Source organism: Emys orbicularis, chromosome 22, assembly GCF_028017835.1.
Source record: "Emys orbicularis isolate rEmyOrb1 chromosome 22, rEmyOrb1.hap1, whole genome shotgun sequence".
Classification (NCBI taxonomy): Eukaryota; Metazoa; Chordata; order Testudines; family Emydidae; genus Emys; species Emys orbicularis.
The window spans coordinates 20,922,078-21,066,256 of NC_088704.1; the positions used below are offsets into that span (position 1 = coordinate 20,922,078).

The 144,179-nt window shown below is 44.4% G+C and overlaps 1 protein-coding gene across 1 annotated transcript; it reads left to right on the top strand.

Moving 5' to 3' along the window:
* Positions 1-24,396: 24,396 nt before the first annotated feature.
* Positions 24,397-88,203, top strand: AJAP1 (adherens junctions associated protein 1). Its single transcript, XM_065421153.1, has 6 exons — positions 24,397-24,540; positions 33,862-33,935; positions 34,745-35,523; positions 81,904-81,991; positions 86,954-87,196; positions 88,092-88,203. The coding sequence occupies exons 1-6, from the start codon at positions 24,397-24,399 to the stop codon at positions 88,201-88,203; spliced, it is 1,440 nt and encodes a 479-aa protein (XP_065277225.1).
* Positions 88,204-144,179: the final 55,976 nt, after the last annotated feature.

Here is a 144,179-nt window from a genome sequence, read left to right on the forward strand (position 1 = left end):
TGACCCTGCATGCTGTAGAAGGCTTAGTGCACCAGGTGTTAAGGTATTGGCAATGTCACCTTTTCCAGGTGTAATGTTTGCCTCCCTATAATTAGTTCCCTAAAATGACACAAGACCTTGTGTTATGATGTCACCTCCTCCTTCCCCTCAAACAAGGCTTTAAATAATGGAGTGTTAATTAATGCTAAATTGACATGGATTAGAACATCCACTTCAGTACCCAATGAAACTGCAGTGATTAATGCCATGGAAGCAAACAGGAAATGAATGAATAATCATTTCCTGCTTCTTCAGCAGTGTGATCAGACATCTACATCTGCCTCTGCCCCTTTGGAATCACTTTCACTTGACCAGTTGAGGTGCCCCATTGTGAATCTCTGAAGAGCACGTGTGTGTCACTTACCCTGTGCTAAACTCCTGTGTTTTTAATAAACTTTTTCTCTGCTTGGAACTTCACATGTTGGAATTTTTTATTTTAAAAAAGCTGCATCTCCAAAAGGAATAAGCTCATTTTGCTACAAGCAGTTGACATTTAATAGGTTTTCTCATGAATGAATGGGGGGATGCTTTACATGCCTTATTGTTCCTTGACTTTATAAGAGGCTCTGTACTTCTCTTTAGCACTGAACTTCTAGGAAGTGAAAAATTCAAAACTTATTCTGGGTTCCAGTCAAAGTGACACATTCTCTGCCAAAATTAATTTTGATAGTTTTGATGCAACAGAACGGAAACATTTGTTATGAGCTTTACCTTGAGGCTAGGCAGCATAAGTAGCTTTTAAGAGGAAAGGATTAAATTCATTATACTTTCCTTTCATCCTTCTCTGAACTGAAAAGGTCCAGGCCCCTAAGCATTGCAAACCTGCTGTCGCAGGGACACGGCACTGGTCTCTCAGATCATACATGCCCTGGTGCTCCCAGCTGGACCTTCATTGTTTGCAGGTGCAAACCATTGTGGGGACAAGGTTGCTCCCATGCGTATTGTTGGGTCTTTTGCAAAGATAAGTTCTGTTCCCATCAAGAGCTGAGTTTACCCTGTTCTCTGTGAAAGCATCTCATAGTGATGGTGAAGTACAGAAGACTGGACCAAGGGTTCTTGTATTTTAGAGGGGGCTGGGATTGACCCAATACTAGTTTCACGTTGGCCTGCGAGGCTCCAGTGCGTCCCCTATTCTCTTTTTTCCCAGGGAATGTAAGAGGGGATGGCCATAATGCAAGATGAGATTATAGCTTTTCAGGTATCAGAAATTGCAGTATGATATAGATTAGCGATTTAGAGATGGAAGGGACCTATTAGATTATTTAGTCCATTCTCCCATAATGGTAGCACAGGATGATGTGTCCATGTAGGCAAAATCAGGTTGAGAAGATTCAACCATCCATTTTCACTGAAACTATTTGTTCAGGAGGAGTCTCTATTGGTTACTCAACTCATGGGGGTAGCCCCTTCTGGCCAAGTATTGCCAAGGGCTCATTGCCCCGTAAAACTTGCTCCAAACATATACAGTCAAAATAAAAGTGCGTGTATGGGGAGGATATTTTAGGCTCCTGCTCATAGTTCACAGTGAAGTCTGTCACCAGAGCCCAGTCAAGGGGCCTAATTCTCCTCTCACATCAGTGTAAATTAGAAGTAACTGTTGAAGTCAATGGAGTTAAAGTGGTGTAAGATGGGTGCATTTGGAGTATTCTTGGGGGAAGAACTCTATGACAGGACACAGCTTGTGTTGCATGCACAAGCCAATGGTGCGAGGGGTGAGCCCTTAAGAACAGCACCTTCACTGCTGCCTTCACTTTCTGAAATCAAGAGCCAGATGGCTAATAAAGTCACTGTGACACCAGCGTGAATGCCTAGAACTAATGTGTGCAATGTGTCCCTGTGGTGCAATGTGTGCAATCTGTCCCCCTGGTGCAGTGTGTCCCCGTGGTGCAGTGTGTCCCCGTGGTGCAATGTGTGCAATCTGTCCCCCTGGTGCAGTGTGTCCCCGTGGTGCAGTGTGTCCCTGTGGTGCAATGTGTGCAATCTGTCCCCCTGGTGCAGTGTGTCCCTGTGGTGCAATGTGTGCAATCTGCCCCCTGGTACAGTGGGTCCCTGTGGTACAGTGTGTGCAATGTGTCCCCGTGGTGCGATGTGTCCCCGTGGTGTGTCCCTTTGGTGCGATGTGTGCGATGTGTCCCCATGGTGCAATGTGTCCCCGTGGTGCAGTGTGTCCCTGTGGTGCAATGTGTGCGATGTGTCCCCGTGGTGCAGTGTGTCCCTGTGGTGTGATGTGTGCAGTGTGTCCCTGTGGTGCAATGTGTCCCCATGGTGCAGTGTGTCCCTGTGGTGCAATGTGTGCAATGTGTCCCCGTGGTGCAGTGTGTCCCTGTGGTGTGATGTGTGCAGTGTGTCCCCGTGGTGCAGTGTGTCCCTGTGGTGCAGTGTGTGCGATGTGTCCCCGTGGTGCAGTGTGTGCAATGTATCCCCATTGGTGGGGGGAGAAGATGTAAAGGCGTTTCCGGCACAGCAATGTGAAGCAATGGAAGGCAAGGAATGGTGACCTGCAAGTCTATCCTTTCCTACAGAAATGCCTACAAGAAGCTGAGGTCAGGCTGCATCTGTGCCTTGAGGAGATTAAGCAATAACAAGATTGAATAAACTGTAAAGCTTGAAATAAAGCAACGAGGAAGGAGAAACCCCTCATCATCATCACCAGTCTGCTGGGTTGAGACCCTGGACTTTCCTTTGCAGAGAATTATTTGAAAGGTTTTATATGTCTTGCAAAAGTCTTTTTCTTTTTTTAAACAAATTGCAGCTCAATCTAATATCTGACTAGCAATTAGACTTGACAGCATCTGTGCCCACAAACATGCTCCTTACAAAAAATAATGCCTCTGATGATTCACGTTCACCTTTATCCTGCAGAAGTTCACCCCTGCTGTTACTGTAACCATTATTGCCTTAGTCAAAAGTCTGCATGCTGCCAAGATGTAGCTGTGATCTTCTTCTCTGTGTGTACTAAGATGGCCGTGGCAAAGAGAATTTCTATTCTCCACAAAAAGGAAAAAAAGAAGAAGAAAAAGAACTTGCTTTACACTAAAGGAATGTTGTGGACCTCTGTATGAAGAGGTCAGAGCCATTCCCCTGGGGATTGCTCTTGGTGTCTTAGGCGTTTTGTTTTTCTCCATCTTTTTAGCTTGTTTTCATTTTCTATTACATAGAACTGAGCTATAAAAGTCTTCCAGAAGCAAGCCACAATCAGCAGTCAGCAGTTTCAGCAGTCTTCAAAGATGTGTGTTTTTTTTTATTGAAACTTGTGCTTTTAGGGATGAGAGCAACACTAGAGCAGAAACTGGAACAGACAAGGACCTCCCTGGCACAGCAGAATGGGCTGACGTGAGAGTTTCCAGGGTTCTCAACATCGGTCGTTATAGCTGTGTAATTTTATTTTGAAAGCCTGGATGCTGGCAAAGTGGTTAAGCCCGATGCTTACCCATAGCACTGTATAAATAATAAACAATTAGCAAACAGTTCAGCTATTGCACTGTGTATGGTATCCCTGTTCCTGCTGCCTCTTGTTCTACTCAGAGTAAATGAACCACATTTCTTCTGCTAGATACAAACTCAGTACAGAAGAGACTGTCTTTGCCCTATGTTTGTACAGCACCCAGCACAATACGGCCTTGATCTATGCTTAGGTACTACTGCAATACAGATAATAATAGTAATTATTATATTCTACCCTTGGTTTTGTAGACATATCTTTGTATCCATAGCCTTGTTGCACCAGGGCAGACATGCTTGAAGCCAGTGGAGTGGCTACGTCTGAATCTCTCTCACTCTTTTTCAGCACCTAAACTGAACCTTGCTTGTTCCAGCTCAGAAAGCCTGCCTAATTTCTCTGGTGCATGATTGATTTGTCCTTTTGAGAGAAGTGCCCAGGAAATTAATAAGAAAAAAATGACTTGGATGAAGATGCAACAACTGGACTTGAGAGGCCATGGATTTTTGAAGGCAAGAGACCTGTTCTGGAAGGTTTGCTAAAGTCTCCAATTACATCATTTTCATGCACAGTTTCTGTTTGGTTTCATCTAAAAGGGAAACTTCTTTGACTTCCTGTAGACAAAATTGCAGGGGCTGGGTCCTCTCTCACTTGAACTGGTTTTAAATCCGTGTAATTCCATTGAATTCAGTGGAATTACTCCTGATTTACACTGGTGAAGGTAAGAGGAAAACCGAGGCCCCATGTATTTTAAGGCCCAACCCTGCAAACACAACTGAATGTAGTGCTTACTTCTGAGAGTAACTGAGCACACTTGTAAGCACTACTCTCAGTGCTAAGTATTTGCTGGATTGAATAGCGTCTCACTCAGACCTGGACATCACCAGCTGTGGCAGCTACAATGACAAATAATGTAGTAACAATTCAACTCGACTCTTTCCTTGCTGATGTAGGTTTTCACGAGTGGCTAAATTACCAGGTATCACAGCAGATGTGCAGTGAGGTGGAAGATTCATTAAGAAGAACATGGCAAACTTCCCCCCACCCCTTCGCCCCCTCCTTGACTGTTGCCTTCTGAGTAGAGAGGACACCGAGGCAGTGCGGAGACTTGTGTTCTCACTGATCACATCAGCATTGAACAGAATCATCTGACATGTAATGAGCAGCTGCAGGGAAGCAATGATCAAAGAAGCTACCGTTTGCAACAGAGCTTGTGGGACTGACATTACCGAATGACAACAGCACTGCAGGTTGCTGGCTGGCTCTCCGTGGCGCCGCTCCTTTCCTTCTGCACCAGATATCATGCCTTCATTTCTTCTAGTCTCTTACGCTGATATTTTAAATGTTCTTGCTTTTCTTGTTCCTTTTGCGTTCTGTAAATGTGTGTAGCGGTTCCATTCTCTCTTGCTTCTTCAACTGTCATTGGGTCTTTTTTTGCCACCACCCTTTTGTCCATCATTCATTTCCTTGTGGTGATGTTCAGAATTCTTGATGCACTGTGCACTAGCTTGCAAAAGTACCTGCTACTTTAAAATCAGAGGGTCAGAGTCTGAGCTCAGTTACAGCGGTGTAAATCTGGAGTAACTCCATTGACTTCAGTGGACTCGCACCCTGTACCAGATCAGAATCAGGACCAATTATTGTCAGTGTCCATCTAAGCCTCAGTAACGCGTGCGTGTACATGATTGTGTAAGGCCATTGTGAAAAAGTGACTACACAATGGACTTAGGGTATGTCTACACAGCAAGAGCTGCATGTGTGTTAGCCTACTGGAGCTAGCTTGAATCCAGATAGCGCGGGTAATAACAGCAGCAAAGACATATGTGCCCAGTGTCTGTGCCAGGCTTGTACCACCTGTGCTGTGCTGTCTTCACCAGTATTGTTACCCGCTTTCGCTGGATTCAAGCTAGCTCAGGCAGGCTAGCCTGTCCAGAGCATTTGCTGTGTAGAAATAACCTTTGGCTTCAATTCAGCAACTAACTTAAGCACATGCCTAATTTGAAGCATGTGAGCAGTCCCATTGGAGTCAGTGGTTCTGTTCACATGCTTAAAATTAGGAACATGATCAAGTAAGTTACTGAATGAGGGCCATGGGCCATTGTCCATCACCAGGGCTAGATGAGTGAAAGAGGCACTGGATCCATGGGGGTCTGGGAGCCCCTGAAACAATTATATTTAATACAGTAACATGCATATTTTAGTGGTGTGAGTTCATGCCTTGGAATGAGGAATTTTTGAGTTCTAATCCTGGCTCTGACATTGATTCCTTAGGGTCTTGGGACAGAGCTTCTGTACCCCATTTTCCCCATCTGTAAAAGGGGAAGAATACTTCTGTCACCTACTTTGCATGGGATTGTGAGGGTTAATTATTTAATGCTTGTAAAGTACCTCATAGGTTGAAAGTGCTACACAATTGTTGCTAGTACGATAATCATATTTTTATTTATTAAGGTTCCATACAATAATGCTTCTTACTTTGAAATGGTCAGGAGCTCTGAAGATTCCAGTGGTCCCAGAGATACCAGTGTTCGAGATAGAACAGCCCTTTTAGAACATCCAGTCCCACTACAGGAGACAGTGCAGGATTGTGTCCTAGAGCATAGATTATAAGTGTTGTCCACAGAAGTTACAAAAGTCTTCCTTTCACTAGCCTGTTCTTTTATGAAAAGCAAACCCCAAACTGTCACCTTTCCAAGGGCTAACTGGAGTTCTACCCAGCTTTTAAAACGTTGATTTGTTTATTTTGTCACATAAAAAAAGCTTGATCATTCTGCAGAAAATCTGGTGGGTTCGTAAATTGATTAGACAGGCAATAAACATGTGAAAAAGTCTGAAAATTCAAGAGCAAGGCAGAGAATCCTGTCAGAAAAAAGCTCATTTTTCATTTGTGGCTACAGGGAAAACACTGGTTCCTCATACAGCCACATCGATCAGTGTCTGCATCAAGGATGCCAATAAACTAAATCGGGCAACTTTACTTTTCAACTTCTTGATGAAAAAATGAATATTGCATTGCTTAGCTTTGGAGCAATGACAGCAAATTTGATAGCATTTGTTACAAAGGGTATGTAATAAAATAACCCCCTGAAACAATAGTATGGCTTGTATCACACTGTAACTATTATTATTTATACTGCCCACAATGGGCTTGGTGCTGAACAAACACAGAGGAAGACAAGGTCCCTGCGCCAAAGAGTTGATAACCTGAGGGTGCGTCTACACCGGAGCTGGGGATGTAATGTGGAGTACATGCATGTGTTCTAGCTTTGATGGCGCTAGCATGCTAAAAATGGCAGCGTGGCCACAGCTGGTGGGATAGGCTAGCTGCCAGAGTATGCACTTAGAGGTCTTTGATGGGATTGTACTTGGCAGCAGGCAGCCTATTCTGCTGCCTGCGCTACCGTGGCTTCACTGATATGTTTAGCGCACTAGCTCATTGAAAGGTAGCACGCATGTGTCTATTCGAGCTGGAAAGGTTGGGAATCATTAAGATAATAAGACAGAAAATATCATATCGCCTCTATATAAATCCATGGTATGCCCACATCTTGAATATTGCATGCAGATGTGGTCTCCCCATCTCAAAAAAGATATAGTGGAATTGGAAAAGGTTCAGAAAAGGGCAACAAAAATTATTAGGGGTATGGAACGGCTTCCGTATGAGGAGAGATTAATAAGACTGGAACTTTTCAGCTTGGAAAAGAGACGACTAAGGGGGGATATGATAGAGGTCTATAAAATCATGACTGATGTGGAGAAAGTAAATAAGGAAGTGTTATTTACTCCTCATAACACATAAACTAGACGTCACCAAATGAAATTAATAGGCGGCAGGTTTAAAACAAACAAAAGGAAGTATTTTTTTCACACAACGCACAGTCAACCTGTGGATCTCTTTGCCAGAGGATGTTGTGAAGGCCCAGACTATAACAGGGTTCAAAAAAGAACTAGATAAATTAATGGAGGATATGTCCATCAATGGCTATTAGCCAGGATGGGCAGGGATGGTGTCCCTAGCCTCTGTTTGCCAGAAGCTGGGAATGGGCGATGGGATGGATCACTTGATGATTACCTGTTCTGTTCATTCCCTCTGGGGCACCTGGCATTGGCCACTGTCTGAAGTCAGGATACTGGGTGAGATGGACCTTTGGTCTGACCCAGGATGGCCGTTCTTATGTTCTAAATTATGCCTCCAGCTCCCAGGTAGACATCCCCTCACAGACAGATGAAAGGTGGGGGAGAGGGGGAAGTGCTGTTTGACAGTGGCTACAGCTGATCTAAAAGAGAGAAGCAAATGCATTAGTAGTGCAGGAGGACTGTGCGTGGTCATGGGAGTCCCTCCAGAGATGCCCGGAGCAGAAGCAGGGGATGTGGGTACTGGGAGTGAGCCAGGGTTGGCGATTAAGTGGGATAGAGAAGCAAAAGAGTCAGGAATGGAGGGAGTCAACACCAGAGTCAGGGGAAAGAAAGTAGGCCGGAGGGGCATCAAGCCCCATAACTTCTGGTTGAATTAGAGGGCAGCTGTTAGAATCTGCCTTATCCCCTAATAAGGGAAACGAAGAGGAAGCAATCTGTTGAAGGTCATGCAGTAGTAACCAGCCTAAAACCCAGGTCCTTTGAGTGCTCAGGCGTGCCCTCGCCAGTGGACCATGCTGCCTTCTGAGCTCAGCCCTGCTTTATTGTCATTCATCGTCCTGCGCCCCAGATCCCCTGGGAAAGAGCAACGTCATCATATTTTGTGAGCCATGATGGGCAATGGGACTCTGAGGTAAAAGCTCATCAAGATGCTGTTTGATCATCTGGGGAATTATCAGACCTGTAATTTTGAAAGGAATATGTATTTAGTCTGGGCAGTCAAATCAATATCATTCAGAACTTGCCTGGGCCTGAAGCTAAAGTATCCTGTTTTTATTTATTCCTCATAGCAGTAGAGATAATCTCTAAACACTTTGGTTTATTGGTTTAATACATAGGTCTTGGTCGTTTTCCTTTAAAAACACAACTTTTGTGTGTTTTAATGCTTAGGTGAGGTTCTCTAAGCCCTCTGGGTATGAACAGGAGATAAGCACAGAGCGTGCAAGCTTCCCCTACATGCACTGACAATAGCTCTGGGTTGGACGGTCCCACTCTCAGGATAAGAGAAGTTTTCCAGGCTAATGCAATCTTTCTCTGCTTAGTCTGCCTGAAAAGGGGGCAGCGGTGGTTGTGGCTTGTGTGGTGTGGGCCTACCCATTGAGAAATGAGCGGAGGTCACTAAACACACTTCAAACAGTCCATTAAACCGACACAGACAATGGTTCTGAGTCACCAGGACGTTAGCTGGGTTTTGTGCCAGTATAACTCCCCTGGTTTCAATAGGGTTACACTGCAATTGAACTGGGGTAACACTGAGGTGATTCATGTCCTGTGTGTCATTTCTAATCCCACAGACATGACGCTTTCAGCTCTTTACAAATCTATTTCCTGGGCTTATTTAATTTTTTTTTAAAAAAAAAGCTCAACAATCCCCAGACCTTCCTATTTATTTTAATTTCTCTGCCTTTTCTTAGTTGCACAATTTATTGGGATAGTTCTTAAGTAACTTTTATTTTCCATGTACTCTTTAAAAGCCAACAATTGTATAAAATGATGAAAACCCCCAATGCCTAGCTATCAAAGTAGCTCTTGTGTTTTTGTTCTCTGGGTGCATGCTAGGCCTTCTGACAAAGGCTCTTTCCATTCAGTGCTGCAGCAAGAAGGAGTAAAATCTAGTCACTGTCCTATGGGAGCTCCTGTAAGGACATTCATATATGCTGCATGTCTTGGGATTCCAAATGGATTCAATTAGATGCCTGCTAATTAGGGAGTATAAAGTGAATAGACAGTATATCCTTAGCCTACCCAATAACATAATGTGATAGCTCGTTATAAACGTGCAGGTCATGTTCATTTTTGAAATTTAATTATTGCTTTTGCAGTTACTCTGCTGTATACTGAATTGTATCTGTTTTCTCTGTGTTGTGGATCCCTGCTTTGTCTTTCCAACATATTTATATTTTGAATACATGCGTGTCTGTCATGCCAAGAGCCAGATATAATGCTACTAATTAGATATTTATATTTGCACCCAGTGAAGGCCTGGTGCTTGCTAATAAATACAATGGCTTCCAGTGGAGGGAGAACCAGAAAACTGCATTTCCCTTTGGTTTGTTTTTGGAGCTTTGTAACCTGAAAATCGGAGTTAAGGAGTACAACTTTTCTAGAAGCTTTCTAGTGGATTTGGAATTATTACTAAGACAGATTTCCAAGAATGTTCTGTTTGAACTGCAGCTCCCTCCTTGATTCTCCCTGGTAGCCGTTACTGGTTCAGAATCGTAGGGGGAAGAGTTAAATAAATCAAAGAGACAGGTGCAGTTTTTAGTTTAAACAGCCAACTCATACAAAACCCCTTTGTCAAGACTCGACAAACACTGAGTGTTATTTCAGACAGTTGGATGAAATGCCCTACTGTCCCTCCCGAGCACATTAAATACATGCAGTGTTTGGAAAACTCCTTTGGAAGCCTGCATTTTCAGAAACACTGACAGCGTGCAAAATTGTTGCAGACTGCAACAGAGAACAGAGTCAGAGGAGAGGAGCTATCAGTGATTTCCTTAAATGGCCCCTGTCTTTAAGAGAATGGACGTTCACCAGGGAAGGAGAGATATGCTAGGCACAATCTGCACTAGAGGGTGCTGCTCTGATGAGCTGAAAAGTAGAGCCGTAGCCCTGAGAACTCACGATTTGTTTCTCTCTTGAATCTCTTCAGCCTCTTTCTGGGGCCTGTGGCTGTGAAATTCTGGCCCTCCCGTGTGCCCATTGATGCATTTTATTTCCTCTTGTATTTGCCAGCTAATCATTCAAAAATGAGGTATTTTCCTGATCACTTCACATGGGGGGTCTGATTCTCCACCGCCCTGCTCCAGGAACAGTTGTTGGCACCAGTACAATGGGGGTACCTGATGCTGCCAGACCAGAATGGGCAGCATTTCACATCCATTCATCCCTCATTTGGGACTAGAGTACATGGTGATACTGAGTGCTGGGCCATGGGCGGTCTGGGGCGTGCCACCGTATTCCCTGCTGCCTTGTTGGAGGATTGAAGGGATTGAGCTCCTACCACAAGATCCTAGGGACTTTAAGAACAGAAAGAGGTGTTCCAGGCGAACTTACTGGCACCTTTTTCAATCGATTTTATCCCCACCTTGCTATTTCACCAGCCACCGCTCTTGTCCTCCAATCCGTTTTCCTTCTCCAGACACCAGCCATTTCCTTCCTATATACTCTTCATATTCTCTTTGCCTCTATCCCCATCCTAGTGACACCATCCTTTACCCTCCGCATGGAACACTTTTGCACAACTTCCCTTAATTTTTGGTGGCGTGCTTTAATTCTGGACAGTCTCACCGGTGTGATAAAGCAGCTTTACTCAGACACAGGCCCTTGCTGTGCTGATCAGTTCTGGAGCCAGGTGTGCAAGTGGATCCACACTTCCCCCAACATTGGGTGTCTTTGAATGTTTTGGGTCCATTATAGAGACAGGACCTGAGCCACAAGGTCCCGACATTGCCCTGCATACATTTCCCCCCGTGGAGAACAAGTGACACATGATAGATGTTAGTCATACTGCGCAATGTACGGCTGGAAGGCGCTCAGATACTACAGGGCTGAGCACAGGGAAAGAACCTTTGCAGAACAGAATCTGAACTTTCCACTACTGTGAAGGTCTGGGTGTCAGATCCGGGGTTCCACCCGAGGCCCGTTTTTCTTTTTAATTGTTCACAGCATTTCCAAGAAGAAAACCCAGCTCCTGTAGCCTTTCCTCAGAACTTCTATTTTTCAGGCCCTGCTGGTAGCATCTTTAATTGCCTTTTTCTGCCCCTTTCAATAGAAGTGAAGCCTGTCACACAGAAAAGAGAGAAGCTGATGCCATGAGTCCTACAGCTTTCCCAGCACTGCCCTGTGATTTCCGAAGGATGAAATTATAACCCAAAGAATCTTCCTGGGGGGACCTAGAGTGTCTATGGTAGGGCATAGACTGCTTAGATCAGCAACAGGTCAGAGCAACCTGTGAATAACCCAGCTTGGATTTTATAAGGAGGTGTCTGTGGTGAGATGTCGTCCCTTAGAATGCAGGTGTAGATTTCATGTGGCTCTTCCCTTGTTTCACCACCCTTCCCTTTCACCCCATAGCCTGAAATAAACCCATGAGAGCAGTGAAAGCACCTGGAGATTTGTGTCTGACATTTTCTTCATGTTAGTTACAGCAAATCTCAGGTAATTTTTTTCCCTAAAGGATCTTAATTTGAATTATCTGGTGCTACATGAGCCCAGCACCCGTGCACAGCTATTGCTTGGTGCCCTATGAATCACTCTCCACTCACTCCCATGCATGTCAATGCAGGTCAGTAGCCATGAAGACTGCACAATGTGCTGCAGTGACGTTGGGTGCAGACCTCAGCAGAGAATTGAGCCCTGTATGTGCCAGTCTGTACTTATTTCCCCGTGTCCTGTAGATGAATTTGTGCATAACAAGGCCATGGCCAACATTTTCAAATCTGGGTGCCTGAAGTTAGCACCTAAAGATCAATTTAAGCACCTAGATATAGGTCTGATATGTGTCTGATTTTTCAGAAGTGCTGAGCACCCACAAATCTCATTGACATCAATGCGAGTGCTCAGTAACTCTGAAAATATGAATTTAGGAACCTAATTTTAAGCCTCCAGCTTTGAAAAATTTGGCCCATGGCATTAATAGAGATTAAGCAGCTAGCCTTTGTGAGCTAAACTCATAATTCTCTAGTGTTCCCCACACACGGTCTGCCTAGATTTGTAGCACATTGAAGGGGAAAGCAGGAAAAAATGTTTCTCATACCACTGAGAGGTCAAAAATATTCCTCTGGTACAGAGATGAACTTCACCTTCCCCATGGCCTTGTCTGGGCTCCGAGGACTGGCAATGCAGAGCTTCAGATGTCTGCTAAACAAGGTCCATACCCTTAGCCAACCTTAGCTGGACCATCGCTTGGTTTTGGAATTCTCTTCTCAGTTCAGTGTAAGGCACAGACACAGGATCTAAATCTCCTCCCATGGTGATTTTACCTTGGGGTAACTCATCTGACTTCAGTGGTGTTACCCTTGATTTCCATCAGTGTGTGCCAGAAGCCTTAAGGCGTGTTGGATTGCTTTCGAGACCTCACTCCCGTTCCTGTTATCTCATTAGTTGTCCCCTGCAATTATTTGGTATCACGGACCTGTTGATCCTCCCCTTAGGCTGGGGGGAGGTCCTTTAGCAGTGGGCGGGCTCCGCCTGCCTGCTTCCTAGATACCAACAGGACTGATAGAGTTAATAATGGTTTAGATGTAAGTGCTGAATTGGAAAGGATCTTGACTGGCCAAATTCATCCCTGGTGCAACTCCACTGATGTTAAAGGAGTTGCACCGAGGGATAGACTTGGCGTACTGTGTTGTGAGTTATCATCACATCTTATATGATTGGGTCTGTGCTCAGTACATCAGCAGATGCAAGAGACCACTGGGTATTAATTATGACTAGGCTTGGAAAGATTAGATTTTTACCAGTAAATGTCAGTAAATGTTGATTTCACCGTACACACACAAACCAATGAAAATATATTGCCACCAATAATAATCAAAATGTATAGATAAGAAAAATGCTACTTGAGAACTTATTGGAGTTTGATCTGAACATATTTACTATGTATATTTTGACATGGGATGTTGGATCATTTGTGTTTTAATGGTTATAAAGCTTTAACTTTTTGACTCCCAACATCTACTGTCATTAAATAATTATTGTCTGACCCCTGCCATAATTACCTGCAACTGTGAAAATTTAATTAGATAAAAATTGGGGAAAAAATGCTTAAAAATAAACATCAAGGAGTTACCCATGTAAATGATAAAAGAATAAAATTCGACCAACCCTAATTATGACCTTTCACTCTGATGTCTATTCACATTTGAAAATTATTTATTTGCAGTCAGGGGAGCTCCAGATTGTTGCAGAAATGCTATATCACTGCACTGCTCTCCCTCTGCTCTCCACTTCTCACATCTGCACCATCCTCTCTCCATATGCCTATCCTCAAGATGTTTGGGACAGCATAATACGCCTGAAGCAGAGGAATTACGTGTAGCTTTTTAGGCTGGGGTTTTCAACGACGCCTGTAGGAATTGGATGGCTACATCCCACTGACATTCAGTGGCAGGCGGGTGCCTACCTCTCTTTGGCTCCTTTGAAAAGGCCAAGCCTGAAAGAACTTAAAAGGGGAAAATGGCAACATGCAACATTAAGCATAGGACTGGTTGTTGGATGTTCAGGAGACCCAGACCCTGATTTCCTGCACAGGTTCTGACCTGATCTTGCAAACACTCCTATGCTCTCACAGAAGCAGTGCCTTCGGGACATAGTGTAGCTCCTCTCGCGTGGTGATAGCACTGGGGGAACACGCTGCAAAGAGCCTCTTCCCTCCCGTCCCGAGTGAGTCCATGTAAGGAGACAGTGAATGCTGTTCTCTGAGCTCAAAGGAGGGCTGCTGGTGGAACACCACACCCCAGAGGGAACCTGTGTGGGTGGGGATGTTGGTGGGCTCCAGCTGTGACCACATAAGGCGGTTCACTGAGCTAGTGCATCCATTTACATTAAAAGATTTGACTAAATGAACCTAATGGGAATGGTTATTTTTGCTGTTTACCCTGTTTGATAGAGCTAGGAGTGTTCTTGTTTATTCAGCGAACTCTGGTCTGAATACCCAAGTGCCTCTGGGAACATAAGGGTTTTCTTTATGCCTGGTTTATGCTGTTGATATTCTGCTAGCTTCTGCATTAGGCACCGGGAAGAGTGGACAAGTTTAGGGAACAGGACTTTGTTCCCAGCTGTCATCCCAACCCCTTCCGCTCCCATATGTTCCAAGACTCATTGTCTTCAACACCCAAAACCTTTTTTAGAAAAAAAACTCTGGCCGAACCTTTGGTTATGTTGTGCAATCTCTGGCTGTGGCTCTCTCACATCTTGTTTCTGCCAAAACTGGGATCGGGGAGTGCTAGGCTACTCCGAGAAAAAAACTATTCTCATGGTGGTTCCATCTACAACCGGCCCTGCTTGTCATCTTGCCTCTTACCCTGAGATTTTCAGCCCGCTTCGCAGGCTACAGGGTCTTGTCTGTGGTAGGAAATCAGCACGTGTTTTCCAACAGCAGTACAATCGCACCAAGAGCTGTCTAAAGTGTAACCCTGTATAAATTGATGGTAAAAATCCCTTAGCCCTCTCTAGACTAGTTCTTACACTGTTGGTAGCAACGAGGTGCTGCAGTGCACATGGCAAACAGTTACTAGTTTTCCTAGTCTAGATGCACCAAGGCAGTTTGGCTAGTTTGAACCTGGCCTGAACTTTCTGGGGTTCACCCAAAACCAGGTATTGGACATGAGCGCCGTGTGAAGAGCGTGCCACAAACCCCAAAGCCTTGTGAAATTCACTTGGTTTCTGTTTTTTTTTAAAAAAACCTGAAGCCCCTTTAGAGGTTTGCTCTGGCATATGAGACTGCCAAGCAGACCTAGCTGGAGCGGAGTGCAGGTGATTAATGAATATCATGGGGTAGTTTGGATGGTTTTGGATGCTGGGCAGTTTTGGCTCTTCTGAATGTTGAGATTTTGGACCCCCTGCTTGAGACTCCTGAGGTGTGAAAATTCTCCTGGACCCGAACCACAGGACTCGTTTGTACACACTTTGGCTGAGCAAAGCACTTTGGTCTGAGACTGCATTCTCGAGCTTGAAAGGTGCTGGCCCATCCTGTGTGGTGCTGAGAGCTCGCAGCTTCCCATCTCCTTCAACGAGAGGAGAGGGTGCCCAGCACCTTGGTGGTTTGAGCCCCATGTGAGCTGTCTGATGCACAATATCCCCACACCCTCCGTTTCACCAGTTCTCTTCTGGAGAGAGCTTGGTGTTAAATGACTCCTCCTCTTCCTACCTTAGGCTGACCTGGTTCTGCATCATCTGTAAAGACTTCAGGAGATGGATACAATCTTTTTGGTCTTTGAATATTCAAGCAAAGCATCCAGAGTGCAGCTGTTTCACTATCCGCTAATTTCCCTCCATATTAAATCCCAGCCTATCCAAATGTTGCCCGTTTAATAGCTCCTGGGGAGAGGGAGAAATTAAGCAGCTTTAACATCTTTAAAGTTATTTTGTTAAATAATGCTTTTATCAGGAGGTAATCCTGAAGCTGAGTTCTGTAATGTAAACATGTATTGATGTGGCCCATTTAATTTACCTGGATACTTCAATTTGTCAGCTTTGGGGACTTCATAGCTGATCTCAGCTTTAAGTGTTTATAGAGCCACGTTTTCTAATAACTATAAACATGTTATGAAACAATATCTGACTCCAGATAACACAAGGGACTATAAACCCTACCAGCCCTTTTCTGCCAGGCTTTGTCACGTTGATTTGAGAGGTACTCTTTTGGGAGTACAGCATTACTCACGTGAGTAAGGGTTGTGGAATTAGCATCTTGGGGAGGATGATTGACAGCGATTAGGGTGACCAGGGTGTCCAGTTTTCAACCAGAACACCCAGTCGAAAAGGGACCCTGGTGGCTCCGGTCAGCACTGCAGCACCGTTAAAAGTCCGGTCGGCGGTGCTGCGGGGCTAAGGCAGGCTAATCCCTACCTGTCCTGGCTCCGTGCTGCGCCCCGGAAGCAGCCAGCAGCAGCTTCTGGGTGGGCACAGGGCTCCGCATGCTGCCCCCACCCCAAGCACCAGCTTCACACTCCCATTAGCCAGGAACCGCGGCCAATGGGAGTTGCGGGGGCGGTGCCTGCAGGCGAGAGTAGCGTGCACAGCCGCCTGCCATTCCTCCGCCTAGGAGCCGGACCGGCTGGCCGCTTCCGGGCGCAGCATAGAGACAGGACAAGCAGGAAGCCTGCCTTAGCCCCTGCGCTGCGCCGCTTACTGGGAGCCACCGGAGGTAAGCCTGGGCCCCAACCCCGCGCCCCAATCCCCTGCCCCAGCCCTGAGCCCTCTCCTGCACCCCAAAACCCTCATTCCTGGCCTCATCCCAGAGCCTGCACCTGCAGATGGAGCCCTCACCTCCCCTGCACCCCAACCCCCTGTCCCACCCCAGAGCCCCCTCCCACATCCTGAACTCCTCTGCCTCACCCCCCAGCCTGGAGCTCCCTCCTGCACCTCAAACCCCTCAGCCCCAGCCCCAGCCCAGAGCCTTCACCCCCTCCCACACCCCAAGCCCTGCGCCAGCCCAGAGCCCCCTCCCACACTCTGAACCCCTCATTTCTGGCCCCACCCTGGAGCCCACACCCCCAGTTAGAGCCCTCACCCCCTCCCGCACTCCAGCCCAGTGAAAGTGAGTGAGGGTGGGGGAGAGTGAGCCACCGAGGGAGGGGGAATGTAGTGAGCAGGGGACGTGGCCTTGGGGAAGGGGTGGGGCTAGGAAGTTCGGTTTTGTGTGATAAGAAAGTTTTCAACCCTAACAGAGACACAGAGACAGAGCTAGGTACCAAACCACCCCTGACAGTCAGTGGGAGCCGGGTGCGTAAGTCATCTCTGTGCCTTTGGATCTCAACCCCACTGCCAATGCTGAATGCTGCACTTTGTTAAATACTGCAAGCCAGATCCTGAACTGGGGTCAATTGGTGTAGCCCAATCAAAGTCAGTGGAGCTACAAGGATTTACACCCGCTCAGGCTCTGGGCCTGTATTTCAAAAACAACCAGAGAGCTTGCAGAAGCGACTGCCTCGCAGAGAGAGTTTAGCTCTCTGTATCCTGTCAATGTTCAGGCTGCTACTTCCAGACCGTTGGCAGTTAGCTAAGGATGAGGGGCTGGGGCTGCAATGTACTGAGCCATGACCGGGTGCCAGAAAGCCAAGGGAAATGAATGGCTAGTCTGAGCAGCTGCCCTGGTCAATATCTTTTGTGTATCCCATGATGTGGGGCTTTCTTTAAAATGCCCCCAAGTGGCTGACCTGATTCATATTCTTCGGGGCCATCTTTCCTCGATGCGGACTGAAGCTTCTATTAACCTTGAGAGGAATCAAATGAATCCAAAATGTGACAAGAGCAGAGAAGAGTAAAATATTCAGATTCCTCCCTCTTATTAGCCCCCACACAAATGTGTCTGAAGTCTGTGTGGTCCGGCCACATGAATGCATGTGTTTCTCTTAAGCTATTCGTGGATAGCTTTCACTATTGAAGGGTGACCTTCCTTTGAGGAACAATTTTCCTAAACTGTATATCAAAGTAAATTCATTCTCCATCACTGGAAATATGGAAAACTAGATTGGGCCCGTCACTGAGAAATATACTACAGGGAGAGACCCTTTACTGGCTGAGGGATGTGACCAGTTTAATCTGTTCTGTTGCTAATTTCTGGGGCTCTTTAGTGTACCTTTATTGTGTTTTCCACAGTCTTACTTCCTGGGTTTGCGCTTTGTATTTGAACAGGATCTTCCTGTCTTCTTCCTTCCCAGCCCAGCTACCTTTGCCATTCACTCTTTCAGTGAAATCACAGTGCTGAATTGCCGTGTATTGTAGGTTCATAAACACAGGACAGCGAATACACTTCAGGGTTTGGAACAAAGAGAAGTTGAGCTGAGGAAAGAGAAAAGCTGCAGCACAAACATAGATAACTCAGTACCAACAAAGGGAGCACAGACAAATACAGGCCATGTAAACTGCTATCTGCAGCGACATTCGCCTCTCCATCCTTCCAGTGTGAAAGTCATCCTTTGAGACATGGCTTTTTTTTTTTCACAGTAAGATAATGAATTCTTGTAAATTTCTCTCATAAGAAGTCATTTTCTGCACTTCATTGCAAGAAATAAAACTGTCCTGGCAAAGATGCTTCTTCTTTCTCTTTAGTATACAGACAGTATCTGCCTTATTAAAGTCAGGCTGCTGTGAGGAAGCCACATTTTGCTGGAACAGAAGCTAACATCATTTTACAGCTCTCGTTACAGAAGTGGTTGTACTTCTGGCTTTTGTGGGAATATTTTTTATCTTAGTTTTGCTTGGTCTTTGGAGCTGTAAACTGCTCTGAGTTAATAAATCATCAAAAACAAGGACATAACCTTGATTCTATGTGCAATATCAATACATTACTTAACGCAATCGTGAAATGGAAGAACAGTTCCATTTGTATAATTCTGCATTAAAAATCAGCAGATCTCTGCATTTTAAATGCGGCCTGCAAAGTGTCTCCACCGCCATGGGAATGAGGGGCCCCCTTTTTTCATGGGAAATAAGTAGCCTATGAAAAGGATGCAAATGAGCATTTCTGTGCCATTGCCTACCCTATACTCCAGTGACGCTTTTGAGGCTTCAGTGAAATGGATTTGCAAATGGCCTGCAACCTGGTGACAATTTGTGTGTTGCAATTTGTTTAAGCCATTCTGTGGCCATGATCCTAGTTAATTGCTTTGACAGATTACCAAAATCAGGGATTTCGAGTCTGGTGGGCACACAGTGAGTATCTTAATTTGTCAGCTGCTGGGATTAACCCCTTCCCTGACACATAGGATGTTAGTAGCTCTCCTGGGGTTCCACCTTCATCTTGCTGGGAGCCCATAGCCCTTTGTGAAGGAAGGATATTAGTCTGAGAGGCATCTCTCTCAAGGAAAAGAGCCTTCTTCTCTAGTCCTAGGCCTGCTATTGGTCACATGATTAATACAAAGGTGGTAGGAAGTGATTTCTTCATTAATTTCTGTTTGTTGAGTCCCTCTAGGTATAGTCAGGGACTTCAAGAGGCACATGGAGGGTGTGTATGTGTTTGACCTTCTAGATCCTAAGAACATTTCACCCCAAACCCAATATGAAATACTCTTTCCCCCCATTTCCCTCTTGCTGTTCATCATAAATGTTAAGCGTATATTTGGTTTATTCCCTCTTCTGAGTGCAACTCTCTTGTGAGTTTCTTTGCTGTTGGTGAATCTCAGAGCACTCTCTCATGCTCGCTCCTGTGTCATTTGCTCTCATTAATCCTATGCTGTAAAAAATCAAAACCAAAACCAACCACACTCCATGATAGATGTGTGTAGAAGCAGGAAGTTAAGCCCGTGTTCTGTGGGTGGAGATATAAATGACACATTGTGGGCTGACCGCATCTCCATTTATTTACTCTTCTATGGTGCTAAACACCATGGTATTTGAGCATTTCCGCTCACTTCGAGAAGCTGTGCTCTCTTGCACCAGGGCAGCGTTTGGCTCAGCATGTCTGGTAGGTCTGTAGAATGCTAAACAACGCACCTGGCTGAGATCTGACGTCGATTTTGCCTCATCGTCCTACTTACGGGTTTTCAGTGGCTTTCAATAGTTTCCAGCAGCAGGTTATTCAAAGATGTCTCAGTGAACTGGCTCGTGTTGGATAACTCTCTGGCAGGGTCATTTGCAGCCGCTCTCTTGCACAGCCCCTGCTAAGCCTTTGATTCTGTGTGAGAAATAGCTGAGACAGACCAACAGAGACTAGCCGTTCTCTAGGCATGCAGCAATTGGAAGCTGCCCCCAGTGACGCAGAAGTGGATAATTTCCAAAACAATGTCACTTCCCAAAACAGAGCTGGATTTTACAGACCTGAAAACATGGCACCCAGTGAATTAGAAAACAGGCATTTTCCCAAAATACCAGCTTTTCTGAAAGGATCTCTTTCTTGCCCAGTAAGGGCAGCTTCAGACAGTTTTGACCTCCTGCTCCCTGAGTCACAGAAGCACAAGTAGCTGGGATAAAGAAATTAGCTAGTGCAAAGTCAGGGACTCAATAGGCGCTATCCTCATTTCCTCGAGGCCTCACGTCTCAGCATTTTCTCCTTTCAGCCAAGGAGAGTTACCTGCGATGTGCTACATTTGCCCTCCACACCACATTGCTGGGCCACTGAAGAGCAATGTCGGGCACCGGCTCTCCTGGAAGCTGAGCACCTTGTCCTCTTAGAGGGAAGATTTGATTGTTTATTACTATGAATTACTCGGTTGGCATTATTGTAATACGAGACCAGGGACCCACTGACCCAATGTGATACAAACACACAGCAAGAGATACTCCTGCCCTGAAGACCATGCAGTGGTAATGGAGAAGACAGGCCAAGGAAAGCACTGTTATCCCCCTTTTACTGAGGGGAAACTGAGGCCCAGAGAGGCTGAATGACTGGCCCAAGGTCACATGGGGAATCTGCTGCAGGGCAGAGAACTGAATCCAGATCTCTGAGTCCCAGTCCAGTGCCTCAACCACAAGATCATCCTTCCTCTGGGCACTGGAATAAAACGCTTGTGGTTGGCAGTTCACACTAGAGATCGAAGATGACTTGTGGATAAGAAATGGACAGAGCTGTCAGCTGTAACTCAAAGTGAACTCAGCCCATTCTGCACGTTGCAAAGGTTGGGTCCTTGTGCTATACTGTAGCTCATTATACTCTCTCTATGTCTGACAAGTCTGATACCGCCTTGGGGACCAATACCCCATACGGGATTGAACTCACAGAGGGTTTGGCCAGCTCTGCTGGGTCCTGTCTACAAATGCTGCTTTCAGGTCAATGTTATTTACAGTTTGGAGAATCCTTGTCTATTTAACCAGTTAATCTCCGTTTATTTCTAGTTGTCATCCAAATGGCAACTGTGCCAGGGACTTTCATAGCACTTCTGAAGCAGCAACAAGTAGCCGGTCGATTGGAAGGAAAGAGCATCAGAGATTGACTTCTTCTGTGGCAGATGGTTGGCCAGAGCTGAGCAGCTCCAGAGGGCAGGGCAGAGTAGACTGTAGTGACAACCCAGAACACAGGCAGCCAAGGCAGCAGAATCTCAGTGTATCCCCGCCTCCTCCCCGCTAGCCCCACAGCTGGCCTCCTCAAAGGGTGGACTATCCTCGGAGATCCGTTACAGTCTCAAGAGGCCTGTAAGTTTCCACTAGAATATTGCAGGGATCATATCAAAAGGAGGGAAAGAACATTTGTAATGGGATCCGCCTTTGAAGAGGAAGAAGAAATCCTCTCTCCACTAAGGCAAGAACAATGCTCCTTTTCAAAGGGAAAATTCAAAGGCAGTCCGGGCTAACTAACTAACTAAATAAATACACGAAGCCCCATATGAATCCCGCTGATTAAGCAGTTAGATTGTTGTTCTTTTGCCAAAGAGTTGCCTGATTGCATGTTCACTTGCTAATTCATTACATGGAAAGCACCTATTTTCTAAATTAGCAGCTAAAGGTGCAGTTGTTATGAGCATGTGAATGCAAATGCAAAATAGGAAGCTAATGTTGCGAGTCAGGACAGAAGGTAATTTACTCCAACCGTCTTCATTGTTTTGAATGAAATTGTTTTTTAAGGTTTCTGTTTGCAAGATATCGCTCAATGCCAAGTTCAGAAACCCTGGTGATATTATTATACTAGGAAATACAAATTGCATCATTATCTTCTTTGGAAAAAACAAACACAAACTTTTCTTTACTGCTCATTATCTTTTCCGACCCATAAGATAACCACTCATGTATCTAAAGGATGTGTATGAGGGTCAGATTGTGAAACTGATACACAAACTATGGACCCCGATCTGTCATGAGGAGGTAGATTTCAGAATGACAGGACACAAGCCACCTCGCTCGGGATTCTGTCAGACAGGCTGAGAGAGGCCTGGGGCTGTATTTGCTGTCCACTGTGCCACCCACTTACCCGTGGCACACAGTCAAGGGCATAGGTGGGCATTTAGCATATAGAGAATAACAACAACAGCAATAATAGCCTTGCGCTTACACAGCATCTCTCATCCAAAGATCTCGGAGCGTTCAGGGATCTGAAGGACATTAGCTGAGCATCACAGCACCCCTCTGAGGCAGGGACTCATTACAATCCCTGTTTTTACTGATGGGGAAAATGTGACACAAGGAGTTGACATGACTAGGGGTGCTCAGAGCCAGGACTAGAATCCAGAACTTGTAATTCCCAGGCCTCCTGGCTATCGATCGCTAAATGATGCTCCCACTACAGATGCAGCAAGCTCAGGGGAAAGAGCTTCTCTGGGTATCTAGGCTTCCTCAGCCCGACCCAGGGGAGCTACGGCATAGACTTTAAAAGGGTCATTTCTTTTTGGAAGCAGCATTATAAATGGTTGGCTGCTGACCCAAACCTTCTACACCTCCTGAGCCTGGAAACTGGGCTGAGAACTTAGTTTGACCAGGTTTTCCTAGGAGTTTTTCCGGCACTTCTTGTTCCCACTGCAGCAGGGGGTACAGCACAAATAATGTTTGGCAACTCTGGTTCTGGTTTAAGCCAGAGCCTGAAAGTGAACAAAGTAGATTAGGACATTTAAGACTCTTCAAGCATGCATCAGTTTGAGTTTAGCTTTAAAAATGGGTGCAGGTTTTAGGGACTGCTTCTCCCATCCCTGACCCTGGATGACGAGGGAGGAAACATACATTCTTGCCACTGAATGGATGGGGAATAAAAAACTTTGCCAGCAGAGAAGGCATGGAGCTGCTGCAGCAAAAGCACAGTTTTCAAAATGATATTGCCCTGGCATGAGCGTGGAGTGGAGCCATTTGAAATTATTTGTTTCGAACTCCCCCAAATTTCCGAGTTTGGCTGCATCATCATCAGCAGACTTGAGCCTTGGACATGAAAGCACAGGATTGGACTTTTCAAGATAAGCAAAGAGTGCAGCTTGCCGAGAGCCTGAAATTATTGTTTCTTAAGTGCCAACTCTCTACTTCATCAAAGCAAATTGCTCTGTTTGGAAGAATTTAAAGAGGGCCTTTCATACTGGGGGAAACTTTCAAACATATCACTTAAAGCAGACAGCCAGACACTTGGTTTTTCAGAAATGCCTTGCTCTGTGTTCAGAATATGGAACACAATCATGTTTAAACAGAGGGACCCTCCCTATCAACCTGCCTTGGATCCTGCAGCAAAGTTATAAATTTGAAGTTGGGATGACAAAAATAGCAACGCACTGATGCCACGAATGCAAGATTAAGGCTCTACTGCTCAATCTGGCAGAAAAAGGGGCCATCTATGAAGGAGTAAACTTTCCTCCTTGCACGGGTAGTGGATACCAGCAAAGCTGATACAGGGAGGAACCAGCCAAGCAAATAGGCTGTAACTCTCAAGCTTGTCAGCCTAAAATTAGGCACCAAAACTCATATCCAAGCATCTAAGCAGGTGGCTTGATTTTCACTAGTGCTGAGTACCCACAGCACCTTTTGAAGGCAGTAAAAGCTGTGGTTGCCCAGCTGCAAAACAGGCCACTCTTATTCAGTTGCCTAAATACAGATTTAGGTGATGAGCTTTCAGCGACTGCATTTGGGGGTGTGCTGGCCTTGGCTGTGAGGACAGTCCCACTCTAGGTCCTTGGAAGAGACAGCATTGGCAGCCTCTGACATCTGCAAATGTAACCCCTTTTTCCCCCGTAGAGCCCTGAGTGCAGGAATCTCCACTCAGCACTTGCAGGAACCAGGAACTGAGCTGCAGGAATTTTGTTCTCTGATGAATTTATTCATGATCCTTAATTCCAGAAATAAGTCCTGTGGCTGTGCCATGGATTTATGTGCAGCGCAGCGGGGACCCTGGACCCCATCAGGGAACTGTGGCCTAGCTCTGAAACAGTTACCTGCCACGCTTGCTCCTGTAAATGGTGTGTCCAGTCCACACTGAGAACAAACACCGTGTGGGAAAGTGGACCCCGCTACCAACAGCTGTGCACTGCCGTTGTTGGGCTTGTTGTGCCAGTGAGCCCTTAGCTTGATCATCCTTATCTGTCGGCTGCTGGAGGCCATTCCAGGGCATGCTGAAGACGCTGTGGGTGCGGGTAGAAGAGGTGCCTGGAGTTAGTTCTATTGCAGGATCATAGAGGTGCATTTCACAGCGGTCAGACCCCCAATTCAAAGGCACCATGCCCACCTCTCTGTCTCTCTCAGGTGAAGCTGACCTAGAACACTACAGGCAGATTCTCACCGATACGGTTGCCAAATGTATGTCAGAAATGATTAGTGTGAAGGAGAGGAGAAGAACCTCCTTGGCTGACATTAGGGGACAGGTAAAGGAGAATGCGTCAAAAGCTGGACCGTCAGCCTTCATGCCCTGGAGAGGGGCTAGGGGTGGAGGGGCCTTCCCAGCAAAGCTTCCCCCAATATTGTTTTTTCACCACTTCTCCCACATGCCACATTTCCCCATTGGCTCAGGCCTGCGGGCCCTGGCTCTGTGTTTGCTCGGATGAAGCGGTCAGAATGGATGTCTGTCAGAAGGCAGGGGTTTTCCTGCAGTGGCAGCGCTGCTTCTAGTAAATAACGCACCTCTGGTCGGCCCGGGGCTAAAACCAGTGTAGCAAGATAGGCACCTTCCCGGGGGCATCTCGCTCTCAAGCAAGAATCTCTCTGCCAAACTTACTACGCCAGAGCCAAATCCATCCTGGGGGAACTCCACTTACTTCGGCCGGACCAGGACGAGTTTGGCCTCCAGTAGCTTTATCCTGGAGACAAAGAGAACATCCCCTGGAATCAGTATGCTGACTCCCCCTAGGGAGGATATCCCAGGGTACCCCTATTCCCCCAGTGTCTCTATCCTGAGCTAAAACACTCCCTCACTGCTGAGAATTAATGACTCCTCAGTGAGAACAGTCATGGCCAAACTCCATCCCTTAGTATCTTCAGTTACCGTAGTTTAGACACAAACCCTGCCCTTTATAGTCACAGTCACAGTCACGGGGTGGCTGCAGTCACTTGAATGCTACCAGCCTTGCTCCCTCTCAGACTCACAGGTTGCTGCCTTGTGCCCCCATTCTGGGCCCTGCTCAGAGGTGCAAGGGGAACACAGCCCTCTGCAGGGAATTGCAGGTGCTAGCCTCCCCAGAAAGGGGTCAGACAAGAGTGGGGTCTTGCTCCCCCCTATTCCTGGGGCAGTGACAGTGGCTGGTTATAGGGTAGGGAGAACGTACTTCACCCTCTCCCAGATAGTGGAATGGCTGCTGCCTTGTGTGCCCTTTGGGCGACCCGGAAGGAACCCTGGCTGTGATTTCCTCTGCAGCACCTATGTGTGACGCAGTGATGGCAGCCAGAGGATGGGCCCTGTGCGCCTTGCCTTGCCCTGGAAAAGTTACTTTTACTGCAGGTGCTGCTGTTGCTGGCCCTTGTCTTCCTCTTGTAAGGGCATTGCATTGCTGTTCTCTGCAGTGGTACAGTGAGGACAGCAATTTGCTTCATTGTCCTCATCCTTTAGTTCCTTTTCTGCTGAACAGCAATGCCTGAGCCCTCTCCTTTGGTCTCCCACCTCCACTCTTCTATCTACCACCTATCCCCAGATTCTGCCCTAGCCATGCAACCAACCTGTCAGAGCCGCCACCATCCCCTGGCCTTGGGCATGAACCTCACATTCCCCACACATCCACTTTCTCCTAGAGTCCTTCACTCCCCCGCCAGCCATCAGTCTACCTTCTTTCTTACAATCAAGTTAAAAGAAAAAGAACCTAATTAAAATCTAAATAACAGACTTGTAATTATCATAGTGTTTAATCCTAGACGTTGTGCCTTTGACGCACTATAATTTAATTTCACGACTAATTATAAACTAGCAAGAAAGCCAATCTATTTTTTGATAAGAAAGATGTATTGCAATAGATAATGTACTCTGGAAGCCTGTCACAGCCAGCCTGACATACTCTCTTCTTGGAATTAAACTTTTCCATCAACAGTTTTAATTGGTGCCAGAGCCATTTGGGACAGTTCCTGATAATGTTTCATGTTAGCCCCGATCTGGAAAATACTTACCACTCTTGTGCTTAAAGTTAAGCATGTAGGTGAATGTTTGCAGGAGTTGGGGTTCCTTTGGAAAGCTAAAGCTTTCTTTGCCTTGCATTAGATAATGTGAGTGAATTTAGGGCTCATAATGCAAGGGACTGATTGCGAGAAAGATGGGGGGGTGGGGGGATGATACAAAATGTCATTGACATTGTTTCCCATTTTTAAAAAATTGAAATTCAAAATGTTGATGACATTTTTTCTTAGAAACTCCAAAAATTCAGGCCAGCTGTATAGCTGGTCGAGAAATGGGGAATAAATATTGCATAAATGTTCAATATTTTCCTTATTTTCATTGAAATTCAGAATTCTCTGAGAAAATTCATTGCAATATTGAACTTTTGCAAACTCCAAGCAGTGCACTGATAACACATCTGCAAGCCCTGCCATTGCATCTCATGCCTGGGCTGCAGCACCCCCTGCTATTTCATTTCCCCGGATGCACACACACACGCAGCTCTGCCACTGTGCCTTGTTCTTGGCATGTAGCACATCCCCTTATATTCCAGTCTGCGTGTCTCAGCACATCAGACTGTTTAACCTAACTTAGAACTTGAACTGCATCTCCAAGTGCACAGTGATGTGTACCTTCAGCCTATTGACCCTTTTCTAATGGAATAAAACGCCTCCCTTTGGGGTATTTGGCAATAAATTATTCCAGCTGCCGAGAATGTTTTCCTTAAAACTGTTCTTGCTTTGATCTGCTATCAGTGAAGAAGATGTAGGTAGCATAACTGAAGAGGGGGGGCGTAGCCATTTCTGTGTGACTGACAATGATGCATGTCCCAGCAGTCCTGCATCTCAGAATGGATGGGCTAGTCTTGGGCTAATCCGAAGAGTATTTATTATCTGACGGATTCCACCTAGAGAATGCTCAAAACCTTATGAAGATCTTCCACTATGGACTAGTATCCCTAGTAGCTAACAAATTGCTAAGCAATGGCCTAACTCTAAAGGCAGGAGCTGGTCCAGTGGTTCTAGTCTTCACCATCCTGAGCACTATCACCTGACAAAGGGGCTTCCAGGCCAATTTGAGAACTCACAACATGGATCCCGACCTGTGATTTTGAGGATGAGGAGCAAGAGGGAGGCAGTTATTGGTGGATGCATTAATCCTGTCTTTAGCTTGCTTTATGAGGGAGGGATGCCTACGAATGGGATGCAAAGTTACCCAGATCCAGGTTCCACCTTTTCCTATGGTTCCCCCTGAAAGTTTAATGCAAACTTGAGTTAGAAATACCTGAAGTAGACAGAGAGATGCTGTCCAATCCCAGAGCCCTTCCCACAGGACAGAACCAATTCATGTTAATTGATGGTAATTAATAATTAATAATAACCTTATAGCCAAGGATGACTCTATCTAAGCCACCTATTACTGTGCTAGCCAACCAGTGAGGATCTCAAAGCAATTTACAACCATCAGTTAAGCCGTAAAGCTCATGAGCAGCCAGTGAATGTGATCAGCTCCATTGTAGAGATGGGAAAGCAGAGGCACAGAATGGGAATATGATTTCCCCACTGCTATTTAGTGGGTCAGGGGCATAGAACCCATGAGTTCTGACTCCTGCTCTCCCACTCTAACCTCCTAACACACGGTGCATCAAGAGCTGAGAGAAGGAGCGCCCTTCTTGCAGGGCACCGGCTCTGAAGTGCGCCTCGCTTGTTCCTTTGGAGTGACTGCCACAGAGTCCCCATTGTTAGTTCTGAACAGTGGAGTGGCGTGTTGCCTAGACAACCAGAACTCCTACACATTGCTATTTATTCTGAAAGACATTTTACCTTCTCCGCTGTTGCGAAACCCTAGGAAGAATGGGGGTCACATAAGATTCCCTCCTGCAAGGTGATGGGGCTTTGATGGGGCTTTAGACTCCTGCCCCAAATGCCCCTTCTTGAGGGGCGCCATTAGGCAACTGGGAAGTTTGCTTGGCTGGCAAAATGTCATTTAGAGTAAAGTCCCCTGACCTGACCCCACTCAAATGTACTGTAAAAAGTGAGGCTAATTGGGATGTCCACATAAAACTGGGACAGGGTCAGATGCCAGCCAGCCAGCCAGCCATTATTAGCATTCCTGGTCTTTGCATTCCAGCAGTGCATGGAGTGTGCTAGGCACTGACCACCCCCAGGAAGACCTGGTCTCTGCCCTGGTGAGCTTATACTCTAAGGGCCGGGTTGAGTCTGGGAATGATGCAAGGAGCCTGTGCATGTGGTCCGAGTGCTTATTTTTGCTGTGTTGGGGCTGGTTTTCGCTGTGCTCTTATGTTAATATCTGCTAAACCTCCTTGCCATTTGCAATCCTTCTCCGGGTTGCCTACGTGTTCCTGTGTCCATACTGGCACTGCTTTTTACAGGTTTACTTCTAGCACCAGCGTGCTGGTTGTGCTGGTGACTGGCATGCTGCATACTCGTACTGGGATTTTGGCATTGTTCGGGGCTAGCTAATTGCACTCTGCTACATATATTTTGGCAATGCAGCAGGGTCAGCTAACGGTATGCTTGTGTACAGTATGTAGACTAGTAACTATGAGCCTGGAGTTAGCGTTTTTGTTTTACTGCGCTGGTGTTCCTAGAAACAGAGCAACAAGGAGATATTAGGCCAGATTCTCAGCTAATGTAGCTCGACATGGCTCTGTTGATGTCCATGGAGCGGTGCTGATTTACATGAGCTGAGGACCTGGCCCTATTATTTCAGCTTGGTCGTGTGACAAATGAACAAGGGAAATATGAGGAGTGTAGAATATACCATATTCTTGTAGGCTGTGAACCCAAAGCCAGGGAGAGTTCGGATGGGTCACTGGGAAGCTCACAGCAGCTAAAGTGTGGCCACAATCAGATTATGGCTGGACTGGGCTTGGCTGTCAGCATTTAGAGGCTACTAACAAAAGCGCATCGTTCCCATCCTGTTTTCTTCTTGAGAAACAGCCAAACAGCGAGTGACTGTGTATGTGTGTTGGTCTGCATATGCCATAAGAATGTACTTCTTAAGAGAGAGATGTTGTCAAGGAAGGCAGACTGCATCTCTCATTCCTTGCAAGGAGAAATTCCAAATCATATAAAAAAGTTAGACAAAGACCGAAATGGAGTCTGACATGCCATTAGAATGACAGCAGGGCTGTGAATATTATTAAGGTGAATCTGTGTTTAAAGTTCTCATTGGAAAACTGAACTCCTGGCTTCTAACCAGCAGAGAGTGGGTGTTACCTACTGAGCCACTGACATGCAGCATATGGGAAATGGCCCTTATGCTGGAATGTAATTAGTTTCACATAGCAGGTATGATAAACCGAAGCTTTGAAAATCCAGCAGGGGACCATGCTGCATGTTTGACTCCAGAGAACAAACCCTGGTACAAATCCCATAAAAATGTATGATGAATAAAATAACAGATTTGAACTTTTCTAATAACAAAACAACAACTCTGGCCAGTAGCTCCATTATGTGCCATGAGATATACTCCTATCAGAACGTGAGTTCAGCCATCTCAAAGAGTTTGCAGCTTAGTGCAGAGAACATGAGGAAAGCTGGTGAGTGTGCAGTCATGTCCTGAAATCTCTCAGAGCGTCAGGAATCAGATTACTGTATGGAAAACAAACAGAAAAAACAATAAAACTGAACTGAGTTTTGGGAAAAAGATGCCACCCCTAGAGACCTATAGATCAGGCTTCCCCTCAGCAGCAGGGGCCACACATAGGTATGAGACAGGAATGCTATCTCCCCTGCCCATTCCGTCCTTGGCTTCTCTCCAGCAAGGGGGCATCTGGTGCCAGTTGTACTGTGGTTTTTAATCTGATTAAGGCACATGTCTACAAGGAGCTGGACAGAGCTGACTAGCTCCTTTGGCATGCTCTGCCAAACCGCCCACAGATAATAACTGCTTGGATTGCTGCTGGCTAGAGCTGGGCTTACACCAGTGACTCGGCGGGGAAAGGCTGCATCTGCCATTCCGAATCTGCAGAATGGTCCAGCCACCCAGAGGCGGGCTGGTATAATGCAGCAGCCACTGTGAAGACCCCTGGATGGTTTAGCGGCTCCCTTTGGCTTTTCTCCTCTTGCACTGAGTGATACTTCAGAGTGCTGCTATAACCACACCGCTCCGCCTGCTTTGAATCTCTACTCTAACTTCCCATTCTCCACCGCATCAGAGCCAAGCTTCTTGTCTCTGTTTAAGGCATTTTCATTATTCTGCCCATCCCTGATGGTCAGCTGTTGTAATGCCCTCCCCTCTGCTTTCCCAGTGGTCTTAGAATCCTAGAAATGTTAAGGCTGAAGGGACTTTGAGAAGCTATCTAGTCCCGCCCCCTTCACAGAGGCAGGCCAGGTAAACCTAGACCATCCCTGACAAGTGTTTCTTCAGCCTGTTCTTAAAAATCTCCAGTGGCCCTCAGGGATTCCACAGCCTCCCTTCCAAGCCCGTTCCAGAGCTTAACTGTCCTTTTAGTAGGATGGTGCAAGCTTTGAATGCCCATGGACAGCTCCATGCTTTCTTCCATGCTTCCCTTTTGTATGGAATGCCCTCCTTATGCCAATCTGCAAAGCCACTACCCTCTCCTCTTTCACATCTCTCCTCAAGACCCATTTCTGCTATGACTCCTACAAGAAATCTGCTGGCCAGTGCTCACCAGATGGGGAGAGAGGATTTATTTATTTAAAAACAAATCAATATTAAGAGATTTTGCAATGGCTAATGGTAATTCCATGATCTCATTTTTGTTACCTATGACAGGTCCCCTCTTTATGTTTGCTACACTCATCGTACCTCATCTTAAATTCAGTTGTAAGATCGCTGGTGTAGGAACAGTGTCTTTCTACACGATCACTGCATTGCCAAGGGAATCTCACATCTTCATACATAGTGGCACGAGTGAGGTTCTTATTGGGTTCTCACAAAAACATTCCCTTTCGTTGGGGTCCTAATGGTTTGGCCCATCAGATGATGCTGTGCTGTGTCGGACATTGTTTTGTTTTCTAATTCAAGGGGAGAGTCTCTCTCAATTTTGCAGTTGCCTGAAAGGATGATAGTAAGGCTCCAAAGAAGGAAGTGTCTAGCCTCCCTTTTTGGGGACCTAAAAGAGTAGAGGGGGCACGATCAGGTACTCGGAGGTGCAAGTACTCAGATTTGTGCTTCTGTTTCAGTTGTGGGGGCAAAGCTTGAGGGCAGAGCAAAATTCACGACAATTTTTAGATGTGATTTTTCAAGGAAAAAAATCTCAACGAACATTTTACAAAACCAAACCCCATTTTCTTTGGCTGAAATAAGGAGAAAATGGAACAAAGCTGTGAAAGGAACAAGGCAGTGAAATGAGGGGAAACCAAAAAAACCCCAAAGAGAGTTCATTTGGGGGGCATTCAGTTTTTCTGTTGAATAATTGGAAAGTTTCAAGAAGACAAAAGTTTTGAATGAAAAGTTTTGACCAGCTCTGTTTGCAAGTACAATGACTTCTAAGAAAGAAGAGGAGGATGTGATTTGGAAAATATGGCCCTACATAGAGAGGTAGCTTTTTAAAGTGGTGGTGGACTGTGTTTCTGAGTGTCTGGGCCTTATTCTTATCTACCTTCATTTACTCAGGCACCACATGGGTGTAAAAGTGTTACCAGAAAAGAATGGTAGGGATTCGTCTCTGCTTTGCACTCGCATGAATGACTGCACAGGATGTCAGGCAGGAAAGGGTTAGTCCATTTATTCATGAAAGGCACCTATTAACTCCCACTGACTGCAGTCCCAGCTTTCCTTGGGTAAATGCTGTATAAAGCCAACTAAAGATTTCAGGAGTTTTAATGGTAAGAGTAATTAACCACTGGAAGTGCTTACCTTGTGTGATGCTGGATTTTGCATCACTGGTCATTTTAAAATCAAGATGGGATGTTTCTCTAACAGATCTGCTCTAGGAATTATCCTGGAGAAGTTCTCTGGCCTGTGTTCTACAGGAGGTTAGAGTAGAAGATCACAATGGTCTATGGAATCTATGAATCTATGATTTGGCCCAATGATTCTTAAGAGAAAAGGATTTGGGCGTGTATCTCAGATATTGTGCTGATTATTATTTTAGCAAACTGTACTTCAGATTAGTTAAGTAAAACTTTAGGGGGGCGGGGGAGGTTAAAACTGAAAACTTTGTAGCCCGGAATAAAAGTGGAAAAGAAGCAATGCTTCAATATGAAAGAAAGTCTGAGTATTTTAAATGAGAGCAAAATAAAAAAGTGACTTATGGTGACAATTCAATGCAAGGTACAGCTATTCATTTTATGTGCAAAGACTAATTAAAATTAAAGTGCACCCCACTGCACTTTCTTTATTGCCTGTAACATACCAGACCCCTTAATAAAACCTAGAGCACAGGGTGTGCTGCAGGGATGTAAACTGGTAGTTAATGATGTAATATACAGTGTATTGCATTGCTTAGCCAAGCAGGTCAGCCTGGTAAATGAACTCCGGAGATAGCTGCTCTGTTTGAAGCACCTGATTAATAACAATTGGGTTACACATGCAGAGCAAGAGTACAGCCACTCTTAGCCTGTAGCTGATTAACAAATTTGCATTCCATGCACTTTAAGAAGAATAGAAAACCACTTAGAATATTGTCAGTTCCCCGGCCTGTTTTGTTTTAACTCTGTATACCTCTCTGATCATGCCAGATCTGATCATTCGTTATGTACAGTCAGCAGGCTGTAGTTCATCTATTTTTCTGTCCTGTCTGGTTCTGTTTCATTTCATAAAATGTTTTACAGCCCCATGGAGGTGCAGTGTAAAAAGGAAACACAGACTCTTATTCCAGGATCACGTCATCACAGAAAGGAGAGAAGTGACCCATTAGGTCAGTTTTCCTAGATGCTGTTGACAACAGAGGTAGAAGGATATAAACAGTGATCCCATAAGGAAACTAAACTCATCATTAATATAATGTTATGTTGTTTTAAAGCTGTGTATTGGAACTGTACTTGTGTAAGTGGCACACTGTAGCTTGGTACTCTTGCTAGACTGTCCGTGGCATAGCTATTGGTATCTGTATTTTGAATGAAGTTAGGTATGTACCCAGATCTAGAATGTTGCCATGCCAATTTCATCATTGCTGACAGCACAGTTCCTGAAGATCAGCAGCACTGATGTTCTGCAGAACGAGGTTTCATTTCCTGTGGGCTACTTTCCTTATGGCTTTCGTGGCCTGGATTTGGGATTGGATTTAATTAGTGTGAAATGTCAGGTCTACTTTGGGAGCTTGTGAGAACGCTGCAGGTAGGGAAAATGGATCAGTCAATTTGCCTGCGTGCGTGCGTGCGTGTGTGTTTGAGAGAGAGAGAGAATTTCATCTTACTGGATTCAACCCTGAAGTTTCAGAAAAAGTTAATTTGTTGTACGTTGATATATTTTCTGTCTCTGAGTTCAGAAAACTCTTGCTGATGACCTTCTAATTTAATTATCTCATCTCCTTACATCTAATGGGCATGGACTCCAGGTAGATAAATAGGAAGGAGATGTAGGGAATGGTTTTTTGTTTTAATTAGAAAAAATAATAATTTGATATGGAAAACCTGCATTTGAGATGCAAAAATTAAAATATGTGAATTTATAGATAAACAACATATTTAAAGGCAAGGAAGAGAATGAAAATGACTCCTGTGAAGGCACTGTTATTGAAGGCTTCTGGTGTGAATCTGTACATTGATAATTAATTAATTACACAGAAAGCCGGGGGAGACATCTTACCAGCAAGTGAAATGTTTATTCTTCATAACTACAAAGGCAGCCCCAAATTTGCAATGTGTTTCATGCAAGCAGTGTGGAGTATCCTTGAAGTCAGTGAGGCCCAGCCGTCTGTGCACACCATCGGCTGCAGGATCTGGACCTTAGAGGTAGATTTGGGTTAATGAAGTCAAGTCTTTTATGCCAGGATTAGTAACATGAGTCTCCTTCTCAACCTGGCCATGACTGGAAATACCTCTACTCCACTCGAGTTAGATTTAAGTTTGTGAATAAAGAGACTGAATGTTGGGAGCATGAATATCTGTTATATACTGTATCTAGCTAATATACAGTTCAGCTAAGAATGCTGAGTTCAGAAATGCAGACACGAGACATATTGCTAAGGACTTTTCATAGTAGAATCCATTCTTGAGTCATTCAAAGCATGGCAGTGTACGGGTTCTGTTCCCTACTTAAAAAATATTTAAGCCAAAATTTCAAAACTGGACATTGATTTTGGATGCCCCAAGTTTTGGGGGTTCAACTTAAGACACCTTGAGGTCACATCTGAAAATGTTGCCCTTAATATGTAGAAAAGCAGATGGCTTATTCTTTTGAAGCTACAGAAGTCATTTTCATTATATTTCTTCTGGTCTGGTTATCAGATTTTTCTTCTCAACCTGGGTAAACCTGGCATGCTACTCTAATAGATACACAAACATTGCATTCTAATCTGTTACATAAATCATTTTCTTTCTCTTTTTCTAATACAGTTCGATGTCTGTCCGCAGGTCAGGTTGCCCAGTAGGAAGCCATGCTTGGATATTAATAGCCATGTTTCAACTAGCCATGGATTTCACCATCTGTGAATCTGTAGCCCAAGGCCAAGGGTTTAGGCTCCTGCAAAGGCCTTCTCACTGGCATAGATTGTCCCATAGTCCTCTGTGGAGTTTTAAAAATGGACAGCAACTGAGGATTCCTGGCCCTTTTTGGAACCATGTTTCTTCTCATCCTGAACGATCTCATGGGCAAATACAAACATATCATTCAAAAAGGCCACACAAAGCCACAGACCAGTTAGCAGGCCTTCTTTATAAAAGCATGCAGTCCAAGCATTCCGCTACTGCAAAATCAGCCCCTTCTGTTGTAGATGGGAGCAGCAGGAGTACAGACCAGCAGACTCATTTGAAAAGGGGGAAAAGGCACCTCCGAGGAAGCAATTTTGATCACAGAGACAGCAGGCCCACCACGGTGCCTGAAGTAATTGTATGGGGCCCAACAGGGGAAGAGGACTCCATAGAAACCAGTACGTTCCCTGGGAATTATGGCACCACCACAACTTCTGCTTTACAAACCAGAACGACTACTGTGGCAACCACCACCACCACTACTTCCACCACTGTACAGTCTAAGGGGTTCACAGCATCACCTGTGCCAGGGCTTAACACACACAAGAACAACCCTGGCAGGATTAGCACAACGGAACCCTACACCAGCCACAAGAGCAATGGAAAAGAAGCCCGTCCACCTAAGATAATGGGAGACACTACAGGTATTTTCTGTCTGTTTACAGGGTTTTGTTTTAATTGTTGATCGGGCCGAGTAAGAGCAAAGAACCTATTGCCGAGGGCAGAGGTGTATCCTATATGATGGGCACCAATGAGGAGACTGTAGTGTGGGCCCATGCCACAATATAAACAAGGTGCAGTGTGTGACGAAGGCTTCATATTGTGTTTGCTTTGCCAGGCTGCAATCATCATTAAGGGGTAATAAAAGAGAACATTATAGTATAATGTCCAGGTTTCAAAACAGTTAAGCAATTTTCAGTTAGGGAAAGGTGGGTGAACAGCTTTGGATAAAATGAAAACTGATCTGAATTTTTATCTGAAATTCAGATCAAACTTTTTTTTGTGATTTGCAAAACATTTGTTTAATCTTTCTATTGTATTTCAATCTTCCTCTGCCTTCTTGGGTTCCCCAGGAATATAGCAGTATTTTGGGCCTAATCAGCAACAGGAAATCTCACTGGAAAGAACCTCACTTCTTCGGATGCAAGTGAGGTTTTTACCCACGAAAGCTTATGCCCAAATAAATCTGTTAGTCTTTAAGGTGCCACCAGACTCATTGTTGTTTTTGTAGATACAGACTAACACGGCTACCCCCTGATACTTCACTGGAAAGACTATCCCAACAAGATTTGCAGCCTGGTTTTGCAAACTCAAGAAGCGTCCAGATTTTGGGGTGTTTGTCCAACAAAATATTTTGCTGCTCACATATTTCTTTCTAGTCCCTTTCATACAATATGTCACTAATCATCTACACACTATGGTTGCTAGCTCTGAACTGCAGACAGATTCTATATGCAACATGCAAGTCTTAATCCCTGAAAAGTGTAATAATAATCAGTGTATTAATGTGGCACTCTGGCACAGTACAATATGCAAACAACATAGATTGTTAGCATTTCAGCTTTGGTGACTGCAGAGAAAACAATGAGTGTGGTTTTCACTATTCTTTCCTTAATTTAGATGCAGTTTTTCATTACACAGAAGCATTCAGCAACGCCTGCTGAAGTCATTCTCATAATTGTTTTCTGCCTTACAATAGTACTTATTTCTCATGCAGACTGGACACAAAGGTTACTTTAGTGCAATTTGAGCTGGGAGAATGCTGCTAAAGAAATCACAAACCTTTGTTTCAATGAGAGCTATCGATTCCTTTCATTTCTATTCAGGACTCTTCTCATTTGTTCTTCACGAACATTTGTTGAGTGAGTTTGTGTTTGCAAGAATGTTCTCAGTTAGAGAACGTGCTGTAAGTATCCATGTTGTGATACATACGTATGGGTGTCGATGATAAATGTGTGCAGGCCATCTCAGAAGCTCTTTTTGGCCTCAGGAGTAGAAACAACTTCACTTGACTTAGGTGATCAGACACACCAAGTTCTGAATACGCAAATGAAACAGTCGCATTGAGCAATCCATGTGCTGAAGCGTGTTCACTTACAACATTCCTCAAGTTATTGTGATTAATTAATGTATTGGTAAAAAATCTGCAAAAAAAAAAAAAAATCTACAAAAAAACCCATGTTCTTATGTTCTAATTTCTTACTAGAATCAGGGGATAAGTCCTTCATTAAACTGTTCACTGTGACTAGTTTGTTCAGAGTAATTCAGGCTCACCGTCAGTCTCCATCTAGCCTCTGCCAGGGGCTGTGGGCTTGCAACATCTCACTGATCGAGTTGGTTTCTGATCAGACTGCAGTGTAAGTGTTAGCCTGGGATCTCAAATGCTCCCAATTCTCTTCAGCATCATGTACAGTGTATGATATTAAAAATAAAAACAACCCATCAGCGCAGCACTTTGGATTACCTAGCGTCCCTGAGGAAGCTAGTAATGGGGTCAGGCTACAGGCATGGAGCATTGATTAGTGCTTAGTACTTGGACACAGCACCTAGCAATAGGGGGTCCTGGTCCAGGACTCTTGGTGCTACCTCAGTACAAGTAAATCATTTTAATAACAACCACCCTGGGGTTGTGTTAGAGGCAAGGTCTTCTGTCGGGTAAGAATGTTGCAGAAAATGGAGAGGAATTGGGCATTAAAAAATGAACACTAGATAAGCAAATGAGAACTCTGATCCATCATCTTTATGTAAGACATTTGCTAGGAGTGTACAGAGAGTTTGCCTGTTGCCTCTATAAATCCACATGCTTAATCAAATTCAGTGCAGCACTCATTTACTATAGTATTTAGTAATATTTAGGAAAATATACTATTTTCCATCGACACCATTTGCTGTGTGGGTATGGGTGGGAAAGCAGTTTTCATTTATTCCAAATTATATTTATTTATTACTAAAGTTATCCTGTGGGACAATATTATGTAGCTTGGCAAATTAATTCACATTACATTGACGGTGAGTAGTCCAATAAGTCAGATGCTTATCTGAGAGTGCATTATGAAACCCCATAATTCTATCTCCATCCTGATTAATTTCTCTAATAAACCCTCTTCAGAAAAAAATGTCACTCCTAACTTCAAGAAGTTATTCATATCTGTGAAAAGGAGCCCAGCCTACACAGCAGTGGAAATGTCAGCCTCAGCTGGCTCAGTTAGAGACAGAATATCAATCACACTTTCCAGCACAAGAAATCTAATCAGTTCATATTAAGACATTTGATGGAATGTTAAGATTTACTTCCAAACCGCGTGTTGTTTTCAAAGCAGATAGTATCAAGTCCTATTGTTATTAGCAATACTTACATCTGTAGCTAACTACATTTGTACACACACATCTGAAATCAAATTGGTGCCTTCCACACATATTTACACTGAGCAAATTCCTGTTTATTGCTGTGACTTAATTACAAATGGTATAACACTCTCAAAGTATTACAGGGTATTGTTCAGCTGCTGGGATATCAGAGGAATGAGTCAGAGGAGAGTGTTCCTCACCCTGGACAGATGACAGACTTTTTGTCTAAAATGTGACTCATCATTCATTATCCCTGTAATGTCAAGGTTCATTGACAGTGTTGCCAGTCAGTGGTCCTGTATCTGGGACACCGCTCTGTGATCTAGGCACATTACCTAGGTCAGTAGCTTGCATCTGAGTTGTTGCCTTCTCCTCTGGTCTTTATATCAGGTAGCCAATGTTATGATATTTCGGAATTGCCCAAGGTTTACTGAGTAGTTTGAAGATAATACTGGCAGTTTGGTAAGAGTATCTGACAGATATATATCACTATTCAGGGGAACATTGCAATGTGTTTCTACTTGAGCTATCAAATGACTACTGATAATTGTCAGTGAACAAACTGGCCTTCAGCAGATTTCTCTCCTGCCCACTAGGATGACAGAGAAATGATCTCAATAGATCCAGTAGACTGTAGGATTGGGATATTGAGGGGGTGTTTTTATTTGCTTTTCTCACCATTGTACGTTTGGTTGAGTTGCTCTGTTCAGTACACTGACTTCAGCAGAGCCACTCCACAATGAATTTGCTCTCCTGGTTTGGCTCAGAAGTGCCCACAGTGATTGTAGCAAAGTCTTAAATTTGTACTGGTGATCGACCTCCGGAGGTTCAGTCTGGAAGTGTTGTCCACCATTAGACAGTAGCTGGAGCAGGCCTCTAGAAGGATTCCTGAGTTCGGTTCCTGGCTCGGACGCTGACTGAGTCTGTTAAATTGAGGAAATAACATAACCACTCAGTACTGCAGTTTACCTATCTGTAAAGGGTGGTGTCATGGGGTGCTCTACTCACCAATGGAGGGCTTCCTTCTGGCAGTTCTGGGGGTTAACTCCACCTAGTTCAGCATCCCGGTTCTCTTCCATCGTTGCCACTCTCCTCCCGCTCATGGAGACATAGTACAGCCATTTCGTGACTCAGCCCTTCAGCCAGGTCACTCTGTGTTTTTCCCTTCTAGGAGTCTTTCAAAGACCCTCTGCACCAGGGCTCCTACCCCCTTTCTTTCTCCCTTACCTCAGGGAGAGAGACTGCAGGCTTCTTCCCTCCTGACTCCTACACTATCACCAGCCTCCTGGCTTGATAGGAGCCCTGCCTGTTCCCTCACAGATGAGCTTCCTACTAATTAGCGCCCTCCACACAGCCTAAATCTCCCCCATTTGCAGATTAATTGGTTGATTGGGCCCACCTGGCCTTATTCAACTCTCTCAGGGCGGGTGTAGGGAGCACACCCCATCATAGGTGCACACTGAGACTTTTTGACTATCAGACCCCTTTCAGATCTCTCAAGTCGGGCTCCCAAAACTTGAGGCACCTAAAATCAATAGTCACTTCTATAAACGTAGGCTAGAATTCTAGTGGCTCTGCAGTTGTGTGTGAGGCATGTTTAACTGCTGTACAGTGAGGCCCTACAATATACAACACACAAGGAGACAAACATAGGCATGTTCTAATGAAAGAAAACCCTTTGATCTTCATAGCTATTCATAGTTTGTTCTCCAGCTCAGATCAATCAAAACTCAAGGATGAGATAGCACGGACCTAGATGAAACAATGCTTTGTAATTTTTATTTTTGTACTGGAATTCGCTTACTCCTTTTCAAGGATGTTCCTCCAGCTGCTTTGTCCTTGTCAGCATGACGCCTCTAACATCCTTTACCGTGTTGACGTGCTGACAGTCACAAAGTTTTGCTGCGGTCTGACTGATGTGGCTCTTGCTGGGATTTTTACCATTTGTGGGTGTCTGAACAGCTTCCTAACCTCAGCTTTGCAGTCCAGCTGTGAGAGCTGGACGCTGTTCTAATGAGAATCACAAATGAAAGGGCAAGAAGGTGCATCTCCTGAACCCTACATTCGGGGTTTAAATCCATGGTTGTTAGTCACCCAGGGCTGAGTCCTGTGCCCCTTGCCAAACTGAGTATCCCTCCTCCAGCTGCTTGAGGCTACAGTCGCCAGGTTGTTCCTGCGGGCTCTGCAGGGGACAGTGATTCACAGAATGCTAGTGGATCTGCACAGATCAACAGGCCTTCATCCTGCCCGGTCTCCACGTAGCCTGTGCTGAGAGATTCAAGATCCAAGCCAGCCTCTCCCAATTCTCCCATCCTGTCCCAGTCCCCTGAAGGCTCATGCTCAGCCTGTGCTTCTAAGACATCTGGGAATTGAAATTCGCCAGTTGACTTTTATCTTTTAGCTCTTAACTCTCATTAGGGAGTTTTCAGAATGATTTGAGTTTTCGTTAATTGGCCTCTTTTACTGAATAAGTGAATACAATAAAATACTGTTGCTGGCTAAAGGACTTTTCTGACCTTAGCCCGTCCACCCTAACTTGAATAAAACCTAAACTCTGAATATCCCTTTGTTTTCTTTATCCACATTAAATATGCCGGCTGCCTCAGAGACTTTTTTGGGGTGGGGTGGGGTGGGGGGGGGCGGAGGAAGCTTTCCACTCAGCTCTTTCCCACTTCCTAGGTTAAATCCTAATAAGGACTTGCAGTTTTTTAGGTTTTTTTTTTTAAACCACCACAAAAAAAATAAAAACCTCCCCCAAGATGGTTCATGATACATACACTGGGGCACAAAAGGTTAAAATTCTATTGGGGGTGCAGTGGGTGTAGAGAGTAAATGTTTGATGGAAACTAGTACACAGTGGAAAACTGATGAAATAAATTAGAGGATATAGGTATATACACACAGTCTGGGCCAGATCTTCCTCCAAACTCCAGTGATGGTTAAGGGGTGTGAGCTGGGATGGAGCATCTTCAGAGAAGGAAACCTAGGTAAAATAAATATTGCTCCAACATCTAATATACCCCCCCCCTTTTAAAACAAATACCCTATACAGGTACTTACTGATTTCACCTGCTCAGCTTCCCACTGGGATAGGGTTACCATATTTTGAGTGTCCAAAAGGAGGACACTCCACGGGGCCCCGCCCCCGCCCCCCAGCCCCGCCCACGCCCCCGCCCCAACTCCACCCCTTCCCCAAAGTCCCCGCCCCAACTCCGCCCCCTCCCCTGCTTCCCGCGAACATTTGATTCGCGGGAAGCCTGAAGCAGGAAGCAGGCAGCAGGTAAGCTGGGGGGGTGGGGGGAGGAGGTGCGGCCCAGTCTGGCCCCGTCCGGCGGCCGGCCCCGGCGTCTCCAGCCTGGCTCGGCTCGGGCCCTGGGGTGCCGGCCCCGGGCCAGCCCCCGGCCGAGCACCCCCGGGCCAGCACCGCCGGCCCCGGGCCAGCACCCAGCGGCGCCGGATTTTCCCGGACATGTTCGGCTTTTGGGGATTTCCCCCCGGACGGGGATTTGAGTCCCAAAAAGCCAGACATGTCCGGGAAAATCCGGACGTATGGTAACCCTACACTGGGACCCCAAATTATGTCCCAGGCCCTGGTGGTTTGCTCCTACAGTGTGTGAGAAATACCGAATATTGCTGTGCTGCAGCTGCGTTAAGTCAGAAGAAACATTACAGTAGCAGTGGGGTCTCCCTGCATCCCCCGTCACTTCTGCATGGAAAGGCAGCAACCAACTATGTCTTTAAGCACTGAGTAAAGTATCCTATCTTTATAATGACATACATATGTAAGGCCATGCATTTTTCAAATTCTGCTGCTCTCTGCTATACGAGGCTGAGGCAATGGCAGTAGTTATACTTTGCCTGGAAGTACCATATGGTTAGAAATTAAGACTATGCGACTCGTCTGTACTTTTTTGTCTAGTTCAGTGAACATTACAAATCATTGTCTGGCAGTCTTGTTACATTAGTGCTACAATAAGCAGAATGGATAAGTAAAGAGACTTTTGCTCTCAAGGCTGGAACACTTCTGTTTTCCACAACAGATCCAGAAAGTAAAGATTTCTATAGTGTTTACTCCCTGAAAGATTCAACTGAAGAGAAATAAGCTTTGGTAATAGAGGGGGAGGATGTGAAACGCCGTGGATTGTACCGCAGAGCGGCAAACAAATAATCAAACTCAGCTGGACTACAACAAAACCTCTGTTCCAATCCCACACCATTTCATATGGATTGAATGTTGTTTACCTCATGAAAATGTCTCTCTCCCTCCATTTCTGTCATGCACACGTGCACACACATGAACACACAGACACGAACACGCACACATACACATGTAGTATACACATACTAAGACATTGGAGTCAGTCCAGATTTAATCACAGTAAGAGAGAAACATGTGATTCCTGTAATTTAAGGTTGAGTATGGGATGAATGGTACAGAAAGATATGACTAAACAAAGTTATTGAATATTTATATTCTCTAGAAATGCTCTGAATGTAGCAGTTGACACTACATCATCCATAGAAGCACCTGTACACCTATGCTATGTCATAAAATCATAGAAGATTAGGGTTGGAAGAGACCTCAGGAGGTCATCTAGTCTAATCCCCTGCTCAAAGCAGGACCAACACCAACTATCTTTCGTCTTTCCTGCTCAGTGTGTTTTAACAATAAAGGCCTTGGGAACAATCTTGGTATTTCCTCGGGGAATAAGATCCCAGGACATCAGATCCATCCATCTGATCATTAATCCCCAGCGGTGCTCTGCCCCTCAGTTATATCTTTGTTAATGGGTCTGTGTCCAGTGTGATCGGCCATCATGCATTTTACTATTATTATTATTTTAAAGTAGTGCAGGTGTTTGTTGAACATTAGCAATAGCCCTGCCAGTGAACAAGATCTGCATATAGAAGACCCTGAGGGCCAGATTTTGGCTCCCATTTGAGCCCCTCTGGAACATTTGGTGTCAAAAGGGCCGTAAATTGCCTTAACAAAGTGACCGAACTTGTCCTGGCAGGGGGGGAACCCTGCATGCCTTAGCATTGACAAAAATCGCCTCTCCTTCCCTCCAGGTGTGTCTGGGGCCAGAGTGCTGCTGCATCCCAAGAACGCTTGGATGGCAAAAAGGCCCCACTGGGACTGTTACCAGCGGACATAGGGTAGAATAGCCCAGATGCAGTTCTAAATGACTATCAGGGACAAATCAGCCCCCAATAGCTCTGGGAATCAAGGAAACAAAAAGATGATGTATAGTCACGTTAGCCCACCCGACCGCCTCAGCCAGATTCAAGTATTGGGAACAATATATTGAATACATCCAGTAATCCAAAGGTAACTGGTTTCCACTTTGTTCATAAAAAGTCTTTCTATTCAATGACTGTAGTGCAGTAACAGAAAATGCCTGGAGCCCTGACATGTAGTAATGCACCTTGGTTTTAAATTAGTTTTGAGATTGTTAATTCTGATTAAATACCTAGCATATTAATACCCCTCTATGTAGCTAACAATACATCATTGTTTCAAAACCCAGAGGACTGGGTGGGAACTTACTTGCGTGGGAAAATAGCAAGTGAAGAAAGAATGAAATGGCCTGGGTGAAGTGGCCGTACTCAGACCTGTTCATTTGCAGACTTTCATACTTTTAAGGGAGAATTATTCTATGGAAATTATACTTCATTTTCTTTGCGTTAGGTAGACTCCACTGATACATGCGTCGACACTAGTTGTGCAAACGCTGACTCGTGCATTCAGATATACCCATTGGAGCCGTCCACTGTTGTTATAGTATTAATGTTTATTTATATTGTGGGAGTGCTTAGGGGTCCAGGCCATTGACCAACACCCCATTGAGCGGGGCACTGTACAAACAAAGAACAAAAAGATGGGCCTGTCTCAGAGAGTTTGTGAGATTGCTCATATACCCAGGTGTTTGCAGGGTCCTGGCCAGAGATTTTAATTTACTAATTTTTATTCTGGTCCAAATCTGTGAGGGTCTCACTGTGAATATAGAATCTGCACTGGTTGCTGAGTGCTGTGCTCGTTCCCTTCATACAGTGTCTCTCAGCATTTTCCAAACCAGGCAGTCCCTCCCATCCTCTGCTTCAGTACCTTCATCCTCTATCAGTAGTAATGAGGTGCGCCTCTTGTCCTCTGAATGGCATTGGTGCCATATACTGTTACCTTAAAGACCCTGCAGATTTGTGTTGGAAGGCTGGACTCCCAGGGACAGAACAGGTAAAATGCTGCATTCAATATATGGTTTGTTTTTCTTTCAAAACCAACCCTTAGGCAAAAATTCTCTCTCTCCCCCGCCTTACTGAATAAAGGGAAACCAGAAAACAAGATTTATCTGTGAGCCACTAGCTGCAAAGCAAGCTCTTAAGGTAAACTCGTGTGGAATAGAAAATATTCTGCTGGTAAGTAGGAAAAAGATAGAAAAGTGAGTATGTTTAATATACTTAAAATATATACATGAATAGAAAGGCTAGTCGGGGATGGTGGATTTAATTGTGCAAGGCTTTTTGTTTTCCCATTGAGGCAAATAAAATCAGGTATGTTTATCTGTGTGCAACCCCAATTTGTTCTGTGTGTGGCACTCCAGGAATGTGTTCACCCGGGCATAGTTTACGATTATGCTTTTCAGAAGGTACACCTCCCTTTTGCAGGGAGGGGGGCTGTCATAATCATTTTACAATAGAGCATGGAAAGAAAGAAATAATTAAAATTCCATAGCGCTGCCAGACACAAAGGTTGTAATGGGGCTTTTAACACAGGGCAGAAGTGATGGTCTATGCAAAACCTGGTGTCTTTTGCAAAATGCTGAATATCCTCTTTTCCTACTGGCTAGGCTAAAAGAAAAAGAGGGCTTTTTTTTTTTTTTTGGAGTGTGGGCATGTCTGGCGCTCAGTGAGTTCTCTGAAGCTTTCTTTTTATTATGATTAGAATAAAGTAATTAAACCTGTAAGTGCTTTCTAAGGCATACGGCAGCATAGCTCTCTGTGCAGTCTGCTGCTCTGAATAGCTGTTTGAAAAGTGGTCAGTGTCTTAGTCCCGTTCTTAATGGACAGGTGTCTACATCACACATGAACACTGCAGCTGGTACTAATTAGCACCCTTGTTGAGAGTGGGGAAAGAGGTCAAGATTGACTGGGTCCGAGCATCATCCTCCACCTCAGTCCAGTCTGCCTGTGCCCGTCACTGAGGTATATGAGACATCACCCCTCATAGGAGCTTTCTCCATCAGTGGACGCACATGGGGGGGGGGGGCGGACCTTGTTTGGTACTGCCCAGAGGGCTTCAGTCTCCAGGGCTGTCAGCTGGAATCCAGAACCCCCTCCTCCATCCCAAAACCCAACTCAGTTCACTAAGAATTTAAAATGACTATATAAGAACAAAAATATTCTGCTGCCCCACTGAGAAATGACCCCCATCTTCAAAAAGCGGGTGTAGGATAGGGGGTGCTGGATGAGCAATCAGATGGCGCATGCCAAAGGCTTCAAAAGAATTAATTAAAGCTCAAATATGTTTAAAAGAAAACCCTGAGCAGTTGGAAGAGAACTGCCTCTTTGATCTGCTCTGCTAAGACATCATGATCTGCTGCAGACCTGGGAGCTCCAGTAGCAGCAGAGAGGAGTGAGAGAAATGAGGTTAGGAAAAATGTACTGGGAGACAGTAAATTTACCTCAAGAGGTGGCTGGTTTAAATTGTATTAACAGTGCAGGTGGATTTGACAATGATAGTGAGTTACTGGTGCTTGCAATTCTCTGCTCCTTGGCTGCTGTGTGAGGCACCCCGCCTAATCACAACTCCACTAATGCAGAGCAAAGGGGCACCACTCCGTTGTGCAAGGGGCAAGCGAGACTTGTAGCTCCACATCTGTTGAAATGCCCTGCCTGTCTCTGCAGTGTGTTTCCCTGAGGACCATCTCCTCTGGTAATGGTGCTATTTCCTCTACTGCATTCACGTACGGTGTGGCTGCACTATCGGCGATGCACAGTATGTTTGCAACCCAGAGGGGCTGGGTTGCAGTGACTCACACAAGTAGGCCAGAGTTGGGTCACCACCTCTGAGATGTTTGGGGGGGGAGGGGTTGACAGATTGGGGGAGAGGTCATAGCACCTAGCCTAGGAGGAGAAGAGTGAAGAGGTGACATTTCCTGGGGTGTGGAGTTTGAACCCTGAAGTCAGGTTGGGGGGTGGGGGGTGGGGCTGAGCTTTCAGCGGGGGGGACAAATGCAACGATACACAGTAAAGGGGTAGCAGTCACGGCACAGGTGAGGTAGATCTGTGTGGCTGTCGTTTATAAGGTTGCAGCCATTGAACCTTGAACACAAGTGTTTTATCTCCATGTGGGGTTTTGTGACCTACCTGCAGGAACAAACAGGTCCTGTACCTCCCACATCACTCAGGGGGATTAGGTGTTTTCCTTCTGAAAGGGACAAACTGATCTCTGTGGCCTCCCCCCCCCACGCAAACAATACCTACTGTTGCAACTGAATGAGCAGCTTCACTATCGCCTCGGGTCTGAATAGCCTGGAAAATCTCTGCCACTTCTGTCCCCCACTGCAGCTCCAGATGATACCAGTGGAAAGATCCAGATCCTTGTCTGATGTAAATTCAGCACAGCTTCATTCACTGCAGTGGGGATATGCCAATTGGCAACCGCTGAGGTCTGGCCCTTCAAGTCCACAATGTAGCTCAACGAGCAGCAGTGCCTATCACTTTTAATCTTCTGACAAGCGTGTTACCCCAGCTTCTTGCATTTGCCTGTGAACAGCCCATCAATACTGCAGTGGTGAGTCCAGCAGACAGAAGAAAAGGAAAGAAAGACAAACTCTCTTAAGTGCTCACCGGGAAGTCTATTGATTTGCAGGTTTATAATGGCTGTATTCTCTGCTGATTGAAACCTCTGTCCAAGGCCTAAAATAGCTCCTTACGTGCTCAAGTTAACCGGAAATGAGCTGTGCTTTTATTACCTGGTCAGCCAGCTCATTTTCCTCCCTATTCACCTCCAGGCAGGGAAGGGCACTTTTGTTCCGGTGCTAAGTGTTTGCTTGCTTTCTGGTTTGGCAGGTGGGGCCTGACCCTCCAAACCCATACTCACAGGACTTTGGTTAGGTTGGCTTGGCGAGGTCCTAACCTAGACCTTGAATAGGCCAGAGCAGAAGTGCTGCCCCTTCCTTGTGGCTACAGGCCTTCATCCATTCTTCTCCTCAGTGCAGATTCCGGCCAGCCACGCTCCTCCCCATGGGGGGTCCTCCCCGCTTTTCATCTCACTGCTAAACATTGTCAGCACACCAGGCATCCTCAGCTGTTCCCCCTCCCCGCACCCCACTGCACTTTTGAACTATGACTATGCAAATGGCCATGGATTCCATGGAATTTAACTAGATGAAAGTCAATAAAGACAAGGGAAAAGCACAACACTTAGAAAGGAAAAATCAACTGCATAACTGGCTAGGCAGTGGTATTGCTGAAAAGGATCTGGGGTTTATGGTGTATCACAAACTAAAGGTGAGTCCACAATGTGATGCAGGCACAAAAAGGGCTAATTTTCTGGGGCATATTAACAAGAGTGTCATATAGAAGACCTGGGAGGTAGTTGTCCCATCTCACTCAGCACAGGTGAGACCTTAGCTGGAATACTGTGTCCAGTTCGGGGCACCACATTTTAAGAAAGATGAGGAAAATTGGAGAGAGTCCAGAGCAGTGCTACCAGAATGATAAAAGGTTTAGAAAACCTGACCTGAGAAGAAAGGTTACCAAAACTGGGAATGTTTGGTCTTGAGAAAAGAAGACTGATGGGGAACCTGAGAACACTCTTCAGTGGACATGGAGAACAATTGATCACCATCCTCTTAGCATCCCATAACGTATTTGAAGACAGGACAAGAAGTTATCATCTTAATTTGCAGCAAGGGAGATTTAGGTTAGATATTAGGAAAAACTTGCTAACACTAAGGGTGGTTAAGCTCTGAAATAGGCTTCCAAATGTGGCTGTGGAGTCTCATCATTGGAGGTTTTTTAAGAACGGGTTAGACAAACACCTGCCAGGGATGGTCCAGGTTTACTCCCCCAGATGCTTGGGGAGTGGGCCTCAGTGGGGTGGGGATCCAGGTGCAGCTGGTTGGGGCTCAGTAGGGTGGTGATCTGGGTGTGGGTGGCTCGTTGGGGTGGTCCAGGTGCAGAGGGAGTGGGGCTCGTCAGGGGGGTTCTGGGTGTGAGGGCCCTGAGGCTCGGTGGGAGAGTCTGGAGAGTCTGGGTATGAGGGGGGTCTGGATGTACAGGGGTTGGGCAGATGGAGGAGCAGCTCCCTATACAGTGATCCCTCCCCCTGCAGCTGAGGAGCGATGGGTGCAGGAAGCATGGGGGGGGGGGAGTTTTCAGAGCTTCCTACAGCCGGGGGAGAAATCTTAGGGTGGGTCTGAGCTGGCCCTGGATGCCGTGCAGGGGACGAGGAAGTCCCGTCCTCCCCAGCCCAGTCCGGACTAGCAGCTGAGCCCGGCGCAGGGTAGGAGCCACCAGCTGAGTCTTCCCCAGTCCTGCCCCCTGCCCCACAATGATTTACCTCTCTGCCAGCTGCACCCGAAACATACCGCTGGGGATGGTCACATTGAGTGACCGCTCTTGTGGCTTCTTTTGCTTCCCCACTAGAAAGTCATTTTTCTGCGGTGAAGCAAAGAAATCTGTGGGGGACATAAATTCTGTGCATGCGCAGTGGTGCAGAATTCCCCCAGGAGTAAAGAGTAAGAGTGTGTGTGGGTGAGAGAGAAGACTGTTATGAATTAATACGCTCGGGTTTTTTGCCTGTTTGAGCTGGCAGCAGCACATGCACTTTATGCCCATTGCCCAGTTGGAGGGGAGCTGGAGATGCTGTTGACAAGCTATCACTATTTTTTCTGAAGAAATAAAAAAAAAATATTTCTTTAGTTGCTGCTACTTCGCAGCTGAGTGAAACAAATCCCATCCTGGTATTATTTACAAGGAGATCTGAAAGCTGGAAGGTCCCATATATATGAGAGCTACCCAGTTTATTACATGCTCAGGCTCTTCCTAAATGAGGTTTTATGGCACTCCGTTCAGAACTGAGCGGTTAGGACGACCTCTGTAAACTTTCTGCACAAGCCTCTGCCAGATTTGGGTTTACATGCCAATTAATTATCACAGCAAGGCAGCTGGAGGACCCTCCTTATAACACCAGGGAGAAAAGAGCTTTTTGTGTGTGTGAGGCACAAGAAATGCAATTGGCTTTTTTTCCTCCCACTTGGAGGTTTCTCAAAACTTCTTTTTAAGACAGTCCATCACCTCCCCAGTTGATCCAGCTTTTCCCAGAGATCAAGGAATTTGGAAAGAGCTGGAACTGGAGCCAAGGCAGTGTGAAATGAATGCATTTGTGGGCTGAGCAGTTTTGGGCATGTGAAAAGCGGTCGTGTGTGTTGTGTCCACGTGTGTATGGGCCCACCCACCTGTGTGCAGGTGAGAAAGAAAACGGTAACTCGTCCATTTCATTTGAAGATGCACCTGATGAGACTTGTTGTAGCACAGGAATTTATCTGCGACAATAAGCCCCAACATCGTTGCTTTAAGGATCCAGGATCCCGTTTCTTGACAAAACTGGAGGAGCCTTTCTCCTTTCACCTTCCAATCAAGGAAACAACCAAAGGAAGCTTCAAGGAGCCTTGTTTTTGGTTTGCTGAATTCTCCTTCCTCTCCTTTTCCTTCAGTCAAGGCAAATCAAGCTGCCAGCGTAGTGCTAGCCCATGCTTTCGGTGCCTGACCGAGACATGCTGATTTACTGGTAAGGTTACTTGTCTGGCCTACACTGGGTCACCCTAGGCTCTAACTCCACCACCCAGCTAGCACAGGCAGACATCACACCTTTAATCTCTAGTCTAGTCAAGGCCTACTGCGTATCATACACTCCCAACCCTCCCACTGCAGCACCTTTGCTTATGTCCCTGCCAGCCTGGACTGGGCAGCTCTGGCACAGAAACCTATTATTCCCCCCCATCCTATTCTAGGGTTCCCTCAGGCACTACTTCCTCCCCCAGCCGCAGAGGGCTTGCCTTCACTGCAACAGTTTGCTCTCACTTGCCCTCTGCTAGCTAGAACTAACAACACTCCAGCTACACGGAGTGATTCGAGTAGCAGCAGAGGAGTTGTTGAAAATCAGCTGCTGCATCCACACTTCACTCACTAGCACCAGTGGCAGTGGTGCTCGAACTTCAACCCCCACCCTGACAGCTAGCTCCAATTTAAGGCATCATTTGACTCAAGCTAGAGATTTGGGCCGGGGCAACAAGCTAACAATATTGTGAACAAAAACTGCCAGCTAATGAGTCTCTTCTGCTCCTGACCCTGTTTTGTTGTTCTTGAGCTCTTTATTAACTCAGCATTGATTGAGTCTGGATGCCAAGTGCTGGGAACAAACTGCAAGAGACACACAGTTCTGGGAAATCAACGCAAGGAGCGATATGACAACGTGAGCCATACTTCACACAAGCCTGTGACAAGGGGGTTGTGTTGGCTAGTCCTATGCAGTATGCCCTTACCTCCCCAAATCTCCATTATGGTGGGAGACTGAGAGATGACTGTTGACATGATGTGAGGGGAGAGGAGGTGGGGCATGGGAAATCTCTGAGTGTGTAAATCCACAGAAGGAAAAACGTGGAGACCCCTGAGCTGTCACTTTTTTTCAGCTGCCATAACACTGATGATTTTGGCATTTTCTAGCAGAATCCTGTCCTGTCAGCAAGTGCTCAGAGCAGTTTATGTAATAATTCATCTGCGAACAGAATTATGAATTTCAGGAAACCAAACCAGGCAACTGCCTCTTGAGTAGTGAATTTTCTCTTGCACAGTAAAAATGAGATTTACAAAATGTGCTCTCTGCAAAGATACTTAACATGAATACTGTGTGTGTGTATATTGTGAACACACACAGTGGAGTAATATATAATGTATAATGCATATGAACTGTGTAGAACTCAAGGAATTTGAATTGAGGATGCCATGGGAGGATGTATATTTTAGCTCATTTACTATCCTGGAAAACAAGTACGTTGTTAGTAAGTAATTGACAAAGAAATAAAGTGATGTTTACAGCAGAAATGCCTTTGACAGTTTTTCCGGCATGGAGTAATTCTTTGATGTCAGTGAAGTTACTTCTGATTTGCATCAGCGTAAGTTAGAGAAAATCAGGCCTAGAAGTGTTTTTAAAAATGAATGAAGCTGACAGTGCTGGTGTTGTGGCCAAACTCCAACTTGGGTAACTAAATTCTGCCAACATAACTTTATGCCTGTGGTTTCATTTGGCTGTGGGATTCTTCTTTAGTTTCCATCCTAAATTACTGCGATGGACTGTTAAACAGCTGCTGCACTTCACCCTAGAAGTGGCTGCATTTCAGTGTTGGGGGAAGTGATTCTTGCATGTAAAGTCTGTAAATTCTTAGGGATCCTTCAGGAAGAAAGGCACTCTGTACATGTTCACACATTATTTGTTATCTCAACCGGAGATACTGCTATTCACTTGAATCTGACGTGGCAGCAATAATGGGAACAGCGTGAGTTTTGGCTGTTATCTGCCTTGTGCTTAGTTTTCCTCCCAGTATTTATCTGTAAAAAAGAACCTGTTTACAGAGTGAAAACTTGCATCCTGTTACTGCTAGTGTGAAGTGAAAGGTGCATATTTATCTCCCATGAATGCTGTGGAGACATGCAGCCGTGCAGCGAAAGGAAAGAATATATGCCATGGTACAGGATGTTGTGTTGAATGCTGCCTACTCCAAGAAAGCTCATGGAACACAATCTCATTTAAGCAGTTTCCAATTTCTGGGCTGCCTCATTATCTAGGTAGCAAAACGAACTTGATATTTGTTCATTTTTAATCTCCTGTTTTTCCCCTCAATCAAAGCCTTAGTTAGAGCCTCTTGCTTGCAAGTACTAATTAGAAACGTAGGCACGTGTTATGGATTGAGCATGGAAACAGACCATTTTTGTTCATGATAGCTACAAGGGGGTCATGACACATTCACTGATGGAACGTGTCTATGATAACAACACATGAATATGGTTTTATTTATAAGGTAAGGCCACTGAAGATCAGGAAGGGGTTCACATTCATCTTCAGAACATGAATGTCATTGCCATGTCTTTTGTATCATCGGAGAATACAGAGACATAAAACGCTGAGCATATAATTGTTATGCCTTTTTCTTATACAGCACTTTTCATCAGTAGATCTCAAAGCACTTCACAGCCTTTCACACATTTATCCTCACAACGCCCCGTGAGGTAGGGCAGTGCTATTATCCCCATTGTACAGATGGGGAACTGAGGCACAGAGAGGCTAAGTGACTTGTCCAAGGTCACACAGGAAGCCCCTGGCAGAGCAGGGAATTGAACCTAGGTCTCCCACATCCAAGGCCCTAACCATTGGACCATCCTTCCCCTCTCAAGGAAGTGGTGAGGACTGCGGAAGCCAAAGAATGAATCTTTAGATTGGCATGTAGAGAGTGACAGAGAGCTGAGACAAGCTTAGCACAGCTCCTAGGGCCTCAGCCAGGGAGAGGTTCCTTTGGTCCCATTTTGGACCCAGAAAAGAGCTGAGAGGGGGTTGCAAGGATACTGTATGGGGGGGGGGGGGTTGCAGTACTGCTACCCTGACTTCTCCGCTGCTGCTGGTGGCGGCGCTGCCTTCAGAGCTGAGCAGCTGGAGAGCGGCAGCTGGTGGCCGGGAGCCCAGCTCTGAAGGCAGCGCCACCGCCAGTAGCAGCGCAGAAGTAAGGATGGCCTGGTATGGGATTGCGGCCCTTACTTCTGCGCTGCTACCTGCAGAGCTGGGCCCTCAGTCAGCAGCCACCACTGTCCGTCCGCCCAGCTCTGAAGGCAGCAGCGCAGAAATAACAGTGGCATGGTATGGTATTGCCACTCTTACTTTTGCGCTGCTGCTGGCGCGGTGTTGCCTTTAGAGCTAGGCACCCGGCCAACAGCCGCCGCTCTCCGGGCGCCCAGCTCTACAGTCAGTGCAGAAGTAAGGGTGGGAGTACCATGACCCCCCTAAACTAACCTTGTGACCCCCCCTCCAACTCCCTTTTGGGTCAAAACCCTCAATTTGAGAAACACTGGTCTCCCCTGTGAAATTTGTATAGTATAGGGTAAAAGCACACAAAAGACCAGATTTCATGGTGGGAGACCAGATTTCACCATCCGTGACGTGTTTCTCATGGCCGTGAATTTGGTAGGGTCCTAGGCATGAGCAAGTGCTTGATATTCCTGTATGTTGGGATGAGTGTCATGCAGAATTAGAGCTTACTGGGCAGCAACAGTAGACATCACATTTTTGGATTCCGCACCAGCCTGCTGGAACCTCCTGTGTCCCTCAAGCTGGGAGTGCTAACTCAAGGTCATGATGCTGTCCTGGTAACTCACCGTGGAAATAAGTCAGAAAGTCAATTTGATTTGGAACAGATTTTGAAATCAGTTCTGAAGAGGCAGAGATGCCATTTGCCTCCACTCCTCTGCTTGGCTAAACTAGCTGGTTTCTGACACCAATCGCTGGTGGTGTTTTTCATGTCCTCGCTCCCCGAACAGAAAGGACGTCTAGACAGATTCTTTTCCAAGGAGGGTGAGGTAGTGGGGCCTCATCTTGCACGTGTGATTTCATGCTGCCCAGCATGTGTTCTCTATTATTGACTAGAGCTTGCTGGGAAGGGCATGAGTCACTGGCCACCCCCAGCCCTTGAAGTCTCAGACCGCCTTAGGTTCTGTGTTCCTGGAAGCACCTCTCCAATGGAAGCAAGGGGCGAAGCACCACTTGATGAGCTTCTCATTGGAGAGATTATTCTGCTCCCCTGAAGAATTTCTCCTTGTTAAAGGAATTTCTTCTTGAATGGGAATGAGGACTGTCCCCCCGGGAACTGGGGCTGCCCTTGTAGACACGTGGAAATCAAAGATTGTCTCACCCAGGCCTGCCATTTACCACCTCATCTCAGAACCAAAAGAGCCCCAACTCGTCCACAGACTGTGACAGAGGCAGCAGCCCTGGCTTCCCAGCAGCAAGGCTGGGGGCAATTAGGGTTTTCCTGCTAGAGGCCCTGTGCACAGATGGGATCCAATTACCATTCTGATTCTCTTATGGATACATGACATTTCCCTTAATAATAGGCTGGAGTCAGCCTCTAGCTGGACTGACATCCCGGGTATTCTGCTCCCTGAGCCCTGCTTTTGAAAACCTGTCCCTTAGCCCACCTGTGCTCTGCCTTTTCTGCCTTCACTTCTTCCATCAGAGAAGCCACTAGAATACAACAGGGAGTGAGAAATGTCCTGTCCAGGAGTATTTGCTATGTAGAAAGGGTTGGGGAGTCAAATCGGAATATTAAACTTTGCTTTCCTATAGCAACTTCATTGGAGGAACTCAAAGCACTTTGCGTGTATAAAGCCTCACAACACCCCCGAAGAGTGTGATCCTCCTGATTTTGCAGATGGAGAAAACGAGGCAAGGGAAGCTTTAAATGTCTCTCTCAAGGTCACCCAGCAAGCCAATGACAGAGTGCTAAATCCGAGTTCTACTCCCAGCTCTGTCACTGGCTCAGTGTGAGTTCTTGGGCAAGTCCCTTAACTTCTGTGCCTTTGCTTTCCCATCAGGACGATGGGCATTGTAATACCTGCCTGTGACAGGGTGGGAAGGTCTGTATCAAACTGCAAATGCCATCTAGTTTTGTGCACACAATTTTGTTTCCACTTTGTATTGCAACCTTCATTCTGGAGCGTGACCTTCCTGTTTTATTGCAACCTCCAGTGTGGATTAGAGCATCCACTTTGTCGTAGGGGCTTGACACCCCACCGAACAACTGTCTGAGAAGCCAGCACAGAGTCAGATTAACTCTCATTTACTGGCTCGTCCACAGAAACCTGGCTGAGGGGCAGGGCTGAAGTTCCTCAGGGACATGGCCCAAAGGGGTCAGAGCGTATATATAAGGGGAAGTTCCTTCTGTGGGGCGGAGTGGGGGGAACAGGCCACTGTGACATGCAAGAAGACCAGGCTAAGGCAGGCAGGACCCTAACCCTAACCGTCACCAGACTGATGAGCATGGAGTTACACGTTTGTTAAGAGTAAAGTGCCTGTGGTTAAGAAATCCCTTTGCTAGCCCTCTCTCCCTTGCTTTCCTGACACTGTCCCTGAAATGACTAATTGAGGAGCTCTGAGCCCCACAGAGAGAGAGAGAACTCTCAGGGAATGTGTATGAGCAAGTGGGAGCTCAGGAGGGCTGGGGCATGGCTCCAGGGTTTAAGGTGGCTGGAGTGCGGGGTCCCACTGCCCAAGAACCATGTCAGGCCTGGGGTCTCCAGGTGGGAGTGCGTCTGAGTGACCCAGAGCTAGGAACAGTGACCTGTCACTACCCAGATCCAGGGGGCTTAGAAGCACGTGGGATCCAACAGGACAGACTAGAGTCTGTCCAGAGTGGGGCACTGGCCCAAGCTGGGATGCTACCTGCCTCCCTCCTGAGGGTGTTAAGAGGATGAGTCAGATAATATCTTTACGATTCATAGAATGAGCCATTATGTCTGACTTCCTGCATCAGCATAGGCCAGAGAACCTCACCCAGTAAACTCACCTAGCCATAACTTCTGTTTGAGCTATAGCACATCAGTTAGGAAGACATCCAGCCTCGATTGAAAGATTCTGAATGAGGGAGAATCCACCCTTGGTAAGCTGTTCCAAGGGTCAGTTACCCTATTAAAAAAAATTGCACCTTATTTCTAGTCTGAATTTTTCTGGCTTCAGCTTCCAACGGTTGGATCTTGTTCTGCCTCTTTCTGCTTGATAAAAGAGCCGTCTGCTATCAGAAATATCTTCCCCATGGAGGTACCTAGAGTCTATGATCAGGTCACCTCTTAACCATATCTTTGTTAAGCTAATCAGACCGATTTTAAGACTCTCAGCATAAGAAGCTCAATACATTTCGCTTATCTGAGAGAAAGGAAAGAGGTGATTAAGAGAGGTAAAATTGCAAACACAAAGGGCCTGATTCTCCCTACCCTGCTCTGTGTCCCTTGTGCCAAGTGGATAGAAAACGCTACCAGATCAGAATTCCGCATTCCCTCACAGAGGGGGTAGCTTTTCACAGTCTCTTGGCACTCATTTTGTACAGACATAAATGACAACACAAGGTGGAAGGCACTGGAGGAGCAGGCCTCGTGTGTTGCTTTTTTCCTGCTCTGGATTCAGTAGCCTGTGCACCAGCTGATACTCCAGTGTCGATGCATCTGCGACACTGAGGTTTCATGACGCGCCAGCCCATTTACAAATCCTGTGCCAGCTGTGTTCCAGGACTGGCTGCCTGCCTGGTTGTCCATGTTGTTACGAAGGTGACAGCATCTTTGTCAAAGGGAAGAACCCCAGACTCTCGTAGTTTCCCACAGACAAAGCAAATGCATCTGTACTGGACGCTGGGTGGATCTCCCTCACCTTATGCTTTTAGCTTCCGTGTCTGCTTCATCAGCAGACAAACACATGGATTCTTTCCCCAATTTTTATTGTCCACAATACATTGAATGAAGCGAATATGAGAGACACGTGACACATGATGGATTTCCTATCTGCAGCTCAGGCGGGGTCAGCCACATCCAGGCAGGGTTCACTCAGGAGAACCCCCTGACATACCTATTAAAATCGATCTAGAAATAATTGGCCTCCCAGCCTCAATAAAACTGCCTGGTGATTCTGATTTGATGATGTAATTATAATAAGATTAAGCAAGACAGCCGTTTTCACACGGGGTATTACAAAGAGAACTCTAGAGACATCCATTTTAATGTGGTCGGTCAGTGCAGTGCATTACATTTTCTTACAAATTGCTCCAGGAGGAGAGAGAAATGGGAAAAAAATAGGTGTATGCGTGTTTGTGAGTAGGAGGGAGCTAGGAGATGAGGGAGTTTCTGTAAAGGTATGCAGGGGGTGTATGGAGGGAGGGTTTGGGGGATGGACAGTAGGGGTAGAAATGGAGGGATGTGTGTGATGGGTTTGGCTTGTAGCTTTGGGAGAAGAACATTGTATGATGTCAGAAGGGTTGCAATGTAGGTAGAAGGAGGTACTGGCCTGTGAGAGTATTTGGGGGTGTGCGGGAGGTGGGAAGACAGAAGGAGGGCTCTGGTATGTTCAGAAGGATGGATGAAGTGCACAGGTAGTAGATTTGGGCTTGACAGTGTGTAGTAGGACAGGGTAGGTGGTGTGTGTTGGAAGTTGTCAGGCATGGTACATGGGGTGGGGTGGCGCTCTTGGGGTGTGCAAAGGGCAGGTTGGGATTGGGACGATACGGGGAAATCAACGTGTGTAGGGTGTGGGTTGTGCGTGGGAGGATAACCTGAAGGATTGGGACGTGAAGCTCGAGGTGGGTTTATTAAGTAGTTATGACCTCATGATGTAACCCTAGATATGTAACTTAGAACCTGTAACAAACCAGCAACTGTCAAGTCTGACAGCACCTGCCCCTGCTGAATCATCAGCCCCACTCCCTGGCTCATGTGGGGTGCTAACAAACTTCGCTTTTGCAATCTAACCTTTTTTCAATATTTTTTTAACCACAAAAATTGTCTTCAACTACTCAGGGTGTTCTTGAGAAGAACATTCCCAAACCAGTTCGGGGGGAACTCAAGGTACAGCTCATTCCGAGAAGCAGGAGTCATTGGAACAGATGAGCTGAGAGTACTTAGGTGCTAAATGTGAAGAAAGCTCTCATTGCTGACAAGGAGCAGGTATTCAAAGCATCTGTTACATTTCTACCATTAACAGTAAATCAAGATCCGTATCCTCCAAAATAAAGCCAAGAACTTCTGTTTAGAAGTTTGTGCAGCTTGTAGGCATCGGTGAAAGTCTGTAAACACTTGCAGATCGTAGCTGTTTTGATTGGGAAAATGCAAAATATGGTTTTCCTAACCAATGCTTTCGAAAGAAGGCAGAGGGGGCCCCTTTGTTTTTAATTAAGGACTTCCGCTTCCTGCTCACTGCCACTGCACGTCCTTCCTTTTATAGTCAGAGCACTGCAGAACATTAGTCCCAAATAAGTTTTCTCATGAAATTAATTGTACTGGCACTGAGCTATCTGGCAGCCAGTCCCAAGGACTGCAGACTGCACCGAGCTGAAAGGTGTGAACTGACCTAATGGGTGGGGAGGAAGCGGTAGATGTGATGAATCTTGGTTTTAGAAGGCTTTTGGCCTGGCCCTGCATGACATTCTCATAAGTAAACTAGGGAAATGTGGTCTAGATGAACTTACTATAAGGTGGGTGCACAATGGGTTGAAAGACCATACTCAAAGAGTAGCTATCAATGGTTCGCTGTCAAACTGGGAGGGCGTATATAGTGTGGCCCCACAGGGGTCAGTCCTGGGTCTGATACTGTTCAATATGTTCATTAATGGAGGTGAGATAATAGAGTTGAGACTATACAATTTGCAGATGACACCAAGCTAGAAGGGGTTGCAGTCACTTTGGAGGACAGGATTATAATTCAAAATGACCTTGGCAAATTAGAGAATTGGTCTGAAATCAATAAGATGAAATTCAGTAAAGACAAATGTAAAGTACTTCACATAGGAAGGAAAACTCAAATGCACAAATACAAAATGGGGAATACCTGGCAAGGTGCTTGGTACTGCTGAAAAGGATCTGGAGGTTACAGTGGATCACAAATTGAATATCAGTCAATAATATGATGCAGTTGGGAAGAAGGCTAATAAAATCCACAGGAGGTAATTGTCCCACTCTACTCAGCACTGCGGAGGCTTCAGCTTGGGTACGGTGTCCAGTTCTGGGCACCACGCTTTCGGAAAGATGTGGACACATTGGAGGGAATCCAGAGGAGAGCAACAAAAAAGATAAAAGGTTTACAAAACCTGCCACAAAAGGAAAGGCTAAAAATGCTGGGCAGATTTAGTCTTGAGAAAAGAAGATTGCGGGGGACCTGATAACAGTCATGTCAAGGGCTGTTATAAAGAGGACGGTGATCAGTTGTTCTCCATGTGCACTGAAGGTAGGACAGGAAGTAATGGGCTTAATCTACAGCAAGGGAGATTTATGTTAGCTACTAGGAAAGACTTTCTAACTCTCAGGGGAGTTAAGCTCTGGAACAGGCTTCCAAGGGTGGTTCTGCAATCTCTGGCCTCACTGGAGGTTTTTAAGACCAGGTTGGACAAACACCTGCCAGGGATGGTCAGGGTTCACTTGATCCTGGCTCAGCGCAGTGGGTTGGACTTGATGGTTCCTTCCATCATTTTGCTGGAGTCTGTGATATTAACTCTGTGTAGTCTTTTTAAAAAAACTATTATTTTCTGCTTCTAGTGCATAAACTGCATTTTGTTTTGTGTGTGGGAGATAGTGTAGGGAATTTGGGAGTGGATTCCACAGCCTGTTGTGTGTATGTTTACATCTCTGTGTGTATGAGTGCGTGTCTGAATGGAAGTATGTGCAATGGTATTCATGTGAATGGATATTGGGCCTTCTTTCTACCAGTCAGTGTGGGTAATATTCTTCTAAAGTCCAGCAAAATCAAATTAACATCCCTGCCAAAATCAGTGCCTAATGAAGCTGAAATTAATTCCAAGCCCAAATGAGCAGATCACAGTCTGAGCTGCTCCTAACTGGATGGGAAGCTTGCCAAGAATGGTGTGTGCTGGACACCTCGAAGGAGTAATGACTGCCATTTCCAAGTCCTGGCCCCAGGGTCTGTGGCGACTGTTTCAGACTGCCAGTATGAAACAAGTGACTTAGGTTTGTAAATTTCCTGTCTTAGGCCTGGTCTGTACTGGCAGAGATGACACCTGTGAATCATGGTGGCAGCTCCACTGGTGGTTACTGCTCTGGTAAATTACACATCTTATTTTGTCCCTGCAGCTTGAGGGCAAGACCTCCCCGTGCCCAAAGGGAGAGCCTGCCCTAAAGAACTGACTTATCTAAGATTCTGAAACATGCTTCATCTCACTCTCTCAAAGGTTCCCAGTGCAAAATGCTACAGGATAGAACCAGGAGGAAAAGAGGATCCTCATCCTTTCATTTGGAGATGGAAGGGCAGAGGTTGTGGCCCAACTCATTATCGCTCTCATTACTTACCAGAGCAATGTTTGAACAGTATTTAAGGCTCTCTAGAAAGCAAATTTTTTTTCTGCCCATTTATAATGAATGTGTCTAATAAAACAGAGATGTAAGAGGATGTCTCTTTGCCATGAAGGCACTGTGCACTGGCCAGGGTGATCAGAAAGCATCTTACCCTGCTCTTGGATGAGTTACAAATCAGCATCATTGGGATAACACCGCCAGTCCCAGCTGAGACCTGTACCAGGGCCACGGGAGAGTGGAAACCTCCAGCACACTCTCAGGAGCCTCTGAGAGATGGGGCTCAAAGAACAGCTCGCATCCCCTCCAGTCTTCTGATACTTTTAAACCTTCTTCCCCTAACATGAGTACCAGTTCTGTGGCCACACTTTAAATTCCATTACACACCTCTCCTGTAATTACCGTTGAGTTACATGGTCATGGAGTCAGTTTTACTGGTAAATGCCCTGAAGCAGTAAAGGATTTGCAGCCCCACCATGATTATTAGGTAATTACACTTTGTACAGCTCAAGGTATTTCCTGTGAGACTTATGTTGCTGTATCAGAGAAAGAAATATCCCTGTATTTATCCAGTAATAATATGGTTCATGCTATGTAATTACACTGGTCTACAATTTTTGAGAAGTCGTCTGCTTCAGAGATAAAATGTGCTATTTATTATGTATTTTGATGTGCTGAATTCAAATATGACAATTAAAACAACTGATTGGCTACTGTTTCTAAGATATTTAAGTTTTTACATTTTATGTCTATGTATATTGTGTAGATAGTAGAGTTTTAATCATAAATTGTAAACCTAGGTCTTTTCATGTGTTTATGGTTGCTTTACATGATAATATTTCACCTGTCCTGTTTATGTAACACTTTAAAAATCAGCAAAAGGGTTATATAAATAAAATTTATTATGAAACAAAAGGCAAAAAACTATTATGTACATAGTTTAGTCCTATTCAGTGTCTACTTGGCGCTTCTTGGCTTGTCTCTTGTATTCATTAAATGGAGCATCTCTTGTCACTGTCCAGCAATAGTCTGCAAGCATTGATGGGCTCCATTTGCCCTGATAGCGTTTCTCCATTGTTGCAATGTCCTGGTGAAATCGCTCGCCGTGCTCGTCGCTCACTGCTCCGCAGTTCGGTGGAAAAAAATCTAGATGAGAGTGCAAAAAATGTATCTTTAGTGACATGTTGCAACCAAGGCTTTTGTATGCCTTGAGGAGGTTTTCCACCAACAACCTGTAGTTGTCTGCCTTGTTGTTTCCGAGAAAATTTATTGCCACTAACTGGAAGGCTTTCCATGCCGTCTTTTCCTTGCCACGCAGTGCATGGTCAAATGCATCATCTCAAAGAAGTTCACGAATCTGAGGACCAACAAAGACACCTTCCTTTATCTTAGCTTCACTTAACCTTGGAAATTTTCCACAGAGGTACTTGAAAGCTGCTTGTGTTTTGTTAATGGCCTTGACAAAGTTCTTCATCAGACCCAGCTTGATGTGTAAGGGTGGTAACAAAATCTTCCTTGATTCAACAAGTGGTGGATGCTGAACACTTTTCCTCCCAGGCTCCAATGACTGTCAGAGTGGCCAATCTTTCTTGATGTAGTGGGAATCTCTTGCATGACTATCCCATTCGCAGAGAAAACAGCAGTACTTTGTGTATCCAGTCTGCAGACCAAGCAAGAGAGCAACAACCTTCAAATCGCCACAAAGCTGCCACTGATGTTGGTCATAGTTTAAGTATCAGAGGGGTAGCCGTGTTAGTCTGAATCTGTAAAAAGCAACAGAGGGTCCTGTGGCACCTTTAAGACTAACAGAAGTATTGGGAGCATAAGCTTTCGTGGGTAAGAACCTCACTTCTTCATCTTGCATCTGAAGAAGTGAGGTTCTTACCCACGAAAGCTTATGCTCCCAATACTTCTGTTAGTCTTAAAGGTGCCACAGGACCCTCTGTTGCTTTGGTCATAGTTTATGCACCTCAAAAGTTGTTTCATGTTGTCATAGGTTTCCTTCATATGGACTGCATGACCAACTGGAATTGATGGCAAAACATTGCCATTATGCAGTAAAACAGCTTTAAGACTCGTCTTCGATGAATCAATGAACAGTCTCCACTCATCTGGATCGTGAACGATGTTGAGGGCTGCCATCACACCATCGATGTTGTTGCAGGCTACAAGATCACCTTCCATGAAGAAGAATGGGACAAGATCCTGTTGACGGTCACGGAACATGGAAACCCTAACATCACCTGCCAGGAGATTCCACTGCTATAATCTGGAGCCCAACAGCTCTGCCTTACTCTTGGGTAGTTCCAAATCCCTGACAAGGTCATTCAGTTCACCTTGTGTTATGAGGTGTGGTTCAGAGGAGGAGGATGGGAGAAAATGTGGGTCCTGTGACATTGATGGTTCAGGACCAGAAGTTTCATCCTCTTCCTCTTCCTCGTCTGATTCAAGTGAGAATGATTCTGGTGCATCAGGAACTGGCAGTCCTTCTCCGTGGGGTACTGGGCGTATAGCTGATGGAATGTTTGGATAATGCACAGTCCACTTTTTCTTCTTTGACACACCTTTCCCAACTGGAGGCACCATGCAGAAGTAACAATTGCTGGTATGATCTGTTGGCTCTCTCCAAATCATTGGCACTGCAAAAGGCATAGATTTCCTTTTCCTGTTCAACCACTGGCGAAGATTTGTTGCGCAAGTGTTGCAGCATATGTGTGGGGCCCATCTCTTGTCCTGATCTCCAATTTTGCAGCCAAAATAAAGGTGGTAGGCTTTCTTAACCATAGTGGTTATACTGCGCTTTTGTGATGCAAAAGTCACTTCACCACAAACATAGCAGAAGTTATCTGCACTGTTCACACAAGTACGAGGCATCTCTGCTCACTTTGGCTAAACAGAAATGTGTCCCTTTGCAAAATCAAACACTGACAAATAAGAGAGCACGACACTGTATGATTTCTAGAGCTGATATAGGGCAATCTGTTCAGCAGAGTGATGTAAGCTTCGTTATGATTGCATCATCCATGACTTCTAGGAATAACATGATGCAATTCATATCATGTATGACGCAATACCAGCTTCAGATTGCATCATTCATTGTTTTGCCTAAAAAGCAAGTACTGTCCAAACCCAGTCATAGATTTATTCATAGATCCAGTCAAAGATGTATTTTAGTCATTTCTGGTTTAAATTGAGATCCCTTCCCTTTATAACTCACTTATCCTCCGCCATTCCCAAGTCAAGGGTCGTATATACTGACCCAATAGCATAACTTGAAAACTGGAGCCAATCAACAATTTTAAGCATCATTTTCGTTCTCAGTGACCCAGAATTAGTAAAGTTTGACTACATTTATTTCAGAAGCATTTTGGCTGTAGAGCAGTGTTATCAGCCCATTTACTACATAGTAATTAACATGTAATTAAATAGTCACCTATTTCCATAGTTGTTAAAAAAGGACTTAGGTGACACTGGAGCTTTGCAGTTTACGATTAAATAAAGAAAGCTGCTAACACTTTAGAGACTTTCAAAGAGTTGCACGGGTCTGAACCCAGCACTCCTGAACAACCTCACAATAATAAGCTGCTGGGCAAACCTTCAGTACCAAGCCATAGTGAGTTTAGGGCCCTTCTGAGCAAACACTACAGTAACAGGTGCTTGTGCACAACCTACATTCTCAAGCAAACCCTATAATAACTAATCATCCTCAGGAGTAACCCTACAAGAAGAACCTAATCTCATTTACAAGCATTCAAACCATATTGACCCAGTGTGTGCCTATATTTCAACAAGTATCAGGACCCTACAATAATAAGGAATTTATTTGAGTGTCAAGCTTAGCTAGGATTGTTAGAAACAGCAATTTAAAAATTCATTTAAGATAGGATGAACACAATATCTTATATATTGTCCTTCCAGCGTCCAATAAAGGATTAATTTATATAAAAAAAATGATACCAGCACTACTACTACTTCAATATCTCTTGCCCTGTAGAGCACCCAACCCAGTTCACCACCCTTAGCCTCTTCAGATCTCATTTTGTTATTTTTTTCATCCATAGAGAAGAAAATACAGAAGGAAAATGTATTTCCTCTCTCTCCCACGTCTCCACAGTGGGAGTTATCATTTCCTCATATAGTAAGTGCCGTAGTCTTGGTGGTGACACTTTCCAACCATATTTATTTCCCTACCGATGCTTATCTGATGTTTTCTTTCACGTATAACAGGGAAAGGAACACAAATACCTGAGCAGCTATTAAGTAATAGAGACTTCAGCCCAATATGTTCGAATACTGTAGACACATCATATGAAATACTTGCTACAAATTGTCTCGAAAGGAGGCGTGTGGCTTTCTCTCTTCCAAGCTTGTCACCTGCACACTTCCAATTACTAATGCAAACAAAGTTCCTTCCAGTGCTGTTTGCATGTCAATCTTTTTAAGACGATGATAACAGTATTCATTAAACATGGAGACAGTTACGCTGCTTCCCAGAGACCGAGCGGTGAAAGCAACTAGAGAAATTGCAGGCCTCCAGCTCACGCACAGCAATCAGCTGCATTCGAAGAAAGTTGATCTCGTGAAGTTGGAATCAAGTTAAACTTGGGATTTGTCTTTTGAACTGGTTTGTTTCCCAGTAAAACCTTCACAAAGAAGTAAATAATGCCTGGTTAATAGAGCTGGCTCAGAAACTGAGGGTTTTTGTGGGAAGAGGGAGGTTGTGAACATTTTTGATTGAAATGGAAAATTGTTCATTTTCCTTGTAATTTTTGGAAGGTATCATTGAAAAACCCGAACACCTGGGGAAAACAAGGTTTAAATTAAAACTCAGTAAATGCCAAGGAAAATGAACATTTTCAACACAAAAAATTGTTTCTATGAAATGCCATTTTTCATCAGAAAAAACACTCTATGAATGAAAAGTTTCAGCCAGCTCTCCTGATTAATGACAATAGCCCCATTCTCTACAATCACCCCTCAGAGAAATCCTTTCCACTAAAGCTTGATTTTACAAGGTGCTATGTCCCTTCACTGCGACAGGAATGGTGGGTCTGCATTTTACCATAGGGGCCATGATTTCCCAAGGGTACTGAGCATCCTCAGGTCCCCTTGAAGTCAGCAGATGAAGACATTTAGCACTTCCCAGGACTGGACTGGATCCATAATAGTGGGCCAACCTCCATAGGTTCAGGGTGAAATCTTTGACTCAGTGGGAGCTTTGCTTTATCCAAACTGTGCAAACCCCTGGAATCTGCAAAAGTGGGCTGAGAAGCTCTCAAGAATAGGTTCTCTCATGCTATTTGAGCACTTCTGCTTTGGTCTCAGTAGTAACCTAGATATGCAAAAGCCCTTGCTTGAATGTGAGGTTCATTTTGAGTTTGGGTTCCCCAGCGGATGAAGGATTGCAAGTGGGTGGGGTTGGAGGTGTTATGGAGGATGATAATGACTTAATTTTTATGGCACCCAAAATTGTGCTAGTGCTTCATGATAAAAATTAAAGAAAAACAAGCCAGGTCCGCACCCAAGCTGTTGATGAGTTTATAAAGTGAAGCATAAGGATAAATAAACCCTGTATTATTTTCATAACTAGGTTCACTGCAGACATTCTTTTTCATATACAGTTCCAGTTGTGTTGTTTTTAATTTTGCCAAGTTCTTTGCCTCAGTACTATCATGTGACAGAGAGTTCCATAGGTCACGCACTTTGAGAGACCATATGGCCTAGTGGCTCGAGTACTGCACTGGGACTCAGGAAATTTGGGTTATATTCCCAGCTCTGCCATTGACCTGCTGGGTGACCTTGTGAAAGTCACTTCATGGCTATGTGCCTCAGTTTTCCCATCCGTAAAATGGAACATTTTAAGCACTTTGAGATCTACCAATGAAAAGCGCCATATTGGAGCTAAATATTATTATTATTTATTATGTGCAGAAAGATAATGCCTTTCATATGGTTCCTCTTTACACAGGAGTCCTTGATTGGCCACATGATTAATTATTTTATACCCCTCCTATCTCTCATCTGATGACTTTTCCTTACCAAACTAATGGCTTGATCCAAACCCTATCAAAACCAATGGAAAATCTCCTACTGACTTCACTGGGCTTTGGGTCATGCCCTAAGTATTCTGAACAGGTTTGCATAATCAAAGTCGATCACAGTTTATCATTTGAAATTTAGGAAGGTGTCAGCTTCAAGAGGTGTTTAAGTAGCAAGTTCAGTTTTGGTGAGTTTCATGTACAGGGCAATGTATGGGACTTACAAACTAGAGGAACTAGAGGAGATATGTGCAGCAGCAGTTGGGGGGAAATCCTAATTTTGGTATATTTGCAGAACAGAAAAAATTTGACAGTTTCACAATTTTTTTTTTTTTTTGTCATTTTCAACAAAAAATGAAAATAGCCGTTGACAGACTAAAATCTATCATTCAGTGTGAAAACAAACCCGGTTTATTTGCTTAGTAAATGGCACATCTGCATTTCAGGCAAACCTATGCAAACATGCATTTTGCTGTAGGGTGGAATTCATTCATTCTCTCCTGTGCACAACTCTGCTGACTGAGGGAAATTTCCAAAGATTGACCTTGACCAAGCTGAGCAAAGCTCACCAAAAAACCTCCAGTTTCCACATGCAAAAATTTGCAAAGTCAATATTGATCATGTCACATGGCTCTTCTTAGTGCTTGAAGCCAACATAAAACTGTTTCACAGAGTGACACCGTTTAATCCAGTCTGAAGTACCTTGCTGCAAATATCTGAGCTGCTTATGTAATAATGCTCTCTGATGGCTCAAGGTTTAGTGCACACAGCTGGCTGGAGGCTACTGGATGATGTACAGAGTAATATCTTGCCATTTCCAACTCAGCTGCTGGGGCTTTGCCCGCAGAGATTCAAACTGACAGCCTTTGCCGAAAGAATAAGTAAACAAAGGGGCTTGTTAAAGATAATATCCCTGTACAGGAGGACCCCAGAGAAGGGAATTCATGGCTCCTTACGATGCAAGACTAGAATGACACATTGAACAATGTTCCATTATTATTATTTCTGATAAGATTAGAAATATACTGATAACAACAGGGGTTGTTATTATTAGCCAGCTCTAGAGGGGAAGGATTGTCTCATGGTTAAGGCCCTGGATTGGAAGTCAAGAGAGCTGGGTTCAATTTCGAACTGCCACAGTTTCCCTTGGGCAAGTTATTGGGTAATCCCACTCCTTGTCTGTCTTGTCTGTTTAGTCACTGAGCAGCTCAGAGCAGGGAGGTCTCTTACTACATATGTGTACAGCACCTAGCACACTGGGAACTCTGATGTACTGAGATGTCTGTTAGGGATCCACTTCTCGGTGTCTTCATTTGAATGATGAATGGAAAAATCAAAGTAGATTTCATGGTGTCCCTAGTTACTGTCCAGCCAGACACTAGCTAGCTCAGCTCATAGCAGCTTAGGTAGTGTTTGGAAAATGTGATCGTTACGTAGAAGAAAACACACTGGGTGAAATCCTGGCAAAACTGCCGTTGACCTGAGTGGGGCCAGAATTTCTCCCCTGTCATTTTATCAGTTTGTTCCCGGCCTCCTTTCGGGATTGTGTTCCTTACTAATGAAAATATTTGTAAGGTGGCTATACTAAATTTAGGAAATTCTGGACTTTATTTTATTTCATCATTCTGACTGATGCTCCGTATTTCAGACTCTTCTGTCAGAGTGACAAGGAAAATAATGGAAACTCTCCTGTAACTATTATAGACTTCAGCTTCTGCGACTACAACACACAGCACAGATCACCTTGTGTCATAGCTAAAGATGCATCACGTGTATGTATTAAGCCTATCAACTTTATACACGGCACAGACCTTTGGAAGTTGTCTGACAGTCTTTGTGCTGATGAATTTTCAACAAGATTATTCAGCACTAGAAAAAAATAATGCTTCTTACCACTTCTTACTGAATAACAGAGCACTAATATACTGTAATGCCAGAAAAGGAAACATTCCCCTGGCTGTCTCTATCATGGGGACTTTGTGAATTTATATATTGTTATATTCCCCTTCAAATGCATCAGGGCATTCTGTCTTGAAAAGTTAGCAAGAAGAATTGGATTGCTATTTGCAATAATTGTAGATGATTCCCTTCAGCAGTGCATTATATTTAAATCCCGACAACACTTAGCATGCATATAGTACTTTTTGTTCAAGGGTATGAAAGTGCTTTAGAAACTTTATCTAATTAAGCTTCACAGCAGTTTTGTCAGACAGATGTAATTATACCCATTTTGGAGGTGGGTAAAACAAGGCACAAAGCTTAAATCACTTGGGGAGTCAGCAGCAGAGCTGGGAACAAAATCCAGGAATTTTGGCACTTCATCCTTGTTCTAATCGCTAGACCACGCTCCCTCCACGAACCAAGAATAGAACCCATGAGTCCTGACTCCCAGGCCTCTGCTCCAACCAATAGAACAAACTCTCTCCCAGAGCTGGGAAAGTAATCCAGGAATCCTGATTCCCAGTCATTGTCCCCCTAACCGCGCTGCTCTAACCAGTAGGTCCCATTTTCCTTACCTGCTTTGCCTAACTCATTAGCATTCAGGTTGTCAGGAGGCAGTTAAAATCATTTGCCTTGACTGAAGACTCATTTCTTCATGGAGGTTCCTTTCTAGTGAACACATCTGATGCTGCGTAAAATAAGATTGACCCCTTGGCACAAGAACTAATTGATCAGCCAGAGCTGCTTGTGGTGCAGGGCACAGCAGGCTAACAAGGGTCTCTCTTTGGACTGTGTGAGAGATGTGACGCTTTGGACTGGCATGTGCGGTAGAGTTGGAAAAGCCAAGTGAGAGGCAAGCTAAGAAGATTAACTAATACACGTGACTCACAATAATTCCCCTTTTCAATTATTTTCTTTCTTTTGCTCCAGAAGTTTAATTTCTAGGGCACTCCGTTTTCTTATGTATTTATTTAAAGTTACAGACTCGCAGCTACTAACATTCAGAGTGAAACATTTTACTTCTTTCACTAAATAAAGAAGGGTGGTTTTATTTTATCAGCTATTGATTTTACACTCCATATTCCTTTCCTCCACACAGATCCTATAGCTAGATTTGCTCTCCTTGGCCTTCTCTCTCACACACACCATGTCCACTATGGCTGTGAGGAAATGCCCCAAGCTCTTAGATCAGGCTTCGTATATTGCATTTTGTTTCCTTTACATGGTACCATGTACTGCTTTGAGGGCATGTGGGAAAGGATGCTGCATTCAGCATAGGGTGACCAGATAGCAACTGTGAAAAAACAGGACGGGGGTAATAGGTGCCTATATAAGAAAAAGTCCCCCAAAACGGGACTGTCCCTTTAAAAACGGGACATCTGGTCACCCTAATTCAGCAAATAAGAGAAAGTACACCTTCCCTATTAGCCTCTCCTTCTTCCAAAAGGACAAGCAGATGCCCATCAGTGCTGTCACATGTTTATTTCTTTGCAGTGTTTTTGACACCTGGTTTGCATTAGTTTTGTATTTATGAATTGGTAGTTACATGCCTTGAGTCCCCGGCACCATTGAGCTGTGGTAGCCTACAGCAATTCCATACCTACAGCAACACAACAACCTTGTGTTGTCAGGACGCGGGGCAGGAAGAGGATAGCTCAGAATGCAAATGGGGAAGGGGAAGATACTCTTGGAAATTTAAGTTTGTCGGATTCAAAACTCTAAGTGATGGTTGCTTCCATTCCCTGAGAATCAAACGGCAGCATTTCCACTGCCCTGTAGCATTGACCTTGTTGTCCTGGCCAGGATTCCAGCTTACGTAATTACACTGCCTCTTGAAATTCACCTGCCCATCTATGCAGAGTTGTACATGAGGGGGGAAGGATCCTTCCTGACCCCTGTGGTGAACATCTTGCACCCTGAAACATAAGCCTTGATTTCCATTTGTCCTAGCTAGAGCAGCATGAATAGCAAAGGTTTCAGGTTGACTGGCAGTTCTGAAAAATCAGGAAAACAAATTATTTCAGGTTGAACCAAAAATATTTCCCCCCCAAATTTATAGCAAATCTAAAAAGTAAAATTTGTGTCAGACAAAATGTTTCATTTTGATTTTGACCATTTTTAAATGATTTGCTTGTGTCTTAAATAAAAATTGAAATGTTTGGATTTTTTCCCCAGATTTCCCCCCCCCCCCCAACCAAAACAATTTGGTGAAACAGACACTAATTTATAAAATGTTTTGGTGTCGCCAAATATGCATTTTTCACTGCAAAAAGTTTTGGCTGAAAAATGTCACCCAGCTCTAATCCTAGCACATATGGCAACTCCTCTTATTCTACTGATCTAAAATTACCCAGCCCTTCTTCAAACCTGCTCTCTGTGCCTTCTGCTCGGGTAGTCACAGCTCCTCCGGGGTGCTGAGCCACCTGCGTTTCCAACACCTCTTCCCTGCTCCCCAACCTTGCAGCAGGGCCTGTTGTCGAAGCTCCTGGCCTTTCAGAGGAATCCAGCACTAACATGTTCTAGTATATTTTTAGAATTCATTCCTTTTTTTAGCTTTTTGCAGCAGTGTCCCACTGGGAGCAGGTCCAGGTATTTTGTGTGATACAGTTAGATTGATTGCACTTTACAGCTGCTCGGATTTGTATTGCTTCTGACCTTGGGACGTGTGTGGCATTTGTGCTTCGACATGAACATTTATTGAGGCATATTAGACAGTGCCTCTTTGGTGTGGGGAGCCAATCCGTTTGGTCATCGGATCTGCAATACCACCTGCTCTATTGAGAGCATACTCTGGGCAGGGTTAGTATAGAACAGTGGTTCTCAAACTAGGGCCGCCGGTTTGTTTACCTGCCGCGTCCGCAGGTTCAGCCAATCGCGGCTCCCACTGGCTGTGGTTCGCTGCTCCAGGCCAATGGGGGCTGCAGGAAGCGGCGCGGGCCGAGGGACATACTGGCTGCCCTTCCTGCAGCCCCCATTGGCCTGGTGCGGCGAACCGTGGCCAGTGGGAGCCACGATCGGCCGAACCTGCAGACGCGGCAGGTAAACAAACCAGCCCGGCCCACCAGGGGCTTTCCCTGAACAAGCGGCAGCTCTAGTTTGAGAACCACTGGTATAGATGACCCCTTTGCACTGGCCAGTCTCTCTCATGGGGTAGCTGGTGGGGTCTCATTCTGTACTCTGCCTTCATTCCATTGTCACAAAACTGTTACGTGACATTTATGAGTCAAGGTTGCTATAGAAGCCCACCCCCGCCCCGAGGGCCTGATCCAGATACATTGAGTGGAAAGGATCTCAATAACTTCAGAGGGTTTTGGTTCAGACTGGAGTGTCCGGCGCTCTTGATGTCTCAAGGACATTCAATTACTGCTGGACTTTCTGGAACTCCCTTGTCCCATTGGAAGAGGTCAAAGAGTGAAAGCCCCATCACCTCTTCTCCATCACGAAAGGAAGGTTGGAGACAGAGCAATACACGAGCAGTTGTCAGGGCCTGGCTCTGGTTAGGGTATGTGGGGGAGGCAAGGACAGTCTCCACCAACAATGGACCAAATGTCTTCCCAATAGATTCCACCGGCCAAGAGAGACATGGCTCCAAATGGTAGGTTCTAGTGTAGAACTTCCCCAAGGACCTCCAGTACCTCTCTGAGCAAAAATGGCCCTAACTCAGTGTGGGAAGACACATATTTCATTCCTACAGACACAAAACCGGAGACCAAACGCATGTCTGTGAGTCAAAACCCTTGTGGGTTGTTCCCATTGTCGTCATGGCAGCCTCAAAATCTCGAGACACCTCTGTTGATATTTAGGATTAGGTCCCCTCCCTTCACCTCCTCTGCCCTTGATTTCCAGGAGCTCTGCTGAGCCGATACCTCTGGCATTCCTCTGACGGCTGGATGAATGACCAAGTTCCATGCCACCAGACAGAATCCACGCCCTGACATGACTGCCCATCTTGACATCCTGCCTAAAGAGCATCCTGTCCTTCTCTGTCCTTCTGCAGCTTTTTGCTGCTAGTCAACGGCCTGCTAGATGACGAGGGTTCCCTGTAGGAATTGCACCTGAAGATGCTGACCGAGTGTGCAGCCAAGACATCGAATGTGTTGTTGCTTGGGCTTTATTTTATGTGTCCCTTTATCTTTTACTGTTTTTAATGACATGGAAGCTGGCAGTGTAAACACAGTGGCTGCTATTTCACTTAATAGCATTGCCCACCAGGAAACCTTTCAGAAATCCCTGCAGAACCCCGTGGGAAGGCGATTGATATTTAGCTTCTGCACTTGTTCCCCCACCCCTCCCTTTCAAAGTAACAAAGCAATTTCACCAAACTTTCCCTGCTCCATAGAGATTTTAATGAAACGCTGAGATAACTATCTTCCTCCTGCTGCCTGGCTGCATTAAAGCCCCAGTGGACTCGGGGGGCGCTGGAGATAGTCAGCTGCACCCAGCCACACTCTTGTTTGGAAGCATTTAACCAGACACAGATGAGGTTTCGCTGTTTCGTCTTCATTCCCCACCCCCAGTCTCACTTTATGAGTAAATTAGACCTGATGATTTGACATAGCTGCTGCCTGTCATTCACCAGGGCTAACTGATTGGTAAAAGCAAGGCCTGCGCAGAAGGGTTATTCACTTTATAACAAAGCAAAAGGAGCCAGCTAGTGAGTGAAGCAGTGAGGGTGGCTTGTCTGCTGGCTAGGACTGGGATCTAGCAGTCAGGACTCCTGACTCCCATTCCAGCTCTGCTGTTGCCTGGTTGTGTTATCTTGGGGACATCAGATATGGCTTTATTCCATAACAGCTGAGCACTTGCAGATCCCATTGAATTCAGTGGGAGTTGGCGGTGGGGATAGAGAATGGAGAAGCACTCCATGAAGGAAAGCAATGTCAATAGGAGTCAACCAAGTACATGAAGAATAATGTAATATTAATTATATTATTATTATTAATAATAATAATGCTTGAGTGCTCTTTGCCTGGTTGGTAATGCAGAGATGCCCCTTGTACTGGGAAAGTCGTCTTTCCATCGTTACAAACCAGGATCATTTGATGGAGATCGCGAGTGTATTACCCTTTGGAGCCATTGACCCTCTTGCTGGCACTGATGGGCAGCCGTTCTCCACAAGCAGAACCGCGGTATAGTTTGCTTGAAACACTGAAATGTAACTGGGAGTAAATGAAGGAAATGGGTCATCTGCAGAATTGAAGCTTGAGCTTGGGGACAAAAAATACCCTCGTCTCACCTCCGTCTATTCCATTTCTCACCACATAGACATTGCTGGTGCACTGGCCAACTGCCACCCCTGCCGTTAGGAGGGGGGAGAGATGACGCAATTCACCCATGATTGAGAAGGGGGGAAAACCCTTGACAATCGGAAATACGTTCATTCTTGAGCATTCCACTGCCCATACTTTTAAGTGAGTCGGAGCTGGAGAGAGGTGCTGCTCCCAGAAAGCCAAACTCTCCCAAAGAGCATTGTGAGCTGCCCGGACCCGCACTCTTCTGCCTCTCTGCCAATGTGCCTTCCCCAGGACCTGGACAGGGCCTCTTCTAGAGCGCAGAGGGGAATGTGTCCTCCATGGCCCATGCTGTCCTCCGCCTCAGAGCTGAGACTTCCCGAAAGAGCAGCCGTCACTGCCTGCGGATGCCATGCTGAGGCCATCAGTTCATTAGGAATTAGACTGAGACAGTGATACCAAACCATTTCACGTAGGTCACTGAGCAGCTGCAGTCAGACAATAATGATTTTTAGCTGCTCCTGACTAATAACAAGCCTTGTATCTGATCGCCAGGTCCCCGAGCTGCTGGACCCAACAGCCTGGGCTTCATTTTACTGTCGAGGTGGAACGGGAAGGGATCTGCTTTCTGAATTTGGTGCTTAGAGTGAGGAGGCGTTGTTAGCAAAATGGATCGTTCTTAGTCATTGTGGCTAGCACTTAGCTTTGTTTACGACTGTGACAGTCTTTGTTGCTGAAAGGAGTCTGTGCATCTAACCTCCCTGCCTCCTGCCAAAAATATCTAGCCAATCTAGACATGCATTGGAAGGAGCCATGAGCTAAGCTAGACCTAAAATATCCCCTATGGGGTTTGATCATCTAATGGCAAAGAAGTGGGGATGCTAAGGGCAGGAAGCCTTGTCTTGTGGTTAGAGCATAGAACTGGGAGTCAAGGGACGTTGGGTCTCGTCCTGACTCTGAGACTGGTTCTTTGTGACCATGAGGAAGTCATTTCACTTTACTTTGCCTCTATAAAATGTACTGCCCCCCTCACCAGCTATGACTTTATCACCAGTGACATCTGCCCAGTCCCGCCTCCTCCCCCTCCCCTAATGGTCTCCTGTCCCTTTTTAAGACATTCTGAAATTCCACTCCTGCTTCAAGTTCTGCTCATCAGTCTTTCACTCCCATGCCCCTAAGATGCTGGCAAATGCTGAGTGTGTGTTTCTTTCTGTGTACCAGCTCCCTCTTTGCTTTTATTGTTTTTAACGCTGCAAGTCTCAGCTGGTGACTGAAATCCTGACATCTGATATTTCTGCAAATGACAAGACTGGGGCAATGTGGAAAGCAAGCTGCTAATCCCTGAGTGCTTTCAAAATGTCAGCACCGCAGTCGGTTTCCGCCTCCTCCGGTTCTCAATCCCTGCTGACTGTCTCACAGCATTAGCACTTTGAGTAGATTGAGCCTTCTCTGGCTGTGTGCTGGCAGAGGAGACATTTTACCTACATACACCCTGAGGTCAGTAAGAGAAGGAAAACCAAAGCCCAAACTCCACCAATTTTGCTCATTAGGTGGCCTGTCAGCTGAGAACCTCTGCTGCACAATGGGAACTGCAGTGGGTCGTTGGTGCAGAGTGACTGCTTTGGATTATGGGGCCATGAGGCAGGCCTCACAACTGGCTGCTCTGGAGAATGCTCCTGAAGAGAGGGTCACTGGCACCAGAACAGAGCCAGAAACACAAAACAGGCTAAGAATGAAGATGACCAAATTCTTCAGGAGATTCTGACACACTGAAGGGAGAGGAGAAAGGTTTCCTCTTGCAGAGACACTGTCCTGATCAGCAGGGAGGAAGAAAGGGAGTTGGTCATAACACAAGCAGGTGCTAGTGGCTGGGGGAAGAGGACAGTGAGGTATGGGGAGCTGGTTTCGGTAGAAACATCTCACACTTCCTCAGGGCCCCCGTGATCCCAAGGTCCTTGACAGCAAGCCTGAGGAGAGGCAGGCTTGGAAAGGTTCTCCACCCTAAATGGCTAAGAGGCACCTGGGTCCTCTCAGGCTCTTGGAGGGCTCCTGCAGCGTGAGATAGGGGATGTATGAATGTGTGTCTGGAATGGCGCCTCTTACCCAAGCAGAGAGAACTGGTTGCTGGTGCCTGCAGTCCAGGCAGCCCTAGACCAACTCATTCCTTGTGGACAGAGAGCATGGTGTGGCTAGCACAGACCCAACTAGGAGCAGCTGCAGGGCAAGCTGAGCATGATTTCAAACAGGAAGGAGTGGGCCTGGTTTGAACATTATTTGAGGGGATGGTGCATAGGGATTGGGTGACACATGTTCTCAGCACCTCTGGTGATTCGTTTTGTTCACCTTTATTACCAGAACCAGGCAAGCTCCATGGAACTGGCGGGTCTGTGAGCCCCATAAAATATTTTTTGAGTTCACAAAACGAGTCTCTTTTAATGCACCTTTTCTCGATCATTTAAACACATCCCCCGCCTCCCCACCCTCCTGAGGAGAAGTTAATAAAAATTACTCATTCCAGGGCTGAGTTTAACCCTTCTCTTCTTGCTTCAGGGAGATCTAGATATGGATAGAGATAGATACATCTCCCTGAAGCAAGATATAGATATATAGATGTTAATGTAATTTTAATTTTAATTTAAAATGTGTTTTCTGTGTATAGCACTATTACATTGTATTGTGCACTATTAAAGAAACAATGGCTTGAGGCAGAGGGATTATCAAGTTACACATCAGTCTGCAGGGTTTGATTTTATTACAAACCACAACAATACAGCCATCAAGGGGGGGAATCCTATTGATTGATTTATAACTTGCTGATCCATCTGTCCCCAACCATTATTCCATGTATAATTTTTCATTATGTGCATGACAACTGATTCTCAGCCACATTAAAACTCAATGTGCAATCACGGAGGAATACAAAGAACTACTAAATATGTTGGAATAATAATGCCTGACAGTAAAAGTTTGATGGAAACCAGAAGTGGCTGTGCGGGCACTGGGACAGTCCTGGCATCTTAAAATCTGGAAATGGAATTTAATTGTTTACTTGTTATAAGGAATATTAAACAGCAACAACTGAGAGGCAGCGGGGACAACTGGGGTCTGCGGCTGGCTACATTACTGCCCTTGGACAAATCGCTTCACTTCTGTGTGTCTGTTCCCCCTCTCCTCCTTTGTCTTTTACACTGCAAGGAATTCGGGCCCAGGATTGACTTGTGCTGTGTGTATGTACAGCACCTACCACAATAAGGCCCCCATTTCAGTTGGGGCCCAGGCACTAATATAGTAATAATGGAACAGTAGGACCAATCGGACACCTTAGTCACCTTCACCAGCACCTAGTAAGAAAGGCCTAGAGATAGACCATGGCTGCAGTGTCCACAGGGGATGAGTTCGTCTGATGCACCCTAGGAACTTTCCAGCTTTCCGGAGTTTCTCTTGTAAGCATCTCCACCTGTGAATGGACATTTCCCCCAACACAGCTGATAGCCATCATGTCAGCTCTGCATATCAGCGTAGGTTGAGATTAAGGCCCGGGTGGTGGCTTGGTTGCACTGAGCCTGGCTAGCCCTTGGCTCTGTGGGAGTACGGGTAGTTCCTTCTGGCAGGGACTGGTGAGCACTGTGCCTGAATAAACCTCCTCCCAACGTTGTCGAAACCTGAATCTGCAGCATATGTTCCTCTGCTGACGCGGCCACCAGAAGCATGAATGGACACCAAGTTCCTCCTTTCAGCTCAAGGCTTTTTGTGCACCATCGTTTTGCTTTTACCCATATCTTTCTAAGCGTTGATGCTGCAATGACCGTCAGTGCATTAACAGCAAACTCCACAGGATGTTTCTCCTGAAAAACTTCCCGTATTTCATTCACATCCATGGGACTGGATTTTTGGTAGATATTCTTCTAAATGCGAGGGTTACATTCAAAGGAGGGGAAGCGTTAGCCTACTATCTCTCATGCTGGGTTACCGAGGGGGCCAGGTATCTTCAAAACAAAGCGATCTGACAAGAGTTGCTGACAGAATAGGTTTCAGAGGGGGAGCCGGGTTAGTCTCTAAGGTGCCACGAGGATTCTTCGTTGTTTTTGCTGATACAGACCAACAAATTTATTTGGGCATAAGCTTTCGTGGGCTAAAACCCACTTCATCCATGCATCTGATGAACTGGTTCTAGCCCACGAAAGCTTATGCTCAAATAAATTTGTTAATCTCTAAGGTGCCACAAAGATTCCTCGTTGTTTTTGCTGACAGAATAGTTAACCATCAATGGACCTCTGTGTCACAGCTCCCTTCCAGATGCCTGGTCCTAGCAGGGTACTCACCAGAGCTGGCTCCATCCTCTGGTTCTAAGCGGTACTTCTGCTCTCTGTCATATCTAACAAACCAACTTTTGGGGCGGGGGGAAGTATCCAGTCCATTGCAAGCTATCATTACCCAAGCACTTGGCAGTGAAAGTGTTGGTAAATCTGGCTTGTTAAAGGTGACCTTGGTGTTATTGTATTAACCTGTCAGAGTTCACATTTCTGAGTGTTTGATTTATACTTGGTATGCATCTTGGCACCGAAGTCTGCACCACTTCTTAAAAAGATGTCACTTCTCACTGATGTTTTCAACATGCTATAAACAGCTTCGATATTTTATCCCTTTACTGCAATGTTGAGTAAAAGTCCACCTCCTCCAGGAGGCTGCCAGATGGAAAGTGAGGCTGCTGCAGTTTAAACTTGAGTAATGAAAAATAAATAACAATAGTGAGTAGTGTACATGGAGTACCGGTGCTCAGATCAGCAAAGCATAAATATGGAGGCAGACAGATACGTGGATAGACAGAATCTCGAGGGCCAGATCCTCAGCAGATGTAAATTAGCATCCTTCCATTCACTACTATGGAGCGATGCCTATTTACATCAGCGGAAGATCTGTTTCTGGGTCTTTAGTGCACATGGGTAATCTTGAGTCTCCAGGCTAAAAGAGTGGAAGAGAGAAGGATGTATCTGTCAGAGGGGCCTTTGGAAATGTGGCTCTCTACAATTGTGAGGTAAGTGAGTAATCCCATTGACCTCCTAGGTAAGAACTAATTAGTGTGAATAAGGGTTGAGGAATCTGGAAGGAAACGAGCTACATAATGGCTGTTCTCTGTTGTGACATCTCTCTTCCTGAGTGACGTGTGAAGGGCGTTTTCCCTCTGCTCGGAAGCTAACAGATGTCACATAGACTTCAGCTGTCAGGTATTGGTCCATGTCTTTCACTCTTCTTCAGGTCAGAAACAAATTTCAGTGACATTTCTGGAAAATTAGCGGTACTTTGAATATGTGCAGGCAACAACTCTGAGTTAAGGTGAAAGCCAGTAGCACATGCAAACGGCTCCAGATACTCGTCTCCGTGTCTGACTTCTCTTGGTGGTATAACAGTGCCATCATCCAGGGGGTCTCAGCTGTCAATTAGCTTCTCGAGCACATCTCCTGGCTGGTGCGTGTAGGGGCCGTCCCTTTCAGGCGAAGCTGTCAGCCCCTGACAGGGGAAGATACTAGCGATGTCACACTAGTAGTAATGAGAGTCATAAATCCTGATGAGACACATTGATAAACAGGAAAAGGGGGGGAAGAAGGCTTTGTATTTGATTAAAGAGTAAAGCAGTAAATACAGGGCTAGATTGTGACACGGACTATACGGAATAGGAGGGAATGAGAGCCCCCTTTTCATGCCTGCAAGGGCTACCCAGACTTTGGGTCCAGATATGCAGGAATAAACAGGGCTGTTCACCTGAATGTTCCCTTCCTAGAGCAGGGGAGTAGAGAATGGTTGGAGAGCGGCAAGAAACAGGCAGTACCTTGGCTCTATCTGACACATGGCCAGCATGGGGGAGAGGGTAAAGGCCCTCTTATGGACAGTCTGTTCTGGAATAATTAGTGCACTTCACACAAGGGCCTAGTCTGAAACGCCTATTCTGCAATAACCATGCCGATCAATTTCCACGTGTAGACAAGCCCTTCCTAGCTAGTCAGCCCCCCTGCCTCTTTCACTACAGACTGCGAAACTCAGACTATGGGAAATTTTGCTTCAGAGTATTTCATTAATCCAATAGAGGATGGTTTGGCCTAGATCCGAAGCTGGGGTAAGTTGTCGTAGTAGTACGGTGACTTCAGCTGAAGCTGTGACAATTTACATCAGCTAAGGAGCTGCCCATTGTACTAGATCTTCTCTCTGAATGTGGGATTTACCCCCAGGGAGCAGGTTGGGACTCCCTTGGCACCGAGTACTTTCTATCAAGACATGGAAACAATCAAACCAGTGGATTATACACATACGTACATTTGCTGCTTTCAGTGCCACACTTGCATTTATTTATTTTTTACAAGTATCTTACACCAGGATAATATTCACTGGAGCTCTAACATCTGTTTGCGAAAGACAGCGTCCTTGGGCGGCAGCCAGCAAAATCATTTCATTGCAAAATTGCAACTGTAACACACGCACAAAGCCACAAACCTACTGTACACTGAGATGCTTTTGTTTTCAAACTACTCATTAGGAATGATGCACGAGCCAAAATTATACCCCGTGCAAGGTGAATTAGGAGAAAATGAGCCCATCTGACCTTCTAAGTGATAGTAATTACAGTACTAAGTGCTATCTATGGTTAATCCCATTCTCGCTACAAAGCTGTACCAAAGTTTCCTTCTTTCCTCCAGAGGGTATATGTCTTTATGTTTCTTCAGTTCTTCATGCCTAATTCAGCCTGACAAGCAACATAGTTGAGGGGATAGAAAATAAGAAGCCTGGTTTAAAGATTATTTTATATAATGCAAGACAGAAAATTAAGTTGCTGCTGTCTGATGGCGGCTCGCTGGCGCTGAGTGAAATGATTTGGGAGAGTGAATGAGTCTTGCTCTCATTTTTAGGGGATAGGTGTCAGGAGCTAACACTGCAGTAGGCACTCAGGAGATAGACAGACCTGCCTGGGAATGGGGCTGCGTTTTCGCTCTGTCTGGCTTGTGTGGCCACTGTCCTTGCGCTAGCAGCCTTTTGGGAGGGCTTTGATGCCCAAGGGGTCAGTCCAGCACTTTTCAGCTAAACCAACCTCACTGAAAAAAGGTTATTAAAAATCATTATTTATGCAAAATACTTAGGGCCGGACTGTGATCCTCTGCTGTGGAGTAGCAGCTCATGCTGTGACTTCAGTAGGGCTGTTTCCCATTCCATAGCAATAAAGGTATCCCCATCTGGCCCTAATGAACTGTGAGGAATGGGAAGAGGAGCTGGCGGGAGCAGGGAGAGAATTAATATCTCATGCTATCCCCCTGAGGGTGGATACACGCAGCAAACTCTGAGACAGGGAGACCTCAGTGGACGAAGCAGGGTTTACAGGGAGAGAGTTATTTCCCAGTGCCACCCGACGGTTATTAGGGTTTTTTGGGGAAGGCAGCAGCGATTGGTGGTGCATGTAAATGTCATTCATATTCCCTGTCTAACTGAATTACATACTGTCATACTCCCATGCTGGTGCCAGGAAGCACCCCTACAGCCTCCCTGTGATGTAGTTCGTACCAGAGCCGGACTCAGGATCTCTAGAGAGTTTGAATCCCAGCCAGTCAGTTTCAATCAAATAAACTCTTTCATTCCCCGTGAATTACAGAACCCCGCCCTGCGCGTTTATGAATGTGGTGCCACGCCCAGGTTTTAGGCCACTCTGTCATGCTGGAGCAGGCAGTGGCACTCAGGTAGGGACGAGGGGGACAGCAGTGTGGGGGCTCCGAGCTGCTCGGGACACAAAGAGGATACACCATAGAGTGAGTCACAATCTCTTGAGCTGCTGGGAGCAGAGAGAGAGAGAGAGGCAGAGTCCTGGAGAAGCAACGGTGAGAATCCTGAAAGGTTGATTGGAGGAAAGGGAAGCAGAGGTCGTGGGAGCCTTGTAGCCCTGGGAGCCTGTTAGTAAAGATGGGGAGGCGGCAGTGCCTGGAGCCCGTGGAGTCTAAGGGAAGAGGCAGCATCTGGAGGGTAGCAAGGTGACTGGAGGAAGGAGCAATGGGAACCTGCTGTGCTTTCTAAGGGAGAGGTGGCCAGTGCAGACTCAGGTCCAAGCACACAGGGACACTATGAGTTACAGAGCCACCATTTTGGGGTCCCCAGCCTGTATACCCTTCTCAGGCTTTGCACTCTTGTGTCATCCCCACAGAACCTGGGTGGAATTGTAGCCTTGTTGCTGGCTCTGCATCTGCTTCACAGAGCTTGGCAGTCTTGACTTGAGCAGAGCTTGAAGTTTTACCAAGTAATTCAACTGCAGTTTGGGTTTTTGCTCGTTCTTATCCTGGATTCCTTTTGTTTCCTATCTCCACTCTCTGTTGATTTTTCTTCGCAGGTCTGGCAGTCCATCAGATCATCACAATCACAGTGTCCCTCATCATGGTCATAGCTGCTCTGATAACAACTCTGGTCTTAAAAAATTGGTAAGGACCACTGGAAATCTGTTTGGCCTGAGTGTTGGTGCTGGTGCTGGAGTGTGTGGAGGGGTAGACGGGGGATGAGGAGGGAGGGACAGGAATAATGATTCCTTTGAATTGCAAAGAATTAAAAAAAAATCAATAAATGCTCAGATATCATGGGAATGAGCCCCAGAGAATTGCAGAGAAATTAAAAATAATCTTTGTTCAGGCTGAGATTTTCAAAGAAGGGCCCTCAACTCTCTTTGAAGTCTGTCTTTTTATTTAGAACTTAGAATTTGGTATTATGCCCAACCTTGCACTATCCAGCCATGTTTGCAAGAATGGAAAACAAAACAGCTTGTGCCCACCATATGGGCACCTGAAAAAACACCCCCACCACTAATGTATCAGCTAAGCACTGTGGTGAGAGAAAGAGCATTGGCACTCTATGACTACTGCTAGTCAATGCACTCACACCCCCAGAGTCATATGTCAAAATGCAGGTTACACAACTGCATCTCATTTTAAGGCCCCTAAATCTGGGAAGATTGCATATTGCCAGAGCTAAGTGATTCAGCTTCACATCATAATACCCCTTGGACTTCACACTGGCAAAGTAGGGGATTGCACACTCTTAGTTTAGGTGCGCAACAGTGGCAGCTTCTGGCGAGGACAGAGTAATTTACTCTCCTGCTCTGGGTTTCCCCACGAGGGTAATGCACCCTGCCCTGAATAGAATGACTTTATTGCTGAGTTACTGTCTGAACCTAAGCTATTCCTTTAAACACAAGACTGGCTCAGCATATAATAATTATATTTTCTGACCTTTTCTATGGCTCTAGGGACTGAATGCATCTTCTGAGCCTCTTGAATGCATCCAGTTTTACATTCACCATATCCCCTAGAGTGCCCATACACTCCTCTAGCCTAATTTGCTCTCATTTATTCCTCAACATCAGCTATGCATATAGTAAAATAGGTTAGTTCTTAGCTTCAGGCATTCCTGCCTTTACCTATTTTCCAAGAGAAATTGTCCTACTTTGAGGTCAGTTTTGCTGGATGTAATAATGCTATTGCACCCATGGGTAATCTGAAAAAATGCAGCGTAACTCTGCTTCTCTTCTACACAGTTCTCGTCTACTGTAGTTTTTTTCCTCCCAGCAACTATATTCTCTAATAGCTTCAAAGCTTATCTGTCATATACTGTAATTTCCCGCAGGTGATCTCAGTATTCTCCTCAGGTGATTGGGTAAAATAAGATATTGACACTAGAAATATATTGAAAAGTCTGATAATCAGGAATCCCCTTATTAAACAGGATTGAGAAGGCTCATCTTACGTCCTGTGTAGTTAGAATATACACACCTTCTCACCCAATTGGGTATTGTTAGAGTCTTACAAAAATGAAATGGTTGAAAATGTTTGTAACGTTCTTAGAGGAAGTGTTTTTGTCAGCCCTGTAGCAGAGATATATACTTCCACATGCCATTAAAATATGTATTACAAGGCAAGAATTTCTCAAATCACTAGTGATTTTGGATGCCTCTGTTTCTAGGTGCCTAACGACTTCTTGGAGGGGATTGGTATTTCTTAGAGCTGGACAAATACTGCAAAACTTTCTGGGAGAATATTTACTCAAATTTAGAAATGAGTTTGCTTTGGACATGCAGATGGCTCTCTTCTGTCCACTTTCTGCAATTCAATTTTCCTGGCATGGATGCTCACAGAAAGAGGATGTCAGAGTTTCATGTACCAGCATTTGCAGAAAGCTAATTTTAAATTCACAACAGAAGTGCTTATTGGACCTGGCCAACTTTTTTGGATTTCAAAATATAGATGAAAAAAATGATCAAAATTTCACATTTTGATGACAAAACTTGGAAAAAGGAGGAGAATCCATGAGATTTTTGCCCTCCCCCCCTTTTTCAACCAATTTAGCATCCGTTTAATTTTTAAAATATTATTCAAAAACTCATCAATATTTCAATGAAAAAAAACCCAGGAAAACGTTCAACAAATATTTTTGCCATTTCCCCCCCTCTTTCCTGACAAACTAGACTGTTATACACTCATCAAAACAGAAAACTGAAACAATACTACATGATTTATGTGACCAATCTCAACTAATTAGCACAGGTCAAATAGCAAGACTTGGAGAGAACTTGTGATCAGTCCAGTGTGGGGAAAAAATCTGCCAAAACAAAACATTGTTGGATAATTTCAAATAACAGATAAAATATCAGGAAATCTCACTCTGAGATATGCGCAAGAGCAAAACAGAGCCAAAATCTCTGTGGCATTGTGATCTATTTATGCAGCTCTAATCTTTGTCAAATTGTATTTTGAGTCCTTGTATATACCAAGGAACCAAGGGAGGCAATGTGGTGGAGTAACAAGAGTGGTAGGCAGGGAGATAAGATGTGTAGATTGTGAACCCCTTCGCGCCACAGACTGACTGTGACTTTGGGCAAGTCATGTAACCACTCTGTGACTCAGTTGTCAGTTGTATGAAATGGGGTTAGTAGTTTACCCACTTTCTAAACCCTTTGAGATGAATGATTGCTCTATGCAGTGCAAAGTTTATATTATCTGTGTAAATTCACAATATGGGAACTGCTTACCGTCAGCAGGTGTCTATTTCAGTTTGAGAAATCAATGGAAACTGTACAGATCACCATTATGGGCATTATGGATGGACGTCTGGATGTACACAAGGGGCCAAACCAATCATTGGTGTAAGTGGGTGTAACTTTATTAACATCAGTGGGATTGCTCCTGCTTCTGCCAGCCGTGAATCTAGTTTAGAGAGTTATTGGATGGGATTTTCAAAAGCCTCTAACATACCTCGGTGTCTAATTCCCCTTGACTTTCAGTGGGACTTGATTACCTAATTTCCTCAGGCACCTTTGAAATTCCCACTTGATACTTATCGCTAGCATTTTCGAGCCAACATGGAAAAAGTCAGGATCTTAATAAATCCATATTTTACTAAATAAAAGTGGCCGGATTTACCGCAGTGCCGAGCCCTCCGATGTGCCACTGAAGTCAATGCTCAATAGTTTTGCACATTAAGTCATTTCTATTCAGGATTGAGGCAACTAGCTTTAGCACCTAAGTCTGAAACTTTAGGCTTATTTAGAACAACATAAGAACAGCCAGACAACATCAGACCGGGGTCCATATAGTCCAGTATTCTGGCTCCAGCAGTGGCCAGTAGCAGATGGTTTGGATGAATGCCCATAATGGACAATTATGGAATAATGTGCTCTCGAGGGAAAGGTTCTTATTCACCTGCATCAGCTAGCTTGTTTTCTTATGATCTGAAAGAAAAACAATATTCTATCAAGCGTAATATTCCCATTATCCATACAAATGCCTACACTCAAATTATCTGTTGGTGTAAATCCATTGAAATGGAATTATGCCAGCAAAGAATTTAGCCCCTAAGCTTTTTCTGAATTCTACTAAGTTCTTCGCCTCAATTATATCTTTTGCAATGATGATATTTAAACCTTGGAAAGCCACGGTGGTTGCTATCGTAGGTATGGCATCACAAGTCTGAAAATGACCCCATGTCCTTTTAAAACTTCAGAACTATTTCTAACAATCCTGGGCTTTTTTGGAACTGGAAATACTAGAAATACAACTATTCTTGGCTGGACTAGGGTGTGGGAGAGATCAGGGATGAAATCCTGATCCCAATCAAGTCAATCTGAGCTTTACCATTGACTTCAGTGGGGTCAGAATTTCACTCCAGGAGTGAAAATACATGAGTGTTTCAACCACATCAGGCAGGATAGTTAAAAGGCTGGTGGTGAGAGAAGGTCCCTCCAATGATTGTGCCAATGAAAATTACTGACACTAGCATGTGGGAGGCTAATTTTTCAGTATTTCTAACTCAGCCCAAACCAAAGGGGCTGTAAGTCTCACAAGAAGCTTTTTCTTAGGGGATAGGGAAAACAACGGAGTTGAGCAAAGCACTCCAATGCTTATCCTGAAACTATAACTTTAGAGGTTAGCCTGCCTCTAGATGTAAATATTCCTGATCAGTCTTAAGGATCCCCTCTCTCCCTTTTCTCTCTAGCCCTTCCTCCCATTATTGTTATTTGTAATAACAAATGGCTGTACATCTTTCTTTTCTTTATCCTCATGCACCTTCGGGTGCCTGGGCGTCCACCAGTTTCCACCATTTATTTTGATCTTGTGCTGGTCTGTTCAGGCTTCTGAGTATTGTGCTGATGGATTTGGCTTCTTTCTCTATTGTTCTGCATAAAATGTCTCTAGGTCGCTATCTTTGAATTGTATGACCGTACATATGGTTCTCCAAATTGTCCAGGACATGTAATGTCTGTGTAGCAGGTGCCCTATTTTGTGCCTATATAGATCTTGAAATACAGTACGTTTCTAGAAGGAAGAATAACATCCCATGTCAAACTCATGAGCTGCAGTAGGTGGAAGGGGCTGAAGTATAGAATCTCCCCTGTAGACTAACACACCAATGAGTTGTCAGGCGTGATTACATGAGGCTTCAGAATCAATGACTGAACCATATCCAATGTATCTGTACATGTTCTCTGAGTCCCAGTGCTTCTCTCACAGACCAAGTTCCTGCCATTATTTGCCACAACAGCTTCAAGGACACAAAAGGGTTAAGTTGATTGTTCTTGTTTAAAATCTTTGTGCAAAGAAAGCTCTAACTTCCTGCAAATATGGCTGCACCACTTATCTCAGTAATTCTTCTGAGAATAAAAGGCTCACATTTAAAATTTAAATTTAAACATAAAAAATAAAATAAATAAAGGAAATTGATTGCTTGATTATGGCTGGTCTTTCCAAAGTGCTTGTGAATTATAATCTAATATTAAATTATGTATAATTAATGGTAGATAATGTAAGTTCCTCTCTCAAGGATACAGTTGGATTTTGGGTTGTGGTTTTTTTTTCTTTTCTCTTTCTTTCTTTCTTTAAAAAAAATTTAACACCCAGTTGTGTGCAAAGTGGAAACACACGGCGGAACAGCCACCAACGCAAAATCAATCAGCAGGAAGAGAGTTGCCAGAACTTGACAGACTTCACCCCAGCCCGTGTGCCCAGTAACCTGGACATATTCACAGCCTACAATGAAACACTACAGTGCTCCCACGAGTGCGTCAGGACACCAATGCCAGTGTATACAGAGGAGATGTTACACTCGCCCGGTGATTATAAAACAACGTTCAATGGAAACAGGTAAGACAGGCATTGAGCAGTCTCTTACTCGACAGTCTCTCATGCACATTTACATTTAGAGGATTCAAATTTATTTGGGGTTAAAAAAAATCTCCTTAAGCTATTACACTCAAGTTATTATTTTGATATGTAACAGAAATTCCAATTAATAATCAATATCGACAAAATCCAGTAGTGAAGGAAATTGACATCATTGGATTCCAATGGTTCTTTAAGCCATGATGTGCATTTTCCTTCCCAGATTTAACGAGTCAGTTAGAAACATTTGCCAGCTATGGGTCTGGTTTAGTTAGCACCATCTACTATGTAGAACCGGGAATATCAAACTTCTCCGTCTTCAAAATGAGAACAAATGATTACTCATGGCCTATGTGACCCATAGCCATAGCCCATCTATTATGTTTAATGCCTGTAAAATGGCAATTTTAAGTACTGCTTTTGTCCTTGCAATGCCAGCGAGGCTCACCTGGAACACATCTTGTTAAGCTGTGCTGTTGTGTAGTACCACACATTTTTCAACTCCCCTCTCCCACTTCCAGCAAGGAAATTTACCTCAAATCTATCTTCCAGAATTTCTATGCTGCTTTTTTAAGTGGCATCTGGCAAGCTATTCAGATTTAAGTGACAATGTGATTAACACAAGAATAGGCTGCATGAATCCATTTTGTCTGGTATGAAATAATGATACATTAATAAGGGGGAGTTGACAGAATATGGAATTAAAGATTTGAGCCATCCTTCTATATGTCTATTGTCTGTGTGGAAAGTGAGGCTGATTGGAGAACTTGGTAAGTTACCTTTACCCACAAAGAAACACTAAAAATGTTAGCCTTCTAGTAAAGGGTTAATTGCATGGGGTGCTGGGTATGTTGCTAGTTTTGTTTATGTTTTTTAGGAGGAGGATTTTCACTATTGATTGGTGCAGAGATTTTCCAGAATTGCTCCGCACAGTAAATGTATGTTTGCTGTCAAAGCTAGAAAACAATTTATTGGAAGTGAAAAAATAATAATTCCCCCCCCCCAACCTTCTTCAAATGTATAACCATGTTGAACTCTAAGGGATATTTATTATAAAGTCCTTTATCCTAAGTGCATGAAGAGCAGAAATCTAAAAGCAAACAATTATAATAAACATATTTTTAAATATCTTTGTGTGTGTGTGCGTGGAATTTTGCTAGCTGTCATATTCTGGGATTTCCTCCGATCTTGGGAGGCAGAGAATTGGCAAGGATTTTCAAACCATTTCATTGAGTGTATGTATATGTTAATTCTCACATGAACCCCAGCCACCAATGCTGGGGCACAAAGGGGGGAGATTTTTGTTCTGTTTTCCTGTCCTGTCTCTGCATGGTGCTGATCACTGTCAGTGTCTATTGTTTGCGCTGCTATTAATGCCGTCCATTGGTATATGAGCATTGGTTGGAAAGGGTTCATTGCTTTTTTGTCTTAAGGTAATGCTTTGTTGGAATATATTGGCCTCCACACTTTTCTCTGAAGCCTGGTTCAGTCTGAGCAGTCACATTATAAGTCACTAATAATGGCAAAGTCATATGTTCTCCCAGCAACAAACCAGCTGTCCCCCTTATGTACTGCATTTTTCCAGGTGACCAATCTCTATTTGTCATTGCAGTATCGGGACGACAATCATGCACTGCAGCTGGGAAAAACAGGAAAGTAGCTCAGGAGAAAAGGAGAGAGAAAAAAAATACTTAAAAAACACGGAGTTACTGTGACTCATCTTTGGACTGTCTAAAACCCCCCAGATTTGCATCCTTAATTGGCTTAAGAGTTACCTTATTTCAATATTTTCCATTTCCACTGAAAACACATGGCATTAAATTTCATCTTCTTTGTACAACCCTCAATTGTAAAGGCCAATAAACCCATTCAAAGCATTATTTTAGAGAATTTTTTTCCTCTTAAAAAAAAAAAACAACGAAACGCTAATTTTGGCAGCAGGCCTGATGAGGCTTGCTTGTTGTGTGTTACGTACCAGCACGCGCAAGCCCATTTTTCTGCTCGCTGCAGACCCTCTTCTTCTGATCGGCATCTAATTCCTGTGGCCTTTGTGTCTGAGAAATGGTTTGAAATCTCCTGCTGACTGGCCGAAGTCTGTTTTACTTCCTGGGGGCAGGGCAGACGCCATGTGTCTATTTCCTGGTACGTACCACTCTTACACATTTTTTTTCCAACCACTCCACCTCACATAACTATGAACATTTCTGTGCATAGCGAGGTCTCCTTCACCATTGTATTCCCTGTGTGACGCTTACCAGCTATCTGATTCTTTTTTTAAACATTTGACTTGACCTAGGTGTCCTGTGCAGGGGATGATAAATGTCTTCTAAGATAAAAGGGGGACTTGGTACCAAAATGGCTTTTCCATTTGGTGAATTAGAGGCAGGCGTGAACTGGAACTCAAGACCCATTCACCCCTGGATTTCCTGGAGTGATGGCCTCTGACTCTTTAGAGGGCCAAACTAGCACACCCAGATGAGAGCACACTTAACCTTTTAGAAGTTCACCTCTGGATCCAGACTTTGAGTCCCATGTGGGAACATCTCTAGAACTGGTTTGCTTTCAGCAAATGTTGTGAACATCAGTGCTATTAAATGGCCTCCTTTTGTGATTAACCTTTTTGTTGCATGATGGAACTCCAGATACTGCACGTGTTCTATGCATAGTCCGTCGATAACCTAGAGCTGAAATGGCTGGGATTCTGGAATAAGCGACCTTTTCATGCTTCCACTGCAACAGTAGCGACAAACCCCTTCTTTACCTTGCAGGAAACCATATCTGCCATCACCTATTCTGTCTGGGGAGTCTTCAGAGCTTGGGGGCTGATACTCCCAAACTAGTATAAAAAACATTGTTTTGCAGATCTCTCCCTCTCTCTTTTGTTGTTGTTGTTTTTTTTAGCTTGTGCCATTTCCTCCTCCTTTTTTTTCTTGGGAAGGTGGCATTGCAGATAGTTAATCCTAATTGCTTTTCCTCCCACTGCTATGTGGCATTTTACTGTAGGGCAGCACTGCCAGTTTGAGCCATGCGCTCAGGCAAATTAATTGGTCAGTTCCAAATCCCTGCTGTAATGAATCACATATTCACTCTAAATGAAATTTCCAACCTTCCCTAACTGTGACTTACTCGAAATAACCTTTTTAACATGATGCTCAGTTTTTGAACACAGAAATATAATTAGATTAGAATGGAAAGAGAATAAAAAGTTAATAGTCTCTGCTGTGGCTTGGTATGGTTTTGTCTGGGCAGGCAAGGTGAAATGTGCACCTAACTAAGTGCATTGATTAGGACGGGATATACCAGACAGCAAATATTTTATCAGGATTCGCATCAGAGTCTTTCTTCTTTGTCTGCAATGCTATATCATGCTGATTAAAGCTGCAAATGACACTCCTTTTGTAGTTGAAAATGAACATGGCAACCAAGAACCTGGTTTATGGCTGGAGGAGTTTCATTTTTGTTGTGGTAAAATCTCTGTACCAATCAGAGCCAGACGGATGCAGGGCTTTTCCATTACATTAGAAAGATAATATGATAAACACACTACACCTTGTAAGCTATCACACACCCCCGACATGACTGGGACTCAGGTCAGTAATGGATAAAAGTTCTTTCCCCACCTGTACCGAAATTCCTTTCCAGGGGGTGCAGGAGGTAAATGTCAACAGGCCGCTTCATTAATGAGGGGGATGTGAGTCGAATTATAAAGCTCCGAATCCCAGGATGCATCGATGCCCCAAGCACCTTATTTTCCAAAGCATGCTGCAGAATATTTCTGGAGGTGCACAGAGAGCTCTGGGGACTGCAGATGGATTAACCAGGATGGGTTTGACCTCTAGGTCAATTTTGCTGTGTTTAATACTCAAAGCAAGGATGGTTTAGTTCCATGTCCCTTTTTATCCAACCCTCCAAATTCAATGGGGATAGCAAGAGTCTACAGGTCTGGACTCTGTCTTTTTTTAAAAAACATTTCAATAGTGTCGTGACGATTTAATCCCACACAACATGTAGGCTAGAGACTCTTCTAGGCTACTCTAGGGGCTACTCACAGACATAAGGTTCTGCAGGATCGGGACCTTAGCTGGACCAAACTGAATACTTTAAGGTTCACATGTCACTACCTAAGACAAAGTGTCCTTAGAACAAGGATTGGCTACATTGGCTATATTTGATTGGCTAACTTGGGAATTGTTACTTGTCATTCTACTGCGCTGTCACTGGACTGACCCTTCAAAATGCAATGAGAAATGGTGAGCTTGAGACTGGTTCCCAGCTCCTATTTCTAGGACTGTGTGTGGTGTAAAATGTATTTAGAAGTTCTTGCTGACTTCAATCTGCAGCTATCTGCTGCAGGTGTGAATATCTTCTTGGCTGGATTTGATAGTACCAGCAAAGCAGCCTGAAGCTGAGTAAGTCGACTTTAACCAGCTGCATCTCAGGAGAGTTGGAAAGACTTGCTAGAGAGAGCAAAACCACTTACATACAGGGGTTGGATCCTGCATTCCTTTTCCCAGAGCATTTAAACCTCTTTCACTGAGAGTTTGGGGTATGTAAGAAATGCAGGATTGGACTGGCTGTAGCATGACCCAGGCCACCCACAGGGCATTGTTCAACATCCAGTGGTGAAAGTCTCCCTAAATCATAGTTTTGTTTATGGAATAATATAAATTATATCAGACTGAACATGTCTAGTACCTTTCCTCAGAGGAGCTCAAAGCATTTTACAAGTGTTAATTAATTACACCTCACAGCACTCTTGATTAGTAGTTATTATCCCAATTCACAGAATTGGAAACTGAGGCACATAGAGGGTATGTGGCTAGAGAGGGAAATGGTGAAGAGCCAAGACGAGAACACATGGGTGTGTCTGCACAGAGCTTTTGTAAATTAACTGAAATCAGGTGAAACCACTAGTTCCGACTGAAAGTTAAAAGTAGCTGCTGAATACTAAAAAGACCACCAGCGGTGAAAAATTTGTGAGCAACTCAGAGGCTAAAATATATTCTCCTTAAACATTAGCTGAATATGAATAAGTTAGGACAATGAATAGTAATTGTGATCTGCTCACAGGGGATTTGCAAACCAGAAAGTTTGAAATTTGATGAATAGTTCATCCAGTTCCAATTACAAACCTGGAACGCAGGCCAAGTTTGTGACCTTCTGAGGTTTGCTAATTTAGGAGGAATTTCTGGGGACCCTGGAACAGACTACAATTTCCAGTGGACATCTTGAAAATGACAGAGATTTTACATGGGTTTGACCTGGAACCAGACAAAACTTGGCTGATTTGGCAGAATTTCATTTTGATTCTTGGCCTTTGTTCAAAACTGAAATTCAGAGTATCTCAGAGATAGAAACTAAATGGTATTGCACAAACTCCTGTGAATCAAAATTTGGTGTTTCACCTGGTTCCTGTCCTGAATTCTGGCTTCCTGCTGTGTTTGACTAAACAACATGAAATGAGATCATATAAAATTCTGTAAGGCACATCAATTGCTGACCTAGTTTGCACACAGGGGCCCTTCAGAATGCAATATAAATATTACATACAGATTACAGTGCATTAATTAAATAGCATTTGTACAGAGTTATGTAAGTGTTAAGCATTATTATTATATAAATGACTATTTGGGATTCTAAAATGCTAGCAGTATTGTAGGGCTGAAACTGTCCCAGCTTTCACACAGAGTAGGTAGAAGTCACAGCACTTTACGGTAATTCTCTGCTTTGAAAACTGCAGCCTGCTGCTGTGATGCCCTCATTCTGCCTAACAACTGCACATTTTTGTATTCATATTAACAGATAATGAGTCATCATAAAATATCCAGGCTTGTCTTATGAAGAATAATAGCATTGCATATACAGACCTGTTACACGAGATTAAGTATTCTAAAGAATCCAGTTAATTAAGACTTCAGTGCTTTCCATGGGTGAAAGCTGATATTTCTGTAGTCCCCTTCCAGCAAGAGAATTGAACAGATTGCATTAAAAAACATCAAACAAATTACAGACTACCTGTTTTTTCTGGTTACAGATAAAAAAATGAGAAAGGTGCAAAGGGTAAATTGGGCTCCCAACTCCTTAAGAACAAGTTCTTGATAGTCTTTGACTTTCTCTTTTAGGAGATAGTTTGCACTTGGGCAACCAGGGCACAGAGAGAACACAGACCAGAACAAATGTACTGTGCCAGCAACGTGCTGTTTGGCTCCAGTCCTGCAAGGAGCAGAGCACTCAGGCTGTGCTGAACAGAACAGCATGGCTCATGTGCTTAAAGTTAAACCTATGCTTAAATGCTTTGCTGGATCATGGCAAGCTGTCCAGCACCTTGCATGCTGAAACCCTTATTGACCAAGGACATCTACCAGTAGCTTGTGGTCTTAAACTAAAGAACAAGCGAGCTTAAATTAGAAGCGTTTAAAAAAACAACCAGAGAGTCATCTTCTTCTAAGAGTAATAGCACTTTCAGAGTCCCCCAGAAAGGTCATTGAGAAACCATCGGGAAGTCATCTCCACTGCATGACAAATCAGTTCCTAACACTCAGGTAGAGATCTAAGTCAGTTCTACACCAGAAGCTTTTGTCAGTGCAGCACTATCAGTGATTTGTGGTGACATTTTGATACCAGCAATAGCCCTAGTATAAACACAGTTATACCAGCATAAAATTGCTTTTGCTGGTATAGATTATTTTGCTCAGGGCACCGGTATAAATTATGCCAGCAAAAGCAGTAGGTTAGACACAGTTATACCAGTGTAAAAACATAAGGATAGCCATACTGGGTCAGACCAATGGTCCATGTGGCCCACTATCCTGTCTTCTGACAGTGGCTGTGCCCAGATACTTCAGAGGGAATGAACAGAACAGGGCAATTTATTGCGTGACCCACCCCCTGTCATCCAGTCCCAGCTTCTGGCACTCAGACGTTTAGGGACACCCAGAGCATGGGGTTGTGTCCTTGACTGTCTTGGCTAATTGCCATTGATGGACCTGTCCTCCATGAACTTATCTCATTCTTATTTGAACCAGTTATACTTTTGGCCTTCACAACATCCCCTGGCAACAAGTTCCACAGGTTGTCTGTGCATTGTGTGAAGAAGTATTTCCCTGTTTGTTTTAAAGCTACTGCCTATTAATTTCATTGGGTGACGCCTGGTTCTTATATTATGTGAAGGGGTAAATAACACTTCCCTATTCACTTTCTCCACACCATTCAGAATTTTATAGACCTCTATCATATCCCCCCTTAGTTGTCTCTTTTCTAAACCGAACAGTCCTAGTTTTTTTAATCTCTCCTCATATGAAAGCTGTTCCATCCACCCAATCATTTTTGTTGCCCTTCTCTGTACTTTTTCCAATTCTAATATATCTTTTTTGGTAGGGGGTGACCAGAAGTGCATGCAGTATTCAAGGTGTGCATTTGAATGATGTCAGTATGATATTAGCATTAGAGGAAAGCGGTGAATATCATCTCTCTCCTGATAGAAACAAAGAAAAGGAAAGCAAACAAGTATCTTAATCCTCAGTAAATACTTAAGGTAAATATAGAGGGCCACATTTTTGCCCTCGGTTATAACTGTCATGGGTTTGCCCAGTTGTAACAGAGGGCAGAAATTGTAGTGTAGTGTGTGTTTAGCATGGGGTGCCTGTTTCATAAAGGCCTGTGATGGGACACTAGATAGGGTGGGATCTGAGTTATTACAGATAATTCTTTCCTGGGTGTCTGGCTGGTGAGCCTTGCCCACATGCTCAGGGTTTAGCTGATCGCCATATTTGGGATCGGGAAGGAATTTTCCTCCAGGGCAGATTGGCAGAGGCCCTGGGGGGTTTTCACCTTCCCCTGCAACGTGGGGCACAGGTCACTTGCTGGAGGATTCTCTGCACCTTGAAGTCTTTAAACCACAAGTTGAGGACTTCAGTAGCTCAGACATAGGTCAGGGGTTTGTTACAGGAGTGGGTGGGTGAGATTCTGTGGCCTGTGTTGTGCAGGAGGTCAGACTAGAAGATCATAATGGTCCCTTCTGACCTTAAAGTCTGTGAGTCAAAGAAAGACTAGTCTTGCAGTGAAGGTACTAGACTGGCCTCCCAGAAACTTGGGTTCAAGTCCCAGCCCTATCACAGGTGCCTAGTGTGATCTTACAGAAGTCTCTGTTTGCCTCAGTTCTCCCTTATTAAATGGTCGTGATGATGATACGTCCTTTGTCTAGCTTGCCTATTTAGGATGTAAGCTCTATGGAGGGTAGGGATTGTCTCTTACAATGATTTTGTTTAGCATCCAGCACAATGCTCAGACCTCTACATGCTACAATAATTAATAAGAAGGAAGGTGTTTGAGGACTTGTTCCTCTCCATTCACCTTAGTCAGAGTAATCATTACGGAGGAAAGACCCTTTTGATTTAATAAGATACTTATCTAAAAGACAATAATTATCAATTAATTGTGAAGATTTAATTAATGTTTAATAACTAAATGAGATATATATCTCTTACATGGCAGTTAAGCCTCTATAAATATATTTTAATTATGATGTAGTATTTATTTGACATACAATCTTGTCTTCTTAAATCTAAATTAAATGCATATTTGAAGCATTTAAAGTGTTATGAAAATTTCACTCACGCACACACACATGCACTCATTACATGTCATGTTTGCACACATATGCACTCTCAATTACATGCAAAAATTACATATGCACATGCCCCACAGACCATACAAAGAGGTGTGCATACATCATGTCTACCCATACACATACATAGGTAGTCACCTCATGCATGGAAAACCCACCACTAAGCACAAATCATATATTCACACATAGACATAAATAACAGCCCACACATATATGTGCATATATGCAAAAACACACATGCATACCATATATATGCAGTACATACATGCACATCCAAACACTAACATGCTCATTATTAGAAGCAACAATTTCCATATAGAAGATTTAAAGAATATTATGTTGTGAACGAGCTTTAAGAAAACGACAAATAAACAGCTAAAGAGAAATTTCAGTGGGATCTCTATTGTTTGTGTTTAACCAATTTTCTATGGATTCCTTTAGGGCATTTAAACTTTAGAAAATCGTGTTAATGCTCATATTCTTCTTCGCATCTGCCAAGCCACTCAATATGCTGCTTAGTCTGAATGTGAAAGGGTCTAGAATTCAAGGATGATCAGAAATAAATTATATTTTGGAAAACATATTTACGAGATAAAAGTGTAAAATAAGAGCAGCTAAGCTGCTGAGTCATTCCCACTGTTCTCGAGAAGCATCTCTACCAACACATCTTTCCCCCAAAACACGCTCAAGGTTTAGGTGAGCCGTACAAATCTGAAGCTTTTCAAGAGATGTTTAAGTAGATAAGCCAATCTGAAATGCTTATTTAAAAACAATGATTGTACTATATCAGTCTCATAACAGAAATATGCAATACTGCTGCTAGTGATGTGTGACCATTAACGAGGTTTGAAGATCCAGGAATTCGCTGGGTAGAACAGTCTGGGTACATGCCAAGCCACAGAGGACCTAGTTATGGGTCCCTGGTTCTAGATTCAGTTTTGCCCCTGTACACGGTAACCTCAAAAGTAGATGGCTATGGCCCCCTAAGTCGTTGTTCATCAATTGAGTACAGTTGGTGCAGTAGATTTTGCCCACATTCCCTCTAACCTGGCCCCTCATGGCAGGGATTGCAGAGTTAAGTGAGGTAGGAGCTGACTGCCCGGGAGATTCAGCTGCTTTCAAGATCCTTTGGATCAGAAGAGAAGTGCAAAAGGGCCAGCTTGCCGTTGAGAGGCTGGCCCCAAAGTCTGGGGGTATTTTAAGAACATTATCCAAAATATCCCAACTTCTTGGTTTTGTAAAGTTGGGTTGGAAAGCACATGGCAATATGCATCCCTATTGAGACCTTCCAGTGTTTACTGCTTCTGGTGTGACTAGCAAAACCACCAGAAAAGATTTTCTTAAGGTATTTTAATAGTCGTGTAATTGCTGCTGTATGGTGGCTCTCCGTCAAACATCAGGGCTTCGGGTCCCTCATTTTGGTAAAGGTCCCCAGGCAAGCAGTGAATTTGCTAGCTACTGGCCGGCAGGCTTAGCCTATCCATTTACATCAAGCTGACTGTGTGGTTGTGTATTTACAATATGGATTTTTCTGCTCAGCAAGCTCGACTAAATGAGAAGCACCTGGTGCTCTTCCTCATGTTACCCTGCAACCCTTCCTCATAACTGTGGGCTTTTGTAGCTTTCCAGCCAACTGGTAAGATATTAATGGACTCAGTTTACTCATACAGTAATGAGTCTAGCAGCCAGGTTACTTTGTCCTTCCCAGGAGGAGTCTAGTATGAACGAAACTGGAAAGTGAGTTAATACTCTGCAGTGTATACAGAGAAAAGCTACCGCAGGCAAACAAATGAAGTGGCATACATTTTGGATGCAACAGTTTTAACGGACACAGGAGCCCAGCATGTCATTTCTGTGTGATGTTTAGTGATTCATTTTGTAGTAAGACTAAATGTCCCAGTCTGGGTGATAGAATCTATCCCTAACATCATTCTTTGACTATGAACTATTACCATTGGGACACTTACCAAATACCATTTTCATTTATATCCATAAATCTTATTGTGGTACTAAGTTTCATGAAAGATGGAAGCATCCAGTGTCTTAAGAGGATAAATATTAATAATGATGGTTTTAATGTAGGGAAAAGAAACTAGCCAAGTATTAATGAAAACATGCGTGACTGAAACATTACCAAAAAAACCCCAAATATATTCTGGCTAAATTTACCTGTTATAATTTAATCTTTATTTTCTTTTCATCCTTAACAGGATTCCATTGGTGAACCTGTAAAAAAAAAAAAAAAAGGGGTTACCTATACCTACCATTTCTGTTTACCAGTAGGAGACTCAAACAGCAGCACTCTATGTGCCAAATATATTTTTATAAAAATGAACACACCTGTAGGAAACTGCATTTTCAAAGCGCGCATTTATGGGAGAAGAGAAAAAAATGTGCAAGCAAAGAAGCCTATGAAGAAAGAGGAACTTAAGACGAAATAAAGAAAAGGACTGAACATCTGGAGTTTGGGATATGGACTGTGATTCTGAACCTGTGCCAATAATACCATTATGTGCCATGTACTGATCTGAAAGACTTCACAAGAAGCTGAAGCTAAGTGAATTACACATAGAAATATTAGAGAAAATCGGGGTGGGGAATCTCTTCTGATAGAGTCAGTATTTCTGGTTAATATACATACATACATATAGATATAAATATATATAGATACAAACACACACACAAACACAAACACTTTTTGTACTGTAGCAATTTTTGAAAATCTTAAATATTCATTTTTAAAAAATTGTGTCATGGGTTACAAATCTGATTTCTTTAACATTCTTAGTGTGAACTAAATAAACTGATGTTTTCTACTTTGGCAGCTTGCCTTTAAAACATATATATATACACACACACACACACACACACACATTATATATATATATATATATTTGAAATAAATTTCCACTAGGGAACAAATTATTTGCCAGGCCCAATAAACCATTGCTCATAGAGGATTCCCTGAGAAGGTACTGAAACTCTGTTAAAGTGACAGTTCTCCTATCCATTGTAGAGTTGCCAGAGTGCTAGCAAGACCCAGAAGGGATTATGTTAGACCTAAAGAAGAAATGTATGGCAATGGTCATTTATATAATCAGTTGGTTCTGACAGTTCTCAAAAGAAAGAGAATGGTTAATAGTATTTGGGGCTGTTTTGAAACAAAAGCAGAATTGAGATGTGTTTTGAATACAGTTAAAGTATAGATGCCTCTGGGTCAAATTCACAAAGTACATTCCAGTTATTGTGAAATTTAAAAAAAATCCCCAAATTTAAACCACACAGGCAAGTAATCTGTAGAGGAGCCCATGAGCACGGCCCTTCAGATACTTTCAGATCTTAGCCCAGAATTCAAGTAACAGCACTGCTATGAAATAGCAAGGAGCTAGAAGAGCATTCTGTGTTTGGAGGGTAAATTTAAAACCAGACTTCATTCCAAATGGCCCCGGCTGATACTATTGAAGTGGCATGGCTTCTGCTCCATGTAAACCATTGTGCCCTGGCCAAGATTGTCAAAAATTACCTCATCCTATTTTCTTTGTGGTAAAATCAACAAAGACAAATTCCCCCCTTCCATTCCTCAACCCCAGTCACTAGACATTGCATCTGTAAAGTCACCAAAGTGATCCGCTCTCCATAGCACTTTCTAGTTTATGGTAAGACATATGAGGCTGAGAAGATACACTGGCCTGGACTGCTGCAGAGTACTTCCCAAAACAGGCGGGCAAATATTCAGGCTGATTTTTAAATACATTCACTGTGGCTGTGGCTCTGGGTATGCCTCTTCGGTGTTTGCTTCCTGTGAGCTTGCGACTGATGGTGTTTTGTTGCCATAAAGTGAATTTCTAAGTCAGACATGAGTGCTCTTGGAGACTGAATTTCAGATTTCTGTGTGTGATTATTCATGCCAGAAAAGCCTGCACTCTCATCCTATCAGAGAAGAAAAACAATTCTGTGTGACTCCTTCGGCCAATAACAACTAACCAACATTGGACCTGATCTAAAGCCCATTGAAGTCAGTGGTGTCCTTCTATTGACTTCCTTGGGCTTAGATTATGTCTGTAGCATGAATAGCAAATGCTGATAAAGAACTACACAGCCAGTAAAAAAGACCTCAAATTATTTTGTATAATGAATAAAACTGAATGAATGTATCAGTCTGCTCACAGAGATTCCGCCAGCAGAAAAGGTGAAGGCAAATTTCTTGCGATAAATTATGCTTTTGTTTAATCAGCTCCAGTCTCTTACTTTCTAATAATGTATCACATGATCCTTTCAGTGTCCATTCTCGGGATATTCTTTTTTGCTAAGGGTAATAAACTATTTTGAACATGTTGACCTATGCACTAAAATTTGCTGTTTTAACCTTTGCAGTAGGATTGGGGTTTTGATAATTGGCAGTAGTGCAGCAGGCGGGGACATGCTGGATAGCTAGATCAAACCCAAAGTTAAGTTTGGCTGTCATCTTTAAATACAAGGTGTGGGAACAGCTCCACCCCACTTACAGCCGCTGATATCTATCCAGGGACTGCTTCTACAGATTGACAGGTGTCCCGTTGTGTGCACACCTTGACAAATAACTGGCGACTCTTCAAGATAGACTTTAGAAAACAGTTTTCAGAGGCTCCTCCTATCCTTAAAATCTGCCCCCTCCCATGCCTGAAAGAGGGCATCCCCCATTTCACAAATTGCTTCTCAAATTCCCAAGGCTTGTAGCTAATTTTTTTAGATAGTGGCATCTGAATCGTTTTAGCTGAAGCATCCACCACAAATAGTTAATATGACCTGACATGTCTAAAATACCAAACTCTGCTCTAGTGATTCTGATGTAAACCTGGAGTAACCAATGAAATAAATGTCAGTGGAGTTACTCTACATCAAGGTAACTGAGAGCAGCTTTTTTAACCCAAAGCCCCTAAGTCCCCTTTCTAAACTGCTCTCTCAACGTTGGGATTATCCAGAGCTACATCTATATTTATACATTAGGTACTAGACTCAATTTCTGTATTACATTCAACATTTAATTATTTTAGAAGAGAGTGAAAACACTCCTCATTATATCTAGGCGATGGTGCACATTGCACCTGTGAAACATTATAACTCATGCAATCGCTTGTCTTTCTATATTACTTTCTATCCATTTTTAATGCACCTGTGTTTTTCTAATCTGCTGCTGAGCTCTGGGAGGAAATCTTCCTTGCCCTGCTCCACCAGAACATTTATGGACCTGACTCAAAGCCCTTTGAAGACATTGGAAAGACTCCCAGTGACTCTGATGGACTTTGATTCGTGCCCTACATTCTTTTTCTCAGAAGACCCAGCCACTCTAGAGCCACTCTGGTGATATCTATGAAAAGTATAATAGAATTTTGTCAATGTGCATGATGTTATATTTTTCCATGTTAAATTTTATCTGCCATTGTGCTGCTCAACATTTAATTGTCTACATCCAGCTTAAGTTTCTCACTGTCCTTCACAGGTTTTATAAAACAATTAATCAGCAAACTTCATCAACTCGGCATCCATTTTCCCTATGAATATTAACCCCCAAAGTAACCTATTACTAACCTCTCTCCACTGTGTGCTGCGGCTATACACTAGCATTATGTTTCATAGAGCACCTAATCAGTTTTTATTCCATGACAAAACTTTTCTCCTGATACTATGGTCATTTATTGCCTGAGGGCCAAATTCTGATCCTCTTAAGTTGAGTAAACACCACTTGACTCCAATGAGACTACTCACAGTCAGGCACTGTTCAGTATGAGTTAGGGGATCAGAATTTTTCCCCTTAATAATATTTTACGGGTGACTTCAGCAAAATCTTTCAGAAAATACAAGTAAATTGTGCTCCTGTGTGACATTATCTGCTAACTATTTCAAACAACTCCAAGGCTAGTCAGACATGTTAGATTACATATACTTCCCCAAGTACTCTGCTTTTGTGATTAGTTAGACTCTTCTATTGTAGCAGGGTGAAGTTTGCTGATCTGTAATTCCAGGATCTCCCAGGGCTACTTTTTAAAGAACTTCACCCCTGAGCACCACTGAAGTCCCATGTATAGCCTATTAAGCAGGATTTAAGTGGTACACAGTCCTTGTTTCCTGTTCTCTATACAGGGGAGAATTTCACATCAAAGGACTGAAGCACCTTCAACAAATTTCCCTTGGAAATATAATGTACGTGTATTCAGGGCTTTGCGTCCACCTCTCCAAAACATTACTGCCACCGGGGCAGATCCTGTCTGACCTTTCTCCAGTGTTACCCATGGCCACATAACAGCCTGACGTCTAGTGTAGTGTAGACGCGATAAATCGATCCCCGATCGCTCTCCCATCGACTGCTGAACTCCAGCTCGGTGAGAGGTGCGAAGTAAGTAATTTTAATTCGATCTAAGATACATCGACTTCAGCTACGCTATTCTCGTAGCTGAAGTTGCGTATCTTAGATCGATCCCCCCCCAGTGTAGACCAGCCCCTACATTCAAATTCACTGAGGTGCTATGCTCATCCAGTGTGACATCCCAGACATAATGATGCAAGCACTACATTCACGGAGGAGAGGCTGTGAACACACTAGATTGCTTTAGTAGTGCAGAAAGCTTAATTAATAAGCATAACTGACTACCCTGTTTTGATTAATAATTCTACTAATCAGCATTATTATTTCTATATATATATACGGGCCTCATTCTCCTCTAGCTCACACTGGTGTAAATCAGGAGTGACTCCATTGGTGTCAGTGGAGTTACACCAGTAAAGCACCTTTAAGTGAGATGAGACTGAGACCCCCCAGCATCCACGCCTCAGAGTCCTACCCGAGTCTGTCAGCATATCACAACTTCCATACAACGAGGGTTAAGCAGTCCTTAGCACCACCTAGTGCACTCAACAGACTGTAGAGGCACTGATCACAATTAGCGATATACCTAATAAGCAACTCTTTTTTTAAGCAAGCAGTTAAACCAAAACTTGCACGATTAATGTGATTTTGGGGTGATTACTTTGGTGCAATCTGTTGATTCAGTATATGGGGGCTTTTGTATTTTACCAGTGTAAACAGTGCAGCCCTCAAAAACTATCAAAACTCGCCAGCACAGAGTATATGAATTTTCCTTCTTTGTTTTACTTATATAGCGTTGACCCTCTTTCAACTATGAAGACTGTGTTTTGTACCTTTACCCATTGATCTTCTATTTATTTGTATCTGTTGGCTGCACTGAGTAGTACTTGTAGGTATTCCAATGTAATCCTAATGGCAGTTTGACATCATAAAATATATTTCAAATCCCTTATTCCAAAATGTTTGAAGCATTGTTATGTATTTTTACATCTATGGCGTTAGTCTGAACTAGACTGCAGGAATAGACTATAGTAGGGAATGGAGTGAACTTTGTATCCCATGTGGGGTAAGCAGGAGGGGCCCAAACTCCCATGGGATAAGCATCTAGATAAGCATCCACAAGAGAGAATACCTCGGACCTCAGGAGACTCAAGTACGATTTCAGAAGCCTTCCATACAGTCTGCAAAGGGACAGATTTGGTCACTGTGAGACCAGACAGTGGCAAAACAGAAAATAAAACAACATGCACAAACTTCCCTTATTTGTAAGGACCAACAGCACTTGCACTTTATCAAAAAAATATTCACATCCCTATGCATGCTAAACAAACCAATAAAGGGACCAGCCAGCAGACCCACTGGCAGGAGACATAGAATTCAAAACTGCAAATACAATGGTTCACCGTGCAGAATTCTAATGTCCTGGCCTTTTATATGTTCAACTAAAAAACAACAAATTAGGTTTAATTCATTCCTTGTATCTAATGGAAGCCAAAAAAAAAAAGTAGAATTATATGGCTGTGTGAAATAGATGCTTACCAATTCTTTTTCTGTTACTTTAGAGAGAACAGGTTCCCCCACACTCTGTATCTGATGATAGGAGTCAGCAGGTACATTCTTCTGTTTAGATTTACGTTATGCCTTCAGCCAGATTTCTCCATGGGAATCTTACAACAGCAGCATGCCATCATCTTTCAATGCATCCCCTTTCTGGTGAGCACGTAGGCCACATCCAGGGCTGGTGGTAAATGGCATAGTTCCATTGACTTCAGCTGTCACTAGTGGAACATCTGGCCCCAAATCCTTTAGCGATGAAGAACCAAATGCTTATGCTATAGAATTACTTTCCTCATGCCTGTAGTTCCACTGAGTTCAATGGGACTTACTCCTGTGAGAAAACATCGGGTGGATGTTTGTAGGATCAGGCCTAAGTAAGTATTTTGTATTGCAATCAGAACCAAATCCCTTTTCCATAGGGTGGTGTGATATCCTGTACATCAAAATAGAGCACGAAGATCCTGGACATTTTAGTTTTATTTACATTTACTTGGGGCAATAGCTTTTTCCACTCACGGGCAACCAATGTCAGAGCAAGTCTCCAGTAAATATGCCTTATATTTCAAGGGAGATATGCTTTGCAACAATGCCACGCTATGGAATATGGGGTATATATTTATTGTGAATAAACTTATAGACACTAAATGTCAATAAGCAACCATATATAATACTAAGACTAGAGTTCCATCAAAGGGTTCTGCTGACACTCAAAACAGAAAGGATGGGCTGCTTTTCAGCAGAACTCCATGACAGAGTTCTGTTGCTGCATATGTGGGATATATAATATATATATGCAAACTTTAGAATGTTTCTTTCTGGAATTGTTTTCAGTTTACATTCCCGGGCCTGATTCTGCTAGGTTCTAAGCACTTACTAGACCCAGTTCGGAAAACTCCTTTTTCAAGTGAATAGAGCTGATTTCAGTGGGATTGGAGAGAGCTCAGCACCTGGTGGGAGCAGGGCCCATGTTCCCAGAAAGTCATAACAAAGTACTACCAATGTGATGTCACAACAGAATGTATAGATGGACAAGAGGTTTAGAGAGGCAGCACTGCCTAGCTCAATGAGCACAGGGTTGGGAGTCAAAAACTCCTGTCCTAATCTCAGCTCTGCCAGAGACTTACTGAGGGATTTGGGACAATTCACTTAAACTCTCTCTCTGCCTCTTTTCCTTCACCTATAATATGGGGGATAACAACGCTTCCCAAATCTACCTGGCAGGGGTGTTGTGAGCATTAATTATCTGCTGTCTGTATTCTGTTTTGAACATGTTCAGCACAATGTAAGTGCTAAGTATTATTATATCCAATCAGTAACACTGCACTAGGGAATGCCATGTTGTCTGCTGGTCTGCAGGCATTCTCAGAGACCATGGCAACATTACAGATAAGACACCCATGGATTGCAGTGATATCCAGATATGTGTACAACACAAGATACAGGTTGTAAGCCAGAAGTATGTGTATTTCATTACATCATATACTCTGAGTGTGTCATATCCTTAAAAATATACATTTGATTTTTCATCTCAGTGCATTGCAGATAATGCAGTTCAAACAAAGAACTGTGGTGTTTGTCATGCCAGACAATTTCAGTTCACCTCTTTCAGTTTCCATTCAGTTCATTTTATTTGACAAAGAATAAACAAATGCACTACAACAATTAAGTTGCTATAGGATTCCAAAATTTGCAGCAATCTACTCTCTCCCTAGTGCATGTGACTCTCTCTCAGTAAAGGTAAGAGGTCGGAGTCAGAGGGTTACATACACCAGGAAGCTGCCAGTCCTTTTGCCCTGAAGCTAAACCTGCAACATGAACTTACTCTAAGGTTCAGAACAGTTTGGTTCATTTTTTGTACCAAATCCATATCCAGGCCTTTTCCTGCCAATTGTAACAGATGTGAGCTGGGACTAGTTGCATCAGGAGACGTTTGAAGGACCAGAGCCCTCTTTTTTACTTGCTCAGAAAAAGCTCCCATGAACTTCAGTGGGGATTTTCCCCCAGTAAGGACTGAGCAAAAATTTAGGAAGAACTTCAGGACTTGGAGCCTGTTCTAAAGTTCTCTGAAGTCAATGGGAGTCTTTAGATCAGGATTTTTGATCAGGCCCAAAGCCCTCTTATCTGCTGGTGTTATCTGGAAATAGAAGGCAACTCATGCTTGTACTTCCAGCCTTATTTCCATGCCAGACAGAGTCAGACAAGCATCCAGTCTTTTGGCTGCTTATCCAGAACATTGCCAATCACTAGTGGGAGAACAATTAATTCCTTAATTTATTGCAAACTGAATATTTTCAAAAGGTAGCAACGGGTGTTAGCACCACTTGGAAAGATGTGCATCTTTCAGCAATGGCGAGATTTTGGGTAAATGCTGATGTGGTTTTATTGTCCTCCAGCCAAAGTGAAAAATAATTGTCTTCATTGAGCAGCATCTTTACAAATATCCAGATATCTCCTTGTACCTTAAAATATGGCCATTTCTCCCACCACATCTGCCCAGTTGGCAAAATGGCTCAAACAGTCTGAAATATTATTTTAAAGATTTGTTTCAGTTTACTTCTTTTCCACTAGCAGTTTGTTCTGAAGGAGTGCAATGGAGCTAAAAGATTAGTCAAACAGTAAATATTCTACACATTATATATATAATTCACCTATGCCCTTCATATATAATGCAGTTGGAAAATTCATTCAACCAGATATGAAATATGTAAGAGATTTGCAAACCAGTAAGAAATTCCTCCCCATTTTAAAAGCCCAACTGGGGTCCAGTTTATACTGCAGAAGTCACATGATGCTTCCCGCACACTCTTTCTTATTTGCAACATTTGTAGACACATACTTAATATGTGTGGAAAAAATATATCTTGCACAAAACATAGACTAAGGGCACAGTTTTCTGATCAAGATGATTTTAGGTTCCGAGGGATTTATTTTTTATTTTTATTTATTAATTATTATTAGTATTATTATTGCTTTATTAGCACATGTACAACAAAGTTTACAGTTTATCTTCATTTTTGCCAAAAAAATGTCTAATGTAAGGAATCTTTTACTTGGTAACCACAATTTTACATATGGAATACCTCGTGTTATTTTTCTGCAAAAATTATATACCATATGTGGATATACACCCACCCAACTACACACACTTACACACACACATTATCTACATGCACACACACACACATAAACTCACATACATGTACGTAGTGTATCAGTCTTAACGGCTTTAAACCATTGTGTCAGTTTAATGTTGTACTATCCTTTTCTAAGCATATCATGGCCATATTACTAATAATAAATGACAGTGGGTTTTTGGAGGGAGTCGAATGGCTGTGATTCCATACAGGTGAACTATTTTATCCAAGAGTGTTTTTTAATTTGTTTCTGTATTTCAAAGCTATGTACTTGGAAAGCACTGTATATGCGACCCTATTACAATTTCCCTGTGTATATTTAGTACTCTGATGTTGCTATTAAAAAAACAAGATGAGAAAAAAAAAACAGTTTTGACTTTAGGTTCCTATGATCACAATTCTTTAAATATTCACAAAAAAACTCTTCAAAGATGTTGCAAATAATTTGAGAGCCTACAGAAATGAATGATGAAGGAGCTGCTATCGTTTGCCTTATTGTACTTGTGGTAATTTTATTCCCACAATCAAAAGTTAATATATGAGAAAAGTAGCAAACCATTTTTTCCCCATTATTCTCAATGTGCTTTGCATCCCTTAATGTTCTCCTGTATGTTTCAAAATATCAGTCATTTAGCCGGGGGGTAGGGGAATTAACAAAGATCCAGGGGAGAAGCATAGAGAGCACTCAATGCACCCACTGAAATCACAGAGGTTAGACAGGCCCAGAGCCCACTGTTAAATCCTTGGATTCTTATCTGATTCTGGATTGCCCAGAAAAGAGCCCCTGAATCTGTGGTGCTTTGCCCGCAGATGCAATATCTGTAATTTGAATGGAAGAAAACACCTATCAGTCTCTGCAGTTTCGCCAATGGCTGTGAGCAGCTGGAAGTTCTCTCTGGCTAAATATCAAGGGGCTGGAACATCTTCCTAGCAGCAGGCATTCTGAGTTCTCTGTATACGCTGGATCTTAGTGACAGTCTGTTTCTGGGAGCTTATGCTGCACAATTTTATTTTTTCAGCAACAGGACCCAGCCCATCATGAGTGCTGCCAACAAGCTGAGGCACAAAATTCCTATTAACTTGTTTTTTTTAACTCTAAACTAGAGATTGGCTGGACACCACCCTGCATCCTCAGACCGCCAAGCTTTGGGAAATGTGCTCCAGGGTCTAGTTCTACAGTGGGTCGCTGTTTGCCATCTGCATCCAGCTCCTGTGACATCTTGTATGGTATTACTTAATAATAGGCTACGGTTGTTAACTATGTGCATCCAGCTCAGTCCCATTCCTGCTAGGCACTTTATCACATCACCACTGGGTGGTAATATCAGCCCCAGGGCTCAATAGGACACTCAGCTTCTCTCTGGCCACCACGAGTGGACATGAGGCATATGGGCAGGGTGCTGTGGCTGGAATTTGACCAGCCTCTCCCCAGGATGCCTCCTTCGTGTGGATCAGGACAGGCCTTGAGCCTGCCAACCTGTGAATCTGGCACTTCTCCGGTGAAACTCGCCCTTGCACCCAGGACAGCTACGATGGATGTCTGTAAGAGGCATGGCTGGCTGGCTTTGAGAGGCTGATGGATGGCACAATCTGCCTCTCTGGAACACACTGTCACACAGATGTACACAAGTGTCTGGGTGGGTGGCAATGACTTGGCTCAGCTCTGACTCGCGGCTCTCTCCACAGTCTGAGGTGTCAGCAACTTCCCACACAAAATGCCGGGCCCAGTGCTCCCAGCCTTACTGGTGTGCACTAGTACCTGGCCTGGGCAGGACGGTACCCCTCCGCATCAGTCTTCTTCTTAGCCTATGCGCAATGTGCCTCACGTGGCACATGACTAGAATTCATCACCGAACTTGGGCCACTGGTTGGATCATTAGCTTCCCTGGCCCAGGGTACTGATGGGGAGTGTGACATGAACACTGATCCATGCCCCCCTTGGCATCAGTAAGGGAGACAGAATCTGGCCCTTCAAATGGGGAGTGCAAAGGGGCCGGTCAGGATCAGGGCCTGTTCCTGATGGCTCTCGGCAGTGACACAGAGAGGCATGGCCACTGCCTTGAAGAGCTCGCAGGCTAAGGAGGAGATCGGGGATGTGGCACAAGCCCTGTGTAGCGGTGCCACCTGAGGCGTAGCCCAGGGAAGGAGTTGTCCTCTCCTTGTTCCTAGGGAATACTATTTTGCTGCTGGCCTACATCAAGTTACCACACTCCCTGCGCTGTGAAAATGCCAACTGATCCCTTCTGCCCCTCAAGCCAGCTTCATTTGGGCACCCGGGCTGAGGGGAGTCTTACGGAAGGATGTGGAGGAGGCCTTCCTTCTGTAAGGGACAGCATGGGCGAAGGCTCTACGTGTTTATGAGAGGCAGATGGGTGGAGGAAGCTGGCACCATTGGCAGAGCAGAGGGGTTGGGGCAATGTAGTCAGAGACAAGAGCAGAGAGCAAGCGAGGGGAAGACGCTCAGACTTGAAGCTCCACATTCATTTTATAAGAACACAAGAACGGCCATACTGGGTCAGACCAAGAGTCCATCTAGCCCAGTCTCCTGTCTTCCGACAGTGGCCAGCGCCAAGTGCCCCAGAGGGAATGAAGAGAACAGGTAATAATCAAGTGATCCATCCCCTCTCGCCCATTTCATTCAGTATTTACAGTGTAGTTCTCATTCTCACCGGAACAGAAGCAAAAAAGAAAGAAAAGAAGAAAAGGGCAGTTCATCCTGTCATGGGTCATCCCTTCTCAAATATGGGGTAGTACTGTGGGCCTGGATTGCCACAAGAGACTGACTGACAGGCTGGCTGAGAATTGTCAGTCAAAAAGTTTTCCTGCCAAAAAAATGTGGTTTCATTAAAGAAAAATTCCATGGGAAATTGTCATTTTTGAATATTTTTCCTATATTTCAGTGGGAAATGAAGTAAAAGAATTTGTTTTCATTCTGTTTCATGTCCAACTGAATTTTTTGTTTCATTTTGGTTTCATAAACTGAAAAACGTTGGCAATTTCAAAAGGAGTTGAAGGAAGTTAAGGGAAAAGGGAAAAAGGAAAATGGAAGGGAGAAAAAAACAAACCCTAGAAACAAGTTTTTCTATTGCAGCCAATGGTGAAAAAAGGGGAGGAAACAAAAAATTGAAATTTAAAATATTTTTTATTTTAAGGAAACAAAAAACAAAAAAAAGAGAGAATTTCAATTTGAAACAAAATGAAACAAACATTCCATTTAGTTTCATTTAAAAATTTTCCTGCAAAAAAATTAAAATTAAAAATTTTGAATAAAATCATTTCTTTCAAAAATTTACATGGAGGAAAAAACATAAGTGTTTTGACCAGCTTTATTGACTTGCATCTATAGTGAGCACACACCCCATATTTGCATGTATACAGGGGCTCTCCTGTATGCTGATTGGATAGCTGCTCACTACCACCACAGGCACAAGGATTTGTATGTCCAAACCTGCTTGCACACCTGACTACCATCAGCAAGCAAGAACATGGGACTAGTGAACACAGCAAGCTGCATACACACATTTTGTGCCTGCATTTGAAAAGCTAAAGGCATAAGCCCACATGCTGCATCCTTTTTCTTTGTGACCGTCTTTCTCTCGGAAGCAACCCAAAGTGTGGAATGGGCAGTGCCAGACTTGGCAAAGGTAAGGCTGCGATTTCATTCTGTAGCAGAATTATTAATAGCCTCATCAATTACAACCGCGCACTGCATCCTGCAGCAGCCTGAGAACGGCAGTAATTTATGCATCTCCCCTCATGAATGGTTTCTTTCTGCTCACGCTGAATATCTGAAGTTTACACAATGCCATGCAAATTGTCTTTTCTTGTTTTCCTAGCAGTTTTTACTTTCTTTCAGAGTTGTGCATTCCTCAGATGAATGACCGAGAAATAACCTCCTATTCAAAAGGGGGGAAAAGAGCCTCATTAATCCCCAAAAGGCATAATGACCTCAGACAGATTGATGAATGAGGCTCATCACTGTTGTCAACAAGCAGAAACAATAGGACCATTTTGGTCATTTTAACGAATTAAAACAGAAGCCAACAAAAAAGCCTGGACACAATTAAAATAAACTCATTTACTAACAAGCATGAGCTGAAGATGGTCTTTTTGCAGTGCACCTTAGGGAAACAGTCCAATTCTTATAGTCATGTCAGACCTCACAAAGGCTGGAATGTGCTGACATTTCCTGAAAGGGAGAGTTCTCAAATTGCTACAGTTAGAGGCAGAAAAGATCTATCAAGGCGTTTAGCCTTTCCCCACCTGGCTAATCCAGGACTGTCCTTACAAAATGCTCTCTTGCACCCTGCCTTCCCTGACACCCAGTGGGGCCAGTTATGGCTCTATGAAAGACACATGGAAATAATTCAACAGGACAAGTCCAGCTGTGGGAACTTAACCATCCAAGCCAGCAGCATAGGGAAGTTCTCATAGCACCCTGAATACAGAGGGTCATGGACAGGTTAAAGGAGATATTAAGGAGGACAATGTAAGGAGCAGTCCCATTAAATGCATGGGGGCGGGAGGGCAGGCTGACCCATCTGCTAAGAACTTTGGGTTCAAATAACTTCAGGGATCAATAATGTTTGCAGAAAAACACACACACACCGTTCAACACAGATGGTTCAGTAAATTGATCAATGTTTTGACCATGCACAGCCTTTCCCAGCGAATTCCAAGTCCTGGTCCCTATTTTCTCCAGGAAGCTGCAAGAGGACAGCATAACTAGGGAGTCGAAAGCTGTTCCATGCTAGTGCAGTCCAGGCTGCTCCTTATAAGTCCCTTTGCAATTACCATGGAGGAACTGTGTGTGCTCCCTTGGCCGCACATTAACGAAGCATGTTGCAGAATTAAATTAGCTCATTTAATGGCAAGAGATAGACCAGTTACAAAGTCAAAGCTAAGTGATAACATTTGAACTCGGGGATCTTGCGTACAAAAGTTGAGCGCTGCTGCTTGAGTCAAGGACACATCTCTGCTCTCAGCCTGTAGTATTTCTACCCTCTGAATCTGAAATTAAAGCACCTCATAATGTGCTACTTAGTTACATGTGGTGTCATGAGATCTTGATGCTTGAGCAATGCACTTGTAGTGCCTCAGATGTCCCCTGTCAGCATGACACTGAATTAAGTAAATCACAGCAAACAACATAGCTGTCCTGCCAGTGGTGGGACAGCACTAAAAGCATCATTGCAATCCAAGCACATTGACAGTATTCTCATGGGTTTCACCGGGGTTGTTTTTCAGCACATGTGCTGTTCAAACAAAGCTCCCACTGTTATGAATGAGCCCATGCAATCCATCAGGTCTCCTTCCCCTTGTATAACATGGGACTCCATCACTCCCTAGAGTCCTTTTGGGAGGTGTTAAAGTGCCTGAAACAGGGAAGTCATTTAAAATTTCATGGGACAGTTATCAAGTTAATTGAACATCATTAAAGATGTTTTAAATAAACAGCTATGCAATAAGATAAGCATCTATTCTATAACCGCTTAACCTAGATACATATTATACATAAAAAGTGGATATTTATTGCAAGTTGATGTATATTTTACTGTTAAAGTGATATTTATTATATGCAAATTGAGGATAAAATGGATAATAATAATTGAGATTTGTGGTTTTCGTTTCTTGTCTTTAGACTGAACCTATTTTGACTGTTTTGCAGCTGCACTCTGACTGGCTCATGCAATCTTTGTTTGCCCGGATCATTAAAGCCACAGCACACCAAGGGTCACGGCAAGACACCCCTGCTCCATCACGTTCCTGCCTCCTATGATATAACTGCAGACCACATTTGGGTGACACCTGAGGAGACACTGATCATTTGAGCATCCAGATGCCAAATCAGAGTATGAGCATCCGAGGTGGTGCCAGGGACAGTTCAGTAACCCACTCTGGGTTTCTCCTGATCCTGTCCCATTGCCAAGATGCTGAGGGAATTCCTCTGAGCTCCATGTCTTCTTGGTTCATCATTATGTCTAGGTGAGGAACCTAATTCCCTTTTTAGTTGGAATGTCTGCAAACACAGCTATCTCTGTGGGATTAGAAAAGAGCTGCACAAAGCCAGTGTGCTTTGAGAGGACAAACTATCATACATGGAAACCCAGCATGTCTGGAGAGTGGAGCCCAGCCAGAAAGCAGAACTGCGTATGTGCAGAGAGCATATTTCCTAAACACATCCGTGTGTAGAAGGTGTGTTGGATCCTGATTGTGCACTCTCCTGTTCAAAGACTCATCATCCTGGAAGGCAATTCTAAAGACAGTCAAACAACATCCCTAATCTATTGTGAAAACAAATGAATGCACCGTGAGAGTCTTGGCTTTATTGTTCTCAGGATGCACAGTAGCAAGTCAATTTCTATGGTTCAAATCACACGTTCGGATCAGTTGCTCTGAAGATTGTTACTGAACATGATCCTAGACCCTCCTTTTTGTCAGCTGTTTAATTTTTTTCCCTAGGAAGGCATCGCTTATAGCTCATATGAAAGATAAATGAGAACTGCTGCATCCAGCTTTGGTGTCTGAGGATGACCTAATTGAAGAATTAGAGCCTCTAAGAGCTTTTATGTCAGCCAAATATCTTACATATCTATGGCTGTCTCAGGCCAGTACACATACACAGTGGAACTGAAGAAACACTCAGGTCCCCCAAAAATTCAATTTTAAAATCAAAGGGACATAAGAACATGCTTTAGTGCTTTGGTGGAAGAGGGTTAAAGCCAGTACATAGCAGGTACCTGAGCCTGGGCCACTTCTGGTACTAATCCACTAATCAACCCAGTAATATGTGTGTTCATGCATTTCTACCCATCCTTGCACCAACAGAATATCCTCCAAAGGAGCACCGCACTGGAGCATGGCAGATCACACTGCAATTTGGATTTCACAAGCATGTTCCCAATGAAAATTTTCCTCACGCTTTGCCCAGGTTCACTCTCTACCCAAGCTGGGCCGTGATACTGGTGGCTTTCAAAGCGCAGCATGGCTTTGCCTGCCCTGATAAGGATGGCTCCTTGCAGCACCAGTAGTGGCTGTTTGGAGTGTGGTGTCAGTTTGCCCAAGGGCTGTGAATCAAATGGCCTGGTAACTTCTGGATAAAATCTTCTACTTTTTTTTTTTTAAAAAGGCCACCTACAAGTGCTATTCGGATTGATTAGCTTTTTTGCGTCTGTATTTGCCTCTCAACTTTCCTTGCTTCGTATCTGCCTTCTGCACACTGCAGCCTGTGGCAACATAGACTGAGTAACCAAACTAGAAAGCTCCTGTATGCTTCACTGCAAGAAGAGCTGTGCTAATGTCAGCCAATGATACAGATGCATTTGTTGACTTAACACTGCAATCCCACTAATTCCTTCCATCTGGTTTTTTCCTCTGCTCTGGGGGGTTCTCCCTCTGAGAAGTGACCCATTTGCCTGCTGTGTTGCAATCTATAAACTCGCCCACCATAAAGCACTGTGATAAATGCTGTAGTAGACTAGCAGCACGATTTAGCAGCATGGATGCAGTGAAGAGATGATATTTCAATAATTGCTGCACTCTGTTGGCCTGTGGCTGTGGCCAAGCTGCCCTCCCAGAGCAAAGCAGGAATCCACGCTGTGACTCTGAGAAGCTCCAGTCATGTTAATTAGGTTGCATTCCTGCTTCATTAATGATGCAAAGATGTGTTGGAGGCAGACTACCTTGTTTGACTGAAGCTCTGCAGCATGATTGTTCCCATTATGCTCACAGCACCCCAAACTCTTGGCAAAGCGAACCTTCCTGTGCACCATGCCATGTCATCAGACACTCTGCATGCTGAAAGCCTTTTTCCCTTTAATGTTACATGTCTAATAAATCATGTGCCAGATCTCAGCTGGTGGAAATCAGTCAGCAGAGCTAGGCTGATTTCACTGGAGCTGGAATGATTTACACCAGCTGAGGATCTGGCTCTATTTGTTTTGAGAACCCTTTACTGACCCAACTGGCAGTCCTTGCTGATACTTTCAGCCAGTGATCAGCAGGGCTATGGAGGTGGGAATACCTTCTACCCTGCAGACTGATATACAAGAGATGCTTTTTAATTCTCATAGACATTAAAGCTGGGTCTTTCCTTACCATCTGAAAGCCAACAAGGAAATGTTGGAGTGATTTGGATATGCAGAGGTAGCAAAGGAAAGAAAGGAAGAAAGAAAAAAAGGTTGGAACAACATGAATGTTTATCCTCTCCTATGCCAAACATCACACCCAATGGCACGTGGAAAGTGGAACTGGATATTGTGGATATTACACATCCTGATTTGTCAACACCCTGTTAGATGGGGAAGAAGTGAGGGGCAAAACAAGATGCTCATTTTTGGACCAAACTGCCCGCTTTGATCACCATGAAGATGTATACAGGCTAACAGAATGAGACTAAACATGACGCTATGTATCTCAATCAGGGGAGCACTGTACATTGATATGCAAGTGAAATTTAGAGTATGAAATACTGTGCTGGAATTTTATTCCATTCCTTGCTATTGATCATGCCAGGAGACGTATTTAGCAGCTTGAGTTGTTGTGAGTGTCATTTCTGTAAGAGCAAATGAAAAATATTATTCTGAGCTCTGCAATACAGGAGATCAGATATTATGGAAGTTGATGCTGGAGATGAATGACTGGAGCAATATTGTGTTCTGTGCTCTTCTATATTTGAATGTGTTTCATACAGAATACAGCTTCTCTAATGGACTTAGGCAATCAATAACTCTGCAAGAGAAAAGCAGCAGACATGTCACCATTTTATATTATCAGCAGTTTTATTTTTGCCTCATATTTATGTCCCAGTAAAGATCACAGTCCTCAAGCCACCACAGTCCCTACAGAGCTAGACATGCCTTAGTTACTGGCCCAAGAATCCCTTTGACGACTGGTGCCTTTCTGCTACATTCCTGAATAAAGTACATCTATCTAAGGTTCTTCTCGGACGCCCATTACTGCAGTACCTGCGCACGTCTCCGTCTTTCATGTCTATATCTTCCCAGCCCGCCTGTGAGGCAGAGCAGTGCTGGTATCCCCATTGTATAGACGGGGAGACGCAGGGCTTGGCTACATGAGCAATTAGGGCTGGTCCACACTAACCCCCCAGTTCGAACTAAGATACGCAACTTCAGCTACGTGAATAACGTAGCTGAAGTCGAAGTACCTTAGTTCGAAACACAAGGTACTTACCGCAGGTCCACACGTGGCAGGCAGGCTCCCCCGTCGACTGCGCGTACTCCTCTCGCGGAGCAGGAGTACCGGTGTCGACAGCGAGCACTTCTGGGATCGATTTATCGCGTCTAGACAAGCCGCGATAAATCGATCCCAGAAGATCGATTGCTTACCGCCGAACCCGGAGGTAAATATAGACGTACCCTTAGACTGCAGCAAGCCGTTGACCCACACTAGCCTGCCATGGTCTGTGGATGCCCATTGACCTTTCAATAAGGCGTTGCCAGTGTGCCCGCTGGCATGAGACTGCAGTCGGCTAGCGGGGAGTAGGGGGAAGACAGTCATACCCCAGCTTCCCAGTCTCACTGTTTGTGCCAACAAGGCCTAAGTGACTCCCCCAAGGTCACACAGGAAATCTCTGGAGGAGCAGCAACTTGAACCCAGGTTTCCCATGCGCTAGGCTAGTGCCCAAACCGCTGGGACCATCCTTCCACTCTGTGCCTCAGGAGAGCCCTGTCTCTGAGGGACAGACAGTCACACGGCCCTCATTACTCTTCAGACCTTGGCTTCCAGGCTCAGACCGCCAGCAAAAGAGATAAGCGTGACTTGTGCTGATCCATCTCTCCCCACAGCAGCTGGCCAGCGGGGACCCTGGACACATCGCACACAGCACCCCAGGGCAGCCACGTTCCCGTGTTCTCTACCTGGGCCAGGTTGGAAGCAGAACCAGAGAGGGAAAAGGCTTTTTCTCCCATTCCCCATCCCCCTGAGCCAGCCAGTCCTCCTCCTCTTGCAGTTTTTAATATCTATGGGCCATATGCTCTGCCTCATCGCTTGGCAGAGCGCTCGGCGTACGTGGCTGTGCGGGTGGGCAGCACATCGAAGCAGCATCTTCTGTCTTGACAAGTTGGTGCCTTGAGGTTCAGAAGGAAGGGGGGGGGGGGGAGCCAGGAGAGACAGACACAGATTAATGCCGCAGCCACCAGTCGTTTACAGAGGGAGTGGGGCACGCTGTGCAGGGCTCGGGGAGAGCTGCGCTTGCCGCACAGGACAGCGCCGCACTGCAAGACCCTCGTGGAGTCTGAGATACTTGGCCTCAGCAATAAGCTGAGGGGAGAAGGGAGCCAGGAAGTATGACTGCAGCACAAATGGCCCAGCTTCAGCATCCCCATGTGACTGGCCCGGCGGGGATCTTCACAGCTGTTTATACAACATCTGTGCTGCTGGCCCAGGAGAGAGAGTTTGGGGAAACAGCCCGTGGACGCGCCCCACCAGGCCAAGCGCAGGGGGAGGGAAAGATCTGTCTCCTGCTGCAATCAAGCCCATAAAGCACAAACAAGTGTGAGTCTCCTGGCACTGCAGGCAGGCAGGCAGTGCTCATCGACCCCTGCAAACTGCAAAGCCAGGCCACCGCCACGTCCCTGGGGGTGGCAGGGCATGGACCCAGCGTTCAGGGCCCTGCCATTGTTCAGTGCGGGGCAGGGGATTTTCGGGCCTCTTATAACTGATGCTGGAATAGAATCAGGAAATAAAGTGTTTGCCTTGGAGAAAGCTCAGCAGGCCGTGTCTGCCCCAGGAAAGGGAGGTGAGGGCCAAAGGCACACTGAGCAGTTATTCCTCCCAGGCCTAGGCATCCTTCACCCAGGTGACCCATTTCCGCATGACAACTGCAGAGTCTGCAGGGCTGGGGAGGAGGACGCACATGTACAGTCACCCGTCTGCCGAGTGGTAGCAGATGTCAGGCTTTGAAGTTGGTTACCTGTTGTCAGAGAAATCAGGGATGCAGGGGCTGGGTATATTCTTCGTGCGCACAAGGCCTGGAACAGAGGTGATCAGCCGTCACACACAAGCATTCCCTTTGTTCAGGCATCTCAGCCAGGTGCTATTGCCCGGCTCGCAGGGACCAACTCTGTTCCAAGAATTGACTCTACTCAGAGGGATGACAGCAGAGAACAATCTCTGTATGCGACTCCCAGCCTCCCTTCCATGTGTGCCTGCCTAAGATGTATTTTGGAACAACGGCTCCTTTGCTCACCCAGAAGTGGCCCAGGCCCAGAAACCAAAGGCAGTTCTCTTGATGGAAATGCCCTCTTCCCCCACCAGGCCTTGGGTTTACCCACAGCACATTTCCCTATCACCTGCTCCTCTTATGATGACAGCAGGAATGAGTTCCGCTGGCTTCAGCCCCGGGTATCTGCACTTTTTGTGATGCATCCTCCTTCTACACCCCATTGTCAATCCAGATCCCCATAGCTCGCTGCTCACAGCACAACCGATCAACATTTCCAGTCAAAGGAAACACTTCCTACAATTCTGCGCGCTGGCCCAGTGAGATTGCTTTTCACTGTCAATGTTAATAGGCCATTGTGAGATTCTTTGTTTGAACCAGCTTCTCTGGCTGTGCTTTTCAAACCCATCATAGATCAGCTATGAGGACAAGAACTTTGCTGCCTGTTAATTAGAGCTGGCATTTCTTGGATCCATGGTCAGTAAGTGACAGGAATACTCATGCAGTTGCCCCTTTCATCTAAAGTTCTCCAAGCGCTTAACAAGCATTAACTAATTACAACTCAAAACAATCTCATGGGGCCAGAATTATCCCCATTGTTCAGGTGAGAACCAAGGCACAGAGTCATTAAGTGACTCACCCAAGGTCATGCAGTGAGTTAGAGGCAAAGCCAAGCATGGAACCCAGGAGTCCTGACTATGTATCCCTAGTACTAGACTACACTAGCTCCCATAAAAGGCTTTACAGCAAGTCCTAGCTCACACAACTGTAGGAATACAGTGGGAAATAAAGCTTTACTATATTGGTGCATTATTCTTCTAAACATCAGCGCTAACCATTATCCATGCTTAATGATTGTAATTATACTAGAGAGAAGTAATTGCCAGAGGTATTTTAAGCATCAGTCAACATATTATTTTGAAAAAGGAGTTTCTGATTTTTCCAGGAGCAGGTACTAACCACCCACATGTAACTACACACACTTCAAAAATACCTAATTTGGCCTCTTTGCCTTTAGCAAACATGAAAAGCATTTTATTTGGGGTGGTGGAGGGGTTGCTCATATTATGTGCAATTATGTGTCCCATTATCCTCTCATGTCAAGCAAGAAAGATGTCAGCAGAGGAATTTTTGCAGATGCAAATGCCACACAACTGTCTCAGTGCCATATGTAAGCTGTCATCCTGCGCTCGTCTGCACTGAATTCTGACCCAGCCCCGATGGAGTCTGGCAGCAGCACAAGCTGTTAACTAGCACAGAGCTTAGGCATTAAAAGACAGTACCCAATACCCTCGGTGCCAAGGTCATTCGGCTAGCTGATTTGTGTGGCAGTCTTCCTCACTCCTGAGTGTCAAGCTTGGTTTGGAGCAACAAAAGACAGTGAAACACTCTGTTCTCGGCAAAACACCACTTAAAGAAATGTGGGCGATCAATATGAAGTCGTGTAAAATTGATTCAAATTTGGCTTATTTGTGGGTTGTTTTTTTTCTGAAAACTTTATTTTCTCCTGCAGTTACTGAGATAATGGCCTGTATGTCTCTCCACTCGTGCTTAACTGTATTTAAACTAAAATACTGTGTTTCCTTGATACAGAATGCAAAGATTATACAAGATGATCACCCGTTCTGTTCATTCCCTCTGGGGCACCTGGCATTGGCCGCTGTCGGAAGGCAAGATACTGGGCTAGATGGACCTTTGGTCTGACCCAGTAGGGCCGTTCTTATGTTCATATGTTTTTAAGTAAGATACAATTAGTGTGTGATTGCCACCTAGTGGTGAATAAATGACACTACACTGTTAAAGTAAGGTTTTAACTGCTGTTAATAAAGTTGTTTGTTCAAAAACTAGGCATGGAAATAATCAGATGATCTGGTAATGTAGTGATTAGTGCACTACTAGCCAGGGCTGGAATCAGGCCAGCAAACCAGCAACCTAGAATTGGAAAATTGTTTTCGATTTAACAATGCGCTGAGCCATCCAACTCCCCACTATTGCCTGCATCAAGGGTTCAAAAAATAACAAGTCAAGCTCCCCAAATCATGCGATTGGCTTTAAAATCATGAGTTTAAAAAAATAATACAAATTGAGGGTGTCTCCAGTGGGCCTACTAGTTACTGAGATGTCAGGATACGTTTGTGTCATGGTTTCAAGCTTTTCTCTGCAACCATGAGGCTTTAAGAAAAAAACACCAAACAGCAGGAGACTGGGGATAAAATTGTGTGAGAGAGCAACATGGAGTGCACCTGGCTGTCCATTTTCTCTGTACCCTTAGTAATATATCTGAGGAAGCTTGGCCAGAGTGATTTAATGATGTTAAAATCATTAAAGCTGGTTATTGAGATTTCTGGCTCTCTGGCTGGATGTTACAGATTGTCTATATAATTTTGGATCATTCTTAACTCATCCAGGAAAGGCATCAGGGCTCAGAACTGAAGCAACAGAAGGTGCTTCTGTTCAATAGATGCTGCACATGTGCTAAATTGAGTGGTATTTCTTACTAAAAGTTTTAGTACATCATCTGAGCTGCTGGGTCTTAGATCCAAGATCTCCATATGTCCTATTCTTTTCAAATGTCATTAGTTGTATAGTAAAACATACAGTCCCATGAAGACATCAGCGGATCTGATATGTAATAGACTCTCTGTCAGCCTTGCTTCCACTTAAATAACATCTTTGGGGAAGATGTATGTAGTGCTGTGTCAGCCAGCTGGTGGCCAGATGTTGGAGTCAATGCAACCAAGAAGAGATGCCCTATCCCTTGACCACACCTTCTCTGTATGTCCTGCATGTTATTGTAGATGAGACTTGACTTGCAATCCCCAGAGCCCTCAGGCAGAAGCTGCACTGGGTGAGTTCCTCCTAGCTGATCTCCTTGAGTCTACGCTACAGTTGCCTCTGCTGGAAGTTGTTCTATGCATGGGTTAAATGTGGTGGCATTTGATTGCTAACTCCGTGAACTCTAGGATGTCCAAAAAAGGTGATACACACAAAAGGTCATTTCTTTTCCTATCTCTGGAAGGCAAGAGGTAGTTTTATCATTGCTTAAGGACACCAGACATGGCAGCCAGTTCATGGGGACTCTTCTAAGTGCTGAGCCTCCTGGTAAAAGCTCTGGTCTGGAAAAGGAAAGTCTGAGCTAGGAATGGAGTGCTTCTCCATTCGCATTGTACTGTGTTACTGAATGTACCCTTGAATCAGGGGCTATGACACAACCCCCACTAAGAAGAGTAAAACCAGACACTCTAACATTAATAGGCTTAGCACAATTGTCTGGAATAAACCTCAAAAGCACCAGCAAGGGAGTTGCATGTGCAATTTAATTTCCTCTGCTAATGTCCATGTGATTTTTGTGCTGCATCCCTTGCCTCCACTTTGAAAACTGACTTTACACTGATGGAGACTGGGGGATGGAGCCTCAGCTGGTGTACATGGGCCAAGGTCCAATGGATTTAATGGAACAATGCACAGTTATACCTGCTGTGAGCGAATACATACGCAGGTTTAGAATGTTTATCTGACGTAAATGCCTATAATAGTTCCCATCTGAGGCACTCAAAGTGTCTGGTGAGCACTTGGCTCAAGAAGCAAGGCTCCTTTTTCTATGTAAGTTGTTCATATTAAGGAACGTGCACTCCCAGTGAATAGCTAACATTGCAAAAGCGCTTTACTACTTCAAGGCAATTGCTGGTAATAAGCAGTTTCAAGCTGCAAAGTCTCTCAGCAAAGTGTTGAATTATGGAAGAAATTCATTTAGGAGAAGGAATTCTGAGAGAGCAACAGCTAAAGACAATTTTGGGAGGGAAATAATAATTATAATAATCATAAAAAGCCACCTGCAGTCTCTGCAGTTGAGTTCATTATCATACTCAGTGGCTACATGCAAAATCCATCTGGCCTGGTCTGTCCATCTATCTGGGGTATTTAGGAACATAGGCCTGGAAGCCACTTCCTGGGTCGTCGACTCCAGTCCCCTGCTATCACAGGAACCCCATCAGATAATCCACTTCAAAATTTTATCAAGCTCCTGCATACAATTAGTTAGGTTGTTTGCTCTCGTTACTTATACTGGGAGGCTGTTCGGGAACCTCACTCATCAGATGGTTAGAAACTTCTTCTAGTTTTCAGCCTGCATTTATTCATGGCCAAGTTAGTCCATTTGTTCTTGTGGCAGCATTGTCCTTTAGCTTAAATAGCTCTTCTCCCTCCCTGGTGTTTTTGCCCTGATATATTTATAGCGAACAATTTAGAGAGAGAGTATTTGCAGCGTGCCAATCACCATATCACTGTATCTGGGCAATGACATAGTAATTCCCCTCTCCAATGTGCAGGTCCGTGTTGCAGTGTCCTCTCCTAATTCCACATGAAAAGCATCGAGGCAATGCAAACCTAGAGACTTTCAGATGCAGAATATGACAACTACATTGCAGCAAACACAGCTGCCGTACATAGCAAGGAGAATAATCTGGCCCTAAATTAGCTGTGGTATCCACAACCGAGCTGCAGGCCGAGGCAAACAGTATGTCACAAGGTATTTACCCAATGATAATACACACCAGAGCAAAAATCGTAAAGGGAGTAGGGGCCAAATACCATCCCTATGTGGCAACTTAGTGAGCTTTTGGAACAGAACACCTGTCGCTTAGAGGGGAAGATTTTTCTCTAGCTTTCTCCACCCCAAACAAATCCCCGTCCAAAGCTTCTGATGCTCGTATTGTGAGGTTGCACTTGTGAACAAAGGTTCTACCAACAAATATGAGGATTTATAAATGTAGAGCCAAATTTAGGACTCACCTCACTCACCGAAGCAGCTTCATTGACTTCACCAGTCCTACTCATGTCAACTAGGTGGTCTAGAGCTGACTATGGGCCAACAGAGCAATGGATCCAGTCCACCAAATGGATAAGCTTTTTGTGCCTATGTTTATAGATTTTAAGTCAGACAGGACCATAAAATAACCTAGTCTGACCTCTTGTGTAACACCGGCCAGAGAATTTCACCCAGTTACCCCCTGTCTAGAGCCTAATAACTTGTGTTTGACTAAATCAGGTCTTCCAGAAAGGCAACCTGTCTTGAAGTTTTCATTACAGAATGATTGACAGTGTAAATTATTTTCTTATACCAGTGGTGGAAAAGAGGGTGTCAGGTGGAAGATAAGAGAATTCAGCAGAGCTGAGAAACTTGGCCATGTTCAGAGGTACTAACCCAGCCCTGGTTTGGTACAGCTAGTTCAAAAGCTAGACTGATTGACTTAGAGGTCCAGGATTGGGTCCATAAGCACTACATATCTTCTTTGCAGGGACAAAAAGACAAAGCTAAAAGTCCAAGCAAAATTATTCTGCTCCCTAAAATGGTCTTTCTGGACCAGTGGCTTCCAAATTTGGGTTTGCTTAATACAGCCACTCCCAGGGAGAGTATGAGGAGGGAAAATGGGAAATGGAGAAGGAGGTGGAAGAGCATATAAATGATTTGAGATTTTTCCTTGAAACATGAGTATTCCTATTCGACTGTGATTTATTAAAAGCAAGGCTCAGGAAGTGGGTGTGAATGGGATTAGCAGGGTTGCAAGTGCCATGTTGATTTCAGATCCAGTGGTGGTTCTACTGAGGGTGACGTGATCTGATCTCACAGGCTCTGACCAGCTCAGAGTTCTGCCAGGAGTGACCTGTCTATCTGTTTTTAATAAACTTACCATAATGAAATTCTCTCTGTATTTTTAGATCTGTTTATACTGTAGAGATACTATTAACTGAAACGCACAATCACAGAACTCACATTTATCTTAGTCTCGTGTCAGGCTTTCACTAGGCCACATGTTTTGGGGGCTTGTTGGTTTTGTCCCTTACAGAGATTGAAGCGCGAGTGATGAGTATCTGAGGATGTGAAATACATGCAGCAATGGGAATGGCGCACTGAGCAATCTGCTCTCACCCCCAACCGGCTGCTCATCCAAGCAAATCTCACTTGGCAACAAACTGCTCTGCCTTGGGCAGTGGGAGTCAGCCGTGCGCCAGATATGCTGGGAAGAACATGGAGGGAAGACAAGAAAGGTGGCACCTGTGAGGCCTGTCCAGGAACTGACTGTGCATGAAATCCCTGTATTGGTTTGTTCTGGAACTGCATCTCTCTCCTCCATGACGGGGAACCTGATGGATCTCTCAGAGGGGCTCATTAGAACCACTCACTGCTTTTCTTTAAAGCTTGGCTGAGCCAGGCTCTCTTTCAAACCTGCTCCCTAGGAGAAGGGGAAATGGAAATGGTATTTACAGGCGTCTCGGGAGACTGCCTCCTAAAAACCAGGACTAAGAAGATGAATGTGGAGTGGAAATTGAATGTGACTGACCAGTAGGTACTCAACTGATTTCTAAGTCAAATTGTGATCCCTGGAGAAAATTTATTTCTCCGCCAAAATGGCTGTTCCCAGCTGTGAGGAATCACGTCTGCCTCGCCATGACTTGTAAAGTTAATGTGATAGAGTGAAGATCAATCCTTTCCTTTCCCTTTTGTTTTGTTTTCAATGTATGGACACAGTCTGGAGAAGGGGCAGCAGATCTGTCTTTGGGATGCATGGGGCAGCAGGTGGTACCCAGGAGCTGCTGATCCCAGCCTGTTTTCACGGAGAAACGGTGCAGAGACCGGAACTCCCGCTTCAACTGCACTTGCCAGAAAGAGCTGAGCTAAGGCTTTGCCACGTCTCCACGTTGAAAAGGTTTCTTACCTCCAAGAACAAAAGCGAGCCAGGTTTGCACAAGGGAGCTCTCCCTTACATGTGCAGTGCAGGAGTCCACTGGAGAACAGGGGCCTCAGGACGGGAATATGGAGATGCTGTGAGTGGTGCTCTGGCAGAGTTGTGCAGAGAGCAGAGAACTAGAAAAGAAAGGGTGCTGTAGGCCAGCACTGAAGGGCATGAAGAGATCTGTGTGTGGAGCCTACGACTTGATTAGCAGTTTGCTGAAGGTCAGAGCTCTGTGATGTATAGGCTGCAGGGTGGATGGAGTACATAGTACTGGTACACTCCATCCAAGCATCTCACACACTATGTTCACTTGAAAAACAAATACATTGTTGGAAACATTTCCTGCTCTGTGGATTAAAGTCTCTTGACAGGTGCAATATTTATTGACCTGTCAAAGGGCTTTAACATGGTTGACCACTCTCTCCTCCTACAACAATTGATTTCAGTCAGTTTAAATCAGAGAGCAGCTGATTGCTTTCTCTAGTACTTATTCTCCAAATGGTAAGTATTGGTGAGTCTATCGCTTAGCGATTCCAGCTGGTTGGTATCGCTTAGTGATTCCAGCTGGGGAGTTTTGGGAAGTATATCGCTTAATGATTTGAGCTGCAGAGTATGGGTCAATATATCACGTAGTGATTCCACCTGGGAGTATTGCCCTTTACTTTTAACTTAGGACTTTGGTTTCTAGAGGGAGCAATACAGAAACATTGCTCACCCAGCTCGATCTAGCGCCCACTCTCCAACGTTAATCTGGTTTATTCGATCTTTTGGCAAAACTGCCTCCATGTGCCGTGATTCCCCACAGGCCTCAAAATCTAAGCAGCATTAGTCTTGGGCAGTCCTCCATGTAGGAGGCCTCCAGTGAACACCATCAGAACACCATTTCTTCTGCAGAAAAGGACCTAGGGGTCACAGTGGACGAGAAGCTGGATATGAGTCAACAGTGTGCTCTTGTTGCCAAGAAGGCTAATGGCATTTTGGGCTGTATAAGTAGGGGCATTGCCAGCAGATCGAGGGACGTGATCATTCCCCTTTATGCGACATTGGTGAGGCCTCATCTGGAGTACTGTGTCCAGTTTTGGGCCCCACACTACAAGAAGGATGTGGAAATATTGGAAAGAGTCCAGCGGAGGGCAACAAAAATGATTAGGGGTCTGGAGCACATGACTTATGAGGAGAGGCTGAGGGAACTGGGATTGTTTAGTCTCCAGAAGAGAAGAATGAGGGGGGATTTGATAGCTGCTTTCAACTACCTGAGGGGGGGTTCCAAAGAGGATGGAGCTCGGCTGTTCTCAGTGGTGGCAGATGACAGAACAAGGAGCAATGGTCTCAAGTTGCAGTGGGGGAGGTCTAGGTTGGATATTAGGAAACACTATTTCACTAGGAGGGTGGTGAAGCACTGGAATGCTTTACCTAGGGAGGTGGTGGAATCTCCTTCCTTGGAGGTTTTTAAGGCCTGGCTTGACAAAGCCCTGGCTGGGATGATTTAGTTGGGAATTGGTCCTGCTTTGAGGGCTTTGAGGGCTTTGAGCAGGGGGTTGGACTAGATGACCTCCTGAGGTCCCTTCCAACCCTGATATTCTATGATTCTATGATTTGCAGAAGGCACTTCTGCACAGATCCAGTACCTCCGCAGTGCTCCCAGACCCACCCCAAAGGGGCTGGTTCCCATGAGTTCCTTTCTGGTTGCTGCCCCAAAAGCCCATCAAGCTGGTGTGGGAAAAACATGCCAGACGGCGCTGACAGAGTCAGCATTTTCTTTTTGCTGGAAAATCACCATAGGTTTCAAGGGGGCAGCAATGTTAATACCTAATTCCGGTAGCGAGTTCTAATCTACTCATTGCTGAGAGCAACTTACCCAGCAAAAGCCTCCTGGGGCCAGATTTTCCATTGGTGTAAATCAGGTCTCCCCTTTGAATTCAGTGGAGTGATGCTGATCTACACCTGGTGAAGCTCTGTCACACGCAGCAATGTTCTAAGGAGCCCAGTGCTGGCACACCTTTGCCAGATCTCAGTGGCAGACAAGACTGTGTGCTGCGTGTGTGTGTCTTCAACAGTGAGGCTGCCAGGGAGAGTCAATGCTGAAGTCAGAAGCTGCATTTTCTGTCTCTGTTCTTTTGTTTTCCTCTTGTGTGTGTGCTTGCCTTGCTTTGTCTCCTGGGAAATGGATCAATCTTTAACAACAGATCCAGCCCATTTCAATGAACTTTTTCTCTTTTCCCCAAAAAGAATGGTTAGTGCCATCTTTAATATCATTTTAAACACCGTCAGAGTCTTTCTAAAAACTGACTAAAACTAAAGAAAAAGGGAGCAACAAATGTTAACATAAAAGCCTTACTTAATACTTTACACTTCAAATATTTTGTTTCCTTCTTTTCTCAGTCTTTAATAAACGTTAAAATATTAATAATGTGTTTGCCATGGTACTAAGCAGGCTAAGGTCTCTGTGTTCCAAACCCCAAGCCTTGTTTAAAACTGTTTAATGTTGGACAGTAGCAGGGTCATGCTAACACCTTTAACTGTTTGGGATCATGTATTCCACCAACATTAATACAACAGCCAAACGCGGTGAAACACGACTGCATCATGATGTTGAGAATGTAAATAGCCAGGTGCTAGATCTGCCTGCTGCTAAGAAGAGCTGAATTCTGCTCTAACCCTCTGGCCTCATGTTTTCAATTACCAGCACATCCTTCTCCACCTCACAGAGTTTAAAAGGCTAGCTAGCATTTTGTCCTCAGTCTATAAAAATCCCAGCTTGACATTTATTTTTTTTCCTATTTCATTCGTATTTCCCTCTTTCTTCCCTCAAAGTGCAGACATCCAGACCAGCAGCAGTAAACATACCAGAGTGGAATGTGGCCAAATCCATTTATACAATAAGAAGAGCAATATTCCTGTAACAGGCCATAAACCAGCACACGGCAACAGTTAGCCATGATCTCAGACAAACGTTCACTTTCAGTGAAACCGGAGAGCTATCCAGAAGGGACTCATTTTACTATCAGCCAAATACATCTAGATTTGGGAATGTTTTATTTGTTAGTTTTGCACTGGTATTTTCTCAGTCGTTTGGAAGGCTGATAGATGAGCTGCACTGGCGGAGATGGGGATGATGTAAGCTTGGTAACACCCTCCGAATTTCTATCACTGTAATACATTGGCTCTGATATTAAATATTAGCTGCAAAGGGAGCCAGGCTATGACACATTACCATGCCAAGAAGGAGCACATCTCACTCCGTTGAGCATACGTGGCGATTTCCATACACACCCACTCAGGATCGTCAGTCATTATATGTCATTTTTCAAAGATTTCCAGGTTAGGGGCCCATAATTGCTGACCGCTTTTGAAAATGTTGCCCCAAAAGCAAGATCCAGTAAGGTGCTCAGCTCTCCTTAGTAATAGCTATAGTGGTGAAGGGCTCTGCTTCTAATAACACCAGACTCATGCAGCCTGGGAAAATCATAGAAACATAGGACTGGAAGGGACCTCGAGAGGTCATCTAATCCAGTCCCCTGCACTCATGGCAGGACTAAGTGACCATCCCTCACATGTGTTTGTCCAATCTGCTCTTAAAATCCCCAGTGATGGAGATTCCACAACCTCCCTAGGCAATTTATTCCAGTGCTTAACCACCCTAACAGTTAGGAAGTTTTTCCTAATGTCCAACCTAAACCTCCTTGGCTGCAATTGAAGCCCATTGCTTCTTGTCCTGTCCTCAGAGGTTAAGAAAAACAATTTTTCTCCCTCCTCCTTGTAACAACTTTTTATGGACTTGAAAACTGTTATGTCTCCCCTCAGTCTTCTCTTTTCCAGACTAAATAAACAGAATTTTTTCAGTCTTCCCTCAGCAGTCATGTTTTCTAGACCTTTAATCGTTTTTGTTGTTCTTCTCTGGACTTTCTCCAATTTGTCTACATCCTTCCTGAAATGTGGTGCCCGGAACTGGACACAATCTCCAGCTGAGGCCTAATCAGCGCACAGTAGAGTGGAAGAATTACGTCTCGTGTCTTGCTTACAACACTCCTGCTAATATATCCCACAACGATGCTCACTTTTTTTTGCAACAGCATTACACTGTTGACTCATATTTTGCTTGTGGTCCACTATGACCCCCAAATCCCTTTCCACAATACTCCTTCCTAGGCAGTCATTTCCCATTTTGTATGTGGGTAACTGAGTGTTCCTTCCTAAATGGAGTACTTTGCATTTGTCCTTATTGAATTTCATCCTATTTACTTCAGACCATTTCTCCAGTTTGTCCTGATCATTTTGAATTTTAATCCTATCCTCCAAAGCACTTGCAACCCCTCCCAGCTTGGTATCGTCTGCAAACTTTATAAGTGTACTCTCTATGCCATTATCTAAATCATAGATGAAGATATTGAACAGAACTGGACCCAGAACTGATCCCTGCGGGATCCCACTCGTTATGCCCTTCCAGCTTGACTGTGCACCACTGATAACTACTCTTTGGGAACAGTTTTTCAACCAGTTTTGTACCCACCTTATAGTAGCTCCATCTAGGTTGCATTTCCCTAGTTTGTTTATGAGAAGATCATGCGAGACAATATCAAAAGCTTTACTAAAGTCAAGATATACCACGTCTACCGCTTCCCCCCTATCCACAAAGCTTTCTTTGACAGGGTAACGAGCCATCAGGTTGGTTTGACACAATTTATTCTTGAAAAATCCATGCTGACTGTTACTTATCACCTTATCTTGTAGATGTTTGCAAACTGATTGCTTAATTATTTGCTCCATTATCTTTCCAGGTACTGAAGTTAAGCTGACTGGTCTGTAATACCCTGGGTTGTCCTTATTTCCCTTTTCATAGATGGGCACAATATTTGTTCTTGTCCAGTCTTCTTGAATCTCTCCCATCTTCCATGACTTTTCAAAGATAATCGCTAATGGCTCAGATACCTCCTCAGTCAGCTCTTTGAGTATTCCAGGATGCATTTCATCAGGCCTTGGTGACTTGAAGACATCTAATTTGTCTAAGTAATTTCTAACTTGTTATTTCCCCATTTTAGTGTCTTCTGATCCTACCTCATTTTCACTGGTATTCACTATGTTAGACGTCCAATCACCACCAACCTTTTTGGTGAAAACCGAAGCAAAGAAGTCATTAAGCACCACTGCCATTTTCACATTTTCTGTTATTGTTCCCCCCCCCCTCATTGAGTAACAGGCCTACCCTGTCCTTGGTCTTCCTCTTGCTTCTAATATATTTGTAGAATGTTTTCTTGTTACCCTTTATGTCTCTAGCTAGTTTGATCTTGTTTTGTGCCTTGGCCTTTCTAATTTTGTCTCTACATACTTGTGTTATTTGTTTATATTCATCCTTTGTTATTTGACCTAGTTTCCACTTTTTGTAGGATTCTTTTTTGAATTTTAGATCATTGAAGATCTTCTGGTTAAGCCAGGGTGGTCTCTTGCCATACTTCCTATCTTTCCTACGCAGTGGGATAGTTTGCTCGTGCCCTTAATAATGTCTCTTTGAAAAACTGCCAACTGTCTTCAATTGTTTTTCCCCTTAGATTTGTTTCCCATGGGATCTTACCTACCAACTCCCTGAGTTTGTTAAAGTCTACCTTCTTGAAATCCATTGTCTTTATTTTGCTGTTCTCCCTCCTACCATTCCTTAGAATTATGAACTCTATCATTTTATGATCACTTGCATCCAAGCTGCCTTCCGCATTCAAATTCTCAACCAGTTCCTCCCTATTTGTCAAAATCAAATCTAGAACAGCCTCTCCCCTAGTAGCTTTCTCCACCTTCTGAAATAAAAAAATGTCTCCAATACATTCCAAGAACTTATTGGATACTCTGTGCCCTGCTGTGTTATTTTCCCAAGAGATGTCTGAGTAGTTGAAGTCCCCCATCACCACCAAGTCCTGTGCTTTGGATGATTTTGTTAGTTGTTTAAAAAAAGCCTCATCCACCTCTTCTTCCGGGTTAGGTGGTCTGTAGTAGACCCCTACCATGACATCACCCTTGTTTTTTACCCCTTTTATCCTTACCCAGAGACTTTCAGCAAGTCTGTCTCCTATTTTCATCTCAAAATGGTATGGATACAATTCTGGCACCAAACTACCTGACGGGATGCTGTGGGAGGGAAATTGTTCTTATTCAATAGCAAGGATAAGATGAAAATAAGTATTAAAAAAACCCCAATCTGTGTGGATGGCAGAGAAAAATGTCCAGGCCAAATTCTAAGCTACTGTAAATGGCTGAAACACCACTGAAGTTAACGGAGTGGTGCCCATTTAATAATCTGGCTAGCTATCAGTTCACAAGGGCTGGCGGATAGCATGTCAGATCTTCCAGTCTGAGCTGGATGAGAGTTTACTACGGATTATATAATTTCTCTATTTGAATGGCTAAATGGATTATCCTGAAATCTGGGACCTATTCTGTTGTTAAAAATACAAACAAAATTCATAGAGAAGACGCCCATGTAAAGCTCTTCCAAAACCACCAAGAACAACACTTTTCCTTCTTCTCTTCCACCCCAGCCCGATCCACCCCCAGGAAGCTTGAGGACAGGGGCAGATTGGATAACACCACACTCTGGCTCCCTCCTAACTATCATGATTCGGTGATTCACAGGGATAAAATGTAGCATATTTCAAAGACAGCACGAGGAATGGGAAAACAGGGAGCAAATCAATGGCAATTTAGACTTTCTGATATTGCTTCAGGGCACACAGTTGTCAGGAAACATGTGGCGGCAGAAAAGACGGACAAAGATATCCATGGGAGATTCACTACCTCCAAACATGGGGTTAAGTAAATCACTGTCTGCTTGTTTCATTGCATTGCTTTGTTCGTACAAAATAAACCAGAAGAGGCTGGAATAGAAAAATGATCACAGCAGTTGCTCTTCCTTGCTCTAGTTGGCTGAGCAGAGAGAAGGACAGCAATGTTAGAGGCTCAGCAGAATAAACTGAACTATACTTAGCTGGGATCTATTTGCAGTTATTAAGCAAAACCTGTGGCTTAGATACATAATCATATAGGCACACAGTAGGGTCAACATACCTTTTTATAATAAACTCTATTTCTCAGCAGCGTATCGCTTTGCCTTTCTCATTTAGTTTGGGATGAAAGGCCATTTCTGGCTGTGACAACAATGAAATTCCAGATGGGGTAAATTCATGATGGTTCACGGTTTTGTCCTGAGGAGTGCAGGAGGGAGAGAGAGGGATTTGGACCACAGAAAGCTGTGTTTATTGGAGGAAAGGTTGATACTTTGACTTTCTCTAGAATGAGCCTACAAACTCACTCCCCTGGAAATGACAACTTGTGCATTTGATCGCTGCAAATAGAGAACTGTGCCTGATCCTAGCACAGGGGGAGAACTTCCCCTTCCACTGGTTTCGCTCAAGACTGGGCCAGTCCAGCCCTCATCATTGTCCCCCTGCAGAAGGATTGTCCTTTTCCTGGCAGGAGCTGAATGCACTTGGCTGCATATTTGAAAGTGCGACCCCTTATTGACAGCTCCTCATTCTGAGACGCAGTGCTGCAAGGGTGACAACAAAATCCAGATGCAGTCAGCAGCCAGGCAGGTGTGCACCTCAGGTCTAATTCATTGTGTCACAGGACTGCCGCCCCAGACACCATGTGGCAATGTCACCCCCTTCCCCTTTATTTACACACACACACACACACACACACACACACCGTTTTGAGCCTGGAGATTTGTCCAAACCAGCCCTGTTTCAAACAGCTTTGGTTCTGCCAGATCGGCGTTTCTCAACAAAAACAAAATCCAGCTCTAATGGTCACACTCAGTGAAGTTTCTGCTTCTCCGTATTCCGCTCTCCCAACTGAATTGAGATGGGCTTCTGTGGAACAACTGGGCCCAGCTCCGAGACTCGTCATTCAGGTGGGGAGTGAGGAGTGCAGAGTCCCACTGCTGAAAACGAAAGTGCCAGTACTGGTACTAATGATGGTAAACAGTTATTCATTACTGCTGCTGGTTTGTCTGCGCTGTCCTTCACATAGAACGTCTGTTCAAAGACACAACGTGTGTTCCTGAGAGAGGATTACAGGCCTTTCATTACAGTATTACACTGTGAGTTAATTCTTTATGGTGCCAATTCTGTCCTTTTTCACGTTCAGTTCTGGAAACCATGAGAAGGATGTAGAAGACTTTGTGCATGCAAAAGCCATGGAGTCATGGCACAGACCTTTGGTACAAAGCAAACCCGGGTGCGCCAGCAATGCTGGTTTCCCACTGAAAGAAATTAAAAATCACTTGCGAGCTCTTTGTCCGTCTGCGGAGTGACAAAATGTCAAATCTCAGCAACCTCCTTTCTCCTTGGATCTTGGGAAGAAACAAGGAAACAGCACAAACTTTCAGATGGCAGCTAATCAAAGGCATGTTTAATGAGCAAGCATGTTTAATGAGAGAATGGAGTGACTGAACAAAGGACAACAAAATGTACTTGTTGCTTTAAATCATTTGACTAATTTTACTTAATTCTCTAGATTGATTTGGAGGGCCTCTCTCTGTATTCAAGCTCTGTTGGTTGGCTGTGATAGGTCAGGTAGGTCACATGGTATTCTTTCTGTTCTCTGATTGGATGAGTTTTCTAGTGAAAAGCCTTGTGTGAAGGAAAGATGAGCAGAAGTGAACACTAGTGGTTACAAATGTAAAATCCTGTGGTTGTTTTGCAAATATTTGTACACAAGAGGATGAAATTCCCTTGCTGCAAAAATTCATGCCAATGCAAGGCCTTTGAAGTCAACGAAGTCACACGTCATTGCACATAAATAATGTAACTACTTTTGCCATGTAGAATTAACAGGATAAGTATCTAATGCAGGGGTCGGCAACCTTTCAGAAGTGGTGTGCCGAGTCTTCATTTATTCACTCTAATTTAAGGTTTCACGTGCCAGTAATACATTTTAACGATCTTAGAAGGTCTCTTTCTATAAGTCTGTAATATATAACTAAACTATTGTTGTATGTAAAGTAAATACGGTTTTTTAAATATTTAAGAAGCTTCATTTAAAATTAAATTCAAATGCAGAGTCCCCCAGACCGGTGGCCAGGACCCGGGCAGTGTGAGTGCCGCTGAAAATCAGCTCGCATGCCGCCTTCAGCACGCGTGCCATAGGTTGCCTACCCCTGATCTAATGTAAAGTGGTATCACTAAGACAGGATTTGCCCATATGAATAATACATAAAAAAGAATGCATAGAGTAGGCACTGCTTATATCATTGTCCTTGCTGCATCTCCATGATACTCACTAGGTACTCAGTAACCATCTATTCTCTGCTTCTCATAATGTGTCAAACAAGGGCCATATAGTGGCTGCTCATGCCAGCCAGGTGAAAACCCCTGCCCTATATGATGCAGCAGATCAGACTGGATGACCATAATGGGCCCCAGTTATGGCCTCCAAATTTACAAAACTATTAGTTAGTGAGTGAGTGAGTGAGTGTGTGTGTGACACACCCCTCTAGTGACTGGGCCCCGGAACGGGATAAAGGTCAAGTGCTACTAGCAGGAAATAAGTTACTCCTTTAGTGGTAGAGGCCCATTCTTTTTGTGCTGGAGGTCCCAAGTTCAGGCCCTGATGACCAGCCATTGGCACCATGTAAAAATGAGAGGCCCTTTCTATGTATGGGAGCGTGGCCAGAGCCCTGCCTCCCTGTGCACCATGGAGGGCAGAACTGGGGAGAAAAATGCTTCTCCAGCAGTCTGAGAGTAGAACCTATAGCGCTACCCTGAGACTCCCTATAGCTCCTAGAGCTGCCCCTGCCTCCATCTACCCAAGCTCCCCTGGCTCCCAGAGCCACAAATCAGACCTCAGTGCATAAACAAACTTGCGTTAATCAGATGCATAAGTGCATGAAATATAAATGTAGCATTAATAATGAATGTGAGCAGTGTTCAGTACAATGCAGGCAGCATCTCTTGGGGAAACATGGTGCTGTTCCATCCAGGCGGGCTTCCTTCCTTTCCGCCTTTCGAGTGAAGCCTGAAAGGGAAGGAGGTGTCTGGAGCTGGGGAGTGTGTTTCCAAATGTTACCGTTGCTATAGAAACCCTCCCTGGGCACAGTATGTCAAAGTCTGACATGTTGGTCTCACTTGGAATTTGGCTGACAGTCGCTGAGGAGGAAATATGGAGCACAGTCAAATGGGGCTTTATCTTCGAAGCAGGGTTCGGATGAAAACTGGACTTGCTAATTAATTACCTGTGAGCCAGCAGGAAAAAAAAAAAAATCACAACTGCTGGGTGTTGTCACAGGGAACAAGCCTTTAGCAAAGTGTTCAATGGGGATTTTGAGATTTTACATTTACGGTGAGGTTTCGTTTGATTTTTCTGAAACAAAACAAAATTAAGACATCTGTAAAGTGGACGATCCACAGCCCAGTGGGAGCCTTTCAGGTGGATCAAGCCCCAAAAGAGTGTTCGTGCGCCAGGTAACTGCTAGAGGCTCACGAGGCCACTCGGAGATGTTCCCACTCTCGGTCATCAGCACTATTGTCCTTGTGGCAAATCCCCAAAGGCGGTGGTCAGACTTAATTGGGCTAATTTCAAAGTCACTCAAACATCCTGGGTTGGAAAATTGCTTTTTCACATTGTTTGGGACAGACTGTGGGAAAGGAGTGAAGACAGGAAAAAGAGCGATTCAAATGGAAAGACTCGATACATTGAGCCTGCTTTTTATTTCAGTTTCACCAGTGTTAGCTGGGAACAATGCCGCCCAATTTAATCAGGTCCCTGGGGCTGGTGAGATCAGAATCTGTTGTCTGCATAGATTTTGGTGGGGGAGAGTGGGCAGGTCATAGAGTTTCCTCCTTCTCTAACACATAAAACAGACTTCCCTTTAGGTAGAAAAACAGTTTCAAAACAATGAAGTCCTGCTCTAAAAAAAAAAAAATTATGGGCCAGATCCTCAGCTGGCATAAATTGGTGTAGCTCCATGGACTTCAGTATGCTGATTTACACCAGCTGAGTGTCGTGTGAGTGGAACTGGAGAAAGAGGGTCACAGTTAAGGAGGACCTGGTTCAGTGTAGAACCAGGTGGCTCAGGAATGCCCAGCATGTAACACTAGCTACTCAGCATACTCGGTAAAGAACAAGATCTTGTTCATACAGCTCTGCCTGTTTGCTGAATCACTTTTTGCTAAAGAAACGGAGGATCTGGTCCTATGGATTTAAATGGTTGGAAAAAAAGGTTGCAAATTTGAGCTACTTTTGCAAACTCAAAAAAAAAAAAAAAAGTTTATAAGGTTCACCAAATCCTGAACTCTATGGAATTCACTCACCTCTAGTTAAGGTTAACAGAGATACTTCATTACGAGGGAGATTGATCATGGCAGAAAAACTGCATAGTGGACTGGGGCATGAAAAAGACAGTACAGAGCTCACCAAATAAGGATAGGGACTAAGAGAAGAAACAAATGGAGAATAAAGAGAAGGCAAGAGATAGTGAGAAAAGGAGGAGGTGAAACAAGAGAAAAGGAGGAGGAGAGGGATCTGGAGGATAAAGAAGAAACGGAAAAATCTGTGCCCAAATTGGATACTTCTCCACAACTCTAACAAAGTTCGTAAGCACCATTAAAGCCAGAGATCAGTGAAGGGGGAAATTGAAATGTTAGGGGATGGAATGGAAAATTAGGCACCGAGAATGGCATAATAGCACAAGTGTTTACAGCACACTCAAAGTATTTGCTGCAAAGAGCAGTAAAACTCTCCCATGTGAGATCACCCCATACAAGCAGTCACTCGGCTGCCTCAGTAGATATTGAGATCAGTGAAGCAGCAGTGTCACTCCACATGGCTTGTCTTTGAAGTGAGTGGGACAGCTAGGGACTACCCATGCCCAGCAATTAGGGTCTGCTGTTTACGACTGGGAGCAGGCCAGAGATGCTGGTACATCAGGAATCAGAGAAGTGACAGCACACAGTGAGAGACAGCGGGACAGTGAAGTAGCAGAAACCTAGAACGAGTCGAGACAGATGGAGCAATGGGGATGCTCCGAAAGTGCAGAGCAGTAGGAGAAATAATAGGGCATGGAAAGCAGAGGGGCAGATAGAGGGAACACCCAGCAGGAAATAGGATCAGGATTAAAGACACCCTGTGAACGGGGCTCTGGGGTGTCCCACCTTCAGCTTAATTCAGTACACATCACCAGGACTGCTTATGTTCTGCTCCACGCACAAAGTAATGCTTCCAGTTCCTCCCCTTTCTCTTCTGGCTCATGAGCCGCACAGAGAAGAACCTGAGATCCAAGTACTCATTGCCTCAGCAAGCCTCCTGAAGAAGTGTCTCTGTTCTGCTCTGGGTATTGCTGAAGAGGGTGGGCTAAACCCCGAGCAAAAGCCAGCGTCACTGGCAAATGACACATAAGCAATGGGTGAAGCAACAAACTAGTTCCTAGCTGCAATTACACCTGAGTAAAATTTCACAATTAACTTGTGCGTGTGTGTTGGCAGAATTCTATAAGGCAGCCCAACTGGGATACAAAATGCTCCTGATCTGAACATTCAAAGTTTGTCTCACCACAAAAACTCTTTCCTTGCATTGGAGGCTGTGGTTGAGGCAGAGAACTGTATTCAGAAGCTTCATTCATACATTTCATAAATAATCTAGAAACTCAGCCAAACGTGCTCTCATGAACTTCAGAGGTGAAAGGGGGGCCTAGGAGCTAAAGCCTCCTTGGAAGGTAACTTGAATTTAACTGCCAGTGAATTAAACACCTACTTGGGGGTGGTGAAGATGATGTGTCTGGGCTGGAGAAGGAGGTGCCCACTGCAAGGCAGATATGGGCCTGAGCTGTAAAACTAGACTCCAGATCTGAATCTTTCTGGCTGCGTAGGATTTTTCATGTCATTGATCGCGCCGGAGCATCAGTCTAACCTTTCAAACAACCCCGAATTAGGTTTGTTTGTACATAGAACAAAAACTCTATCTGTGGCAGAGATGAAATTTAGCTCTGGATTTAGTGTCAGATTCCTAGGGGTTGGTTGGTGTCTTTCTCTATGCACCACACACTCTGCTGTGGATGTCATTTTAGCCTACTGAATTTTTCCTACTTTCACTTCAATAAAACCCTTAATAATGTCGCTGGGTGCTTCCAGGTGGGAGGGATAAAATCTCATTAATTTCGCTTTAAAGAACAAACTGAACCAAAAAGAGGATCTGGGACCTCACTGGAAGTGTGCGTGCTATGTCACAGCTCAGCATAGCACCTGCAGGGTGGCAGGGGATCAGGCAGTTTTGATCTGACATGTCGACAGGCCCTTAGGTAAAATTAATTATTATGTTATGGCCAGGACAGAGCAAGGTTCACCACCTGTCCAGGAACTTGCACATTGAAAAAGAAATATTGCCCTTGTGTAATCCAGAGCCTGTTCTGCATGCTCACTACACAATATAACATCCCCAGGAGAAAGAGGGAAGAGTAGCTCTGACTCAGGAACAGTAAATAAAACTATAGGGATTTCAATTACCATATGCTTTCCAGAGAGGTAATTTACTCCAGTTTCTCCCACTTCCACCCCCAGACTTCCCGGCCCCAGATCCACAATTCTGAGTTTCTTTGCAGTCAGATGAATGGAGAGAAGAGACACATGTAGACATCTCAGAGTAAAGCAAAACATCAGGAAGTTCAGGTATTCTCCACAAGGACCTGAAGTGGAGCAGGGGCGTTAGCTGCATTCTCAGCTTCATCTCTATCCTGCAGTGGCTTGGACTCCCACAGGCTAACTCACTGGAGGTAAGAACAGCATACAAAATTACCCCAGGCTGGGATAGGTGGTGAACTAGACTGAAGGGGATAGAAGGACAGAGAAGGCAGAGAGATATGGTGTTAAACACCATTCACTTCTGGGATAATGGGAATGCTCCAGCCACATGTATAAGTTTTTGGGCCACCATCAAAGAGGGTCTGTCTTTACAGCTCCCATGACCACAACACTGTTCCCGTATCAAAGGGAGAGCGGTCCGGGCGCAGGCCGCATGTTGAAGATGCTGTCCCCATTCTCAATCTGGGCCACGACCGAGAAAAGAGTCAGTGCTGTCACCAAAGCCCCTGGAAATTGTCAAAGAAGCTGAACTCTTGCTCTCAAGTGCACAGCAGTTCAAAGGGCTTGTCAGCGCCAAGCTGTTCCACAGGCAGTGAGAACAGCCTGTACCCGCTGCATTTTGTGGATGTGTGTGAGAGCGAGCTCCATATGTCTACAGCGAGGGAACATTAGTGCCAGGAGAGCTCTACCTTAGCTAGCCCCGATCACTACAGTATCTGAGCACCTTACGGTCTTTAATGTATTTATCTTCACAACCCCCCCAGTGAGGCAGGGCAGTGCTGTTATCCCCATTGGACAGATGGGAAACTGAGGCACAGAGCCACTAAGTGACTTGCCCAGAGTCACACTGCATGTCTGTGCTGCAGCAGGACTGGAACCCATGGCCTAGTCTGGGACCCGCACAACGGGATCAGCCTTCTCCTCTGCTATGCAGATGCAGTGTATGTAACTCTCAGTGAGAGCTGCACTACCCCTCTAGGGCCTGATCCTGCAGCACTAAGGTCCATGGGACTCTTGCCATTGGCTTCACTGGAAGCAGGATCCGGACCTTAGAGCATCATTTCTCGATCCGTGCTTCGCACAGGCTTTCCAAATGGTCTGCAGAATATTCTGAGATACAAGTTGTAGGAGACGAGAGCATTGCCACTGTGGGTCTGCCGCAGGCTCTCTCTTGTGAAGTGCTCCCACCAGCCCCCTGGGAGAGTTTTCAGGGCATCTCAGGACATTTCCCCCCCCCACCCCCGATCCCATGAGATGTTCCAGGTTCTACACTTTGGGTGGTGAGAAGTTACAGTATTAGGAGACGTCATGCTAGGCCTTAACCTTTCAGTGCCTCCAAAGGGCACCCAGTTTGTTACCACACCCACCTCAAATCCTTTGATTAAAGCATCTGCTTTAATGGTGGTAATATCATTCAAGCCAAACAGGGAACATGAAGACATAGTATTTGCTTTCTTGTGCTAGGGGCAGTTACATAATGAAAAGCGATGTGGAACATCTTCTTTTTGCCAGCTTGTAACTCAGACCCCATCTTTCCCTCTCCTTGACAATATTTCATGTACACTGTATACATACACTTCAGCATCTGTTGTATCCACCAGGCAAAGTATTAACAACTTCAACAGAACTTTATTTACAGTGCAAGTCTCTTCTCCAAGCTGTAGCTGCACACTCTGTAACTCTCCCCGCCTCAACTCCTCCCCCCTCCTTCCTGTTTCCTGTCCTTTCAGACTCCCAACAGCCAGTGCTCCCAGTTCTAATAATTACAAGCAGCATCTAAACACCACACCATCTCATGGCAACAGCAGCAGCAGCAACAACAGAATTAGTTCTCTGTCCGGGTGCCAAGTGATTGGATTGAGGTACTTTTAAATTAGTCAGAGTCAAATGCCTTTTTGATCTAAAGAGGATTTTGACTGAAGTCAGAACTCTTCATTCTTCTCTATTATCACTGCCAGTGATTGCTAACACTGAGACATCTTCCACCGAGAGTCTAATCCTGGAGATAGAACAACCCAGGGCCAGGGGTGCTCATGTTAGAGCAGGTCATCAGATTCCACATGCAGCCAGGATTTAACAAATACTCCACAATAAATGTTTACAGTCCTAGTGAATATATTTAAGCAGTTTGGTATTTTAAAGCCTCTTTTGCCCTAAAGGTACCCTGAGGTTGCAAGATATCCATTTCTGCACTCTATTACCTGGCTATAAAATACGGATGTAGCAAATGATTCCTAGTTTGTTCTGTAGACGCAGCATGATAGCGATTTATACTGCTGTCTATATAAGGCAGCATTAACACCACAAACATGGTGTCACAGAGTGTGGAAAATTAACATATGGCTTTTCACACCCACCCATCCAGCCCCTGGGGTTTTGCAGAATGCAGAAAGCAAAGCAAAACCCTGCACATGTAAAATGTAAGCAGCAGCCATATGCAATGGTGTGGAAGTGGTGGTATGGCTGGGGCAGAGAACATGAGCTGCTCCTGGAGCAGTACTGGATGTGGCCTGGCTAAGTAGATTTTAAACACCTGTGGGTTTTTGTCAAACAGGAAAGTCTGAAGAAAACTCTGCTCCTTTGAAGGCCAGACAAATACAACAGGACTTCCCTCAGCTAAAGCAAAGGCGTGGTTCACTACAGTCAAGCTCTAGAGACTATGGAGGAACAGCATAATCATACTTAATTATAGTTAACAGGTATACTTAATCCTGCCTTAATACAGGGAGCTAGACTAGAGATGACTTCCTGAGGTCCCTGTCAGCTCTATAGTCCTATGCTTCTATTGTTCTTTTTAGTCCCAACCCTGTTCCAAGAGCTACAGCTGCATTTTCCTTGGCTACCCTGCTAAACACCCGGCCCCCTGAATGGCTCTTTTGAAGTCTGCTCTTGGAAGACTAATTCATTCCCCACAGCTGGCCCTTCTTTGTAATGGCGGCAATCAGTGCAGCCAGCTGGATTCTTCTATTCTATATTCTTCACCTGGGTGCAGAGAGGTTCTCTCTTCCCTGCCAAGCTCCAGTCAGGGCACATCCATCCTGCTGTCTTCACCTAGAACACTTCTGCAGCATACACTGGGTGTGCCCGTCTGCAGATGCAGCTCTTCATTTCTAAACTGCACAGTGCCAGGATGGAGTAGCTGATCCATGATGCTGTCCTGACTGGGGATGGAGAGGGAGGAATAGCTGGTTCTCCCAATTGTTCCATACGCTGCACAAGAAGAAAGAGAATTAGGGCTCAGGAGGGGAAAGGCCTGCTAAGAGGGATTGCCAAATCCCACACAGTTTTCAAGTGTTGACTCTTGGGAGACGGTGAGACTATTCCCCACGCTGAGGCTTCTGCATAGCATGCACTGCTCCAGCAAATCTGCTGGGGAAAACCAGCAGCAAAGGGGGGAAACAGAATCATGAAAAGTCTCTTTGAAATTGATAAAGAAAAGGAATGACTGTTCATCTCTGTAATGATGGCAGGATTCATTAAACAACAAACCAGCAAATGAGAAAGGAGTAAAATAAACTAGAGAGTTTCTGTGGTGAAGTACTGTACACAGCCCCTCTGCGTTCTCAACCCCAGCTTCCCACGCCTAAATTCCCATATTCATAATACTGTCCCTTAGGAGGGAGCGTCTCTAAATTATAATCTTCCACGAACATGTCTCTACAATCTCCATTATCCACTTTACACAGAGTGGAAAGGAATGTTAGTTTCAGGCAGAATCATGGCTTGTTTTTATTTTCAAAGATATGTGCACATTTGGTGCTCAGGAGAATGACTAGCTCACAGCAAAAGCTTGAGGAAGACAAAGAGAGAGATTTTTCCAAAGAACAAAGGGTAGTTAGGCATCTAAGTCCCCATGTGCAGCATCCACAAAACTCCTGCTTGGCTGCTGCCTAAACTCACTCGGCATCTAACTTTCCACTGTAAAAGTTCCCTAGGCACCTATTTTTTAGGCCCTGGGGCATGTACACTGCCGCCTCCCTCTAGGTGTCCTGGTGCTCATCTTCCACCTAAGCCCCAGAGCCATTCATGAACTGGGGGAAGACAGGCATTTGGCCATCTAAGTCAGGTGTGTGGCCTGATGCAGTAGAAAGCCTCTCAGCACACTGACTGGACCAGGTCCCATTCCAAATCCAGCTGGAGGAGAAGGAAGTGTCCCTATTAGAACTTGTAGCCCAGTAGTTAGAGCATTTGGCTGGGATGTGAGAGACCCAGATTCAATTCTCTCCTCTGCCAGAGTGGGAGAAAGGATTTGGTCTCATTCTTGCTGGCCTGGGTTCCCTAGGGAATCTCCATCCTTAGGGGTCTTCAAGGCCTGGCTTGACAAAGCCCTGGCTGGGATGATTTAGTTGGGGTTGGTCCTGCTTTGAGCAGGGGATTAGACAAGATGACCTCCTGAGGTCTCTTCTAACCCTATGATTCTATGATCATGACTATTTAAGTATTTATCACAGTCACTGGGCCAGAGAAAGAGAATGATACATTGTAGCCCAGTGGTTAGGGCACCCACCTGGGAGATGGGTGACCCCAGGTCCAGTCTCCCGGCTCCAATCACTCTTTCACTATTATCCCCAGTGGAACAGTTTCAGCGGGAGAGATGGAGGGAACATAACACCAGAATATCCCATACCCCAGTGGTCAGAGCCCTTTGCTGAGGTGGGAGAGCCCTTAGTCAAATCCTTTCTCCCGCTGTGGTAGAGAGGGGGCATGGGCAAGGGGAGGCATTGCCTGGGGTGAATCTTCTGCCTGGTGAAGCTGCTGCCTGGGGTGAATCTTCCTCTTCTCCTCTCCCCCACCCCATCCCCTTCCACCCCGGAGGTCCCCGCAGCTGCCGGACGCGTCCCCCCTCCCCGTGGGGCGCGGGGTGTATGTGTGTGTGTGAGAATGCCAGTGGGGAGTCAGTGGCAGACAGGGGGGAAGGGGAGTGAGGAGGTGAGCAGAGGGGATCCCCGAGTAAAAGCCTTCCAGAGACCTAGGGCACGTCTTCACTAGCAACGTTAAAGCATTGCCGCGGCAGCTCTTTAACGTGGCTGGGTAGTCGCAGCATCAGTGCTGGAAGAGCTCTGTAAAAAACCCACGCCCACCAGGCGAGGAGCTGGGCTCCCAGCGCTGGTGCACTGTCTACACTGCTACTTTACAGCGCTGAAACTTGCAGCGCTCAGGAGGGCGTTTTTTCACACCCCTGAGCGAGAAAGTTGCAGCGCTGTAAAGTGGCAGTGTAGACAAGGCCCTAGTAGCAGATCACTGAAACTGTTAAAGAGCCATTAAAGTGGTAACAAAGTCATTTAACAGGCATTTGCCAATGCCCAGGAAGCCTTTGGCTTTTATATTGTAGGAAAATGTGTTACTGGGGTTAAAAACAGTTTCCAAATGAGGACTCTTCAGTTATTCTCTGTACCCAGAAGAAGTAACTGCTGAGCTGGCTCAAGGAGGAGCTGACATAGCCAGTGAGTTTATTTCTTGATTTAGTCGTTTTATTCAAGCCCAGTTCAGATCGCTCTGAATCAGTGACCTGTCCTCTTCATTATTTACCATTGCCCTAATTTTTGTATCATCTGAAACCTTTATCAGTGATGATTCTATGGTTTCTTCCAGGCCATTGATAAAAATATGAAATAGCATAGGGTCAAGAACCAATTCCTGGGTGGACCACCCATAGAAACAATCCTGCTTGATGATGATTCCTCAGTTACAGTTACATTTTGAGACCTACGCATTAGCCAATTCGTAATCCATTTACTGTGCACCATGTTACGTTTATATGGTTCTAGTTTTATAATCAAAATGTTGTGTGGTAGTGAGACAAACGCCTTACAGAAGTCTGAGTAGATTA

Coding starts and splice junctions, on each gene's coding strand:
- AJAP1 (XM_065421153.1), top strand. CDS start 24,397: ATGCCCACCTCTCTGTCTCTCTCAGGTGAAGCTGACCTAGAACACTAC. Junction 24,541..33,861: donor TGGCTGACATTAGGGGACAG/GTAAAGGAGAAT, acceptor GTGAATTTATAG/ATAAACAACATATTTAAAGG. Junction 33,936..34,744: donor ACTGTTATTGAAGGCTTCTG/GTGTGAATCTGT, acceptor TTTCTAATACAG/TTCGATGTCTGTCCGCAGGT.